At 65.8% G+C, this 129,047-nt stretch overlaps 2 protein-coding genes across 4 annotated transcripts; both read right to left on the reverse strand.

The window, feature by feature from the left end:
- Positions 1 to 13,386: 13,386 nt before the first annotated feature.
- Positions 13,387 to 42,129, reverse strand: HTRA3 (HtrA serine peptidase 3). Of its 2 annotated transcripts, XM_054581901.1 has the most exons (9): positions 41,724 to 42,129; positions 30,539 to 30,638; positions 28,064 to 28,286; positions 26,578 to 26,772; positions 25,920 to 25,952; positions 24,218 to 24,332; positions 17,441 to 17,489; positions 15,777 to 15,872; positions 13,387 to 14,210 (listed from the first exon to the last, which is right to left on the reverse strand). In XM_054581901.1, the coding sequence occupies exons 1-9, from the start codon at positions 42,112 to 42,114 to the stop codon at positions 14,045 to 14,047; spliced, it is 1,368 nt and encodes a 455-aa protein (XP_054437876.1). In that variant the 5' UTR covers positions 42,115 to 42,129; the 3' UTR covers positions 13,387 to 14,044. The 2 variants fall into 2 exon arrangements, with proteins under 2 accessions (XP_054437876.1, XP_054437877.1); XM_054581902.1 differs by lacking the exons at positions 13,387 to 14,210; positions 15,777 to 15,872; positions 17,441 to 17,489 and adding an exon at positions 22,901 to 22,951 and having other exon boundaries at positions 41,724 to 42,114.
- Positions 42,130 to 61,110: 18,981 nt separating this feature from the next.
- On the reverse strand, positions 61,111 to 95,601 carry SH3TC1 (SH3 domain and tetratricopeptide repeats 1). Of its 2 annotated transcripts, XM_054581904.1 has the most exons (18): positions 95,527 to 95,601; positions 84,670 to 84,889; positions 82,971 to 83,045; positions 81,491 to 81,618; positions 80,456 to 80,561; positions 79,538 to 79,684; positions 78,735 to 78,960; positions 77,977 to 78,053; positions 76,998 to 77,193; positions 74,168 to 74,301; positions 73,710 to 73,751; positions 70,162 to 71,826; positions 67,934 to 68,114; positions 66,744 to 66,894; positions 65,365 to 65,487; positions 64,438 to 64,588; positions 63,281 to 63,477; positions 61,111 to 61,789 (listed from the first exon to the last, which is right to left on the reverse strand). In XM_054581904.1, the coding sequence occupies exons 2-18, from the start codon at positions 84,839 to 84,841 to the stop codon at positions 61,529 to 61,531; spliced, it is 4,032 nt and encodes a 1,343-aa protein (XP_054437879.1). In that variant the 5' UTR covers positions 84,842 to 84,889; positions 95,527 to 95,601; the 3' UTR covers positions 61,111 to 61,528. The 2 variants fall into 2 exon arrangements, with proteins under 2 accessions (XP_054437879.1, XP_054437880.1); XM_054581905.1 differs by lacking the exons at positions 81,491 to 81,618; positions 95,527 to 95,601 and having other exon boundaries at positions 84,670 to 84,796.
- Positions 95,602 to 129,047: the final 33,446 nt, after the last annotated feature.

The following is a 129,047-nucleotide window of genomic DNA, read 5'->3' on the forward strand; positions in this document are numbered from 1 at the left end:
GAGGTCAGCACCCCTCCTCCATGCCTCCCCTCGGCGGCCCCCAGCCCTGCGCCTGCCCTCTCTGGCCCGCTTCCTGCAGCTGCCCTTCAATACACAAATCAGAGCATGCGGCCCCTCAATCTGCCTGTGCTCCTTAAGCCCCGGCCCTGCTCTGGGCGCTGTCCCAGGACGGGGAAGCTCCCGTGGCACTGGACAGAGCCTCGCTCTCTGGGGCAGGCTGGGCTGGGCAGGGATGGGCGCCGGGCGGCCGGGGCAGGGGCAGGGCGACAGGCGGCAGCTCCCCCTGGGCCCCGGGCACCGCTGGTGGTTCCGAGCACCCCAGGTGGTAAGAAGGTTCTAGGTCCAGGGGAGGGGCGCCTTCAGGACTTGCTGGGGGATTGCCCATGGTCCTGGGGGGAGAGGTGTGATGGCTGTCCGGCATGCGGGGGGCACTGTGGTGACAGGGTCCAGGGCAGAGGGCCCCAGGCAGCTGCGGGCTGGACGGGGAGGCGGGGGGGCGGGGGGAGGCGATCACAGAGCCGGCTCCGGACAGGCCTGGGCCTGAGAAATGCCCGGCGCCAAACCCACGCAGAGCCCCCACGTGGCCCCTCTGTACCCACGTCGCCGCGCGGGCACTTGGGCCCACGGGGCGCAGGCGGACTCAGCCGTGAGTGCACGGAGCCCTTTGTGTTGGCCGCGGGCGCCTGGGAGAAAGCAAAGTGTTCGCAGCTGTTGTCAGAACTGCAGGCTCTGCCAGTGCTGGGAAGGAAACCGGCCCGAGGCCCAAAGGACAGATGGGCCGCCCCCCACCCCACCCGGCCGGCCCTCACGCGGAGCAGGGGGGGGCGGGGGGCGGGGGTGTTGTTCCCACACTGGGGCAGAGGGACCGGAACGTTGTATTTTTCTCAGAATACAAATGAGTCTTGGCCCTCGCTCCCACGTACTTGAAGTGGGAAGAAATCAGTGCTGGCTGAACACGTGGTGGCCACGGCAGGACCAGGGCCCAGCAAGCGGGGGCGGGGGGAGGCGGGGGACCGGGGCGGCGGCCAAGCTGGCGCGCGGCAGGAGCACAGGCCCACCCAGGCCTGCACACGGCCAGGCCCTCAGGTCCCCCAGAGAGGACCTCGGGGGGGCGAGGCCAAGGTGCAGAAGATGCCCCGTCTGTGGGCCCACCCCGCGTGGCCCGTGTTGCCGTGACTCCCCCTCCCCCGATCTCAGGGCACCCCGCCAAGCGTGTCCCCGCAGCTGGGGGCGAGAAGGGGGGCTCGGCCCATGGAGCAGGGAGCCCCGCACCCACCCACCTGGTCTCTGAGGCTGCTTCCCTCATTGCCACCCCCGCCCCGGGCCAGGCAGGGTCCCGCCGGCCACCCCCCGAGCTCTTCCGCACCCGCCTTTCACAGCAAAGCTTGCTTCACGCCTCTGTTTAAATCAACGTTGCGTGCGCATGAGCTCTGAGGGGTCACGTCCCCCGGCTTGTTATAGAAACCAGCCGTCCCCGGCCCCAGCACCGCACCCACTCCAGCTATCCTTCCCCAGAGGCATCCCCTTCTTGGTTCCCTCTTTCGAACCAAGTCTCTTGGTGTTGATGCCTGTGTTCTGAAATAACAGTCTTGGATTGCTGCTGCTTGCTTTTCAACGTGGTCTGCATCTACCGACTTCCCTCACGGAGCGGGGCGTTGGCTTTCTCGTCCCCCCCAGCCCTGCCCACCTCCTGCCCAGCACCCCCTCCAGAGAGTGCCACTCCCGTGGCAGCCACGTGGCCACGGAAACGCAGCTCCCCGCAGAGCCAAGTCACACCCTGGGAGGTCTTCTCCTGCCTTATCTTCCCCCCCCCCCCCCCCACCCCCGGCAGGTATCAGTCGCTAGGTTGTTTTATCTGTTTGTCTTTGAAAATGTACTCATTTCTCATTCCGCGCCAGACTCCCTGCCTCCCGTGTAAGCCTCCAGACCGACCGCACGTCCAGTGTCCTGGACTGTCCCTGGGCTGGCCCTGACTGCCCCCTTGCTGCCCGGCGCTGCGACCCCAGAGGCCTCCAGACAGGGTGCGGGGAAGGGAAAGTGCAGTGACCTGGAGGGTCCGGGAGCAGCCGGCCGCGCCCTCGCGCTGGGTGGGCGGTGTGGCCGGCCGGCTGGCTCCGCGTCCGCCCGGCTGCTATCACGGAACCCCAGCCTCGCGGGTCTGACACAGCAGAACTTATCTTCCCGGCTCCGGAGGCTGAGAACCCGGGACTGAGGGGCTGGCTGATTGCTGGCTCATCGACGGCGTCTTCTGGCTCTTTATCGGGGGTCACCTTCGCGAGGACACTAATCTCATTCATGGGGCTCTGCCCCCGTGAACGTGTCCCCTCCAGTACCATCACGCCAGGGGGCAAGCTTTCAAAATACGAATCTGGGGGGACGCGAGCATTCCGGGCATTGCACCGGGGGTAGAATTCTCGTTTGAACATCTTTCTCCTACAGGGAAATGTGGGCAGAAGCCACTTTCCGAGGCGCGGCTCCATCCTCTGTGGCCAGTCCAGCCATTGCCACGGTCAAGCCATCCTCGTTCCCAGCTCTGTTTTCTCCTCATAAAGATTTTATTTATTTATTTTTAGGGAAGGGGAGGGAGGGCAAAAGAGAGGAAGAGAAGCATCAGCATGTGGTTGCCTCTCAAGCACCCCCTCCTGGGGACCTGGCCCACAACCCAGGCATGTGCCTTGGCTGAGAATCGAACCAGTGACCCTCTGGTTCTCTTGGGGACAGCGCTCAATCCACGGAGCCTCCTAATTCTTTATATGCGACCTTCCCTTTTAGGGACCTACTCAAAAATCAAGATGAAAATAAAGTTTTTGGATGGTCTCCCTTGGCCGTCCCCCTGTGCCCTTCGAGCAGGAAAAGCGAGTCCTGGCTTTGCCCACGGTCACAGCAGCTGGACCGCAAAGTCCCAGAGCAGTCTAAGGGGCAAACCTTTGTTTCCCTCAAATCCATCCCCTAGGGAGATGCGGGGGCCTCGGAGGGCAAGGGGCAGGGAACACAGCCCCAGCTCACCGCTGGCAGGAATCTCACGCCTGTCGGCCTGTGCCGTGAGAACGCTGCGTGTGTGCGGGCGCTGAGTGCCTGGCGCACAGTAGGCCCACAGCTTCTGGAGCTGTCATCCCTGCCCTGGGGGCCCGGGCCTCCCACCCACCCTGCCGCAGGGGGCTCTCCCCAGCGCACGCCTGGCCCCGGTGGCCCTGGATAAGCACCCCCCGCCCCAGGTCTCCAGGACCCTCTCAGCGAGCAAGAGCAGACCAGGCACCTCTTCACAAGTTGGGGCAAACGGGGGGCCGCCCGGGGCCTCCGAGGCCCCCCCAAAGCTGCAGGGGACCCTCTGTGGGAAGCAGACTCTGTCCCCTGCTCCCAGATGCCTGGGGTGGGACTGTTCTGGGTGCAGCACCGGCTGGAGAGTGAGGCTGTGTCACCCCAGGCTAGCAGCTGCCGCCTGGGCTCAGCTTCCTCATCTGTAAACTGCAGGGAAGAGAGCGGTATGAATAGCGTGATGTGGTCTGATGAGCACGGTGTGGCCCACAGTAGCCTGTCATGGTCGCTGTGGCACTGTCTGGCAAAGGGCAGGGCTGTGAGTGGGCCCAGAGGCCCAGCACAGGCGGGGGCCTCGGCCCTCCCGCCCCCCGCCCCGGCCCCGCGGCATTCTGGGATGCGGGGAGGCCACCAGGCAGGGCTGGCCGGCCAGCTCCCTCTGGTTTTCATTAGAGCTTGTCACTTCCCCTGCCACGGCCCCCTTCCAGTTGGCAATGTCCCTCCTCACAGCGCCCTTGGGACCGTCGCAGCCCAGTAAGCCCTGTCACCTGGCCAGGGTCCAGCCCGGGAACCTGCGCCTTCCGGAAGGGGTGGAAGAGGGCCCGGCCGGGCCACGGGCGCCGAGCCAGGTGACACGCAGGCCTCCCCGCCGGGGGCCAGGGTCGCGCCTGAGGTTCCTCCTGCAGGCGGTCGGCGTGGCTGGGCGGTGGGGTCCGAGGCCGGAACGGGCAGGGGCAGGCTGGGATGAGAAGCTGGTTGGTCTCCGGAGGCCCCAGGGCCACCGGAGGGGCCCGAGGGAGCCGGCTAGGTCCAGAGCGACGTCCCGGTGAACGGGATGGGGCAGGTGGGCTGGTGGCCGGGGTGCCTGGCCAGGTGCTGGGGCGAGGGCTTTCTCCAGGCCCGCCCCCAGGCCCGCCTCGGAGGCTCCGCCCGACCGCCTTCGACCGCCTTGGGGTCGCTGTCCGCAGGGGCCTCCCTTCCGCAGGGCCTTACGCTCAGGCGCCTGTCGGGGAGTCCTCAGCCCACTTCCTGCCCCCCCCGCCCCCTCCGCAAGCACAGTCCTCCCTTTCCTCTGCGGTGGCCTTGCCCGGCATGTCGGGGCGCCTGCTAGCGGGGAGCAGGGCTTGACTTCGGCACGAGTTGCCTTGCAGCCGCGTGGCTCGAGCCCAGCTGCTCCCATGCGACCATGTGTCACATCTGTGCTGTCCAGAGCCTTTTGCAGATGCGCCCGCAGCCACGGGGCCTCCTTGCGGGGCCTCCCCACTGGGGCCCCCGGGGCTGCTCATCCACGGACCTCGTGTGACCCCCCACACAGCAGCTCTGGCTTTGGGGCGTTAGCATAAACAAGTGGCACCTTCTGACCCCGTGACCTCATCTTTCCATGGCTCCCCAAAACCGTCTGGCTGGCAGGATCCCGGGGTGTGCTGCCCCAGGCCCCAGGCCCTCAGGCGGGTTCCTGTCCTGCCACACACGTCGGGGCGCGGTCCTCAGTGGGGTGGGGACAGCGCGGGGCGCCTGGTGGCCCCTTCCTGGCCGTGCGAAGTTGCCCACTTCGGCTCTGCCCTCATCACGCGGGCAGCAGACCGGGGCCGGGCACAGACACTACCTCACCCGCCCAATCTGCCAGCTGTGGGACCGCAGCCATGGCCGCTGGCCAGTCTGGGAGAGGGGACAACACGTCCGAAGTCCTCTTCTGTCAGGCTGCGGGGCGCGCCTGCTGCGTGCTGTTCCGGGCTCATCCCAGGATGGGGATTCATCCCAGGATGGCAACCTGCTCCGCGCCGCCTGGAGCGGGGGGCGGGCAGGGGAAGGGGCTTCCGCCAGGGGCCTCTGCGCCGCACTGGACCTCCTGACCGTGGGCGGCCCCGGGACGCTTCCTGTGGACCCTGTGAGGTAAGGACTGTGCACCCATTTGACAGACGAGAAAACTGAGGCCTGAGTGGTAAACGGACCGACAGGGTTTCCCAGTTGTTGTGGGGGGGGGTGGTAGTCAGGATGCCAGGCCACACCTGTGTGGCTCAGAGCACTTCCCCCAGGTCACACTGCCTTTCCGAGGACAGGAGGACATCGTGACACAGTGACATCCCACCAAGGGCCTCAGGCTGAGGGCAAAGCTGAGTGGAGCCTTTCACGGGGCGCGGGGGTCGAGAGGCAATCCCAGAGTCTGCTGCTTCCTGGGGTCCAGAAGCCCAAGGTCAAGGTCTGAGCCCAGGGCGGGGCACTGGGGAAGGAGAGAGGCCCCAGGGTGTGATTCAGGGAGGCTGCCCTGTCTCTTGGATGTCACCTTGCGAGTGCACGGTCCTGCGAACAGACACCTGGATGCTGCACCCTGGTGCCTGGCGGACCCCCATCCCCGCCTGGCACCAGCCACCTCGGTGTTGCCCCGGCTGGGAGGGTGGGGGCTGGGTGGCGCGTGCTGAGCTCGCGGCTGGACGGGGAGACCGGCAGGCCCAGGCGCGCCTTGCAGCTCCGCCGCGGAGGGCTGTGGGGCCTCTTTGCACACCCCGCCCCATGCGTGTGCAGGGAGACACACGCGGCTCCAGGGCCGCCGGGGACGAGGACAGCCTGGACGTCACAGCTGAGTGGTCAGCGCGGCGTCACGCCGGCTCACTTTCGGTGAACACCACCTCTCGGTCCAGCCTGGAGGGAGGAAGGTGAGGAGACAGCAGGCCGGGAACTGTGTCCTTACCCCCACGGGGCGGGAGGAGTGTGCAGGCCCCCAAACCTGGGGTGGGGTTGGGTGAGAGCCACTCGCCCGCAGAGAGATGCCCCAGGAGCCTGCTAGAGGCGGGAGGTCGTGGGGATGCGCCAGCCCGGGGGGGTCGGATGGAGGGGAGCAGGGCCCCTGCTTGGAGTGGCGGGTGAAGCTCCACCTTCCTGAGCCCCAGGGAGAGCACCTGCGTGGGGTGACCCGCCGGGGCAGGGGCCAGGGAAGCAACAGCCGCTTTGCTAGGATCACCCCCTGCCCCACAGCAGTGTCCGTGCCGCCCGGTGAGGTCTCCTCAGCACGGGGTGCAGGGCGTGCCCCGAGCATGCGTGTCTTTGCATGGACGTGCTTCTCTGGGGTGATTTCTAGGGGCCGAATCGTTGCGTCCGAGCATGGAGCACTCAGATCTCGGACGGACGGACGGACGGAGCCCAGGCGCCCTGGGAGGTCACCCATCGCGGTGTGCGCGGCTCATGTCCCCACACCCGGTCCCGCAGTGCAGCTGCCCTCCCTCCAAGCCGTGCCCAGCGATGCTAGCGCCGCTGTGGCAGTTGTCCCTTGCCGTCCCCCACTCCCGGGCCTGCCTGCTGCACTGCGTGGCCGGCACGAGCTGGGACCGCCCTCAAGCCGCACCGGCGAAGTGTGCCGGACCGCTGTCCTGCAGGACGCTTCCTCGGCCTGCCTGTCGCACAGCGTCCCATGACCCCGCTCTGCAGGTGAGGACACTGAGGGGCAAGGGAGGTCACTCTGCCAGGCCCGGGGCTCCCGCTAGTTCCACCAAGCCAACACAGCGGGGACGTGACGGCCGACACGGGCCGGGCACAGCCATGGCGCGCTGTGCCGAGCACACGGCCCCCGGACTCACCGCCCGTGGTCGGCGCCGCGAGGGCCAGCTCTCTGACAGCTCGGAGCTGCAGCTTCTTCTGGTCGGAGGAGATGCTTAGCACGGGGCTGGGCGCGTGCCCCAGGGAGCGCCATGGGACAAATCTGTGGAAGCTGTTGAGTGTCCTGGGTTCTCCGTGGGGTGGGCGCCTGGACACGTTGAGTCAGAGCGTCCTCTGGGCCCAGAGCCGCTGGCGGGGGTGGGGTGGGGGGGGTGGGGGGCAGGATGACTTGCTGCTCCCCGGGGGACACCTGGGAGGGGAAGGAGTAGCCCGCAGGAGCAGGCGGGCCAGGGTCGAAGGGGAGGGGCCCCCAGGGGAGCCGCGCCTGCCGGGGGCCGCGGGCCTCTTAGAGGAGTGTGCCTCCTCTCGCTGGCTCCCCGCAAAAGCCTGGGCGAGTCAGCGCTTCTCCCTGTACAGACAGGCAAGCGCGTTCTTCCTGAGCGGCAGCAGCGAAGGCGAGGGCGGCCGTGGCACTGTTAACAGTGAGGGGTCCCAGAGTGGCAGCGATGAAGGCGACGGTGGGGTGACCGTGGCGATGGCGATGGCGGCCGGTATTCTGGGGACGCTCACGAAGGGCCAGGCAGAGCCTCCGTTTGAATTCGCCGGCTGCCGTGAGCCCCTGTGAGCCCCTCTCTGGCGCCAGCTCGCAGCGCGAGGCTCGTGCCCGGCGGCCCCGGGTGAAAGGGCCGCTTGGGTGGGTCAGGGCAGCACAGGGGGGTGCCGGGGAAAGCCGAGTTCGCAGCCACCCCCGAGGGGGACGGCTGCTCTGCTGCGCGGGGCGATCACGCACCCAAGAGGCCCCAGAGCTGGGGGTGGCAGAGACAAGGGGAGGCCGCGGGCAGGCTCGAGCTCGAAGCTTCACGAAGCCCGGAGGCCAACTGCTAGGAAGGCGAAGGCACCTCAGACCGACGCAGCCCTGGTCCGCAGGAGCTCACAGTGCCGCGGGGGAGACAGGCCGGTAGCCTGACCGCGGGAGGGGCAAGGACGTCCCCAGCCGAGGGGTCCGGGAGCCTCCCCAGAGCAGGGGGGCCGGGGCAGCGTGGTCGGGTGTCGGGCTGTGGAGCCGAGCCAGCGGGGCCTCGGACGTGCCTCCTCAGTCGCGGCGGGGCCCGCCCAGAGCCCAGCCCCACTGCTGGCCACGCGGAATTCCAGCCCCCACAATCACCTCTCCCAGAGCTATTTTTAGACCCACTTCAGCTCTAAACGCAAACATTTTGTCAAGATAATGGCCAACTTGGACCCCGTCCATGAGCAAGCCCGCTCCGAGACACCAGCACAGAGAGCACAGTCAGCCGTGGGTGCCAGGGCCGCAGGCGGAGGCGGCGACTTCCTGCGGGCGGAGGCCAGATCACGGCCCAGCCCCTGGGTGACCCAGCGTGTCGACGCTTCCTACCCAAATACAGTATTAAAATGCACGCGGGAGCAGGGCGCGCTCACTCTAATTGACAGGCGGCTCCTCCCGGGCCCGGCTGTGGTGCCAGGCCCGCCGGCAGGCACGCACCACCCCTCCCTCCGTCTACGGGAGGAATCATTTGGCTCCTGCACAGGATCTCCCAGGAGAGTCCTGCACAGACTTTCCTGGGGAGCGGGAGAAGCATCAGCAATGCCCACGTCTTAGAGCGAGGCCAGGAGAGGCCGCGAGCAACCTCCAGCGCAAACTCTAGGAAAATTAGAGACCCGTTACACCTACAAACACCAAAACCTCAAGCCAGATACTAACAGAAATATTTAAATAAGATACTACATCAGAGTCAAATTAGGTTTTGTCCAGAAATGCAAGTCGATAGAATATTTCAACATCAAGGGATTTTACCCTAGGAGGAAATAATCGATTATTACAGTAAAAGCAGGAAACGTTCCTGTTAAAATTCAGTATTCATCCATAATAAAAATGCTTGGAAAACTAGGATAAAAAGGGAACTTTCTTAAGCCAATAAAGAGTAATGATGAAAAACCTACATCAAGTGTTTTATTTAATAGGGAGGTGTGGAAAACTTCCCTTTTGAGGTCAGAAACAAGAATAAGATGTTATTGTTAATTATATACGCCACTGAACAAGAGGTTTGAGCCCATGCAACAAGACAAGGAAAAGGAAAAAGTATTAAGATTGGAAGGGAAGAAATAAAACTCACTACTTACAGATGATGTGATTGATTATGTAGAAAATCCAAAAGTCTCTGTCGGTACAGTATTAGAATTAACAAGGGACTTTGGAAGGTTGCCAGATACAAGGTCAGTATTAAAAAACCATTAAAAATTAAGAACTATCAGCAATAGTTAAAAAATAAAAAATATTTAAAGGTTACTGTTTCCAGTATAAAATATAAGCTATCTACACAAAAACTATGGAACATTACTGGAGAAATGAACAAAAACCGAGGGAAGTGGGGGAATACTAGGTTCATGCGCTGGGAACCTGGACATCATAAATAGGGCGCCTCTCTCAAAACCCATCTATGGACCAACCCCTTCCAACCAGATTCATGAGAAGTGGGGCTTGATAAACGGATTCTAAAACACAGACAGAAAAGCAGAGTTGGGACCCATTCACGAGGCGCCCTCGCGGGCAGCGTGTGACGTGGGTGGTTTCATGGTACGAACTAACAAAAGATACCGTAAAGCTGCGTCGTGAAGACCGGGTGGCGCTGGGCAAAGACAGAGACCAAGAGGCCAGGACAGAGGGGCCCAGAGTCAGACACGCGCAGGCCTGGGAGCGCGGATCGTGACAAAGGGGAAGGAACTGCCTTTCCCATAAATGGTTCAGGGGACAACCAGACTCCCACCCGTCCGAACGGTGAGACCAGTCCCTCCTTCACGCCCTCGGCGAAGGTCAGTCCCAGCTGGGTTGCGCGTCTAAGTGCAAGTAACTAACAAAAGCTCCAGGACGAGAACAGCCCTTCTCAGCCTCCAGAAGCCCCTGCGGTTTTCCAGTCACAGCTCCTCCCACCCCACCCCCCACCGCCCCCCGCTGACAAGGACCCTGCGGGCCCACGGGGCCGCGTGGGGAGCCCAGGGTGACCTCCCGTCTCAGGACCGTTCACCTGATGCCAGCGGCAGGGTCCCTTTGATCGTGTGAGGCGACGGTGCCAGGTTCTGGGGGTCATGATGGGGACACGTTTGGGGCCGTTTTTCAGCCCGGCCGGCCGCAGAGAACGTGGTAGTGGGACTGAAGCAGGTGCGGCGGGGCCAGGTGGAGGGAGCGGCTTGCGCAGAGGTGGGGGCCGAAGAGGGGAGTGGGGAGGAGAGCCTGGTGCCCGGGCGGGAGCAGGGCAGCTCCGGGGCTGCGTGGAATGGGGGGGGGGTGTGGGGCTGCAGGGGGCGGGGGCGGGGGCCGAGGACAACCTGCCGCCGGCAGGGTGGAGAGCAGGGAGTGACGACAGGCAGGGCACCCGGATGGACGGATGGGCGCAGAGCTGGGCAGGTGCGGCGGGAGGGCCTGCAACCCCGGCCCCCCAGCACTGCTCCAGGCCGGGGGACCAGAGCCAGCGCCTGGGCCGCGCCCCTCAAAGCCGGCCCACTCCGGAATTTCCATCTTTGGTCACTGTGGTCTGAAGCCACTCATCCCCGGGGGTCGTGACCCGTTCTGAGCTCCGGGCCCGCCCCAGCCCCACGGCAGCGGATGTTTGCGCCCTGCAGCTGCGGCCGCCACAGCTGTGCGACCGGCCCAGCCCTGCTCTCTGGGAGGCCTGCCACCAGCTCACGGGTCCCCCAGTCCTCCCCGGCTGGCCGCCGCCTCTGCCCAGTGGGGCTTTGGACGCGGGGACCTGGACGCTCCTTCCGGGCCCCGTCCTTGTCGGGTTCCAGGGCCCATGGGGGGACCCTGAGGCTGCAGCGGGCGCTCCCCCTTGCAGGCACTGCCTCGTCAGCACTCCGTTGCAGCTCCCAGGACAGGCGGGGCAGTGGGTGGCGGGGAGCCCAGCTACGGGGTGGGGTGGCGTGGGGTGGGTGGGGGTCGTGTTAAAGGCTCCAGGATTGTGCAACGGTGGCAGCTGGCTGGCTCTGAAAAAGTTGTTTTCCACCGAGCACAGCTGGGGGAGCAGCTGGGAGGTCAGCGCCACCGCGGGGGAGGGGCGGGGCGCTCAGCGCCTGTGGCTGGGCAAGGACAGGCCTTGAACCCCGCAGAGCCCAGGCCCACCACGCCGGTGCCCGCTGCTGGCGAGGGCCCCTCCCCCTGGGCGACCTCTGGGCTCTCTGGGTACAGAAGACAGCACCGCGCCCCGACGGGGCCCGCCAGCAGGGGCCACCGCCCGGGCCCACTCGCTCCCGGGCTCAGACACCCCCATGTCCCACCTCTGGTTTCCTAGGTGGGCAACCTGAGGCCAGGGAGCAATGACAGCGGCCACCAGGGGGCGGGTGACAGGGAGCGCGAGGACAGGATGTTTTGGCACGTGGGGGCCGGCCCCGGAGTCACGGCCATTTAATTCAGCGTGCACCTTCCTGCCCTTTAGAGAGCGCGGGTCTCAGCCGGGGCCCCTCCTTATCCCCCCTGAATTGCCCCCACCCCCCCAACGGTGTCCCCGCTCCAGATCTCAGGGCGAAGAAGGTCCAGGGAAGTGAAGTGCCCAGAGGCGGAGCCAGGCGAATGTGCGATGGTCGCTCCCTGGGCAGGCGCTGGGCCTCCGGGTGTCTCTGCTCTTTGTCTCTCAAGACCCCGGCAGCAGGGGCTGTGGCGGCCCTGCCACATCCCCCAGCCCCTGCAGCTGCGAGGGACAGTTCTGGGCTCCTGCAGCGCGGCCTCTGAGCCTGGGTCCCTCTTCCCTGCAGGCCGGGGGTTCTCCCCAGCCCCGCGGACCCGGGGAGGCCGAGAGTCGGGAGCAGGTGCGTGCATGAACGCGCCCGTTGCCAGGCCTCGGGCTGGCGTCCCGGCTGCACACCCAGCTCCTCGGAGGGCCGCCGGCTTCCGCCGCTGCCCCAGAGGCTGCCGGCTCCACGCCAGGCCCCTCAGTTGGCTTCTCCCTCCTCCCTGCCTCGCTGCTAGGGGCTGAATACTGCCCCCACCCCAGTCCACACGCGGAAGCCCCAGCCCCCAGCGTGATGGCTTATGGAGCTGGGGCTTCTGGGAGGTGGGCGGGTCAGATGAGGGTGGGGTCTTCGTGATGAGATCACTGTCCCTATGAGAAGCCACGCTGCTGGCTCTCGCGCCCCCGGCAGTGGGGGCCATGAGCACGGGCCCCACCTTGACCTTGGACTTGCAGACCCCCATCAGGGGCCTGGCTCGGGGCAAGTTCATGGCTGGGCCCTCGATGCCCTGCCCCCAGCTTGCCCTCTCCCCAGCCCATGTCCACGCCGGCCTTGCCTGAGCCCCTGCCCCAGCATCCCAGGCTCCCTCCTCTCGGGTGGGGCCCCGTGGCCTCCGGGCACCTGGCCGAGGAGGCCAGAGACGGACACGTGGCCGCTGCCTGTGGGGAAGGCAGACAGCCTGCCCGCTGGGACTGAGAGCAGAGGTCCGGAGGTGGGTGGACTTTGAGCATCACACTGTTCTCGACGGGAGGTGGCGGGCGGGGGCAGAGGCGGGGGGCTCGGGACGGCACACGGCCTGTCGGTGGGATGAGGGGATGAGAGTGAGCCAGGCCAGCGGCAGCCCCACCACGGGGGTGGGACCAGGCTCCGGGCCAGGCCCCGACGTTTCCAGAAGATGCTGGCAAAGGGGGTCGGGGGGCAGGCTGGCCAGCGGGAGGCAGGCACTGCGGCCTGGTGAGGGTTGGAAGGTGCCTTGCAAGGCCGCCTCTGTGTCCAGCCCCTCCCTCCCCAGCAGGGCCCGTGCAGCCTGGGTGGGGGAGGGGCGCTCTGCTCCCCGGACACTCTGAGCCTGAGGACGGCCCACGCTGGGCTGCTCTGCGACAGTCCCTGGCCCTGTGAGGGTGCTCTCGGTCCGCTTTCCCCACCTGGCCGGCTGCAGTGCACGCAGTGGCCGTGCCCCGTGTCCCCAGGGACCTCCCTCGGGTCTCCCTGAGGTGGCACACGGGGCCCTGGCCACCGCCACGGCCTTCTGAGTCCATCTCCCGAGATTAGCCCCACGGTGGGTCCTTTAAACCTGGACCTGCCGAACCCCAGGCGGGAAATTCTGCAGTTCGCTCCACCCCCCACCCCAGCCCCTGCTTTGCCTCATTTCCACCTCATTTCCTACCCCTGGGTGGTTCTGGGTGAGGGTGGCCCAGAGCCGATGCAGGGACAGCTTCGTCACCCGCGGCGCACACCGCAGAGCGGGGACTTGTCGTCAGGCACGCGCCTTGCCCAGCGCTCTGCGCGCCTGCCCCAGCTCAGCGGACTCCGTCCCCCCCACCCCCCGTACCGGGGAGACACTGAGGGCACAGGGACTCGAGGGCCAGGTAGCACCCGCGCCTGCCCATGCTGGCTCTGGGTCCCCGGAGAAGCTGGGACCGGCGGGGTGGGTGCCCCAAATGCCCCTGCTGGCTAAGGACCATGTGCTTGTAAACTTTAATTTTCATACAGTAGAGAAACACAATACAAGCCACGTGGGGGTCGATGGCACAGCGAAGCTCACAGATACGCCCGGAGCCGGAGCGGGTGCCTCCTGCCGCTGCTGCTGCTCCTGGGCTCCATCCAGGCAGCCCGCCCCGCAGGGCCCCGCCGATTCTGCCCACCGCTCCAGGTCACCTCCAGGAGGACAAGCAATCTTCCAGACAGTGTTGGCCCATGAGGCTCCTGCCAGCTTTTCTCCCCGAGGGAAGAGGAGCTCACCGCCAGCCACAGGGCTCTGCTGGGCAGCCAGGGGATGTCCCTTCGGCGCCTGCTCCAGGCCAGGCCTGCCGAGCCAGGAAGTCTTGGGAGCAGGGTGCTCGGGCCAGACGGAGGTATGAGGTGCGCAGGCGGGAGGGTGGGAGAGAGGACTTCTGGGGGCTACAGGCGCCTTCCCAAGTACTGGGATCGTACATTATCCCGAGCACTTGGAAGGTGGCTCTTGGAAGGTGTTTACGCAGGGGACATGGAGCTGCCCCCATGGGCACCATGGTGTGGGAGCTGACACTTCCTGAGGCTGAGATTTGGACCCCTGGCCACGCCCAGCCTGTGGCTCTGTCCCCGGAGCGGGGGTGGGAGGAGGCCGCTGGCTCTGCTGAGGACCGACCTCGGTCCCTCGTCCTGGCCCCATCGAGGCGCTGGCTCCTAACGGAGCCCCTCGCTGGCACCTGTCTTCGGCCGCAGGCTCCACGCTCGGCGGTGCGGAGGGGCCTCAGCTTCACAGGACCACCTCGGGTGCAATATTGAAGAGGAGGTCATCGTTCCCCCGCCGCACCTCCAGCAGCAGCGGGGACTCGGTCAGCACGGCCTCCTGCAGCTCACTCGAGTCTGTCAGCGGACGCCCATTGACCTTGACAATGATGTCGCCGTCTTGGATGCCCCCTCTGCCGACAGGAGAGAAACATGGTCACTGCGCGCCACCGCGGGGCTCAGGCCCCGCCTGGGCACCATGGGGTTTCCCAACACCGGCTTAAGGAAGTCCTTGCAATGAACAGGCCAGGCCGGGGCCCGACGGCATGGCTTGCGCCTCAGACGAAGGGCAGACACGTCTACTCCTTCCCTCCCTCAGAGGGGCAGCTTCAAGTCCCGGCTGCGGCCCGCCTGGCTGGCCTGCCTCGAGCCCGGTGCGCTGGCCCCCGAGCCTCAGTTTCTACGCTCGCAGTCCTGCGTGGGAACATGCTCTGCAAACGGCACGAGGCCCAGGGAGTCGCTCTCAAAGCTGTCACCGTTGCTGAGGCCTCGGCAGAGGAGGCAGAATGTGCCGGGCTGGGCTCCCTCTGCTCCCAACTGGCTGTGGCCTTGCCCACCCCCCGGGCGGAAGGCTGGCAGGAAGGCTGGCACGGTGGTTCGATGTCAGGCCAGCAGTGCCACCAGCCACGGGGGCCAGCAGCGTGGCCAGCGAGGGCTAACTTCTCTGAGCCTCCGTGTCCCTATGTGTGACGTGACATGAGAGCAGTACCTTGTGCGTCCTGGGCGGCCGTGAGGCGTGACCAAGATGACGCAGCCTCAGTCATCAGCGGTCACGGTCAGCGCCGACCCCGCTCCCTAGCCCTGGGGGTGCCCGGCACGTGGCCGCCCTCCGTAACTGCCTGGCTGAGCTCAGCGGGGCACAGCAGCCCTGAGTAAAGAGCCGGCGCTGGGGGTGGGCGCAGTCACCCGCAGGCCTCCTGGATCTGTGCAACCGGCCGGGCCCGAGCGCTCCCGTGTCCACCACAGAAGGACGCGAGGGGCCTCCCGGAGCAGCACAGGGCGTGAAACCAGCGGGGGCCCTGCTGGGATGAGGGGCCGCGGAGGAGGCGGCCTGCCCGCCTGGCCCCCCTCCACGCCCATCCCCCGCAAACACCCCAGCCCCCAGTGCAGACCGCCGCCAGCTCCCGGAAAGGAGGCGTGGGGCCGAGGGGCCGATGCCACCCACTGACGCCCCCGATGGAGGGCGCAGCTGAAGGCGGGCAAGGGGCTCGCTCAGAGCCCCCCGGGGGCCGGAGCATCCACCAGTGTGCAGAGACGTCGCTGCCCGTCCGCCTCTGCTGGTGCTGCTGCCGCAGCGAGCCTCCCTCCGGCGCCGTGCCGCGCTGGGCCCTGGGGCAGAGCGGGCAGGCTGAGGCGGGCCCGTTTGGTGGAGGAGAGAACAGAGAGCCTGGGCCCGCCTCTGGGCTAAGGGGAGTCAGGCTGGTCCTCAGTGCGGGGGGTGTGGGCGGTGTGGGGGGCTCCACTGCTGTGTCCCCTGAGGATAGATGACATGCAAGCCACGGCAGGGCGTGGCCAATGCTCTACGGGACAGGCCCTCTCTCCAGCCTGCCCCCGGCTCCCAGGACAGGCCAGAGCCCCGCCGGCCACTCCCCACACCCCATCTTGCCAGGGAGCCCCAGGTCAGCGACGCAGGCCCCGTGCCCACCAGGGTGTCCGGCCGTCTCCCGCGCGGCCTCCCCGCTCCCCCCGGCGGAGCCCACCTCTGAGAAGGTGAATTTGGAGTGACCTCCTGCACGTAAATCCCACTGCTAACTTCCGGGAAGTCCGGGTTGTTGGCTTTCAGTTCTTCCACCAAACTGGAACGACAGCCCGCTGTTAGGTCCTTCCTCGGAGGCTCCAAAGGCGCAGAGCGGCCCCTCCTCGCGCACCCCCCGGCCCGACGCGGAGCCTCCGGGGCCCCCACACTGCCCGCTCCTGCCACTGCCCACTCCGCCTTGCCGTTGGCTCACCTGCGACCCCCACTCCACATGGGCTCCTCAAGAGAGGCCTTACTGAAGGGGCGTGGTTAGGCGTGTGGGGAGAGGGGGGTGGTGGGTAGAAGGGAGGCGGAGCGGGAGGATGGATGGTCAGCGGATGGGGGGGCGGGCGGGCGGGTAGGAGGCAGGGAGGCAGGGAGGGAGGGAGAGAGGAAAGATAAGTGGATAGATGGGAGCAGGGGTGGACAAACAATGGGTGAGTCATGGAACGGACAGAAAGAGGACTGGACAGATGGCGTGATGGATGGACGGATGGATAGATGGATGGGTGGACGAAAGAGAGAGAAAGGAAGAACTCATACAAAAAGGAAGTTGGCACGTTGGCCTGGGTTACGAACTGCCTTCAGATTTAGTCCCTAGACTAGCAGCTGCTGAAATAGGCAGAACAGGCGTTTCCGGCTCTGCACGGGTTTGAGGGGTCGTCGCTGAGCTCGCCTCAGCTCTCCCAGAGCCCCCACCACGGTGGCCCCTTCTTCTCCAGCTCCTGGACCTGCATGTTCCCCTCCCTCCCGGGCTCTCTTCCTGCCGTGTCCCTTCTTTATTTCCCTCCTTCGGGGTTTCCAGGCGCCCACTCCGCCGCAGGCCCCGGGCTGCGCGGGCCACAGTCCTCGCTCTCAAGGGGCTCACGGGCACGGCGGGCGGGGGGCCACAAACAGGCCACCCCAGCCCCGTGGGACCAACGCAATGCCGGGGGGGGGGGATGCGGCACGGCTCCGCCCGCTCACGGGAGGCCCCTGTTCCTGCCTGAGCAGCCTGTGTGCGGAGAACGGTGTCCCTAAAGTTACTCCACCCGGAGCCTTTAAACGTGACCCGGTTGGACATAGGGCCCTTGCAGATGTGATTGGTTGAGGATTCCCAAGTGAGACCATCCCAGCTTAGGGTGGGCACTAATCCAATGGCTGGTGTTTTTCTGAGAGACAGAAGAGGGGTGTTTGGAAGCGGACACACAGGGGGCGAAGAAGGCCGTGCGAAGCCATAGGCAGAGATGGGGGTGACGCAGCCACAACCCTGGGAACCCCAACAGCCACCCGGAGCTGGGAGAGGCTCCCCAGGAGCCTCGGGGGAGCCCAGAGCTGCCAGTGCCTCGATTTTGACCTTCAGGCTTTCGGAACTGAGAGAAAAGGCGTGTTCTGTGGTTTTAAGCCAGGTGCGGGGGAATCTGCTGCGGCGGCCCCAGGAATCTAGACCTCAGAGGCTTTCCAGAGGGGGCACCTAAATGAGGCCTGCGGGAGCCAATGGCGCCCACCGCACCCAGGGGGACCGGCCGAGGCCCACGAGGCCCAGGGCCTGAGTGTGTCAGGCCCACTGGGGCGCCTGTGGGTGGCCGGACGTGGCCGGACAGCATCTGGGGCCCCGAGGTGCAGCAGGGCGGAGCGGCTCACACTCACCTGGGCGTGATGGTCCTCATCCGTATGCCGATGAAGCGCTTCTTCCAGTCTGGAAAGAGAGCACGGCAGGGCTCGGTTAGAGCCGCCGAGGGGGCGGGCAGAGTGGCCGGGGGCAGGAGTCCCCCCAGGCGCAGGGGGCAGCAGACGGGTCCTGCTGGGGTCAGCCGGCCCCCCGGGGCGCAGGCAGCCAGGGCTGCTTCTCTCCTCTCAGCTACTCTGAGGCTGGGAGATGTCCTGGCTCAGGCTGGTGGCTTCACGCCACCCGCGCCATCCAACCACATCGGCTCCGACATCTGCTCTCCCTCTGAGCTCCACGCCCAACCCCCAGGGGCCAGCTGCGTTCTCCCCTCCGACCTCCTTCCCGCAGGTGCCCCAAACTTGCCCTGCTCAGATCTGAACCTGTCGGCTCTCCTGCCCCCTCAGATAACAGTGTTAAGGGGCCCCGACTGTGTGCCGGGCCCTCTGGTCGGGGCATCGCACACACAGCCCGCGGAGCGGTCCCCGCCGTCCCCCGCTGCCCAGCCTGTGACGTGGCTGGGGTCCTGGGCCGGAAGTTACATTGACATATTCAGAACCAGAAGACAAACCTCAACGTATGTTTAAAATTCCGTATTATAAAAGTATGCCCTCTGACCGCGATGGAATTAACTGAGAAATCAGTAATAGAAAGATTCCTAACAACTCATCACACACTTCTAAATAACCCATATTCGAAGAAGAACCAAAAGGGGAATTAGAAATTGTTTTAAATTAAGTAAAAATGAAAAGACAACCTATCAGAATTTGTGGGATGTAGGTAAAGCAGTACATAGAGGAAAATCCTAGTACAAAAATGCCGCAGTTTGGAAAGAAGAAAGTCTCAAGTCAATGACCTCAGCTTTCATGTTAAAAAAAAGATCAGATGAAACCCAAAGAAGGCCGAAGAGGGGAAATGATAAAAAGGAGAAATCAACGAAACAGGAAACAGAAATACAATAGACAAAATAAGTGAAAACCAAAAGCTGATTCTTTGAGATCAATGATCAATAAAATTGATAGGCCTTCCGCCAAGAAAAAGAGAAAAGATGCAATCGTCAATATCAGGAGCGTAAAAGGTGACATTGCTGCAGATTCCGCAGCTCTTAAGAGGATAAGAGACTAATATGAACAATAAAGTTGACAACTAAGACAAAATGTAGAGATCTCTTAAGATTTCCAAAGGACCAAAGCTCACTCAGGACAACATGACTAGCCCTATATCTATTGAAGACATTGACATTATAGTTAAAACCTTCCCACAGAGAAGCCGCAAGCCCAGAGAATCTCACAAGAGAATTGTACTGAGTGTGTGAGAAAGAAATGGCATCAATGCTAAACAATCTCCTCCAGAAAAGTGGAACTGACTGACCAGTCCTGTGATATTGGGATTCCTAATAAGAAAGGTACAGTTTGGGGTTTGGCCACAGCTCCCCTACTAGTGTCGAAAGCTTTTGTAATGTCCTAGGCGACTGGGGCTGCTCTGCCCCCGGCCCTTGGAACGGCCCGAGGGCTATAAAGGACTAACGGGCTTCTGTTATTCATGATGAGTCTGAGTTAACGTTGGTGAGGCGACTTTTGAGAAGCCCCAGAGCATGGGGGCCGGTTGCTGGAGGAAGCAGCCCCGGGATGAGAGGGTTGGAGTGTTCGGCCCCACCCCCTGACCTCTGGGGCGGGGAGAGGGGGCGGGGGATGAAACAATCACCAACGACCCGCGACCAGCGAGTTATTAACCCATCACACCTGTGTACAAGGCCTCCCTAGAGCCCCCAGGACGGGTTTGGGTTGGTGAACGCGAGGTGTTGGGAGGGCCGTGGCCCCGGGGAGCACGGACACCCCGCGCGCTCGCGCCCTCCCCTGCCCTACGCCGCTCTTCCATTGGGTGGTTCCCGAGTTGCATCCTTTTACAATGAACAGGTGACCTAGTAAGTACACGGCTTTCCTGAGTTCTGCGAGCTGCTCTAGGACGTGATCAGAGTCCAGGAGGGAGTCGTGGGGGCCGGTCAGTGAGGAGCACCTGGGCTTGTGACTGACACCGGAAGACCAGGGCCCATCCTGAGAGACTGAGCCCTCCCCCTGCGGGTCTGACACCGGCCCCAGCTAGATCACGCCAGACCCGAGTTACGCTGCGGGACCCCAGCGTGGGGTGCGGACCCCCCATTCGGTGACGCGGTGCTGGGAGAGGAGCAGCGCGGCGGCTCCTCTCTGAGAGCAGAGGGCCCGGGAGCCAAGCTCTTCCGAAACGCAGCCTCGCCGCATGACCCCTGCACCAAAACGGGGGAAGAAAGCTAGAGGTAGTTGTGACAAATCTTTACTACGCGTCTTCAGCAAATCGAATGCAACAATGTAAAACAGGAGAATCCATCAGGAGTAAGTGGGGTCTGCCCCAGGAAAGCAAGGATGGCTTAAGCCTCAAAGATCAACCGGTGCAGCGTCCACATTAACAGTCCGAACATGAAAACCATCCTCTCAGAAGATGTGGAACAAAACCTAACATCTACTCCTAACAAAAGCTAGAAACAGAGGGGAACTTTTCCAACCCGAGGAAAGACGTCTGTGCAAAACCTTCATTAATGTTGCACTCGATGAGGGACTGGAGATGTCTCCCCAAGGTGAGGAACGAGGCACGGATGTTGCCTCTCAGTGCTGTTTCCAGTATTTTACGGGAAGGTGCTATGCAATTAAAAAAAAAAAAAATCAGCAGGCATTCAGATGGGACAGGAAGAAGTAAAACTGTCTTTATTCACAGACCAAACAATCGTTTATGTAGCCAAGTGGTGGAATCTACGAAAAGCTGCTCGAATGAGTTAGCACGGTGGCAGGATCTCTTGTGATCAACATACAAAAAACAATTTTATTTGTGTATTCTAGTGACAGACAATCAGAAATTGAAACATGAAGGAATATACCGTTTATTACAGCCTCAAAACTCGGAAACATCTCGGAATAAAGCCAGTGCGCAGTGCGTAAGGCCCGCGCACAGAGAGCTAGGAAACGTCACGGAGAGAAACCAAAGGAGACAGAAATCATGGGAAGGCAGACTGTGCTTCTGGGCCAGGAGATGCAATATTGTCAAAGTGCCAGTTCTCCCCAAACTGCCTATAAATTCAACACACGCCCAATCAAACTGTCAGTGGGGGTTGGGGTGGAAATTGACGGGCTGATTCTGAAAGGCATGTGGAAACCACAGGGTCAGAACAAACGTGCTCTGGAGAAGCGCGCAGTGGCACCGACCCGGCCTGACGTAGGGCTGATTATAAGGCCACCGCTGCCAGCGCAGCCCAACAGCCGGTGGGGGGGGGGCAGGCAGACACCTGGCACGGGGCAGACACATCCGACTGCTGACCGAGTCGCACAGGCAGTTCGGTGGGGAAAGGATAATCTCTTCAACAGATGGCGCTGGAACAACTGGCTACCCAAAGCAAAAAAAAAAAAAAAAAAAAGGAAAAAAAAAGTTGATCTGGACTTTGCACTATTTTTAAACATTTAATTCAAAAGGCACCATAGCTCTGAATGGAAAACCTCAGAGAGTAAAACTCCCAGGAGAACAAAGGGGAAGGGCTTCTGACCTTCAGGCGGCACTGATTTCCTAGACACAACGCCGAGTGCCTGGTCCATTTAAAAACGTGATAAATTAGACTTGAGCCACATCCACCAAACGTCTGCTCTTTAAAAACAGCCGAGAGAATGAGAAGACAAGCCGCAGACCAGAGGAAACATTTGCTGCCATGTATCTGGTGAGGGGTCCCTATCCAGGATGTCTGAAGAACTCTCAAAGCCTCGTAAGAATGCCAACAACTCTGATTTTTTACATGGACAAACTGTTTAAACAGACGGCTCGCCAGCATCATGGATGGAGCCCGGGGTGGGGCGATGGGGTCAGGGAGGGCGGGGCCTGGTGGGGGCCTGCGCCAGGGGCGGCCTGGGGCGCCCACCCGGTGAGGTGGAGCCCGCCCGGAGGGGACCCCGCAGAGACCTGACAGGCCTCCGCCTTAGCCGGCGAGGCGCGCGGGGCGGGGGCGGGTCTGCAGGGGAGGCCGGACTGCACGGCAGGCGGGGGGCAGCGGCGGGCGGGCGGGCGGGGATGGGTGCCGGTGTGGGAGGTGCGGGAGGACAGAGTGGCGACTGAGAAGGGGGTCAGCGACAGGCGCCCCTGGAGTGGAGACGTCCACAAACAGGTACACACATCCCTTTCTGGAGCCGGGGAGGGAGCCCGGCTGGAAACGGGCATTTTGGGCCAGGGCAGTCACTGTCTAGAGGGCATTTATACGCACAACACTGGATGGTCCTCAGAGGGAAGGGGACAGGCCTGGGGTGGAGCCCTCGGCCCGCCCTCCTGCTTCCAGCAGGGGACTGGCCCTGGGGCAGCTTCGCTCTCACACCGAGGTCACGCTTCACGCTTCGAAAGAGGCAGCCGTGGGCGGAGCCCCCACCGAGCACCGGGCCGCCGGGCCCCAGGACAGGGCCCCCGCCCCGCCCCCCCCCTGCTTCCGCCTCCTCGGCCTCCTCCTCTGCTTGGGACGGATCGGGGCTCTGACACGTGTGGCCCTGGGACCCGGGAATGTGCGTTTGAGCCCCTTCCCCCATGATTCCCTGCAGCCCCCTCCCAACTCCTGGTCACCAGGACCAGCCTCATCAGAGACGTAGGGGGTTCCCCTCCCCAGGCTGGGGATGACCCCGAGGAGCTGTCCCCACGGTCACCGAGGGCAGACACCCCTCTCCATCCAGTTCCGTGGGCTCAAACGCCCCGGTCCTAGGGCCAGCTGAACCCCCAGACGCTGCTGGGGCCCCAGACCCGGGCAGCGCTGCAGCTCCCCGGCCAGCTCGGTGCTCCCTCTGACCTGGGAAGCCCCTCAGGGACCCGTGCACCCTGACCCCGGGCAGGAACAAGAGATGAGCCTTAACTAACATCTCCTTGACCTATTTAAAAGGTTTGTTTTAAAGAACTTTGAATGGATTTAGATAATTTAACATTTTTATTTTTAGAAAAAGCGAACGTGAACACCAGAGGATTTTAAATTATAGATTCGGCCATTCGGCTCAGACTTATTGGGCCCTGCACCAGCCCACTTGTCCTGGGAGGGGGGACGGCCCTGCGGACGGGGCTGAGATTTCCGGGGGCTCTGGGTGGAGGTCAACACTGACTGAGCCAGGCCCCGTGCAACGGAGGGGCGAGCCCGGCCCCGGCGGGTCCTGCCCAAGAGAGACAAGGAGGCAGAGGCAAGAAGAGAGAGGACGCTGCCGTCCCACGTCTCACGCAACGGGGACCTCCCCACCCGTGCTGTGCAAAGTGCAGCCCTGCCGGCCTCTGGAAGGCGGCCCCGGTCAAAGGCACCCCCGGAGCAGCAGGCAATTCCACAGGGAGGCTTAGTTCCTACAGAGAGAACCAAGGCTACTGGGCATCAGCAGACGGTTCACCAGAACGAGGTGGACAGGTGGATGGGTGGCTGGATGGCGACAGAGGTGCGGCCCTGGGTCATGTTCGGAGCTTCTGAGCTGCCAAGGGGAGAGGGCCCGGGGGTCAGAGGGTGCCTCGGGCCAACAGAAGCCTTCAGCTTCTGGCTCTGCCCTGGCGCCAGACCATCTTCACATAAGGGGCCCCGATGGCCACACGGGCTCCTCAACAGCAGTTCTTCACGTGACCAGTCCTCACGGCGCCGGTCCCGGCTGTACCGGCGCTGCGTGCGTGGCCGGCGGAGGGGTGGGGGGAAAGCATGCGGGAGCCCCCTGCTCTCAGTGAGCTGCTGCTGAGAGGGCTGGGAGGAGACAGGGGAGCCACGTGAGGGTGCGCGTGTTGGCCGAGCGGGGGGTGGGCCGGGCAGGCCAGGACGTGGCCGTGGAGACAAAACGGCAGGAGAGGGAAGCTCACTTGGTCTGGAAAGAAAGGCGGGAAGGAGAGGGCACCAGGAAAGGCCCCGAGACCAGAAGCGTTCCCCTCATCTGCACAGTGGCACGCCCTCACTGGGGGGGGGTCTCCTGCGCCCGCCCAGGCCTCTCCCAGGTGGGTGCTCGTGTCCATACTGAGTGGGCAGGGCAGGCTGGGCATCCCTGGGCGGGCAGGGTGACAAGGTGGAGGCTGAGAGGAGGGTGACTTCCAAGGATCAGGGGCTTGGGCTCCACGCTCCTGCAGTATCGGTTGCCCTACCTGGCAGGCTGCACAGCCAGAGGGCAGGGAGAAGTACTTGGGGATGGTCAGATGGACGGTAGGAAGGGCGGATAGGCGGGATGGGTGGATGGGTGGATGGGTGGGTGGACGGATGGATACGTGGATGGATGGATGGCTAGGTGGATGGACAGATGGCTAGGTGGATGGATGGATGAATAGGTGGATGGATGGATGGATAGGTGGGTGGATGGATGGGTAGAAGGAGGGAGGGATGGGGGGAAGGAAGGAAGGAGGAAGGAAAGGAAGGAGGAAGAAAGGCAGGAAGGAAGGAAGAAGGAAGGAAGGAAGGAAGAAGGAAGGAAGGAAGAAGGAAGGACGGACTAGGCTCTGACAACTAAGAAGTGCGGACACAGGGAGCCCAGGAGCTCAAGCAGCTGGAGGTGGGAGCTGAGGTCAGAGACCCCCAGCCTGCCTAGAGGGGCCGACAGGGAACGCAGCCATGGCGTGAGAAGGGGGAGGAAGACCTGAGGGAGACGGAGGCCCAGCGGCGAGCAAGGGCACGCGGCACCGAAGGACGGGCCGGCGCCGCGGGGCACGGGAGGCCCAAGCCCTGGCGCCCTGTCCCTGGCCTCAGCCCGCCCCGGGGCGCGCGCTACCTTTGACTTGCTTGTCCTGGAATTCCGTGAGGAACTGCGTGATGCGGTCCGAGGGGATGGCGAAGGAGATGCCGGCTGTGACCTTGAGGGTATTGATGCCGATGACCTCGCCGTCCTGGGCGTGGGGAGAGCAGAGCGGGCGGTTGCAAGGGCAGCGCAGGCAGCTGCTGCCCCCTCCGGCACTGCACGGTGTCTGGGCACCACCGCTGGCCTGGCCGCGGCCCCGCTGGAGGAGCCCTCGGGACAGCCCCGGAGCCGTCTGGGTCAGGGACCCCGGCCCTCCCAGCACTTTCCTCCACACCTGACCCCTCCTCCCTGGCTGGAGGGCCTCCCTTCCTTTCCTCCCACTGACCCCCGACTCCCCCGGGCTGTGTTCTGAGGGCTGGAACCAAGAGAGGGATGTGACGAGGACTGGGGACCGGGGCCTCCCCTGTCCCTCCCTCAGGAAGCTGGGTGGGGGCCAGCGGGGCCCGGGCGGCTCTGCAGCACACGTCGCTCTCCTCCGTCTGTTTGGAGCTGGCTTCCCACCCTGCCCCTGCCCTGCCCCCATCAGCTGGTGCCGCGGGCCGGGTCTGTCCTGGCCGCCGGGGACCACACGCTCCTGGGAAGGCTGCTCCCCACAGCCTGGCACACGCACCCCTGGGCCCACGTTCCTGCCCGTCCCAGGGGTGGCTTCCCAACCAGCTCCCCAGGGGCCCCCCTTGGGGGCAAAACTTCGCATCCAGGCACACGTCATCTGCCTGGTCCCCTGAGCTCTCAAGGAGGGGTCTCTCACTGGCCCTGTCTGCCCATCCCCACCACCTCCTGGCCTCCCACTGGAAGTCCACCCACAGAAAGTCCAGTCGAACGCCAGTGGGATGCGCCCTGCCGAAGGCCTGCCGGGCTTCTTGGGGTGCAGGGTGAGCTTCCAGACGTGTCGGGACATGGGACTCCAGCTTCCCCCACCGTCCGACCCCTCCCGCTCTGCCTCTCCAGCAACAGCGCTGGACCCCCCTGGGACCCCCCTCCCCCGGGGGCCATGCCATGCCCTCTTCCTCAGGTTATTTCTCCTGCATCTCCACAGCCCAGGTTAGATGTTCCCGCCTCCAGGAAGCCCTCCCGGTCCCACGTCAGCTGCAAGGCCTCGCTGCCCGGCGTCCGTCCAGAGCTGTCTCCCTGCCCCTCACATCGCGCTTGGGTGTGTCCACGCCTGACACCCTCCTGCCCCACAATGGGAGCTCCCCAGGTGGGGACGGCACGGTGACAATTCCCGGGGCCCTGGAGCTAGGAACCGAGCTTCCTGGGCTGATTGGGGAAACCTCGCCTGGGATGAGAACGAGGCTGCCTCCAGGGTGGGCCCAGGATGGACCTGGGGCCGGGGACTCGAGGGGTGTGAGCGAGGAGGAAGGTGGTCCCTCATCTTGCACGTAAACTAAAGGACGGGAGGTCCAAGGGGGTGACCAGCCCCACCTGGTGTCTCCACAGCCCTGGGTCCCAGTGGGTACGTGGCCCCAGCTTGGCCGCTGCTCTCAGGTCACCCTGGTTCCTCTAATGGCCACCGCGTTCCCGGGGGGCCCCGGGGCTCCGGGCAGCACGCGGCCGGGTCACGTCCTCCTGGCCTCCAGGCCGGCCGCTTCCCCAACCGTCACTTCCGCCTCGAAGCTGCCCCACCCCGTGTGAGCAGAAAAGCAGAGGCCTGAGGCCCGATCTGGGGGACACTCACCAGGTTCACCAGCGGTCCCCCGGAGTTCCCGTACTGCAAGGGGGAAACACAGCGTCAGCCGAGCCCCGAGCCCCACCCGGCGCGCCCCGCGCTTTTCCTCCATCATTCCCACGGCGCAGGGGCGCGGCCAGAGTTCGCCCCCAGTGGCACGGAAAGGCCGCGTCACAGATGGGAGGGCCGAGGCCCGCGGAGGCCAGGCGGCGCGCGCTGACCGTCGGGTCTGACCCGGGCAGCGCTCTCCGCACAGACCACAAACCGCCTGGCGGCCCAGCCAGGACGGCCAGCCCCAGGATGGGACATGATTCTCATCCTGCGGCCTCAAGGGGCCCCGACGAAGGCTGACACTTCCGGCGGACAGCCCGAGCCGCGGCGGACCCAGAGAGGCGGCTGCCGGGCATCTGCGCAGAGCGCTCTGTGAGTGCAAAGGGCACCACCTCGCAGACCACCGCCAATAAAACCGTGCTGGCCGGGGGTGGGGGCGTCATTTGGGCAAAGACAATCCAGGGGCGTGGCTGCGCCTCTACATCCTGGAGGGCTGTCCCCAGCCAGGGCAGGAGCCTCTAACTCCAAGGGCAGACCCGCACCACGGGACTTCCCAGCACATGGACACGAGTGATGAGGTGGGCCCTGGGGACCGTGGACCGCCGAGAGGACTCACGTTGATGATGGCGTCCGTCTGGACGTAGTCCATGTCCGAGTCCCGGAGGCCCAGCTCCTTGCCGTCCCGCTGGGCCGTGCTGACGATGCCCGTGGTCACTGTGTTCTGCAGGGCGAAGGGGCTGCCGATGGCCACCACGAACTCGCCCGGCCGCAGGTCTGCTGAGCGGCCCAGCAGCAGCGCTGGGAGCTTTTTCTGGGGGTGGGAGGGGCACAGGAGGGAGGCTCAGCAGGGCGCCTTGGGCGCAGACCACAGCCAGACCACGGCCGGGCCCCCGCGGGGCAGTCCCAGAGCAGCCGGGGAGAGCCATCAGGGTGAAGGCCAAGGCAGGTCGCCCACACAGATCAAGGCCGGGCGGGCCTCCCGCTGACCCACGGCGGGCAAGAGGGACCCTGGCTGGTGGCACCCACGGAGCAGAGGTTCAGTCCCGCCCGTGACGGCAGGTCTCCCAGGGTGGACCGCAGGGCCCATCACGGGAGGACACACAGAGGCTCCAGCTGGGCACATCCTCTGAGGCCATCAGGCCCATTGGTTGGTCACAGGACCCTCTGAAAATCTGATAGACGCTATGCGCACCAGCCGCCAAGAGTGCACCGCGCACAAACTGAAGCATGCGATCAAGAGATCTGCAGGAGCCCCGGGGCCTGGCGGGGGACCTGGGAACCCCAGTTCGGAATCTTTGACCCCGCTCTGCCTATCTCCCGGGATCTGCACACAGGGACACTGAGGCCCAGAGAGAGGAAGCGGCCTAACCAAGCCCCGCCTCCCCGCAACCCCCCACCCACTGACGCCCACGCATCCTCTCCTTTTTCTGGGTGGGGCAGCGGAGCCTGGCTCTCCCTCTGCCTCTGCCAAACGGGACCAGGCGCTCTGCCGCGGCAGGGAGCGGCCCGGAGCAGGTGTTCCGCACCTGTCGGGGGGCTGAAGCGCATGCGCCCACACGCGTGAAACCGGCGCAGGCTGAAGCCCCGCCGCCCTCAGCCACGTCAATTTCCCGGGGCCGGTGTCACGCCCCTTATGTCCGATGTCACCCCCAGGGAGCCGGGGGCCACGGGGCCCTCTCGGCCCCACTTCGGCAGCTCTCGTGGGTCTGGAAACCCTTCCAGATGGAAAGCTGTATAAGAAGGTCACAGGGATCTTGCTGCCTTTTTCACGGCAGCTGGGAGACCAAGGGGGAGGTGCAGGGACAGGACGTATGTCCCAAGGGTTGCCCACCCGCCTCCGTCACACGCACGGCACGGCTGCGGCCCTGGGTGGGCCCGAGAGGGACAGTGTGGCTGCGGGCCTTGGAGGACCCTTGCGCGGCCTGGCTGTGAGCGGCGGGCAGCGGCCTGGCACCCGTCTGCCTGACCCAGCGCGGGACCGGCTGCCGGCCCCTGGGGCCTCAGTTCCTCCAGCTGCCCCCGGGGAGGCCGGGCTGCCGGGCCTCCACAACCTGGAGTCCAGGGGTCCCCCACCCGCCCTGCCACCCCCGCCGCCCACTCACGTTGGGGTGGATCTTGATGGTGGCGATGTCCGACCTCTTGTCTATGTCTTTGATGGTGGCCTCGTAGGTGTCCCCATTCTGGAGCTGCACCTTGAGCTGCTGCCGGCCCGAGATGACGTTGTTGCTGGACACCACGTGGGCGTTGGTGAGGATCAGGCCGGCCTCCGACAGGATGAAGCCCGAGCCGCTGGACAGCGGCACGTTGCGGCCGAACAGCGGGTGCCTGTGGGAGGGGCACAGTGACGGCCGAGCCGGCGTGGGGGCGAGAACGTGAGTCCGGGGACCCCAGGCCCCAGCCCCAATCCTGACTCTTCCGCTTCCCGGCCGTGGCCTTGGCCAGGTCACTAAGTCTGTCCCCTTGGGCAACCATCAGGAGGGGCAGGGATCTGGGACCCGCAATTTGCCGGGTGAGACAAGAGGCCCTAAATGTCAGACGCGCGATGACACAGGTGACACTTGCTGCTCTGATAACAGGGAGCTGGAGCCAGACAGGCCCAGATTCTAATCGCAGGTCCAGCCCTGCTTATCTGCCTGAGTGCGGGCGGGTTGCTTTGCCTCCCAGAGCCTCCGCCTCCCCGTCCGGAAACGGGGCAACGACCCTGCTCTGCTCCGGGCAGGCCCCTGAGGGCAGCCTGGAGCGGAGTTCGAGGTCGGTCCTCGCTGACAGGTGACAGCGCCCAGCCCCCGGAGCAGCAGTCACAGCCCAGTCCCAGGGCGGGGGGCGGGGGGCAGAGTGCCGGACGGGCGCAGGACCTTCTCCAGGGCGGGGCCCTCGGGGGCCCCCTGAGCGGCCCGGAGGGAGCAGGGACTCGGGACATGCGGCGGTTTTTCAGAAAAGAGTGAGAAAATGGGCCTAGCACCGTGAAAGGGGACGGAGGGGGGATGTGGCAGGGCAGGGAGCCTCTGGGCTGGACAGGACTAGTGACGACAGCAGTGTCATTAAACATTCCCTGCGAACCCGGGAGGAAGCCAGGTAGTGCTCACGGTAGGTGCCCCGCAAGGCGGGCAGGCAGGTCTCCGGTCCACAGGGGGAACTGAGACCCAGAGACACGCCACTTGCCGGGCCAGGCCAGCGGGGGCAGGGCAGGGGTGTGGCCCTGGCATCCCGGGGCCTCGGCCTCCCTCAGGTGACCACAGCCTGTGTCTGCCCAGCGCCGTGCGGGCCCTGGGCGGGGGCCACGCCGGAGAACCTGCCCGCGGTGCCTGCCTGCCTGCCTGGCTGACGTGCGCAGGATTTGGTGTTTGTCTGTGGAAGGGCCCGAGGCGGCCCGGGGCGGCCTCCCCCGGGGTCAAGGTCACAGCCGAGGCTTCCCCTGCTCGGTGACCATCTTGTCTGTGTCTGTCCGGGATCTGTCTCGTCTGTGTCTGGGATCTCACCCTCGGCCCCGCCCCCGGGACACCAGCCTCGAAGGCTGACACGGAACCACTGCCGCCCGCCGGGCTGCCGTCAGCTGTGAGCTGGCGCGAGGCCGGTGCCCGGGGCCTTCTGCAGAGGCGAGCGCGGCCCCCGTCCAAACCACCTGCACGGCTAGGGACTTAGCACAAGTGCCACTTAGCCTGTCCAGTGGTAATTTCCGCAATGACACGTCTCAGGGTCTGGGACCCACAGAAAGGCCAGCGGGGGCTCCGAGTGGGGCAGGGGGCAGGGCCGGCTCTGAAGCCCAGGAAGCCGGGTCGCACCCCCTTAGCACTCAGCAGCGGTGCGAGCTGGGGCAGCCAGGCCCTGCTCCCACAGGCAGCAAATGCAGGCGCGGCAGCCTGCCTCGGGGGCTCGGGAAGTTGCGGTGGGTGGGGGAGTGGAAGGGCCTTCGGGTGCCGGCACGGCGGCGGGGGCGGGGGGGTGCCTCGGCCCGGCCCTCGGGGTGAGTCCCAAGGGTGCCTGCTCTCTCTCATCTAATGGGCGGCCCCGCCCAGGGCTGTTTGAGAAATGTGGGCAAGCAGCCACGGTGGTGGGGGGCACGCAGGAGGTGACCATGGGGACTGCTGTTCTGACAGGGCTGGGCCCCTGCCTCTCATCCGCTTGCCCCCGGGGAGCATCGCTGGCAGCGGGCGCCGTGCCTGCCCTCCACGGCCATGGGGCACACTGGAGCCCAGCGAGCAGGGGACCCTGTGCAGGGGGCGGGGACAGTGCTCATTCGTTCGGCTTTACTCCACGGCCCCTCTGGAATGTAAACGCGTAATAGCTGCTAGATAAAGCTGGTTGAATGAATGAATGAATGAAAGGATCCTCAGCTACCACCCACTGAGCACCGGCCTGGCACCTCCAGCTCCGCGGGGGGCGATGTCGCTGCCCACGTCCCTGGGTGAGGGGCTCAGAGTCAGAGACGGGGCTCCCTCCCACGGGGCCCACAGCAGCTGGGGTGCACCTGCCCCAGCCCAGTCTGGCTCCCACGGCCCCCAGCGCTGGCATGGAGCCTCGTCTGGGCCCCGGCCGATGGCGGGGACGCCGCGGAGCGGGGAGGGGACTCCACGCACCTCAGGAAGAGCTCGATGTGGACCACGGCCGGCGCGATCTTCTCCACCACGTCAGCGATGAAGTTGAACTTGTAACGCGGGCTGTTCAGCTTGTGGAGACCTGCACTGGCAGGAAGAACCCAGTGCCTTAGTGAGCCCCAGGTGCAGCCCTGAACCCACCTGGGGCAGGGGGAGCTCCCCTTGAGACCCCCGGCAGTTCACAGCCCTTCGGGGACACCCCCCACTCAGCAGCACAGTGACCCCCAGATGCTGGACGGGCTTTCTCACCCCGAGAACTGTTCATGCTGAGCTTTCCCACATCGCCCCCCTGGGGACTGCCCAGCCAGACAGGAGGTTCAGAGAGGTCAGAACACTCGGTCTGGGCGGCACAGCAGGGACACATGCTCAGGCTGGACCGGGGCTGGTCCCCGGGCCCCAGTGCTTCCGTCAGACACAGCAGCGCCCTGGCACGAGGACACGGCCCCGCCGCGCGCTGGCTCCAGCCACCCCCCAGGCCGCGGGGTCCCCCTCCGGGCTACCCTGGCCGGCCGTCGTGGGGGTCCCTTTTGTACTTCACTTGCCCCACCAGAGCTGATTTTGCCAGGCTGTTCACAGACTTCTCTGGAACCTTCCCTGGCTCAGATTTCTGCTGCCATCAGCAGCAGGGCCGCTGTCTGCTGGGACCACAGGCTGGAGGCATGTCGTTGGCACGGGGCCCAGCCCCCGAGTTCCCCTGCTCAGGTCCGTGCTGTGCCAGGGTCCTACAGGTCCCTGCCGGAGACAGGCACTACCTGGACCCAAGCAGCCGTCCCGGGGCCCTGGGTGAGCCTTGGGCTGTGAGCCCCTCGGCCCAGGCCTGGCTGGGCAGGGCCGCCTTCCAGCTGTGTGGCTCCAGGCAAGTCATTCACCCTCCCTGGGCTTTGACTGTGTGGGAACTGGGGTAAGTGTGACTAGCACTGTGTGAAGCTCCCCGCTGGGGATGCCACCAGGCACCCTGCCACCCTGGTGTCGGCGGGCAAAGCGGGCCCGGCCCGTCAAACCCTGTGGGGCAGCTGCGGCCTCTCCTGACGACCCCTGGCGGTGACCGGGTGTCGGGGCTGAGAGAAAGCCCGGCTCTCCGGGTTGTCGGAAGGGCGGGAGGTGCTACTGAGTGCAGCCGCGGGCGCTGGCCAGGCCACCCTCGTGCCCAGAACGGCCAGTGCCGTCCTGCCCCGCATCCCGACTACTGTCCTGCCTGTTTGTCTTCGAAGTGGGGGAAGTGAGGCCCAGGGAGAGGAACCCTTCTGCCCGAAGACACACGCAGTGAGAGGAGAACCAGGCTCCCTTCCTCGGGGGCCCTCACCCTCCCACCCCGTGCCCCCGAGGCCCCAACTGTCCACTGAGCACGACCCGGGACTCAGGGCCCACGGGGGCGCTGGCCCCGGTCTCTGTGGCCAGGGGTGGGAAGGAGGGCCCACGCCACCGGTCCTTCGACGTCTACCTCGGGCGGCCCGTGGGCCCTGACCACAGAGGATCTGTCGGCCCGAATCAAAGGCCGCCTGTCTGGGGGGCCAGAGCCTGGCTGGGAGGCGGGCCCGCTGCCGGCCACCGCCCGCTCCCCCACGGTCCCAAGGCGGCGGCCAGGGGCCGCGGTGCCCAGGAGCCTTCGCCCTGGAGGCAGACCCCTGGGGGGCCGGGTCTCAGGTCAGGGGCATGTTGACAAGCAGCCAGCAGCAGGGCCCTCTCTGGGCTCCCAGCACACACAGGTGCGCGGCACGGCCGCTCCACGCGGGACGGCCGATCCTCCTGGACATGCCGGGAATGAGGCTGCCCACCGGGCAGCCCAGCTCCGTCCGCCCCGCCCAGGGCCCTGGGAGCCCACGCTCGCGCCCCAGCCAGGCCCTGCCCCCTGTCCAGGCCTGCCTCCAACACGACGCCCCCACCAGGCCACCCCCATGGCCAGGGCCCTGGGGGTCCCCAAACCCAGGCTGGCAGGGCTGGGGTGGATTTGGCAAGGTCTGCAGCTCTCCCATACACACCGAGGCTCGACTGACCCCAGCCCGAGGCTCATGCCCCGCTGCTGTGCTGGGGGGTCAGTCCCAGGTGCACAAGGCCAGGCATCACCCCTCCCCACTGTGCCCCCTGCTGGGCCTGGTCTATCTGAGCTGAGCTGAGCTTCTGCTCTATCACCCACCATTCTGCCTCCACCTGCAAGAACCGCTCCCCACTTCTCCCTACCAAGATGCTCCAACTTGTCCTGGGCACAGTTCAAATCCCACCTCCTCCAGGCAGCCCTCCAGCAGACTCCCCCCAGTCAGAACCAGGTTCTCCTGCTCCTTGCACAATGCCTGCCCCATAGCACTGGCTCTCGGGTGCAGCATATTCCACCACGCGTGCTCAGTGCCTTCGGGTGTGCACCTTGTGTTGGTACAGGTCGGTCACCAGCTACACACAGCACAGTGCGACCAGTGAATGGACAGAGGGAAGCTCAGGGGCGCCCCGACCCAGGCCTGGAATGGCGCACCGGGCAGAGGAACAGCACACGCAAAGACCCAGTATCACGCATGAAGGCAGCTGCGGGTGGATGCGGCTGGCCCTGACCCATGTGGCTGACGCGAAGGAATCGCATGTCTGATCAGAAAAGGCCACGTCCCCACGCAGCCTTAGCCTGCTTTCGGCGGCTCCCCCATGGGGCCTGGAGGCCCCTTAGGCACGTCTGTCCACCCCAGCTGGCCCGGGCCAGGTCCCGCAGGCCCAGGGTGTCCGTGCAGTGCCGCGGGCACGGAGGCCCTGACCTGGCCCCGGGGATCTGGGCAGCACAGTGGCCTCCGCCAAACGCCGTTCTTCTGACGTGGTCTCTCCTGAGACCACTCAGAACAGGCCACGCTCAATTTCGTGTGTGATGGCTTTAAAAAAAAATTGTCCCCTGTCAAATGCCCAGAAGTAAAAGGCTGGCAGGAAACACATCAAAATATTTCACGGTGGCTCTTTGGGGACAAAGGAGTTAGGAGTGATTCTGTCTTTCACGGACCTTCCAAATTTCCTACCACAGGCGAATACACGCAGATATACACAAAAAAATTGAAGAGAGAGAGAGAGGAAGCCTGGGCACTGGGTTGGGGCCGACGCCAACAAGGCCGGCCCTGTGGCCCCAGCTTCAGGAGCTGCTGGGAGAAGCTGGCGCGTGCACCTCCCACCCGGGGCTCGGCTCCTTCCCGGGGGACCAGCACCCGCGCAGCCGGAGGGTGGGAGTGGGGGCAGCAGCCCGCAGCCCGGGCCCCTCCGACCAGCACGCGCAGGCACAAGCACCGCGGCAGAGCCGGCGCCGGCCCACTGCGCCGGTCTTGCAGGGGCGGCCTCCCAAGCGCAGCATCGTGGCCCGAGTTCCATCCCAGGAAACTGAGGCTGGAGGAGAAGCTGGGTGGGGGTGGGGGTGGGCCTGGCACTGGCCCAGGGTCCCAGCGGCTACAGCCTGCGCCCTCCCAGACCCCAGGACCTGGAGCGCCCCTTTGGGCTCCCGGGTCAGCAGGCCGGTGACAGGGACTCGGCCAGGCCCTGTCCCTTTAAGCTGATGATGGCGGGGGAGGGGTGCGGGGCAGAGGCTGGGGGGAGGGCCTGGTTCCTGGTCCTCCTCCCCCACACGGATGAATCACCCCTGAATCAGTGGGGAGGGAGGGCTCGGTTCCCACCGCCACTTCCCACATGAAAACCGTGGCCCCGCGGCCGGGAGGCAGACTGTTTGTTTACGTGGGGGCTTGGACAACCCCTACCCCACCCTGTCCTCGAGCCAAAGTTCTGAAGTCAACAGTCCGTCTCGACCAGACTCAGCTGTTCAGTCTTTTTTTCTTTTTTTCTTTTTCAAAAATAAACTAACCCACAGGCCTTGGACAGTTCAGTCGGGAGGAACTTGTCACAGAAAAGCCACCAGGCCAGGTGTCCTGAGGTGCCTCCCGGGAAAGTAAGGGCGCAGCCAAGAAGGCGCGAGAGACATGGGGCTCGGGCCCCACCTGCCACGGCCCCGCAGGGCCGGGCTTCCAGGCGGGCGGGCGGCAGCGCCGGCCCTGAAGGGGACTTGCCACGCGCCGGCTCCAGGCAGTCATGACTGCCGTGGGCGGGTGGGGAAACCGAGGCCCGCGTCCCCGCAGGCCCCCTGGGGCTGCTGCGCAGGCGTGCTCTGCACCACCCGGGGCCGCCGGCGACCAGGGCCACAGCAGGGCCGGCCCCCAGGGGTGCGCGGAGCTCGGCCCGGGAACGGTGCACACCGGCCCGCCCGCCCCCCGCACGAGGCACCAGGTCCCAGGGCCCTGCCCCTTCGCCCACTGCGCCGTGCAGCCAGAAGACTCGTGCCACCCAGCGGTTAGCTACGGCTGCGCACGGAAGGGCCGCCCACACATGACCGCGAGGTCCCAGGCCGTGCCCGTCCGCCCGTGACACTGGCCACAGCGTGCAGACCAGACGGCCCCTTCTCAGCCGCGCCCTCAAGCCCCCGGGGGTCTACGTCCCATGCAGAGCTGCACCTCCACCTGCTGCCACCGCCCCCTGTCTAAGCACACGCTCCTGAACGTCCCCCTGCCGTGACCCCTCCCCCCGCCCCTCAAGGGCCAGGCCAACACACTTCCTCTCAGGAGCCTGCTCTGACTCAGCAGGCTCAGGGGTCCGCCTCTCCCCTCGGGGCCCCACGGCCGCTGCTCCATCTGTCCCCTGGCCCGGGAGCCCCTGACCCACAGCAGGGAGCAACAAGAGGATGAGTGACGAGTGAATGAGCAGGGGATAGGGGGTGTCCTCCAGGGACAGGGTGCAGGGCCCCCACGGCCCCCAGCACCCACTCCCAGCCCTGCCCCCCACGAAAGCCAGGCATTGAAGCCCCAGGGGCCTCCAGCCGGGTCTAATTACTTCCCAAGCAGTCCCTGTGTTTTTCTTTCTCTTGAGAACTTGCCTGTCCCCAGGAAACCTTCTCCCTCCAGCCAAGGACAGTGGCTTCAGATCCCGGTGCAGCTCAGCACAGGGCCGCGGGTGGGGGGCGCAGGTCCCTGACCCTGGGACCCAGAGGAGGGCTGCAGCCCGGCGCCCCCTGCCCCCCCATCACAGTGAACGTCAGCGGTCCCTGCAAAGCAGGCAGAGGCCCGTACGTAGCCTGTCATTCAGGAGAGGAAAAGAGGCCCAGAGGGGTCATGAGAGGCGAGACCCGCCCAAGGCCCACAGCCAGATCCCCTGACCCCTGGCCCCCGCTCCTCCCCCAGCGCGGTCCTCGGCCGGCTGGCCAGCAGGACCGGCTGCCCGGCCCTGGGGAGCCCGGCCTCGCGGCACCCCGCTGGGGGCCAGCCTGGCTGCTCCCGCTGCGGGTTCCGCCGGGGCTGCAGCCAGCCCTGAGGAGGAGGCCGCGCCGCCGCCGCTCGTGTGTGCTTTGCCGGAGTCTGTCTGCCCGCCTGCTCCCTTGCAGACGAGGGGGCGGGGCTCCAGGCCACCCACGGGGTCCACCCAACCACTGAGGCCAAGGTGGGGGCCCTCCCGGGCCCTCCTTGCACAGGAAGCCCCCCCGGCCCGCTCTGACGGGCCCACGCATCGACTCCTCTGGCCGAGGCCCCGGGATCACCCTCGGGCGCGTGGCAGCCCGTCCCCCCTTGCGGCTCCTCCCTCCTGGGACCACGTCCGCCTCACACTCACTCACTCCATTTGCATCGGAAGCGTCACTTGTCCCCATGTAGGTCTGGTAGCCTCTACGCTGTGCAAAACACTCTCCGTTCATCATGTCACTCACTGTCCCTTGGGCGGGGGGGCCACTGTTACCCCATTTTGCAGGTGAGAAAACTGAGGCGCGGAGAGCTAAGGAGACCTGCAGGGGCTCGCCACGGGCTGCGGCGGGGCTGGGACGCGTCCCCGAGCGGCCGGACGTGGCGGGCCGTCCCGGGCCCCGGCGTCGGCCTTGCCTGCGGTGCACCCCAGGCCCCGCACACAGCCGGCGGGGCGCACCGCACAGCCCTGGGCCCTGCTCCCCCGCACTACAGCTGGCACTCGGTATTTGGGACACACACACACACACACACACACACACACGTCCTGGTCACATCTTTGCTGCGCTGAGGACAAGCAGTCTGTGGCTTTATTCTCTTACTTGACTGTTCAAAACCCTCACGAAAAGCAAGCAGGGGCCGCTTCCCCAGGAGCCCAGGCCCGCCAGGTGGGCCGAGTACTAGATGGAAGTTGGGGTCTGGGCTCAAGGCCCCCAGGGCGGCTCGCTGAGTTTCTTCTTGTAAAGGGCGGTCACCAAAGCACCTGAGCGTGCGTGCATGACGTGAGCTGCGAGAACTGGCCCAGGGCTTCGCCCTTGACCCTGTCAGACCGAGTGGCTTCTCTCCCTCCAGGCAGGGAGGCCACAGGAGGCGGCGGGGCGGAGGCCCTGTGTCAGGACACGGCAGCCCGCTGGGCAGCGCCCCGCCCACTCCCCGCCCGGTCCGCAGGAGCCCCCGGGCTCCCCAGCCCGCGCTGCGGGGCCCACGCGGCGCCAGCTCAGCCAGCGTGACGCTCCCAGCCTGGCCATGCTCTGTCCCTCCCCAGGTGGCGGGTGTCTCCTCCAGGTCCCCGCCGACGTGCACGTGAAGGCAAGGACGGGAGGGGTGGGGCCGCACAGGTCATGGGGAGGCCCCCCCGGGCTGGCAAGCAGGTGAGCCTGGTGTCCTGTCCCGAATATAGGCCACACCCTCTCGATGACACACACACACTCACACAGTACCGTGGCCACCGGCAGACACACAGGCGGCGCCACGCCTCAGCCAGGCTCCCCTCACGGAGCCCGGCGCCCCCATGGACGCCCCCAGGCCAGGCCCTGCCCGAACCGAGCCTGACTCACGGCCCTCCCCAAGTGGCTTCGCGGGGCCCGCTGTCCCTCTACCCGGCACAGCCCCCACCCCACCCAGCAGGTGGGCCGCCCTCCCGGCTCCTCCACGGGCACTGCCCACGCCCGGTGGCCCTGCCGCCCTCCCCACGCCGTGGGGACGCCGCCTCCCCCAGGAGCGCCTGCTGACCCACCCCTCGCTGGGTTCCACACCCCCTCACGTGCCCCTCACAGTGTGGGACGGAATTTCTCGGGGATCTGCTAGGGGTGGGGACCCAGGGCAAGAAGCCGAGGCCAGACCACAGGACATCCACGGCCGCACTGAGCCTGTGCTTGGTGCCGAAGGCTGTGGGAGCCACGGGGGGGCTTTCGGGAGGAAGGGGCGATCCGAGCCTCGCTGTGCGGAGGTGCACAGGAGGCCGACCCCGAGGGGGTACCTGGGGAGCTGGCTGCACCCCCAGGCCGGCCTGTGCAGCCCAGAGGGACTGTGGTGGGTGAGGGGGGCGGCGGGGGCAGTCACGCAGCGCCCTGGGCCGTCTGCTCCTCTCTGGCCGGTCTCCTGGCGCACAGCGGCCTTGGCACCGGCAGCCCAGCCAGCACCAGATGTTGCCGCTCAGCTCTGCTGTCCCGAGGGAGAGAAGAAGCCAGGGAGGCGTCCACTTGCCTGACTCGCTAAGAGGATTAAAAATCAAAAGCCAACCAAAGCTCTTAATTAAATAAAACTGAGCCGCAGTAGGAACCTACTCGGGGTTGCACAATAAAAGCTGATTATTAAATGCCACATTGTAAACGGCCCCAGGGCTCCACATTCTGAATGGATGGCGCGCTCCTGGGCCCTCTGTCTGCAGGTGCCGCGGGCCGGGCTCCGGGGTGGGAGGGGGGCCTCTCCGCGGCGCGGCCCTCCCAGCACCGCCGCCTGGCCCTTGCTATCCCCCGTAGCGGCATTTTTCCGCCCCCCACCCTGCCCCAGGAGAGGCGGTGAGCCCCCGCCGCTGGGGGCATGCACGGATGGCTGGGAGGGCTGTGGGAGATTCACGCAGCACATGGGGGCCCGCGGCACCTACAGGGTGCCACGGGCCTGCTCTGGCAGGGACCAAACAGGCCAGCCCCCGCCCTGCGAGGCCAGAGCCCGGCGAAGGCAGAGAAGGCCCTGCGTCAGAAGGCAGGGTGAGGGTGTAAGGGGGCCCAGGGTGCACTTGTGAGGCCAAAAAGGGGGCTGCTAGGCCTGGGAGTCCGGGAGGGCAGCTCAGGGGTGGAGGGCCCCCCCGGGCCGCAGGATGAGGACAGCGCCGCGGGGGGGCGAGGGAGCAGGAATTCCGGGCGGCGGGTGCCGAGGCCCTGAGGCGGGAAGGAGCCCGGAGCACAGAGGGCGAGGTGGTGTTCGGGGCGGGAGGGGCCGGGTGGCATGGGAACGCGCGGGTCAGGGTAGGTGTTGGGGAGCTGGCGAGGGGGTCCCGCTGGTGACAGGCAGGGCAGACTTCGCGCGGCCGTCCTGGCTGCTGGGTGCAGAAGTACCCGGAGGGCGGGAGGAGGGGGCGGTGAAGAGATGGAAGCCAGCATCCCCCGGGCAGGAGGAGGCCCACCCAGCTGGGGGCACATGTCCAGGTGCAGCTAAAGCCCCACCCGTGGGTGCGGGCTAAGCAATAGGGAGACGTGGAGGGTCAGAGGTTGGACCTAAACTTCCCAGGGTGGCCCTCTTGGCTGAGGACCACGTCCAGCTGGCACACAGGGCTCCAGCGCAGGACCCCGTCGCCAGCGCCTGGGCGCACGCGAGCGCAGGCCCGGGGGAGGGTACGGCTGCGGGGCTTCCGTGCGGACGGGCTCCGGATGGGCAGGCTGACCCGCTGCGACGCGGGGACACCGCCCAGCGGCCTCCGGCCCGTCCCTCCGCAGGGCAGCAGGGCGGCCAGTGACCCTGCGTGGAAGCTGACGGGATGGAGCCGGAGACCCAGGCCTGGCCCGGCCCCAGGCTCCCAGCTGCAGAGGGAAGCCTGGGACCCTGGCGAGCGTGGCTTTCAAAGCCAGCCAGACCGGAAGCCAGGCCTGGCTCGGTCACTTCCTGGCCGGCTGACCTCAGACAAGTCACTTGCCCCCTCTCTGCCTCCGTGGGCACGTCTGCGGTGTAGGAAGGACCAGATCCGCAGAGGCCAACGAGACAGCGTCGGCCCCGGCAAAGACTCCGCAGGGACGGGACTTTGCATGTGTCTGTCGCCCTGCGGAAATCCGCGTGTCGGGACCCAAGGGCGCTCCCAGGACCCCGGACTGCCGGTGCTGCCCGCTGCCGCGAGGCCTCGCCTCCCTCTCCCCTTCCCGTGCCCGCTCGCCAGCCGCAGCGCAGTGCAGCGCACCCCTGACCCTGCAGGTGGACGGGGCGGGGAAGGCGGGAGTCCCGATGGAGGCACCGGCGCAGGACGTGCACGCTTCACAGCTACGGCCTCCCCGCTTCACAGGCGAGGGAGCTGAGGCTACGTAACTTGCAGCCTAAGGCCCTGGCGCGTAAGGGCCATCCTGGGCGCCCCCGCCCATGACGTCCCCGCCCAGCCGCTGCCTGCCGCCCGCTGAGCCACCTGTGGACAGTCCGTGGTCAGCGGGCTGCTCCCCTCTTCCTGCACCCGGAGCTTCCCCAGGGCGCGGCCTCTGCCTCCTGGAGGTGCCTTGTCGCCCACCAGCCTGGCCGCCAAGAGGGCACGTCACAGAGGAAGACACGGTTGGCCAAGGACGAGGGTTTCAGATGCCGGGGCCACCGCCTCCCTCCCGCCTGTCCCCGGCCCTGCAGTCGCATGTTAACAGCATCTGCTGCCTGGGGGTCAGGACGTGGGAGGGGCCTCCACCGACACAACCAAGCTGCTGTGGGCGGGCGCCCACCCGGAGCCCTCCCTCTCTCAGCCCGTCGGCGTGGCCTGAGAGGGGCCCACCAGTACCGAGCCCCAAAGCAGATGGGCCACCCCCGAGGGTGCAGCGGACGCCCCCTCATTCCAGGTCAGCACCCACCCCGCGACAGCCAGGGGCAGCAAGCTCTCATCCCCCCCCCGCCACCCCCCCTTCCTGGGCACAATCAAAACACAAGTGTGACACATCACCCTCCTCCACTAGAGCCCGGCGATGGCCACGCACCCCCAGTCACGGCCAGTCCCATCTAACGCTCCGGAACCCGCGGTGCCGGGAGGAATTGGGTGTTCTGCCAGGACAGCGGCGCTCGCTGTTGAAGTTCCCTTGGGTGTTGCCATCTGCGTGTGCGCGTGTCCTTACTGTGAGCTTCCTCGGACGCTCTGAGAGAATCAAGCGTGACCCCCCGCTGCAGGCACAGGGCCCCCTTCTGCCATCTTTTCAGGCATCGGGACCCTCATTTTCAGCGTGCCAGGCATTGTGGGAAGCCCGGCCTACAGAATGAAGTCTCAGCCATTGGCACAAAGCTTTGGCCACCGGTCGTCTTATCCCCGCCAACTTGCCCAGCCCTGGGTGGCACACACAGGCACCCACATGCCCGCGTGCGCACGCACACACCCCCCACACACACGCCAGCTGCTCGGGGCTATTTGCTCCCCCCGCCCCCCGCCCCCTGCACAGAGTCACCCCCATGAGCTGGTTCAAGCGACCCCCCCAGCCTTCCAGGCATGTCTCAGGCTGAGATGCCCCCCATCCCTGAAGGCTGCTCCGTCCCCCTGAAGCTGCGGGCTGAGGGCCCCCACGAGCCTGCCCAACACAGGGCGTGAATACCTGTTGACCCAGTGCCTTCTTAAGGGCATCCTAAACCTATGAGGGAACAGAGGGATTTTCTAGCATTTTCTTCCAGGTACAGGGCCAACCTGTGTGGCAAGAGGCAGCCCAGGGCCAGCTCTGGGTCAGAAGAGGCCATTCGGGTCTGAGGGACTGAGAGGTCCCCTGCCCAAGCCTCTGCCCAGGGAGCCCCACGCCGTGCAGGGCGCCATGTGCACGCTCCCCAGCCCCAGGCAGCCCGCTGGAGACATGCCTGTCCAGTGCAGCTAAAGAGGAAGGACACGCACGCCAAACGTTGCTGAGCGGACACCCAGGCGGGGCTAAGGCCAGAAAGGCTGCTTTTCCCGGCACCTGGACAGAGCAGGGATGAGCAGCCACGGGGAGGGAAGGAGGCGCGTGCCGAGGCAGGGCCCTGTGGGGCAGTTGGGGGAGCCCCGGGATTCACTTCTGACTAGTTGCTGACCCTGGAGACAGCAGTTTAACCCCTTTGGGCCTCAGTTTCCCCACCTGGAAAACCTGCAGGCTGGCTAGGTGATTTCCCATGGGTCCTCCTCTGGTTGTGCCCAGGCGTGGGGGACCTGGAGGCTCTACCCTAGCTCTGAGCCTCCCTTTCCCCAGGAGCAGGCCCCGGTCCCCGCCGCCGCCCCTGCCTGGGGGCTCCTGCCGCCGAGCACTTACCCAATGGGCAGGCCCCCTTCTGCAGCTGGCGCACTGGCGCCCCGGAGACCTGCAGCGACCGCCGGCTGGCCGCCTGCAGCGCGCACACGTTGGTATAGGTGTGTCCGTCGGTGCCACACACGGCGTGCGCCCAGCGGCAGCGGCACACGCCGCGCGCGCACTCCAGGCTCTCCCCGCACGGCGAGTCCAGGGCGCCGCCGCACCGCTCGCCCTCGCTGGCGGCGCAGACCAGGCAGCAGTTGCAGAGATCCGGCACGTAGCCGCCGGGGCAGCGGGGGCTCGGGCACCGCGACACGTCGCAGCGCGCGGGACACGGCGCCGCCGGGGGCTCCCGGGCCAGCGCCAGTGCGGCCAGCGCGGCCAGCAGCAGCAGCAGCGCCCGCGCCAGCATAGCGGGCGGGCCGGCGGCGGGCCGCGACGCGGGGGACCGGCCTGGGGCCCGCGTGGACGCCGGGGTCGCGTCGGGGCCGGGCGCTGGGCGCTTGCGTCGGGGCCGAGGACGGGCGTGCGGCCGCATCCGCCAGCGGCCTCAGGCGGGCGGGTGCCGGGACCGCAGGGACATGACCAACCGGGGCGCGAGGACAGGAGAAGCGCCGCTCCCTCAGGGCCGACAGTCGGCGGGCCGCGGGCCCGACCGCACTTAAAGGCGAAGCCCAACCCGGCCCGCCTCCTCCGCCGGCCCCGCCCCGGCCCGCCCCGGCCCAAACCGGCCCCCGCCCGGCCTTCCGGGCCTGGACCCACCCGGCAGCGGCGGCAGCCGCAGAACTGGGCCTGCCCGGCCTGAGAAACCCATGATGGATGCTCTGGGGACCTGGAGGAGTGGGAGCCGCGAGGAGAGGGCGCTCCCAGGGTGCAGGGCTCAGGCTCCCCTGGAGCTGCTGCGCAGGCATGTCCGGGCTCCAGCGGCCTGGGCTGCTCCCCTCCCCTTAGAAATGGACAAGCCCACACCCTCCAGCTCCTCCTCCCCAGCCCCCCCCCGCCCCCGCCCCCAACTCCCCCCATGCCCCGCCCCCGGCCTCCACACTCAGAGCCTGAACAATCCACCTTGGCAATGACCAAGGTCCCTCTGCCCCCCACCTGCCTTAGGGACAAAGCCTCAGGAAGTGCCTACCTCCTGCCCTGACTCCTGGGACCCTCAGAGCTGGGAGGGTGCCCTGACCCAGGCTCGGGCCGGGTCTGCGAGGGCCCCCGGCTCTGTGCCTCCGTTTCCCTTTCTGCACTGGGGGAGCCTCTCGGAGCAGAGGGTAGGGCGCGATCCTTGCCAGCACTTCATGCCGGGCCCACGGCCAAGAGACACCGGAAGCCGTTCCATTCTCCTTTCCCCGCAGCCTCTGAAGGGCCACTTCAGACGCAGGGCCTTGCCCGAGCAGGCGTGGGCAGAAGCCCCTCGGGCGCTGGGGAGGCTTGGATGTGCGGTGAGGGGACCGGGGACTGGCAGAGGACACGCCCGCGGCCGGTCGCCCCGGGTCGAAGGCTCCAGAGGCAGAAGCGAATGACAGTTGGCACAGTGGAGCGGGAGAGGACCCGCGTGCAGACCCCGCCTGTCTGTCGGGAGCCCCTGGGCCGCCTGGGGAGCCCGGGGAGCCCGGTCAGAAGGATGTTTCTTAAATGCACGGAGCAAACGCCGCAGCATCGCCCTGGGAAACAATGTGATTGAAATGCACTTAGAAAGACGCCGAACTGTGGTCTTCTCCGAGCCCATCGCTAACCAGGCCTGGCGGGGGGTGGGGTAGTGGCGAGACTTCCAGGCAGCAGGGAGCAGGGGGGCACGGGTGTGGGAACCGCTGTGCTCTCCCGCCCTTGGGGACAGGGTCGCAGGTGCACTGTGGCTCAGACCTGCCTGGCCACTGCAGGAAGCTTCCGGGGGAGATGGCGGTGAGAACAAAGCGGTTGTCTGTGTTCACCCAAGTTCCTGGGCACACAGGTTAGGAACCTTGGGCTCAGAGGAGGGGGAGAGCTGGGGGCGGGTTCTGGATCTGGGGGAGAAGGGGGGTCCTGGTCCCGAGAGCCCTGGGGCCCTGGGGCCCTGGAAGGACCGGCGTGTCTGCGGAAGGGTCAAACAGGTGTGTTGGAGGCCCAGGTGTGAGCGCCCCCGGATGCGGGAGCGGCCTGGCTGCGAGCGTGGTGGCAACAGGTAGGAGGGTGTGGGGCGGCTGGGGTCTCCCCCGGACAAAGAGCAGCAGGGCCTGCATTTCTGCGCCAGGAACCTGGAAGGACACTTTGCTTGGAGACTGGGAGGGTTTCGGGCCTTTCCTTGGAATGATCCTAAATAACAAAGCCCCGTGTTCACATTGCCTCTAAGCCTTTCTTGTGTAGGTGGGGAAACTGAGCCCCAGAAAGGTGCCAGGGCTGGCCGCCACTGCGGGCCGGAGCTCGGGACAACACCCGTCGCTCCGCGGGCCCCGCGCTGTTCGGGGGCTCTGCATGCGTGGCCCCAGAGGGCGGGCGTGACGGTCCTCAGAGGGGGGCTCTGGAAGGAGAAGGCCACCGCACGTGGCAGGCTGGGCTCAGGCCTGGGTCCCCCTGCCCGTCGAGTCCAAGCTCTGGCCGGATCTTTGCCACCACCCTGCAAAGGGGATATTTAGTCTTTGTACAGAGGGGAAACTGAGGCTGAGTGAAAGCACACCGAGCAGCTTCCCTTCTGCACGTGGAGCCTGGAGCAGTCCCCTCAAGTCCCCTTTGTTCTTCCCGGTCTTCAGGCCCGGCTGCCGGGCTTGAAGAGGCGCAGTGGGCTGGCCCCCGGCCCGGAGTGCTCTGCGTGATTCCTTCAGGAAAGGAATCAGGTTCCAGAACCAGGGCAGCCGAGGGATCCGGGGAAGCAGCGCCCCCTGCTGCTCCCTCCCTTCCAGGACACGGGCTGGGGCTCCCCCTCCTGCTACCTGGGATCTGCGCCTCTGGTGAATGAGCGAGGCTTGGAGCCCAGCATGCACCCAGGTGACACGTGTGCCCAGGTGATGCTTTCCGGAGGACAGAGGCCCCCGCTCCGGTCAGGGCCTGCGGGGAGCGAGGGGGCGGCTCGTGCGTCCGGGCACCGTGCCCGGTCCTCTCTCCTGTGTTATCAGCCCCTTCTCCAACCAGTGCTGGGAGGCTTGTTTTGTTCACATACATCTATCATTTGCTTGTTTACATTCACTCCCCTTGTCACCACCCAATTATTTAAGGCTCTCACGGACCAGAACAAGATAAACGGCGGAGGTGAGAGCTAGAGGAGGGCCGAACGACGTGGCGGGGACAGAATGAGGAGCCAGAGTGAGGTTAACACACACGTCCTTGTCACAGGATGCTGCCTTTGAGTGTGTGCCCGTAAATGGCGCTCCGAGGCTCCTGGCAGCCAGGGCAAAAAGGGAAACTGGATGCCTGTGCGACGAAAACAAGCCAATCGCCTCGGAGCAGCCTGCTGCGCGCTCTCGGGAGGGAACCTTGGGAAGAGGACGGTGGATCCTGCAGGAAGCTCGGCGAGTCCATCGGCTGTTCCCGGGGGAGGCGCGGAGCACCTGCTTCGACAGAAGCATCCAAGTTTGGCGGAATGACCTAGAAGCCAATTCAGGAGCAGGGGCCCGCGATGATAAGGTTGGTGAGAGGTGGCCTCCCTCACTCTCTCACGAGAACGCCTTCCCCACGCCAGTTCCCCGCATCCCTCCGCCAACACACGTTACCACGGGCAGAGAGCTCCGTGAACCTCCTGCATGGGACGGGCTCAGGCCTGCCCACACCACGCCGCAGGGCGAGGAGGTCCCGGCGGAGCGGTGAGGGCTGTGGGGACGGAAGGCATCAGAGCCCCACGCGCTGCACGGTGGGACCTTCCGACACGACGTAGCCCAGGGGACCAAAGCATTGCCCCCCGACCCTGGCCTGGTGCCGAAGGACCCTGTGGGCCCTGGCATTTCCCACGAACCAGCGTCGCGGTGGGGGTTGGTGTTGGCCCAAGCCAGGGGTGTTCCTTGCAGAGGCCGCCTGTTTGAGCTCCTGGGAAGTACCCGTGGGGAATGCCCCACGTTCCTGGACCCAGGAGCTGCTTCCCGCAGGCTCAGGGCCCTGCAGCGGCAGAACGGGGGCCCGGCTGCCGAGAAGGACCAGGCTCCCGCCGGCGTGACACGAGCTCGTCGGGGCCACACCTGGCGCCCAGCCGGACGCCTGCGGAGAGGCGGTGCCGCGCCATCCCAGGGCTGGCGCTCACGGGCAGGCGGTCGTGTTACCTGTGGTGATGGGAATGGAGCCAGGCCCATCCCGCCGGGAACCTGGGCGGGGCCAGGGTCTTCACCGCCCCCCCCGACCCCCCCCGCTAGGGACACCCTGCTTCTGCCGGGAGCTGGCAGCCGGGCTGCACCGGGTTCCCAGGCCCCGCTCTCCAAACTCTGGCAGGCTCCACGCTTTGACCCGCCGCTTGTCCAGGCGGGGCGTCCTGCCGGATGAGCTCAGAGCTTACCTCACCTTGGGGACCTGGAAGACCATCCCCAGCCACACCCCGGTCTGCGATAAGACGAGCCCTCTGACTGGAGTGGGTGACTCAGAGGGTGGGCCCTGCGCAGGGCTGGGGCGGGGAGGGGCGGTGACGTAGGACACGCTCCGTCTGCAGCCCTCTGCTTGGCACCCGTTCACCGACGGCCCCCCTCCTCACCCCCGCCCGGCCCAGGGCCCGGCCTGCAGGAGCGGGGAGGGGGGCCGGCCACGCCAGCTTTCATCCCTGCCATGGCGAACCCCGGGACGTGGGTGCCCCATTTGACGGGTGTGGCTGCCCAGGCACCGAGAGATGGGGTCACGTGCCCGGGGTCACGGCACAGGACTGGGCCCTTCGTGAAGCTGGAGGCTTGAAGTATAGAGAGGGTGGACATGTGAGGGGCCCGCGGAGGGGCCACGAGACAAGGACCTGGGGGCGACTTGTAGGAGCTGGGTGGTCCCCAGCCCACAAGGAAACGGGACCTCTGTCCTGCAGCCGAAAGGAACCGAGTGCTGCCAACCCCGGAACACCTGGAGACCGTGAGGCAGGGAAGGGCGCTGAGCGCAGAGGCGGGGAGCTGAGAAGACAGGACGTGTGCGCAATGGCATGAGGGGCCCTGGCTGATTGGAGAGGCGCAGTCGGGGCCGCCTGGGCGGCAGAGCAGGGGCTGGTCCTCTTTCTCTTAAGACAACAACCCTTAGCTTTGGGTGACCCTGCAGCCCAAGCCCTTCTTGGAAATCACCTCCCCCCCCCGACCTGAGCTGGGCGTGAGCCCTCTCCCGGACCAGAGCGGCCTCTCCGCTCAGAGGGGCTGGTCCCTCCCCGTCCAGCCCGTCTGGCCGGGCGGCCTGCCCTGCCTGCTGGCTGCGTGCTGTCCTGGGAGCCGCCCGGCCTCTGTCGACCCGAGGAGCCGCCGTCTGTCCCCCTCTGAGGGCCTCTGTGTCCTCTCTGGGGCTGGGGTGTTGATGCCCCAGCTCAGTCGCTCAGACCACCCCAGGCCGTGCCACGGGCGGGGTCTGCAGGGCGCACCCCTGAGCTGTGTCCAAGGGTCCAGGGCCTGCTGGACTGAAGGCGAGCCGGGGAGGAGGCCCTGTGGAACCGAGGGCGAGGGGCGGCCGTGGCCGTCTGGGGACCCCCTCAGAGCCGTGAGGCTGCGAGTGGTTTCGGGGGCCCCCCAGGCCCCACCCCAGCCGCCCCTGGGCTCCGCCCGTCTCTGAGCCCAGGCGCGGTGTCATCCCCGCCACGTGCCCGCGGAGGGGCTCTGGTCGTCCCCACGTCACAGGGAAGAACGCCGAGGCTCAGAGCGGTGACGTGGCTTGCCCGAGGTCCCACAGCGGCCCTGGTTTGAGGGGCGGCGTGGGGTGGGACTAGCGGAGGCTGGCGTCACACGGTCATCGTCTCACAGATGAGACGTTTCGGCCGGAAGGAGCCCCCCAGGGGCCCACCGAGTGTCTCCCGGACGCTCGCGCACCTGCGCCCTCACCCCCGCCGGGGACGCCTTCCCCCTCCGTTCCTCGAACATCACCGTCTGTTGGGGCCCTCACCCACGTTTCCCCCTCGGCCGGGCCCCAGGGCAGACCCCCTGGGCAGGCCCCCAGGGCCCACCCCGCGGCGGGGTCAACTCGGGAGGCAGGCCCCGGCGCCTTTCCCGAACTGCTCCCCACCCTCCCCAGCACCCAGGGCCTGGTTTCCTGTCCTTGCTCATAAAACTCAGGTGGCACTGAACCCAGAGCCAGTCAAGGGTAAACCCTGATTGGCCGAGCCCATCAGTCTATCCCGTCCCCCTTCCTCTGTGATTGGTTTAGGGGGTGCGTCCTTTAACCAACAAGAGCCAATTCTACACAAGGACACCTTTGCTGGAGCCGTGTCTCCTCCTCCTGCCCAGACAGGCTCTCTCCCTGGGTGAGGGAGCCAGGAAAGCTGTGTGGGGCAGCCCCCTGCGGACCCAGGAGCGGAGCTGAAGAAGGGGAGAAAGCAGGCTGGTCCTGCGCCTGGATCATGCTGTTCCTGAAGCCGCACTTCTCAGCTCTCTGTCGACTGAGCCAGCAAATCCCCTCTGATGCTGAGGTCAGCCTGACTTGGGCTCCCTGTGGTCACCTGCAGTGTGGACGGGTGTGCAGAGGCCGTGCCCAGCCAGACCCCGAGAGTAGACACAGGTTCACCAGGAGAAGTCGGCTGGAAGTGGCGGGGTTCACACCCTACCGTCTATCGAGCGCCTACTGCGTGCTGGGCGCTGTCTCCCTTAGGCCCGCACCACAAGGTCCCCACTTTACAGGTGAGGACCTGAGACTAGGAGAAGGGGCAGACTCACCCGGGCCCACGCGGCTGGGATTCGAACATGGTTCTGTCTCACCCCAGAGCCTGCGCGTTGCCCTCTGCCCGGGGAGCCCCTCCCTGGGCGCCGCACGGGCCCTGGAGCCCAGAGCCTGGGCCCGCTAACCATCTGGAACTGGGGAGGCCGCAGGGCCCGCTCTGGGTGGCACCCGTCGGGGGAGTGTCTGGGTGGGGCCGAGGGTCCCTGAGGGAGGCCCGGGTGCAGCCGCTGCCCGGTGCTTCGGAGGCCCGAGGCCGGCCCCACGCCTGCCGGCACCTGTGTCGGAGCTCTTCCGCCACGCTGGCCCTCAGTTTCCTCCTCCGTAAAATGGGCGCACGTGGCTGCTGCCCCCTGGTGTGCTCTGTCTTGGCTGCAGCCGGGGGACCGGCTGGCCGGATGGTAAAAAGTGCCGCGGGAGGGCCGAGCCTGCCGCTGGGCAGCACTGGGGACACAGCCCGGTGGGGCCGCCGTCCCCTCGCAGCTTGGGCCGCACCCTCCCCCACACGGCGGCCAGCGCCGCCCTTTCAGGACCCGGCTTGCTGGCCGCCAAGCGGTGCCCCACTTCCGCTCGGCCCTCCTGTGGCTCTGTGAGCTGCTGACCCCGTGCCCTCTGACCTTCAGTGCTTCCGGGCGAGGCGCAGGACCAAAGCCCGCCCAGCGCGACACCGGGAATGACGGGCGGGCGAGTGGATGAGTGAGCAGGGCACTCACTCCCGCCCAGCGCCCGGCCAGGGCCCCCGTGATTTTCCTGCACGACAGGCAGGGAGCTGGGGCTGCGCGGCCCTGTGCTTCCCTGCGCCAGAGAGGCCCCTGTCACCCCAGCCTCCGAGGCAGCTTTGTGCTGACACAGCGCTTCCCCTGCTCTGGCCTCAGCCGCCCCGGTGACCTCACCCCCGAGGCATGCCCCCTCCCGCGCCCCTTCCAGGCTCCTCGGCCTCCCAGGGTGCAGCCCAGGCCTCTCGTGTACTTTCCCGGGGCTCCCCGGCCCCAGCCTCTACCTCCCCGCCTCACCGGCGGCCCCCAGCGCCATTCCTGTCCCCACCTCCTTCGCACCAGCTCTCAAGGGGGAGTCCTCCATCGAAGACTCTCCCTCACCTTTCCCCGCCCCCCACCCGCCGCGGCAGGCCCGGCCCCCTGCACTCACACTGGCCCTGGGCTTTCCCCCGAGCACCCTGCGTGGCACGTGCCACCCGCACCTTCCTGGGCCACCATGGCCGGACTGAACCCCGGCCCCTGGTCAGAAACTAAACCTGCGTTTTGCTGATGCTCCTCCGCGGCTCACGCAGCCCCTCCTCCCAGGACACCGTGCCTGTTCCCAATGGTCCTGGAAGCCTCCAGAATGTCTCGGGGCTCAGGGGTAGCGTGGCACCCCATCTCGTAGCGCACGAGCGGCCCCACGACAAAGCCTGGCGTATGGGTCTGTGTCCACTCAGTGTCACTGAGGCGGGCAGTGGCCGGAGGCGCGGGTGTGCGGATGGGCAGGCGGACCGGGCCCGGCCGCTGCGGGCTCTGGGCCGCAGGGCCGCCCCCGAGGCAGGCGCGCTCCCAGGTGGGCACGAGGAAGCGGCCCCATCACGCGGAGGACGGACCTGTCGCCGGGCCGTGGGGCTGTTCACCCCACGGAACAAATGGACAGAGGGGGTCCCTCTGCCGGCCGGGCTGCGCTCCCGGCTCCCCAGGGGCATTGGGGCGATGCCCAGGACGAGGGCAGAGGGGGCACGGGTGGGGGTCCCTGTGATAAAAAGTTAATGAAAACTTATAGCAACTTAAAAAAAAAAAAACAAAACAGACAAGGCCCCCGAAGGCCCAGACCCCCGGGGATATGAGCTGGGCCGCCCTGAGAGCGACAGGAAGCTGGGGGCGGGGAAGGCGGTGGGGATGGGGATTTAAGCAGTGGCCGCGACCAGCGCGTCCTTCCCTGCTTCTCCCCAGCGCTGCTGCGGCGCCGCGGGCCGGTGCCCTCTGTCACCGTGCGGGGTAGGAGGTGCTGGCCTGACACGGGCCTATGCTCTAACACAGTCACCACCGGAGCGGCGCCTCCATCTCGTCACATAGTCACTGTGTCTTTTTGGGGGCGGCAACCATTAGAACTTGCTCCTCAGCAACCTTTCCGCATATAGTCCAGCGGCGTCGCTGCGACGTGACGCCCCCGGAACCTGCTCCTCTTCTAACTGGGCGTCTGTGCCCTCGGACCGACACCTGCCCATCCCCCCGCCCCAACAACCGGCACTCTACTATCTGTTCCTACGAGTCCAGGTTTCTTAGGTCCCACACAGACGTGACGTCGTACCCCACTTGCCTTTCTCTAACTCGGTTCACTCAGCAGAAGGCCCGCACGGTCCCTCCGCGTTGCAGCCAACGGCCTGATACCAGCGTCTCGGACCCACGCCCGCCCCCTGGGCCCTCCCTCGGGTCCCTGCCCCTGGGCACGCAGGGCGTCCTGGGCGGTTACACCCCCAGGGACCAGGAGCGCCGCGGCCTTGCCGGGAGCCCAGCGCTGCGTTTCCGAGAGCAGCGTGCACAGCCACGCCGTGGGGGAGGCGTCTTCCACAGAATCCACTAGAAGGGTGACGTCATGAGCCAAGGTTTCCATGAACACGGCCAGCCCTCGGAGGCCTGTCTCCGGCGCTGCAGCCCTGCTCGCCGCAGCTCAGGCCGCAGGGACGGTCACTCAAACACAAACGGTGTGGTTCGGTGGCCGCAGGGAAAGGCATGTGGCTGCTTGAACAAAACCAAGGTCAGTTTCAGGACGCCTCGTCCCACCCCCACGCAGGGGACGTTTTCCTGCATCGATCGCCTCTCTATTTATTAACAGATTTGGACGGTATAACTTTCCATAGTTATTTTAGAGTCATGGGCATGTACGTTTTCATGCGTGTGCATGTGCATGTGCGCATAATTGTGTGCGCATGCACACGCATGTGCATTGCGGGCGGTGGGGGCCTGCGCGCATGTGGGGGCTGTGTGTCCGTGTCCAACTGCAGTCACTGTCTCACCCAGCGGATGTCCTGGTCCCCAAGGCCCGTTCCCAGGCCAGGATGAAAGCTCTTCCCAGACCTGCAGTCCTGGGATTCTTTCGGGAAGGAAGAGGAGCGGGCGGGGGTCCTGTGGTCTCCGGCGGCCGCCAGGCAGGGGCCTGGGATCCTGAGGGCTCGGCGCGGACTCCTGCTCCCAGGGGCCGGGTTCCGGGGGAGACGGCTGGCTCCTCTGGTATCGCCCGAGGAGCAGAGCCAGGCGGTGACGGGGAGAGCGGCCGCCTCTCTGTGCAGGCGGGGACGGAGGCCCAGGCTGCGGCAGGACCCGGGCCCAGGTGGCCGGGGGCACGGGCTGGCTCAGCCCGCGGCCGCCCCACCCTGCCTTGCGGGCACACCCCCCTCCCCGCCTCTGCAGGCACCGGCCCGAGGAGCAGGACGCTGGTGACAGGGGAACGAATTAGATGCAAGTCCTGCCCACGAGGAGACGAGCGCCAGGAGCGTTTATTGAGCACCACTGCATGCACCTGGGGCAGCCAAAGGAATGTGATTTCCGGTCTCTGCTTGGCCAAAGTCTGCGCTGAAAGTGTCCCTGGGCCACGTGGCCCATCCTGGTCACAGCTCTGCCACCCCCTGCTGTGAGTCCTGGGGGACAGACCCAGCCATGCGGGGTGCCGTGGCCTCGCCTGTGAAGTGGGGTGACGATGCGGCATTCGCCCCGCGGGGCCACGCGTGGCAGAGGCAGCCCGCCCAGCGCGGCCCCCACAGGGCTCAGCGAGCAGCAGCCGCAGCTCTGTCTGCTGCTTCCCGAGGTCCCGCGTCACCTGCCCCGTCCCCAGCCCGTCTGAGCCACAGGACCCCCAGCGAGCTCGGGAATTGCCTGCGTAACGATGTCAGCCCGACGGGCTGACGCAGCCCCTCAGGCAGCGGGCAGCCCTGCCCGGGGAGGGAGGGAGGGGACGGGGGCTTCCACACACTCGGGGGGCCCGGCTGTCCCGCTCCGTGTCGGCTAGCGCTCCCTTTCTGTTTCTGTCTCAAGTTGGGGAAAATAACTTATTTTTTATACTTGTTCATCATTAGCATGATTATCATTACCAATTGCGTCTAATAATAAAACACCCTTGTGGATAATTTAGAAAGTAGCAAAGAGTGTGCAGAAACGCTGGGCTAACAGTCACCCCCAGAGTAGGTTAAACGGTGGCCCTGAAAAAGGCGTGTCCACGTCCGAGCCGGCAGAACCCTGTGTGTGTGGCCTTATTCAAGGACCTCAACACGAGAGCATCTGGATTATCGGGGAGACGGGCCCCTGACCCCAGGGATGAGTGTCTGCGTGAGACACGCAGGGGAGGAGGAGGAGGAGGCCTCAGGAAGATGAAGGCAGAGGACGGGCCACCGCCCGGCAACGGCTGGAGCCACCAGCAGCCAGGAGAGGCGGGAAGGAGCCTCCCCTGGGACCTCCGGAGGGAGTGGCGCTAAGGACACCTTGAGCTCAGACTTCTGGCCTCCGAGACGCTGAGGGAATACATTTCCGTTGCTTTAGTCACCGAGTTTGTAGCAATTTGTTTCAGCAGCCACAGGAATTGAGTCCTGGCCTTGGTCCCCGCGGCCCGCGTGGCCCTCGCTGACGCCTGGGCTGCTGTCCTCTCCCTGGTCTGTGTCTCGGGGGCGCGTGTGCGGGGGGGCCATGTTTTATGTGGTTAAGATCGGACTGACAGGCCTTGCAGTATCTTCATGTTCAGAACACGATGCCGTGAGCGTTTTCTCACTTTATCAAGTTGTTTTTGCAGAACTCTTTTTCTGATTATGCAGTATATATATATATTAAGAATACATGTGTCCTTCCTACACTTTGGACGATGTAGAAATATGCACGTAAGGAATAAAAGTTGTTTGATGTGTCAACCAAGGACAGTAGCGCGCACTGGCCGAAGTCCTGCCGGGACGTGTGAAACGGGGCAGCGCCATGAACGCCGGCCTGGCAGCCCCACGCCCCCCGAAACAACCTCGCCACCCGCGTGACGCCCCTGCGCTTTCATCCCACAGGAACGAAGACCCTGTCCTCACGGACACCCGTGCAAACGCTCGCGGCCGCTTCCTGCCGGCCCGGAGCCGGGCGCCAGGGGAGCGGCTCGGCCAACCGTGGCACAGGGGCCGCGGGCGGCACCCAAAGGGAGAGACTGCGCCGCGTGCGGCCACCCCGGGAGCTCAGAGACGTTATGTTGATTTTAAAAAGTTCACAGCCTGCATGATGCCACGTGCGTAGCCGCGGTGGGCGGAGCAGAGCAGACGTGAGAAGACTCAGGGGTGCGCGGGGTGAGGGACAGGGCGGGGGCTGTGACCCGGAGGGCGGGGGTCGGGGAGCAGCTGGCATCTTGACGGCAGCGGGGGTGGCGCGAACCTGCACCCAGGATGAAACGGCCCGGGACCGCCCCCACGCCGGGCCCTGCTACAGAGGAAGCGGCCCTGGGGAAGCTGAGCGACGCGTGCGCGGGGCCTCCCTGTGCTGTCTTTGCAACTTCTTCTAAATCAGTCATTGTTTCCAAATAAGAAGTAAAAACCATCCTGCCTGGAAAACCGGAGCCACTCCGGGCGTTTGGAACAGGCGGTGGTGCCCGGCACAGGGCCATAGAGCATCAGTGAGGCCGACGCCCGGGACCGTTCCCACCCCCAGGGGACCCTCTGCCTGTCCCCAGGCCCCCCAGGCAGCCCCCGCGAGTTCCTGCTACGTTCTCAGCCCGGCCGCAGGCCGGGGTGCCGGCCACTGGTTTTCTGACTCGGAAAGGCTGAGGTCCTGCTCCGCAGCTGCGGGCCAAGGGCCGCAGGCAAGAGCCCCATAAATAAACCATTGACGAGATAAAGCGTCAAAACACACGCAGGTGACAAGGAGGCGTCAGGGACAGGTACCAGCCCCTATGGGGCCATGTCCAGGCTCCAGCTCCAGCCGGCTGCCCCTGCTGCCCCCGCTGCCCTGACCACCCCGGTGTGGCCAGGGACGACAGGCCACCTGGGTGCCGGCTGGGGGCGGCCGGCAGCCGCAGGCGAGGTCTGGGCTCTGCCCTTCCCAGCCCACGCGCCCTCTCTGGGCCTCCGCCACGCTGCGTCCCGGACACGCCACGGCCCGGCCGCCCAGCCAGCACGCGTGCGGTGGTCCGGGGCAGGAATTCGAAAACATGTCCCACCCGGGTCCTCCGCAGCAGGGAGTCCTCCAGCTCGCCACTCGGTCCGTCCTCAGCAGAAATTGTACACGACAGTAACTCACGGTAACAAACAAACAAGCAAACCAACAAGCAAACCCGGCCCAAGAAAGGGGAGCGTAAGGGCCTTCTGAGAAAAGAGGGTTCTGTTCAGTGAGAAATTCTCCAAACCTTCCTTCACGTGGGTTCAAAGCCCTTCCCTGACCTCCCAGGTTACACCTGCCCAGGTGTCCCAGGGAGGCAGAGGCCCCGTCCTGTCTCCCAGCCCCTGGCGCCCGCCTGCTTGCTGGTTGTCGTCGCACACGGGGTTGCCGCTGCTCTGGATGCACATGTTGTGATACTTGATACGTTTCCCAGCTCATGCCTAGTCTTGCTTGTAATTTTTTAAAAAGATTTTATTTATTTTTAGAGAGGGGAAGGGAAGGAGAAAGAGGGAGAGAAACACCAGTGTGCGGTTGCCTCTCGAGCGCCTCCTACTGGGGACCTGGCCTGCAACCCAGGTCTGGGCCCTGACTGGGAAATGGGACTGGCAACGCCTTGGTTCTCAGGCCGGCGCTCCGTCCACGGAGCCCCGCCAGCCAGGCGCTCGCCGGTAATCGCAACACACCAGCTCCCTCAACCCTTCCCTCTGCGGTGTTTGGGTCCTTGGAGACATCCCTCCCCTCCCCGGCTCCTGAAATACCCTCGCTTTCTTTTTTTGTTAGAAATTCACATTGCTTCTGCTTTCCATGCCGTGTTTTTCACCCGACAGCAACGGCAGTGTGAGGAGGTTGCAAGGCAGGGACTCTACTTCCTAGGGAGCCACCGAGCGCCCCCCATGGGCGGCTAAGGGGCCCTCGCGCTCCATCAGGGCTCCACACAGTGGCTGATTCAGGTCGAGGCTGCCTGTTGTTTCCTAGGGAGCCACTTGTCCCTGTCCCAGTACTATGCTGTATTCATGAAATAATTTTATATTAAACCGTCGGATCTGAGAGGGCAAAGGCCCGCTCCAAGGCTTCCTCTTGCAAGCGAACACGGGTCCGGCTGCCCGCCACTTCGAAAGCCAATACTCGAGACACAGGTGTCGATGTAAAGTAAAGTGGTTTCTTCAGGTGCCGGCCACCTGGAAGGTGAGGGACTCTCATATCAAAGCCTACCTTCCCCTCTCAGGGCAGGCAGGGGTTTTTATAAGGAGGGGGAGGGAAAGCAGAACAAAGAGACCGGGGGAGGGGCGGTGGGCCAGCAGGCAGGGTGCTCGCTGGTCCTGGCATTGAATGGGGCAGCGTCGGCGCCAGCCACATTCCTGCCGCCGGGGGCACTGTGTTGCCCACAGTCCCGGTCCCGGCCGTTTCTAGCAGGAACTGGGACTGCAGGCCCCTGCCAAACACTTACAAAGAAGCTGCCAGCGTGTGAGTTCTTTTATCAGCATGTCAGTGCGTATTCTAGTTCTGTTGCCTGGTAAGCCAGCGTCCTATGAAGTGTTTATTCCCTACTACACTCTCCCCCAGGAGCGCGGCGGCTGTTCCCGACCTCACGTTCTGCCACATAAATTCTAGAATCCATTTGTGAAGTTTTACATAAACCCTGTGGGATGTTTTTTGGGAATTGCCAGGAAGCCGTACGTCAGCTTGAAGAGAGCTGACATCTTTATTTACCGCAGTGAGTTTTCCGACCCACAAGCACAGTAAATATTTGGTTAGATTTATTATGGGATAGCGCATATTTTTTCGTGATAGTCTCAGTTGTGCAAGTTTTAAAGCTGCCCTCCCCAGCCCCTCGTCGACGGATCAACTTCTGTTCGCCCTCCCCAGCAAGCTGGGCCGCGTCTGTGTGCGGCAAGCCCAAGCCTCTCTCGGAATTTTCCATGTAAACAGCTGTTTCATCGGTGAATAACGCCCACTTGTTTCTTTAACACTCCTCTGAGTCTGTTTCTTTTTCCTCTGTGAGCTGCGTCTCCTGGGACCTGACCTCCAACGTGCCGCGGGCCGGAAGCGGTGGAAGCCCCCGGCCTCGGCCTGGGACTCTGCGGACGGCGCCCCAGGTCTGCTGTTGAGTGGGGTGGGCAGCCCTGACCGGGTGCGGGCGGGCTGTGCTCGCTGCCGAGCATTCGTCCCACGCAGGTGGGGACGAAAGGCTGTGGAGCGCTTGTCCCGTGGGCGTCCGGCCGCTCACAGGGCTCCGGGGGCTACTCTTGCCCTGCCCAGGTGCCGGCTGGAGACTCAGACGAGGCGCGACGGGCCTGCAGAAGCTCCCAGCGCCGGGGGCCCCGGCCCGAGGGCCGCACCACGGGGCAGGCAGCGGTGAGGAGGGGAGGGCCCCCTCTCTTGCCCCCCACCTTCCCTGTCCCAGGCGGGGCCCCTGGGGTGTGTCCTGAAAAGCGGGCGGTTGGGACTCGGTCAGAGCCCGGCCAACCCCACACTCGGCTCGGGACCCCGCCTGTGCCGGGAACGGGCGTGTCTGCTTGAAGTGGCTGGGACTCCGGCAGTGTGCGGGGTCGTGACCCTGCTTCTCGGGCCCTCCCTGCCAGCCGGCAGCCTCCTGGAAACCCGGGCAGGGCCAGCGAGGGCGGGATGGGGCCAGTGGGGAGGAAGGCGCGCAGAGAGCAGCACCCCTGTCCTGGGAGGAAACTGCCCCCTTGGTTGCCCCCCACCCCAGGCAGGGCCTGGTCTTGAGCCTGAGGCAGCAGGCCTCCCGCCCCTGATTTCTCTGGAAACACAGCTAGGCCCTCCCCCAGCCTCACAGCCCCCCAAATTGATAGGTCCCCAGAGAGGTTCACTCAGCCTGTAGACGAGCCCACCCTGTTTGTTCTGGGAGGGACACCCCTGTTTCCCGGAGACACCCCTGGCCCCGCATTCCCTCTCCCCGGAACGCCTGCAAGCCCAACCCAGAGGCCGGGGTTGTGAAATTGTTTCTGGTTCTGGCTGGGTGGACAAGGGCCACGCTCGCAGCTGAGAATGGTGCCCCCCGGGAGAAAGCCCAGAGACCCTCAGGCCCCAGGACCCCGCCTGCTGAGGCAAGAATGCTGTGGGCTCCATGGAGGCCTCACTCAGAGCGGGAGGGTGGCCGGGAGCCTGCGGCCCGACCCCCGCCTTCCCGCCTTCCCGCCTTCCCGCCTCCGCTCCCGGTGCAGAAGCTAAACCTCAAGGCTGTGCACTTGGTGTGGGGTCGGTGGGTGGGGGGCACGGAGGCCTGTGGGGGGCGCCGCCAGGTGTGCTGCTGAATGCCGGTCCCTCCGGGGACGGCTCTGGGCTGCAGGGACGCCAGGCCTAAGCCCAGGTGTGTGTTATCTGGGCTTTGTAACGAAGGGCCACAAACATAACAGCTGAGAGCAATGCCCGTTCATTAACTGCAGTTTTGTGGGTCAGGCGTCTGCGCCCCACTCTCTGCTCGGAGTCCTGGCAGGCTGTGGCCAGGGCCTATCTGGGCTGCAATGTCCCCTGAGAGCCGGGCCCGCTAGTTGCTGGCAGACTCAGTTCCTCGCGTTGCAGAACCGAGGCCCCCGCGGCGCTGACAGCAGCCAGCCGCCCTGCCGGACCTCTGGCCACGCCCCCGGCCCGGTAGGCAGTTCTCCCGCCGCGGTGGGCTTCTCAGGGCCTTCTCAGGGCCTTCTCAGGGCCGTGGGGGGAGTCCCGCTGCTTCTCCGCTCTGCCTGCTAGGAGTTCCGGCCCTCCGGAAAGGCTCACCGGGTCAGGCCGGGCCCCGGCTGATGTCTCATTTGAGCAACAGGCAGCTCCTGCAAGAGCGTCATTACACCTGAGATTCTCTTCCCTCCCCACCTGATGCGACCTAACGTTCAGTCTCACCTGCCTTCGGGGTGGGCTTATAAAGAGGCACGTTCGTGTTCCTGCCTCCGCCTGGGTCAAAACACGCCGGCGTTTTCATTCCTGTTTGCACAGCGACCGGTGAGTGTACTCACCCAAGGGGCAAATGCCAGGCGCTCGACGTCCGAACAGCCTGGCAGGGACTGCCACCCCCTCTTACAGAGGAGCAAACCGAGGCGCCCAGAGCGCAGGCCTGTGGCACAGGCAGGGTGCCTTCTGTGGGGGCCGCCGTCTGAGCAGCAAGGCCTGGACTTGCACGGGCCCCCCGCCCAGCTGCCGGTAGACAGGTCCGGGCTGCACAGCCTGAGACCCACAGCCCCTGCCCAGGCCGGGCCGGGAGGCGCACAGCCGGCCGCTATCGAGCTGTCCCCAGACGCCACTGCGGTCCCAGACGGTGCCAGCTGGAGCCCAAGGGGAGCTGTGATGCCCCACCCTGCGCTCCCTCGGGGTCACCTAGGCGCACCTCTCTGTCCACAGGGGACGCCCCTTGTGGCTGCTCGAACCCCTCCACTGATGGGGAGCTTGCTTCTCTCGCCATCTCCGGGGAAGCCGCCGGGACACAAGCTGAGCCTCACAGCGAGGCTGCCCACGACCTGCACCTGCACAGCAGTGACGTCGGCCAGAGATGCTGTGCATCCTGGGGCTGGTCACACGCCCTCTCTGAGCTCTGGTCTCCTTGTCCAAACCTGGGGCCACCTGGGATTGGGCCACACTGGCCCCGCAGTGAAGCCGGAGCAGAGACTAGGGGGTGGAGACAGCCAGGCTGCATGGAGCTCCAGCACCTCACAGTCCGGAGCGGCGGCTGCGTGGCCGCAGGCTGGGTGCTTCCCTGCTGCTGGGGGAGGTGGCTGGCAGAGCCTCCGGGGACCCATGGCAACGAGTGCGACTTTATGCCCAGCCCTGGGAGCTCCCCAGGGCCCCTGTCCAGCAGCCGTTAGTGAGCTCGCGCGCAGTAGGTGCACAGTGAGCTAGTGTGGGGAGGTGACTGGGCAGACACTGGCGCCTTCTTCCACAGCCAGCCCAGTGGGCCCTGCCCTCTGTGCCCGTCGGCGCCGCCTGGTGCCAGGCACACGCCCGTCTCACAGCCACGGCTGAGAAAAGGGCTCCGGGGTTGCGGCCCTCGGGAGGGGCCAGGCAGGACCGGCTGTGAGCCCGGCCCCTGGCAGCCACCTCTGCCCCTCGGCCACACAGGAGAGAGGCTGGCCGCCCAGCCCTGTGAGCCCCCTCTGTGCCCAGCATGCAGTCTCCCCTCGTTCCCAGGACCTGGAGGTGCAGTTTGTCTTTGGTGACAGATGAAGAAGAGACAGAGGGCCTAAGTGGTTAAGCGACTTGGCCCGAGTGACTCAACCTTGGGTTCCGGGCTCCGTAGCCTGTGGGTGTTGGCGCTCTTCCCACAGTAATAAGTATCGTTAATAGGAAACAGGCAGCCCTGAGCGCGGAGCGGAGTGGAGCCGGCTGCTCAGATCCTCGCTTCAGACCGATGCAGGGCCTGCCCGCCCCGTGCTAGCTGTAATCAGCTGGGACGCAGAGGAATAAATGCTGTCCCCACGCACCCCACAGCCTATAAGTGCGGGACTTGAATCTGACCCCAGGGCTGGGACGAACGAGCTTCCCCTCTCGACCTCCAGGTCAGCTGCCAAGAGCAGCGGGGTCCCAGGAGGCCACTTCCCCCGGGGGGTGGGGGGAGGGGCGGTCAGGGGACGAAAGCTTGCGGCGGGGCACAGATGCCAAGGCCCACGCTGTCTGTGGCAGGTGGTTGGCGGGTGACCTGCTGTGGGTCCCACCCCACTCCGAGTGGCTACGGGCCCAGGCCTGGGTGCTGGCTGGCTGCCGGTCACAGGCCTCAGAGATCTGTGTCCCCGGGGCGCCTGGGACGGGCGCTTCCTCAGGCCTTCCTGTTTTCCTTCCCACTTTCAGGCCAGCCGCAGAAAAGGCAGCCTTGGGTCAAGGTCAGAAGGTTTGTCCCAGCTCCATTCCCAGTTCTCATCAGGCTGTTCCTTTGCCGGGGTTTGGGCTCTGGGAAGCTCTCTGCTGCCCCCTGGTGGGAGGCCTGTAGGCTCTGGGGCGGGTGGTGGGGCTCCCAGCACCCAGGACCGGAGGAAGGAGGACTGACAGATCTCTTCTGCTCTCCCCAGGGCCCTGCCCCCTCTGCTGGCCGCGACCCGGGCCCAGCACTGGACCCGCTCTGCCCCACCGGTGAGCCCGCTCCTGGCTTTGGTCTCCCCTTCTGTTAAATGAGGGTGTGGGGAGAGGGGCTGAGAAGTGTCGGTTTCAGGGGCACAGGCTTCCTCGGGGGGTGGACCGTGTTTTGGACCCAGACAGGGGTGGTGGTGGCACAGCATCATGACGGAGAAAAACGCCCCTGAATCAGCCGCTTGAAACAGTTGATTTTATGTTACGTGAATTTTGCCTGACGCACAAAATAAATTAAAGAAAACGAGGAGCTTGGAGTGGTGCCCTGTGGGCGACCCCCACCCGACCTGCCTCCTTGGGCCTTGGGTCCCCTGCCTGTCAGTCGGGGGAGGATTTCAGCGAGGAATGCGGGGGGGTTCCTGGGACTGCTGCCCCGGGGGGGGGGGTGCAGGGAGCAGGGGGGCCGGCGGGGTAGGCGGCAGACGCTGCGGCGCCTACCTGCTACCAGGCTCAACTCTGGAGCTCAGCCCCTACTACCCGCTGTGTGACTGTGGGCAAAGCACCCGACCTCTCTGGTCCTGTTTTTCAGCTGTAAAAGGGGCCCACAGCCGTCCAACCCCGCAGGGAGGCCTGAAGGTTAGAGGCTAGAACTCCACGCCAGACACATGGCAAGGGCTCCGAGGAGGGACAAGTGAGTGATGCGCCCAAGGCCGCGTGTGAGTGCCTGGCAGGGGACCTGGCCTGGGCCTGTGGGACTCCCAGCCTTCCCACTTATACCTGAGGGTGGGGTGCAGCAGCAGGGTGGCCCCCGGTCGGGGCCTCGTCCCTGGGTGCTCGCTCCCCAGGAGGCCTGCAGACTTGAGGAGGTGGCTGCAAACACATTTATTGCTGTTCGGCCCCTGCCCTCGTTTCCCAGAAACTGAGCGCCAGGCCCCACACCCAAAACACGGGCCCTCAGGGCGAGTGGCCGCCGGAGGCCAGCCAGGGCACCCGCCCCCAGCACCGCTGGGGGGCCAGGTTGGCCCTGCGGAGGTTGAGCTCTGAAGCGAAGGCCCTGGCCTTCTGGTAGAAGAAGAGAGACTTCTCGCGGTCCCGCAGGAAGCTGTGGTAGATGGTGGCCAGGCGCGCGTAGATCTTCATCTGGGCCTTTTTGTGGCCCAGGTCCACGGCCGCCGCCAGCGCCAGCTGGTAGTACCCGGCCGCGTCGAACGGGTCCTGAGGGGAGACGTGAGGTTGAGCACAGGTCGCACAGGAGCTGGTCCTGGGTGGAAGGGGCCGCGTGGAGCCAAGTCCCCAGAGCTGCCCCCACCGCTGACCGCCCACCCCCCCCGCCCCCCGCTGTGCCGGCTGCGGCAGGTGGGACACCCGGGAGGCCCGCGATGGGGGCGCCCCTGGTATTCCCCTGGGAGAGGCCCACCTGCTCCAGAGGGGCTGCCAGAGGTTCGGGGGCGCCCCTGAGGTCTGCGCAGCCTGGACGGGCGCTCTGGCCGCCCCGCCCCCCGCCCTTCACCAGGCCCCGTTCCGGCCAGGCCCCTGCGTTGCTCCCCGGCCCTCCTGAGGGGGTCCCTGCCCTGCACAGCCCGGGCCGCACCCCCACCCGGAGGCCCAGTGGCTTCCCCCGGGCTGAGGTGGGTCTGGCTGCCCCCGCGGGGCCGCCCCAGCCCAGGGCCATCCCAACTCCTGTCCCTCCATCTGTCCGTGTCCACACTGAGGCCACATGGCCGGGCCCCACCTCGCCCACGGCCCCGCACAGTGTCACCTCCGGAAGCTTTCCTTGCAGTTTTGATGGGGCGTGACGTCTCCCAGACACTGGCTCCTATTCCAGAGGCAACTTAGCCTCCAACCCAGGGTCCCAAGTCAGGGTGCCCCGCCCCGCCCCCACTCGCGTCTCCAGCCCCAGCCTGGACGACACAGGGCCCAGTCACACGGCCTGGGCCACGCTCAGCCGCAGAGGTTGCCACTGCTCTCAGGATCCCCCAGAGCTGCCTGGCTCTGACGTGGCCGAGGCCGCAGTGACTGCTCCTGACCATCAGGTGGCGCCAGCGCATAGCCAAGGCCCGCACTCCGATGGGCCCAGCTCAGCCTGGCTGCCTGGAGCCGTGTCCCTGCTTGGAACCCTGGGGCAAATCACACCCGAGCTTTCTCCTGTGAAGTGGGATGATTGTGGCCACCCTGCCCAGGTGACATGAGGATTCAAGGTGTCCCAGGGTCCCAGGAAGAGCCCTGCACAGACTGGCAGGCTTCCTGGAAGAGGGGCCAGGATTCGGGCTGCATCTTGCGTCACAGAGATCACAGCGACCCCCTCCTTTCTTCCCTGAGAGTCCTTTTCCCCTCCCACTTGTCTGTGGCTAACTCCCATTGGACTGTCCACACTCAGCTTTTGCGCCACCTCCTCCAGGAGGCCCCCCTGGTTACACTCCCGTTGGTCCCTTACCCAACAGCTGCTGCCACCTGTTCCCATGTCAGCCTCCTCCACTGACCCTGAGCTCTGAAGGGCAGGCCCTGGCCTTGCTTGGGGCTCGGAGGGCCGGCTGGCCGCGCCCGCTCCTCCTGGCCAGGCCCGGAGCCCCTGGGGCCTGGGGCGCGCCGGACAGAGGACCTGGACCCAAGCCTCTGGGGCCTCAGTGGGGATCCCACCCAAGGCCGGCGAGGGTGCCCCTACGCGGCCCCGCGCACCGGAGGCCCGCCTCCCCGCCCCGCACACACCTTCAGCTCGTAGAAGATGATGTCCCCGAGCACCAGGTACACTTTCACGTAGTACAGTGTCTCCTCATCGAACTCCAGCGGCGAGGTGCAGAGCGAGAGCGCCTTCAGGTAGAAGTGCTCGGCCAGCTCGCCGTGGCCCAGCTGGTGGTGCAGGGCGGCCAGCCGGTGGTAAGCCACGCGCTCGTTCAGACGGTCCCCTGGGGACGCAGGGGAGGGCCCCGCGTGAGGACACACTGCGGGGAGGGGGCGGTGGCAGGGGCACGGGCTCCTCGGGAGCACCCGCGCCGGTGCCGCCTCAAAGCTCGTGCCCGTCACCTCCCGGCCCGAGACGCACTCTTCCCGTCCGAGAAGTGGGCCCAGCAACACCCACCCCCAGCGCCCCCATCCACCGCGGGGGTGGGACACCGTTGAGGACTGGGAGGCCCCACCTCCGAGCCGGCATGTGGTCGCCTGGATGGGGTGCCTTTGTTGCTATTTTTGACTAGCAGACCCCAAAAGTCATGCAGTTGCACCCGCAGGGGCCAGGGCTCCGGTCAACCTCGGACATGACATCTGACCCTCCTGGTGTATCAGCAGCAGCCCCCGCCCCGTCCTCGGGGAGTCATCAGACTAGGCCATGCCCACCTCCCCCTTCCAGGGAGCCCCGTGGGGCCAGCACGCGAACCCTGCTTCCCGCCCTCTGCGTGCCCGGCCCTCTCGGGGCTCCCTTCTCTGGGGGAAGCTGGGAGGCCTGGGGCAGCACAGTCGGGTGCTGGGACAGAGGGACACCCGGCTCCGAGGGACCGGCTCGTGGAAAGGGTTCTGGGGTTTCGCCAGCCGGGGGACAGCTGGGGCTGGCTGAGCGCGGGGAAGGGCCGACGCGCCCTGGCAGGTTGGGGGCAGGTGAGAAGCCTGCGCGTCTGGGACACAAGGCGCAGTGGCCGGCCTGACCGTTGGCGAGCGAAGCGGCCGAGGTGCCGCCGAGCTGGTCGCATCCAGCCAGGCAGCGCGCGCGGCTCGGGCAGGGGCTGGGAGGGGGGATGCGGCTCATCTCGGCCCACCGCACAGAGGGCAGCCCAAGGACAGATGGACGGGCGGGCAGGAGGAGCCCACGCCGTCCTGTGCCCGCCTCCCGTGACCTTCCGCTCCGGCCCTCATTTCAGGGGTGAGGGGCTCACCCAGCGAGATGCTGAGAGCCAGGGCCACGTGGGCGAACTCCAGGCCCTCCTGCGGTGTCCCCACTTCCGTCAGCAGCGCCACCAGCTTGTTGCACAGCCGGAGCTCTGCCTCCTGGTTCCCTGTGGTCACAGCCAGCGGCAGCGCCCGGTCCTGTCCACACAGGCGGGGGGTCAGGCCCTCTCCTATAGCGGCTGGCCCACACCCAGGGTCCCCCTCAGAGCCCCAAGCACAGCTACCCCAAGCACAGCTACCCCACCGTCCCCCGATGGGAAGGGCAGCTCAGAGAGGCCCTGGCACCTCCAGGGCGGTGAGCAAGCCAGGGTGTGACCCTCAGCCCGCCCGCCTGCGCTGCCTCGCTCTGACCAGCCCTCCCCTCCGGGGCGGGGGGGCCTGACCAGGAGGGTCCAGCGCCCGCTATGCGCTGAAGGCGCCACGTTTATCTGAACCCCAGGGCCGAGCTGCACGCCAGGCGCTGGGCAGCTGGGAGGGGAGAAGCCGCTCCCTCGGGGCGGGGGGGCACACGTGGACCAGGCCCCAGTCCCCATCCCCCCGGCCCCCCGTCCCCCCGGCCCCCCGTCCCCCCGGCCCCCCGTCCCCCCGTCCCCCAGTCCCCCCGTCCCCCAGCTGATGTGCCGTGTCCTTCGGCACGCCCCGTGGGTCTCAGAGCCTCAGCATCCTCATGTGTACGATGGGGGCGGGCTCACACCCCAGGTTGTTGGAGGTGACCCAGATGTGTGCTGAATGCCCAAAGCTGCCCGTGGCCCTCACAGCCCTCCCTTCCTCTGACCCTCTGGGTGGGAGCCGGGGGGTCGTGACTCTCTCAGACGGCCCTACTTCTGGGAGGCCCCGGCCCCGCAGCGCCTGTGCCCGGGCCCCGCCCTCATGCCCCCGGAGCCCCGCCCCTGCGCATGGCCCCGGGCCCTCACCCTGTAGAAGGACACGGCTTTCTCCCGCTCCCAGGCCCCGTTGAAGAAGATGTCTCCGGCAGCCTCGAACAGCTCCAGCCCCAGGTTGGGGTCCCCCGTGTACAGGGCTGCGTCCTGTGCCACCTGTGGGGAGGCGGCACCTGTCATGAGACCCCCAGTCGCGCTTCAGAAGCACGTGCGCTGGGGGCCACGTCCCTCACACGCTTTGGGAGCGACAAGCCCTGTGCATTTCGAGCTCACTGTCACCCACTGGCGTGAGGTGACCCCTTCAGCCCTGGGTCCCGTGAGGAGGCTTGTCCTGTTGAGGACCCGGAGCTCACAGCTCCGGGCACAGAGTTCACAGCTGGCTCTCGAGTCCGAGGCCACGCCCAGACGCGGCACCCTCCGCTCGGCCTTGCGGGGCCCCCGCTCCCACTCTGTTTCCTCTGCGCCCCTTGGCAACACCTGATGGCACACGTCTGCCCATCTCTCCCCCCAGAGTACAGAGGCGACCAGCTTCTCGGCCGCGCCCAGGGCCGGGCACAGGGCCTGGTGCAGAGTAGGTGCTCCGCAAGGACGGCCGAGGAAACGGGAGGACTCGTCCCCGCCTGCGGTCCAGCCATGCCCGGCTGCCGGCAGTCCCGGACTTGGCCCCCCCCCCCCCACTTGGAGCTCCGCGCTTTTGCCCCTGTGAGTCCTGCTGCTGGCCCGCCCCCCAACCATGGACATGGGCCCCACTTGCGGCAACTGGAACCAGTCTCAGTGGCCCCAGACGGACACGCGCTCATCCTCCTGCTCCTTTCTGTCCCCCGCCCCCCATCCTGCCACAGCCCCGGGACCCCGAGCCAGCCTTGCCCGAGGAGCCTTGCCCCCTCAGCCGGGAGCTCCGGACCCCCCAGAGCCTCAGCCCCTGGCCCAGGGAGGTGCACAGCAGGTACTCGAAAAGGAAACAACTCGCAAAGATTGTGAGCCTCCCAATTTGTCCTGGGTCATGTCATGTTTAAAGGAGACGTGCCACATGCTACAGGAGCGAGGTCTTCTGTGTGCCAGCTGCGTGGGCACGTTGTGTGCACATGGATGGAGCCCTTGCTGTGTCCCAGCAGGGTGGGGGCACGGCGAGGGGCACATGCCTCTGGCCCCGGGGAGCCGAAGCTGTTGTGAGAGATGCTGGTGGGGGGCGGGGCGGGAAACACAATCCAGGGACAACGGCGAGATGGCAAGGGCACCTGGCACACAGCTCAACCGTGGCTTAGGGACGAGTGAGTGGCCTGGGTGCACAGGCGCACCAGCCCTCGCACCTGGATGCACGGATCCACAGCGCACCAGCCCCTCGCACCTGGACGAGAGGGCACACCAGCAGCCCTCACACCTGGATGCACAGGTGCACCAGCCCCTCGCACCTGGATGTACAGGTCCACCAACTCGTTCTGCTGGAGGAGGTAGTAGATCTTCCCAGCCTGCAGCCAGGCGTATGCCTCCTTCTCCTTCTCCTGGAGGTCGATGAATATCCCCAGGCTGCGCTTGGTGTAGTCCAGCGCCGATTTGTAGGCCCTGGAATTAGATGCAACAGTCAAAACTAGCCCCACCCCGGGCTGGCCGCCCAGTGGGAGGGGACCAGGCTCTTCCCAGGGCCGGGCCGGTGCTGGCGCACCTGCCCAGGCTGCTGGGGGAGCCCCGTGAACGCAGGCTGCACGGCGTGCCCAGCAAAGATAAAGGAGGCTCTCCGGAAGGAAGCGTCAGCCACGTGGCCCGGAGGGGCGCGGGGTCCCGTCTCTGCCCTCCTCCTGCCCACAGGTGCCTGACCTCTCTGGGCACAGCAGCAAACAGAGCCCTGGGCCAAATTCAGAGATGATCAGACTGGAGCGAGCCAGTCACCCAGAGGGCGTAAGTCGCGGGCGGCTGGGCTCTGCTCCCGTGCTTCTAACTCTGGGGCGGGCCTGGGAGGGGGCCTTCCCAGCAAGCTCCCCGCTGATGCGGATGCTACCACTGGGGACCCCGCTTTGAGAAGCTCTGGCCCACGGGCCCTGCCGTGGAACCGAGGCCCAGGACTAGCCGCGCCAAAGCCTGTGGAAGCCTGGCTCCTCCCTCTCTTTCAGCGAGACCCTGCACCAAAGGGCGGGCGATGGAGCTTCTCCCAGGCCCTGCGGGCTGCCTGGCTCCAGCCATCCCCCACCCCGTCCAGTCAGGGGCCCAGTGTGGGCTTCACAAGGGACACAGGACCCTGAAACCCGGCCCCATGGAAAGCTGATGGGGCAATGGACTGTCCTCTGTGCACGAGGCTCCCCCAAACACAGGTGGCTGCTGTCCTTACACCGGAACGGGGCCAAGGGAGCAGGCCCAGGGCGAGCAGAGGTCAGCTTACAGGAGCCCCCACAGCAGAGGGCGGCCCAGAGTGCACGCGGCCTCCCCCGGGGAGGAGGGCCAGCGGAGACCGAGGACAGGCATCGCGGGCTCCTGCGTCATGGGCATCTGTCAGTACGGCCCCTACCTGGCGCCGCAGAGCTTGCCCGGTACTAAGGGTCCCGGGAGGCCCCCGGGGGGCCCCCGGCGTCCTTGCCACCCCCTGCCGCTCTGCAGAGCCGGTGCTCACCGCTCAGTGCCCAGGGACAGGTAGAGCTGGCTGATGGTCTCCAGGAGCTGCCCCTCCAGCGCCTTGTCGGCCACTCTTCGGGCCAGTGAGAGCTGGAACTCATGGTAGACCACGCACTGGGCCGCCCGGGGCTTGACCGTGCTGTAGAAGTGACAGAGCCGCTGGACGGCGTGCAGTTGGCCTGGGCAGGAGACATGAGGAAGAGATCACGGGCACTTACACGGCAACGTTTGCAGCTTTCGAGGGCCCCGGCTGCGCGCCCACCGCTCCCGGACCTCTGTGACTGGGGTCCTCGCAGGCGGGGAGCCCCAGCTCAGGCAGGCTGAGGGCCCTGGCCAAGGTCCTGCACGATGGGGCCAGGCCGGGCGGGGCATGGGTGCTGGGGACACGCACGACCGCTTTTATCAGCCCCACGCGGGGGTCCTGGCCAGGCTCTCCCAGCAGGACACCTGCCCCTGCTTCACAGAGCTCCTCCCGACCCGGCGGCCAGGAAGCCTGTCATACTGGGCTGACGAGGCTGGACGCCAGCACCCCCGCCGGCAGGTGGGCCGGCCACACCCAAGACTGAGCACAGACACGCAGGGCAGACGGGATCCCAGTGCCGCCTCTGGCATTCGGGAACCAGAGCTCTGTCCTGACAACGGGCTCACAACCGCAGCTTCAGTTGCCTCGTCTGAAAGCAGGGGGCCTGGGGACAGCTGAGAGCTTTCACCATTAAAAACGATCCAAAGCCCTGGCCAGGTGGCTCACGTGGTTAGAGCATCATCCCGATATGCCAAGGTTGCAGGTTCGATCCCCGGTCAGGGCCCATCCAGAAATCAACCAACAAATGCATAAATAAGTGGAACAACAAATCAATGTTTCTTTCTCTCTCCCCCCTTCCCCGTTACTTCATTCTCTCACTCTCAAATTCATAAATAAAAAAAGTTTAAAAAAGATTCAAGGACATAATTTTAAAAATAGACAATAGAAAAATCAATGAAGCCAAACGCTGGTTCTCGGACAAGATTAATGACACGGACAAATCATTAGCCAGACTGACTGAGAAAAAAAGAGAAGACGCAAGTTGCCGAGGTCAGAGTGAGAGGGACATTCACCCTCACCCGGGACATGACCTCAGAGGTGACAGGGTGCTGACAGCATCCTGTGTGCCATGCGCACGGACACATCAGATGACCTACAGAAAAGGAACAAACGCCGAAAGGGACCCCAACGGCTGAAACAGCCTGCAAGGCGGCCCACAGCAAACGCGTGATGACCCTGGGAACCACCCAGCCCTCAATCTCCTTGCCATTCAATACAGGGGTTGGGGTACAGCACGGTCCCCCAGGTCCCCCGGCTTGGCCTTCCCAACTCTGATCTCCGAGTGCTCTGAGGGGCCCACAGCGCCCCTGCCAGCCTCAGGGGGCGCCCCCAGCACTCTCGGGGAGGACGCCAGACCGCAGCCCGGCTCTCCGCCCCGCCTGGCCCTGTCGAGGCGCTCGCCTCCGCAGCGTGCGGCCCAGCTCCTGCCGGCAGGGCCTTGGCTCCAGCTGCCCCTTCTGCCAGCTCCCGTCCTGCCCGTGCTCGGCTAAGCCCTCCTTACCCTCAGGCCCAAGACTAAAGGGACGCCCTGACCCAGGAGCCGGGCTGGGAGCTGCCCATCAGCACGCCGAGGACCCGCGTGGGGCTTGTGTGACCGGGGCCTCTTTCCCACGAGAGCCCCTCGGGTGCCGTTTGCAGGGGGAGCCCTGCCCGGAGCCTGGTGCACTCACACGCCGAGGGCTGTGCGCAAAGCTAATGCTCCTCCGCCCCGGGACCACCGCCCCCTGGGAGGCGTCCGGTGTGCAGGGCTGCTCGGTGCCCAGAGGATGCCCCCCTAAACCACCCCCGTGTTCAAGGTTCCCACGGGTCCCGTCTGCTCAGCCGCCCCTCCCGGCCTGGGCTACGTGCAAGGCGACCTGCCCCGCCTGCCCCCGCCCGCGGGAATTCCCTGGCCGCGGGCTCCCGGATCTCAAGGCAGGAAGCCCCAGGCGGGCTGAGCCGTGGTGGCGGCCCTGCAGGCGCCTGGCCCAGTGTGGGGCGCCCTCCCCCCACCCCCACAAGCAGCTGCAGGTCCTCTTAGTGCTCTCAGGGGTGGGAAACCACCGCCCGCCTGCGAGCCGCGCACACCGGGGGTGCTCTGAGCGGACGTGAGAAGAAAACACATTCTTTCCAGGACGTCAGAGCAGGGCCAGGGCAGCACTTACTCTCCAAGTGGTCCGTCTCCACGGCGACCAGGAAGGCCCACTCATAGTAGCACTTGCCCTGCCGGGCAAGGGCCCGGCAGGTGTACAGGCAGCCCAGCTGCAGGAGCACCTGGGTGAAGTCCCGGCCGCACTCCCCGCTGGGCAGCCGCGAGAAGAGCTGCACGGCCTCCAGGAGGTAGTGCTGGGCCAGCCCGCGCGCCCCGGCCCGCAGGCACAAGGCCCCGAAGTTGGCCAGGGCCACCGCCTGGTTCCGCGGCTGGCCCCGGGCCTTGGCGATGCGCAGGGCGCGGTAGTAGCCCTCGGCCGCCTGCCGGGTCCGGCCCGTCCTCTTCAGGGCGATGGCCGTCATGTTGGCGACCACGCCCTCCTGGTCCGCGCTGGCCACAGCTGCATCCAGGACCAACTCCAGGATGTCCAGGGCCACTGAGCTCTGCCTGTGGAGCACGTGCAGCCAGGCGAGGGCCACCAGGCGGTCCACGAGCAGGCCGCCGTCCACCTGGGCGTCGGCTTCCACGGCCCGCAGCATGGCGGAGATGGCCTGGCCGTGCTGCCCATGGAGGCTGTGCAGCCTGGCCAGGCTGGCGTGCAGGAGGCCGCGGGGCGCTGGCCCTGGGCTCAAGGCCGTGGCGGCCAGCGCCTGCCTGAGGTAGTGCGCGGTCTGGGCGGGGAGGCGCGGGGACTGGGGGGTATTCCTCAGGACCAGGTCCACGCTCCGGAGCGAGCTGGCCAGAGAGCCCCGCGTCCGCAGCGAGCCCACCTTGACGCAGCTGAGCGCCAGGTGGGGCAGGCACTTGCGGCTGTAGATGTCTGCCAGGAGCAGGTAGCCATCGGCCGGCCACAAGGCGTCCGGGGATCCCAAGGTCCTGTGCAGAAGCAGCAGCCTCTCCAGGAAGGGCAGGGCGGCCTCCGGCTGCTTGAGGTGCACGTGGTGCCTGGCCAGCAGGAAGCAGGCCCGGGCCTCGGCCTGAGGGCTCTGGCCGCTGATGGCCCTCCGCAGGCCGTGTCTCAGGAGCTCCGCCTCCGCCTCGGTGCTGCAGACGTGGCCGGCTGTCCCCAGGAGCAGGGCAGCGGCCCTGGGCACCACCTGCCCGCACTTCTCCCTGTTCTTCTGCCTCAGGTGGATGGTGGCCAGGTTGGCATACAGGGCCACCACCAGGAAGAGGTCGCCGAAGTGGCCCCCCAAGGCCCCCAGAGCTTCCTCGAAGTATACCCGGGCCTGGGACAGTTTGAGCTTCCGCAAGCACAGCCGCCCCAGGAGGAAGCAGAGCCTGGCCAGGGCCATGGGGAAGTCCGCCTTCTTGGCTACCCCCCGGGCCCGTGCCAGGCGCCCAGCCAGCTCTTCCTCGTCGGTGAAGCCACGGAACATGGTGCTCAGTGCCGGCAGGGAGAGGTCGTACAGGCCCCGGAAGCAGGCCTCATACCTGGGAGAGTCCAAGAAGCGCAGCAGGGAGCCCAGGGCCTCCGGGTCGGCCCAGTCGTCCTCAGCGTCCAGGCAGAAGCAGGGCTCCTGGTCATCGGGTGAGCTCACACCGCTGGGCACGGTATGGAGATCCCAGGAGACCGGCTCCTTGGGGCAGCTGGGGCAGGACTTCCATTGTTCCAGAACATTCTTCACCTTCTGCAGGGTCTCCCGTGGCTCTGGATGCAGGCCAGGAGGAGGCATTTCTGCAAGTCAACAAAACCCCGGGTGGTTTAGAGTCTGATCTGAGTCCAGGGTGGGGCAGGGACGTCCTTCCCTGGGGTCAGTGTCTCTGTGGCGGCACTTTGCAGATACTGCCTTTCCAGGGAATGCCCAGCACCCAGCGCATGGTGGGAGCCCAGCGCGCAGTGGGAGCCCAGCGCGCAGTGGGAGCCCAGAGCACAATGGGAGCCCAGGGCACAGTGGGAGCTCAGGGCACAGTGGGAACCCAGCGCGCAGTGGGAGCCCAGGGCACAGTGGGAGCCCAGCGCGCAGTGGGAGCCCAGGGCACAGTGGGAACCCAGCGCGCAGTGGGAGCCCAGTGCGCAGCGAGAGCTTAATCATATGGTTACAGGAGGAACACAGGTCGATTCAGCCAAGTATCCAAGTGGCCTCTTCTTACTCTTTCCTGTTTGAAAGCAGTTTCAGGAGACTGGTGTCCTAGCTCCGTGACCACTCGGAGACCCCCCTCTCCCGTTGGAAAGATTCCAAGCCACTGAGCAGGACATCCGTCACTGCTGCAACTGCCCACGGGTGGCTGTGCCTGCGCCTCGGGCTGCCCATGGGAGGCGGGTGTCCCCACAACATCATCCAGAGCCAATCCGAGAAAGGGTCAGTCTGGGCTCAAAAGCCACTCCGCAGACTTGACACACGCAGCCACAGCGGAGCAAAGCCCCTTCCCAGCCTGGGGCCGGTTCCACCAGGGAGGGTCGGGCACGGCTCCCAGATGCCCCAGCTCTACCCTCTCATTGGCGGGTTTGGGAACCAGAGGCCCGTGGTTATTAAAGGTTAAAAAAAAAAAGAAAGAAAGGGCAAGAGCTGGAGCATCCGGGGCTGCCCGGCCGCCCACACGGCCTGCCCCCGACGGTTGGCTTTGGAAAGAGGCGGAGGCCAGCAGCTTGCCCAGCTTCGTGGAGCCAGCAAGCCCTGCTTCCTGATGTGAAAACACAGGCTTCAAGGGGAGTTTGTTTGGAGGAAAGAACCGGCAAAGGCTCTTCTGTTTCAAAGTCACATATAAAAAGTGTTCAGAAATAACCGTGTCCTTATTAGTCTGTAAAGTCCAGGAATTTAAAAAAAAAAACAAAAAAAAAAAACACAACTCAATAGTGGCAAGTCTGACCTGACTGTATGTTATATTTGCCGAGAACACACCCGCGTCTGGGGCTCCCCGCATGTGCGCCCTGGACGTGGCAGGCGTGAGGCCCCCCCCTTTCTCACCCAGCGCGGCCTTGGGGAGATGCCCCTGGAACAGCCCTGGGGGGGCGGCGTCTCACCAACTCCTGCAAGCGGCTCTTCCCTATTTGTGATTCGATGCCTCCTATTCTCAGGGGTTCTCAAAGCAACCTGGGGTGGGGACGTCCCCAGACCCTCTCGATGCGGACCCCCTGCTGGGGAGGAGGTGGCGGCTGGGAGGGAGGAGGAGGGTTCTCCCCGGACCCGCCCCTCAGGGGCTGCAGCAGACCTGCGGCGGGGGGCGGGGGGGGGGGGCTTCTCTAACTTAAGGCTCCAGACTCCGGGCCCGCCTACCCTTTAACGCCCAGAACTGCGACTGCTCTGGGTTGTGCGAAGCGACCCTGGGCCAGACCTGGGCCCAGGCAATGCGGGGACGCCCGCCTTGCCGGCGGACAGGGCGGGGGACCAGGCATGTTTGCCGGGGACGTGCTGCTGCAGAGGAGGGAGCTTCACCTTTACCCCATCCGGCCTCAGGGCAGGGCCCCCACCTGCCAGCCTCCCCCGCAAGCAAGTGAGGTCTGTGCCCCACACCCACGGACAGTGGGCCCTGGGTCCCTGCCCGGTGCAGTCCCCTGAGGCCCGGCCCGGGGACAGAGGAGCCCTGCACGGGGGCGGGGGGTGGGCGGTGAGGACCCACCTTGCTCTTCTGGCTGCTCAGCCTCGGCTCCTCCCAGTCTGTCTGGAAAGGGAGAGGAGAGACAGGTCGGCCACCAGCCAGCGCCCAGCAAGCAGGCTAGGATGTGTGCGTGTGTGTGTGTATGCGTATGGGTGTGCATGGAGGTGTAGCTATGTGTGTGCGTGCTCGAGTGTGTGTGTGTCTTCGCGTGGGTGTGCACATATGGGTTTATCTCCACCCCGGGACGAGGAAGGAGCTGTAATGTCGCGTCCCCACGACCAGAGTTGTGACAGGCGAGGGTGCTCTGCCACCGTCCCCTCTGTCCTGCTTCTTTTCATCATGGGTGACACCTTTCCTTCGGGAATGTTCTGCACTGCGGCCTCCCAGGCCCTGAGTGCGGGGCGAGGAGACAGAGGAGCAGGGCTGCCCGTGGGGGAGGCAGCCGGGCCCCCCGACCAGCCACCCGCGCACACACGCACCCAGGCTGTACACGGAGCACAGGTCCGTGCCCGACGTCCTCCGCAGCAGCTGCGCGGCGTCCACTTGGGAGAAGCGGCCCGCCTCACGGAAGAACGCCCTGTCTTCCTCGCCGAGAAACACCGCGCTGTCCAGCCTGGGAAGGAGGAAACGCTTCATCTGAGATCGTCCGCTCCCAGAGCGAGCATCGCCCCGGAGAGCCCGCCTCCGCTCCCTCCTCGACGGGCAGCGCCTGCACACCCGCTCCGCGCCCAGCAGCCAGGACGCCGGCACGGCGAACCAAGACAAAACACGCTGCGCCCCACGGTGCCTCGTGGGGCCAGGAGCGGACACTCGGGGGCAGAGACAGCTGTGGCAGACACGGCGGGGGAGGGGTCATGGCAGCCCGGGAAGATGGGCTCCTAGGCAGCCTGCAAAACCCCATGGCAGACACCCCTCAGCCTGGGAGGCTGGCTGGGATGGATGCTGCCACACATTGCGCGCCTCACACCTGCCCCACGGTGCTTCCCACAGCCCCCTCAACAGACACATGTATGCTCCGTGAGGTCGGGGGGAGGAGAAACGGGGGTAAACGGCGCGGAGGAGGCCAGTTTCGCTTATAGGACTAAATTACCCACAGAATACGAAACTTCGAAATGCACTTTGAAGCTTGGAGGAAGCTATTTTGAGAAGGTAAAGGAAACAGAGAGGCTTATGGGACATTCAACAAAATAAGTGCCAAAAAATGTCTGCCGTCGAAGACAGGAGTGACAGAAGAACCGCTTCGGATGAAGGGGACAAGGCTGAGGAGACAGGGAGCACGCGGTCTGGAACGTGCTCTGGCTGCAGGGGGCACGGGGCGGGGGGGGCTGGCCCAACCCGAGCGAGGCCCGTGGGTAACACGTGTTGCCGTCAGTTCCCTGACGTTGACTGTCAGACTGTGGCTAGTAAGCCGACATCCTGGTTTTGGGAAACCCTGCATTATTCAGGAGTAAAAGATGTCGTGTGTGCCACTCATTTTCAAAGGGTTTAGAAAAATCTAGAAGGAAAGAGGGAAAAAGGAGAGCGAACGCGGTAACACGGGCGTCCGGGCCATTGGGGTGAAGGGTGCACAGGCACCGTGCGTGCTTACGGCGCCTTTTCTCCGAGTCTGAAACGGCGTCAGAAGGAAAAGCAGCAGGCCCCAGGCTGTTCACTGAGCGGAGGGCACAGCCACAGGGCCTGGGAGGCAGAGATTTCAGCGCGTGAGAGCGCGGGAAGCCGGTCGGGTCTCTGCTGCGGACGGGACCGGTGGCCCTGGCCCATCACCCTCCTGGGTTAAGGGACGGGGACAGGTTAGTGTGTCTCCTGCGTCCTCCAGCTCAGACGTCAGTAAGTTCAGGACCTGTCTAAGCCACGTGGCCTCCCCAGGGGCGGTGGGAATCATTTATCCCCAGGGTCCCCAAACAGCGTCCCCCAGAACGCCGGCCAGCAGGGCTCTGTGCGGAACGGGCTCTGGGGTTGGGTCAGTGCGGGAAACAGCTGGACAGGACAAAGGAGCGTTTCCGACACCCTGGCGCCCGCCTTGAGCTGCGGACCCTGCGGACGGCCTGCCGGCACATGAGGGCACAGCCCTACGCGAGTGAGCGCCGCGAGGTTTATGACGCGCGCCCGGGTGTGGGGTGGGGTGGGGGGAACACGCTTTGGGAAACGCTGGTCTAGCTGCCGCTCTCGGCGTTGGGCCCGGCCAGGGTCAGGCTGCCTCCCATGGCCGGCGAAAGGCGCAGGCAGACGCTGAAGCGAGGGAGCGAAACGGCTGCAGGACGCGTCACGATGCCCAAGTGGCCCCTGAGCTGGCTCTGGGAGCGCTGGTCTCTCCCAGAGCCACACAGGAATGAGACGGAACGTCAGGGCCGGCCGGAGGAGGTGAGGCCCGGCGGGTGGGGATGGGCCCGGACCCCAGGACCCACCTAAAGGGTCCTTTCCAAACCATCTTATCCAGGCTCCCTGACCAGTCTTGACAATGGAAGACCAAGTCTGGGGGAGCAGAATTCCTCCTCAGCTGTGCTTGCCGACCCCTCTCCTACGACGCCTTGCTGCTCAGGGCCCGGCCACGGGGACACGGAGGTGACCAGATAGCCCTTCCTCAGAGTCCCCGGAAGGGGGTGGAGGCAGGCACATCCACAGAGGGGCGTGGGGGGCCCCCCCAGGGATGAGCCCCCGCCGACGGCACGGGGCCATTGGGAGCCAGGAAAGCGGGAGGGCCCGGACAGAGGGGCGAGCTGGCCTCGCAGCTGGACTCAGGCTGGGCCAGCGGCCAATCTCAGGGGGCCTTTGAAATCGGGGGCCCCTGCGGCCCGGGTCGTGGCGGCCTTGAAGGCCAGGCCCAGAAGCCTCGAAGGGCTTCGTAAAGGGGGATGGCATGGTGCACTGAACGGAACAGTGTCCCCCGATGCAGGTCCTCAGAAGGGAGTCTTGCTCGGACATTGGGTCTTTGCGGATGCGAGCAAGTTGAGGATCCTGAGATGAGATCGTGGTGGGTAATTCGGGGGCCCCGCGGCCAAGGACTGGTGTCCTTATAAGAGTCACACGGAAAGGGGCCGGGGACAGAGGCAGAGACTGGGGAGAGGGGGCCGGAGGGAGCCCCTGGGCCGCTGCCAGGAGCCGGGAGGCAGGAAGGCGCCTCCCCCGGGCCTCGGGGGGCACAGAGCGGGAGTCGACACTCCAGCCCTGTGGCCAAGGCTGGGAGCAGGTTCGGGGGGAGCGACCCAGGGCCAAGTCTGGGTTTGTCACCTGGGAAGCAGGTAGACAGTGGCAGCAGTTCCCACGGGGTGAGGGGCGGGCTCAGGAAGGGGCGGGGCCTCAGCCACTCACTCAGACACGTGGCCCTGCACACTGACGAGACTCGTCCGCACAAACCCGACCTGGCCCGAGGACACGTGCCGGCCCAGGAACCAGGGCAGGCCGGGCACCCGGGCGCCCAGGATCTCAATGAGGTCGCCGTGGCGGAAGGTCACCTCTTCAGGCCCCGAGCCCTGGTGGTCGGCCACCGCAGAGGCCAGGCCCACGGCTGCGGGAGGAGGGCACATGGTCAGTGCGATGGGGCCGAGGGGCGACGGCAGCCCCCAGCAGGGACGGGGAGCACCTGTCCGGCATCGCGGGGAAGCTTGGCCGCCGCACTCGGGGGGCTGGACAGCCACGGGGTCCCCACACTGGGAGTGAGGAACTGAGGCCCAGGGGCCCTCCTTAACGAGGGCTGGGCAGTCGGCCTCCAAGGCCGGGGTCCCTCCGCCCCACCCCGGCCAGGCCAGGCCAGGGCCCACCTGGGGTGCAAGCAGCTATAAACACGGGTCCCTCCCATTCCACCTCCCATGGGGCCTCATGTCTGTGTAACAGGGACACAGGCCCCGCAGAGGCTCAGCCAGCCTGAGGCAGAGCAAGGGCTAGGCCGGGAGCCCAGGGTCCCAGCCCTGCTGGCTTCTCAAAAGAAGACCCGGCCTTCGCCCCGTCAGCGCTCGTGGCACACCCAGCCGCAGCCCCGCCCGCTCCAGCCCCCGCCCCGCCGCAGGGCCCCCCTCCCCGCGTGTCTAACACAGTCCGTGGGAGCCACACTCTAGAGGCAGAGCGACCAGGGCCCGGCCTGGCCTTGCCGTGACGGCGGTGTGAGTCGGCGCCAGCCCACAGGCTCCTGGGAGCTGCGGTCAGCGCCTTGGGAACTGGACAGGGTTCTCGCTACGTCTTCTGGCTTGGGGAGCATTAGGTGAGCACAGATGCTTCCAGAATACTGGTGCCTGTCCCTCCTCACCACCACCCCCCCTTTTCCCAAGGGAGAAAAATCAGTGGAAACACTTACCCATCTGCTGGACGTCCGGCGTCACGGGTCCGCCCACAGAGTCCTCGAAGGGGTCCCAGGGGACCCTGAGAGCCCACCTGGAGTGGGGAGGGGAGGGCCTTGCTGCAGGGCTCCAGCTGGGGGAGGCAGCTGAGGCCGCGCGGGAGCTGGTGGGCCAACAGCCCCCAGCGCCTCCTGCTGGTGCCACCAGCATCCCTGCTGCACTCACACCGGCCGGGGGCGTGGCCTCGGGCCTGGGTGTGTCACTGTCCCCAGAGGCCGGCTCCCCCCAGCCTGGTCCCTCCTTCCTTTCCGCGGGCCCAGGTCCCGGGACGGCCCTTTCCGTCCCCCGGCCAGTTACTTCTGGGGCACCGAACATCAGGAGACCAACTTCCTCTCCACTTTGGCTGCCAGGAAGCTCCCCGCCAGGCTCATGCCCACAGTCGGTGTGGGCACAGCAGCTTCCGGGGGGCCTGTCCCGGCCTCTCCCGGGCCCCCTACGCCTCGGGTGACATTCGTGGGCTCCTGCGTGCTCCCGCGTTGTGGGCACGCGTGAGCAGCTCCCTCAGCACTTTCCAGAACCAGCCAGACTCTGACGCAGGAGCCCCGCCAGCCCATCCGGAGCCTCCCAGCCCTGCCGGGAGCTGTCAGGCCCTGTCACCTGTGATGCCGGTGCTGGGGGCAGCCGGGGGCTCCCGGGCCTCTGCCCCGCCCCCACCCCAACAGCCCTGGGATGTCTCCCAACAGCAGGAAGCAGAGAAACAAAGGTCGGTACCTACTGATGAAACGGAATCAAAGGCTCTCCCGCAGGTGTGGCCGTCTCCTCCGCGGGTGGCCTGCGGCTGGGGGCCGGGGAGTCCGCTGCTGCTTCTGCTGCCGCTGCTGGGGCTGGTTCTCCCGGGGGAGCCCCTGCCGCCCGCCTGAGGGGCAGGGGCCCCCGCCCTGCACCCTGAGGCACGGTTGTCCTTCTCACGTAGAGGTCCGGACCCCAGACGAAGAAAGGCCCTTCATAGCAACAGAGGGTGGTCCTTCAGGGTGGCTGGGCTTGGAGGCAGCGGGAGCCTTGTGGGCGGGTCCAGCCGTTTGCCCGCCAAGATGCAGGTGCGGAGGCAGCGCCCACAGGAGCCCCCAGCCCTGTGTCTGCCTCCATGGACGCCAGCTGCCCAGGCCCCAAGCCCCGGGGACCCCGCCGGGAGGCTGGACCGGGGCTGGAGCCCTGGCTCTGCCTGCCATTTTCTGGGCGCCCGGCTTGGCCGAAAGCTCCCGGGGACTCCGTGTCCCCTCCTGCGCTGCGAGGGGCCAAAAGCCCAGGCGAGTGTGACCACAGACGGCCACCTCTTCCTTTGTGGCCAGAGCAGGCCAGGGTCGGACAGGCAGGACGCCGGTGGGGGTGGCGCTTGCGAAACCTGCTGTTTCTCTGGGAGCTGATCACGGCCTCCCAGCTCAGGGACGACGCCCAGGAGCGTCCCTGTCCATTTCACCAGCCCGCAGCCCCCTCCGGAGCCCTCCTGCCGCCTGAGACCCCGCGAGCACCCAGCGCAGCCAGAGCTGGCCGAGGCCGCGGCCACACACCAGGCCTCACCTTCCTGGAGGAGGAGGCTCTCGTGCGTCAGCCCCAGGGCCTCCTCGTCCACGTGGACCCGGATGGCCGTCTCCTCGTCCTCAGCCGGCGACAGCAGCCAGAAGGCCTGGTCCACGAGCAGGTTTTCCAGGCAGTGGTGAGTGAAGCCTGGGGAGCAGGCCGGCCCCGGTCACCGCGGGTCCCAGAGGGCGCAGGGACGCCCCCACTGGGCAGGCTCGGCACAGGCCCTGCCCGGCCTTGGGTGCTCACAGCCCCGTCCCCCACCCAGGCCGGCCAGCTGCCTGGTTGTCGGAGCTGCAGGGGGACCAGCCGTGACCACGGATCTCTTATTTGACCTCCCTGTGCCTTGGGAAGGTCACTTCCTGTAGGACCCCCAGTCCGTGAGAGGGGCCGAGGGCCTGCCACAAGGTCGTGTGCTCTGGGGGTGGGAGGGGCACCGGCCCTGCCGCAGGCAGGTAGCAACCGTCCCTCTGGTTCTTGTTTCCAAATTTCCGCTGCTCTCGGACGGGGAGGGGGCGGGGTGGAGCGAGTTTCCCCAGGAGACCCTGCCAATGCCTCCCCATAGAACGAGGAATGCTCTAGAAAGCAAGTGCTATGGTCAAGGTTAAAATGTTTCGTGGTCTGTACTAGGGCCAGCCGGGCTGTCAAGCAATGCTGGGCGGTGCCCGTTGACGGAGTTTGGAAACGCGGACCCAGTCGTTCATGCCGCCCGGGCGCCGAGCGGCCGGAGCCCCCCCGCCCCCCGCGTCCCTGCCTGGGAGCAGGCGAGCACACCAACGCTCTGCTTCCCCTGGAGGCCGCGTGCACTGACCTACCCCAAAGCCCCGGTTGGTAACATGAACGCTTGGCGTTCATGTCCAGTTACAGTGTCCAGTAAGGGGCGTCCCTGTCACCGGTTCTGGGAGGGCACGGCTTTACCAAGAGCGTGGTAGGTGGAAAACTTCCAGATTTCTTCGAAAGTCTTGAAGGTCACCACAATGCGATCCTGGTCACTGTGGATGGACAGCAGCCGCGCCGAGAGCTCCTTACGGGGAAGGAGCGGGGGTCAGGACCCGGCCGGGCAGCCGTGCGGCCTCCCCAGCCCGGGCTGCTCCCCTCCGGCTCTCAAGCCTCCCAGCTCCCCGGTGCCCATGCCACGTTCCGCCCCTCCGGGGCTCCCGGGACGTCCACTCCCGTCCCCGACCGCTCCGCGCGCCTCGAGCAGCGATGCGACACTGCTCTCAGACTTCCAGCTTCCCGGACCCTCAGTAAGCGGCGCTGCAGGGATTCAGCCCAGAGCCACCCTGCGGGACCCCACCGCCCTTGCCAGGGGCCATCGGTGCCCTCGTGCTGAGCGCCACACTCGGTGGTGCTGTGTGCGGACCCTCCCACCGGCTCCCTCGGTAAAAATTCTAAGCCCCTCATAAGCAGCTCAGGAAGCTGGGTTCACAGAGGCTGAGGGGCATGGGCCCAGGTCAGGCCAGGCCGACTGCAAGGCCAGACGAGGGCTGTCAGTCCCGCCCCGGGACCCCCGCCATGGCCAGGTCTCCAGGCCCAGCTCCTCCTCCAGGGCCCCCAGCCGGACAGGCCGCCCGGCCTGCACCACAACCAAAGCATGAGATCCGCTCCCACCAGGCCCTTACTCCCCATAAAGGACTTCTGCAGTCTCGGTGCGGGGCACAGGGAGAAAGGAACTGGGGACATGGCGGCCCCATGAGGCTGGGCCTGCAGGAGCAACAGGTGGTCCCAGGAGCCAGACGCCCAGGTGAGCAGGTAGGGGGACAAGTCACCGCACCGCCATGAGGCGAGGTGGGAGGGCGGCTTCCCGCCCGCGGCCGCGGCCCCTGACGGCCTGGCCCTCCTCCAGCTCCGCACAGCCTCTCCCGGTCCCGTCCCGTGGCCTCACGCGTACCTCAGCCCTCCGCTCACCCAGGCGTGCCCCCCACGCGCCCCGGGCCTGAGGGCCAGGCTCACCCCGAGCGTGCGGGCCACCTCCCAGCTGTCGTTCTCCAGCAGGCGGAGCCGGGCCCGCAGAGCCTGCTGCAGCCCGGGGTCCGGCCGCCCGCTCCTCCTCCGCACGGCCAGCAGCTGCAGGGTCAGGTCTGGGGGGTGGGGCAGCGCAGGTCAAGGTCGGGCAGTAGGCGTCCCTCTCGAAGCCCCGCCCACAAACGTGGGACCGGGCTCCATGCCCGAGTCCCACTCTGCCTGCGCTCAGCGGTCTGTGGCCCTGAGCCCCAGATCCTGCCATGGCGAACGAGGTGCACGTCACCTGCGCCCCAGAGTGAGAGGAGGCGGGGGCTCCCCCAGCAGCTCCAGGACAGCACGGCACCGAGGGAGCCGACCCTGAGCCACTGAGACCCCAGCCCCCGCAGAGGCCTCCCACCCCAGGGCAGGCCCCTCCTCCCCTCCCGTTCCCAGCCCCAGCCCGGCCCAGGCCACCTGCCTCCTGCCTTCGCAGGCCCCGCGGGCCCACCGTGAGCCCCACGGCCTCCCCCGGGCCGGCTGCCCTACGATGCCGATCAGATGCCACCGCGCACCCACTGCGCTCCCACCCTGTCCCACCAGGAGGCCTCCACAACCCAAGAGTCCCCAGAACAGAGGCTGCTGTAGGGGGGCTGGGGGCTACAGAGGCGGAAGGAGAAATAGAAGGCGGGGAGGGAGGGATTCGGCACCCTTTGAACAAGCCTTGTGCCTGCCTTAGAGTTTTCCGGCAAAGGGCCCTGGAGCCAACGCCCCGCCCCCTCCCGAGGGGCAGGCCAGTGGCAGTGACTCTGGAGAGACCTGCCCCCTGTGGGCAGGCCGTGCCCCGCAGCCGGGAAGCTGGCCCAGCATTTCACCACTGGCTCTAAGACGTGACCCCCCCCACTTCCGCAGAAGGGCGGGGTCGGGTTTAAAAACTCCAAACAATCTGCCCTGTTGCTCAATTTGTCCTGGTCCACAAAGATGACCAGAGAGAACACTGGCCACCCGGAAGGAGCATGTGGGGGCAGGCAAAGGAGAGGGGGAAACAACGCGGGGGGCTCCGTGTCCCGCACAGCTGGGAGCAGGCAGGGGGCCCCCGGGGCGGGGGCAGGTGCTCCCCTCCCCCACCTACAGCCCAGGGCCACAGCCACCCCGACACCCCCTGAGGGCCCTTCACCGTCCTCTGTGCCTCTCGCCTGCAGCTCTCACCCCGCCCCCCATCCCCCCCGTCCCAGAGCGTCCCTTCCCCTGCGTGTGGCTTTGAGGGCCATGTCCCCTTGTGAAGCAGATGCAGCAGAGCCCAGGGAGGCCCGTGGATCGCAGAGCCCTGGGCCCGCTCCAGCCAGTGGGACCAGAGGGACGCAGGACCTGGGCCTCCGCGTGGGACATCCCCCCACCACCCGCCCCACGGAGGGCACGGGGGCCGGGGCGCCGCATGCACACCCCTGCCTCGTGGACCCCCTTGTGTGGTGCCGCACGCGAGGGTGTCTACCTGTTGGGTAGGCCCCCATCTGGCCGGGAGGGGTCCGGGCATCCTGCTGAGCGACGCCGGGGGGCGGGGCAGCGCCTGTAACAACGGGGCAGGTCTGTGGTTCAGGTGACAACAGGCCTCTCACACCTACGCAGGCCCCCATCCCCCAGCTATTTCTGGAACAAAAGAGGGGCGCCCACACCCCCACAAGCCGCGGAGCTCTGAACGCTCAGAGTCCCTTCCTGCAGGGCCACGGAGGGAGCCGCGAGGATGGGAGGCCGTGAGAGCCCCCGGAAGCCAGCGTGGCGGCCTCGGGAAACAGCACAGCGCGCCACCTCGCTGCTCTGGAGCGTGGGAAGGGCCTCCTGCGCTCATGTCACGGTGCCGGCAGGGCCGGTGCCTCTGGGAGGCTCCTTGCCTCTCTCAGCTCCTGGCGGCGCCTGCATCCCTGGCCCTGGGCCCCGCCCCACGGGGATTTCTCCCGGATGGCGGATGATGGCCCCACCGCGAGATGCTTAACATCACCCCGTCTGCAGCCTCTCCTGCCACAGGAAGCGACGTGTGTGCCCGGAGGGCTGGGATTAGGGTGTGGACGTCCCCGGGGGTCACTATTGGGCTGACTGCATGGAGAGGTGACAACCCAGAAGTCAGAGCCCCCTCCGGGCCTCTCTTGCCCTTCGTCCCAGGCCTTGCCCAAGGGCCACGCTCGCGGCGGGGACACCGTACAACCCATCAGACCCAGGAAGGCAGGCGGCCTCCAGCTCCGGGGCGAAGCGCCAACCCCCTCGTTCAGCAGCCCAAGCCTCGAGAAGCAGCCATTTCCGGGGCCGGGGCGTGCGGGGGGCGGGCCAGGCCCGTGGGCCCCGAATGTGGGGCATGCTCCCAGGACAGCGGGACGCAGGGACAGCCAAAGCTGGGGTGATCGGGGCGACAACATAAATAACAATGGCAAGCAATGCAGTCAAGAGCGAGGTACAGGCCGACGAGCCCGCCACCGGACGGACGGATAGCGGGGCAGGGACAGACGTCCGCAAGGGAGAAAGTCAACGGGTAAGAGTGGAGGAAAAAAGCAGGAACACGTGGCCGTTGGGAACCAGCCCAATTGTTTCATTTCAGTTGAAAGCCGGGCACAGGTGGGAAAGCGCCACTCTGCGAGGCTCAGGAGGACGGGGCCACGGGCCCCCTCTCCTGGGTCTTCCCACAGGCTGCACAGCAGGGACGAGGGAAGGGGGAGGCTGTGCCGTGGGCGGGGAGGGCCAAGGTCCCTTCACCAAGTGGCCGAAGCGAACGTTTCAGGAACTACATGCGCGGATGGATTTAGGGCTCAAAACAACACAGAAAGAGAGGAGGTGAGTGGGGTAAGAAGCCCCAGCCTGGTCTGGCCGCGCGGTCTTTGCCTCTCTGGGCCTTCGTCTGTGTCTGGGGCACCGGGGGACGCCGTCCTGAGCACCCTGGAGGCTGGTGTCCAGACCAAAGCAGGCCTGTGGGAACGCAGCGGTTTGCAAAGAGCCCTCAGCGTGTGGGGGCGTCTGTCCTGGCGCTTCCAGCCCCTTCCCCTTCCTCCACGTGTTTGCTGATTCCTGACGCGCCCCTGGAAAGTCACGCTGTCCCGCAGGCGCCTCACTGGGCGGGTGGACTCTCCCGATAGACACCTGCCCGTGCGGCAGCGCCCCGGCCCCTGCCTGGGGAACGAGGGACGCACCTCGCGCCCCACACTCACCGTCTCTGTCCTCAGCCTGGGCCTCCTCGGGTCCTGCTCGTGTCCAGCTGACGGATGCGCTCGCGGCCTCTCTCTGGGCCCCGTTGCCACCACTGCCACTCAAGGGCCCCACGGCGGTCACCCTCCCCATCGGGGCCGGCTCCTCCGCAGCTGCCTCTGCTGGGTCCTTCATGACCGACCGCGGCCTCAGCGCCTGGGGCTCAGCATGCCAGGCCGCCTTCTGTGGAGAGAGGCGAGCGTTGGCGGGAGGGGCACAGTGGCCGCCTCCCCGGGAAGACGGGCCGCCGGGACCCGCATGGATCCTGCCGCCAGAGCTGGGGTCAAGCAGAGAGAAGCCCCCTGCCCCCCACCCCTTTGGGCCGGATGGGCCCTACTCAGCCTTCACGGGTCTGCCTGTGGGTCACATCCCCTCTGACCAGCACAGGGCCCCCAGAACAGGCTGTCGGAACCTCGTGCCAGCATTTGCATGGCGGCCTGGTCAACGCCCACCTGGCCAGACAGGGCGGTTGGCCCCTTGTAGGCTGGGGTCACTAGAGACCCCGAGGAAGCAGCTCACAGCCTGCCGCGTCATCGCCACCCAGACGTGACTGCGATGCCTGAACGGTGTGTGAGCAGGGCACCGGCCGCGTAGGGACGGGAGCCGCGGAGTCCCCGTCTCACACGGTGACACCCTGCGCTGTGGGCAAGGCCCCCGCACGCTTCGCCGGCGGTGCTGACACGAGGACCCCCCGGGACGCGCATCCCTGAGAAGTGACTCTGTAGGTGGGTCCCTGTCACACAGGCCTCAGCGAGCTGGGACGCCGCCCAGGAGGTCCCGGAGCTGCTGTGACAACCCCTCGGCCTGACCCGGCTCCGCGGGCACATCGCTCCCAGCAGGAGGCCCTGGACTCTGGCAGGGTCCCCGAACGCGTCCTGTTTTTCAGGAAATGGGCCAGGTCCCAGGCCCCACGTGGATGGAAGCCGGTGACAGAGGGCAGGGAAGTGGAAGTGGCGGAGGCAGAAGCGATACTTCTCTGCGCCCCGGCGGGGGGGGGAGGTGCCCAGTCGCCCCCCCCGCCCCAGGGGCCAGTTGTTCTGCCTCATCCTTCCGGGCCAGAGACAAGGGGCCCTTTGCAGCTGGGCAGACACGCTCCTGGGGCTGGGGCTTTGTCACCAACTGGAGGACCCGGGAGAACACAGAAGCCCCCTTTCAGGCAGGGAGTGCAGGCGCAGGGCGACAGGCACCACGGGCAGACCCCCAGCTTCGGCCACAGACACGGGCGCCCGCACGACCCCCTTCCGCTGGCGATGCTGGGACCAGGCAGCGCGCGGCTTCCAGCCGCCGCCGCCCGCACTCCCCGCGCCGAGGCCCACGAGGCTCCCCATCAGGGCCCTCGGGTCCTGCGTGTGAGGTCTCTAGTCCTGACGCCTGTCCCCACCCGGGTCCTCGTCCTCCCCCCTCTCTGTCACCTCATCCTTCAGGAGCCAGGTCTCACGCACCCCCTGACGTGGAGCAAGCCCCCCACAGCCCGGCACCTGGCACCATGGCACCACGCCACCACGCCCCGGGCAAGAGCCTGCCATCCTGCCCGCCTCCCCAGCGACAGGGCCAGCCCGCCTGCTCCTCGAGGGCCCCGCCAGGTAGGCGGGGCCGCAGGGGGCAACCATACGTTCCCGGGGACAGTCCAGCGATGAGGAAGTGGGTGTCATCTCCGTGGAAGCACTCCCTCCTCCCTGCCGCTGGTTCCTGAAATGGCCTCGCTCGGCCAGCGGGCTGCCAGCTCCCACTGCGGAGGGCTGCCCCGAGCTCCCGAGGGGCAGTGGGCCGGGCCGCCCTCAGGCACCCTGCGGAGGTTCTTCTTCCTCTGGCCCTGGTCCCCTTGGCTCCGCGCCTCAGCTGACACTGAGAACATCCACCCGCACGGAGGTCAGGGACCAACTGAACGGTGCTCCTGGGTTACAGCTGCCGCTTAATAAAGGGGTTCCATGGTGCGGGGGCAGGACATGGTGCCAATCCAGTCTTGAACGGGTTTGGGGTTCTGGCCTCAGCTTTCACAGGGCTCGTGCAGGACAAATACGCCGGGGGCCCGTGCAGATCTCGCCCACGCCCCCAGGAAGCACCTCTCGAGGGTGGTCCGGTTGCCCCCTGTCCTGGGGGGGGGGAACAAACAGCGCCCTTCTTTGGAAACAGGGTCTCGGCAGATGAAGTTCAAATGAGGCCACGCTGGAGGGGCCTGGGGCCTGAACGCAGTGTCTGGTGTCCTCAGTACAAGAGGAGGGACATGCACAGAGAGAGGCCCCGTGACCGCAGAGGACGGGCAGGACTGAGGAGGCCACACGCCTGGGACCGCCTGGGGCCACCTTACGCTGGAGGAGGTGGGTCAGTGCCTCCCCCGGGGCCTGTGGCAGCAGGTGGCCCTGCTGACACTCTGATGTCAGACCTCTGGCCTCCAGCCTGGACGGGGAGCGGCTGCCGTCAGCCTGGCCTGTGGGCCGTGGTCAAGCAGGCCCCGGACGCTCGTCCGCCCGGGGCTCTGCACCGTGACTCGGCTGCTGTGAAGCAGGGCGGCCTCACCCACGTCAGGGCGGTCTCGTGAGCAGAATGGAAGGACTTTAGTCACATCAAACGTCGGCACCACCCCCGGCCCAGGCAGCGGCCCGGTCGGTCAGAGGCTCAGTGTCCAGGCAGGTCCGAGTCCAGCCCCCGCCCCCAGCCCCTACCGCAGGCTCGGCCGCAGCTCCTCAGACTGGGGTCCAGGAGGCCTCCTCACGCTTGGCCGGCACCGTGAGCACCCCAACGGCGCTCTGCCAGCCGTCGTGTCTAGGACCCCCCACCGCGCTCCGTCGGGAGTCCTCGCAGACAGACCCGGGGGCCCGGGGCTCCGGGAGGGGCGGCCAGGTGCCTGTGCCGGGTCCCAGCAGTGTCCACGGACCCCACACCCGGGGCCGGACCTGGGGTCGGGGGGGCCTGTGTCTGCGTCCTTCCTGGTTGGCGCCCCTCCCCGGTCAAGGCACCCGCCCCGTTTTGAGGCCGAAAGAGGCCCGGGGTTGGGGGGACGGGTCCCAGCCCAGCGAGAGGTCCCACTTCAGATGCAGCGGAGCTGGGTGCCCTGGTGCCGGCCAGGGATGGGCTGGCTGTGCCCCGTGGGGGAAAGGTCAGCAGAGGTCGGGGGGCCGTGCGCTCTGTCAGGTGTGACATCGTCACCGGCCCCCTCACTGCCAAGCGGCAGGGGCGGCTTTCTCGGGTTCTCTCTGCCCTGGTCCACTGCCTTCCAGGCTCCCCAGGCTTTGGGTCTGCTCCCCACTCCCAAAAGGTCAGACACGTCTCCCCGAAAGCACAGGACGGGAGGCTATTCTTAGATCAAACGGCGGCAAGGCCTGCTCCATGGGCAGCGACAGCTGGGCCAGTCCACGCCCCCTGTTCCCCGCGCCCCCCCCCACACTGTGGCCCCGGTGGCCCGCCTGTCCTGGCGCCCTCATACCTGCGCCCGCTCCTCAGAGCAGCTCCCAGGACAGCAGACGCCAGGCCGCTGCTCCCGGCTCCTCCCTGGCTGGCCCAAAGGCTGTCTCTGCCGGCCGGGGCAGGCAGGGCCGCCCTCAGCCAGACTGAGTGCTCGGCAGCGGCCACCGCCCCCTGCTTCCTGCCCCACTTCCTCCCTGCGCCTGGGGCCAGCGGCGAGAGGCAGGCCCGCGAAGACAGCCGGTTGATCATTAGCTCCTTCCTGGGCCAGCTCCAGGCGCTCCCGCCCGCCAGCCCACTGCCCAGCCCCCAGGTGCCAGGGCGGAGGCCAGAGGACAGCCACTCCCGCCTCGCCCCAGGATTGGGGAAGTCGGCCAGCTGCCAGGTCTCCCTGCCAGCCTCCGCCCTGCTCCCTGTTCCCCTTCCACACACCGCACGCTCGCGCACAGGCAGACCCGCGGACCGTGGCGTGCACACACATGCAGAGGTGCGCGCGTACTCACCTGCCGAGACGCAGGTGCGGCTCCTCGCCGCCGGCCCCCCAGGGACATGTGTATGGGGACAGACCCCGGGGGTTGGCTCTCTGCGCGCCTCCCCCCGCCGCTCGGGCTGGCTCCCGGCCCCACCTGGGCCGGAGGGCAGAGAATGCGGCCCTGCTGGCTCCGGCAGAAGCAGGAACTGTGCTGCCAGGGTCCGGGGTGGCCTGCAGCCCCACGGCCCCGCCTTGCTGTCTGCTCTCCGGCCCACGCTGAGCCCAGGCTCTGGTCCCCGCCCAGCCCTAGAAATCAAGAATGGTGGCGAGGGGGAGGGGGGCGGGGCAGGGGGGGCGGTGACCCTGGCCGGGTGACTCAGTTGGCTGGAGCGTCGCCCCGATACCCAGAGTTTGAGGGTCTGATCCCCGGTCAGGGCGCATACAAGAAGCAACCAGCGAAGGCATACGTGCATGGAACGACAAACCAATGCTTCTCTCTCCCCCTTCCTTTCTGTCTCTCTAAATCAATAAATAAAAATAAAATTAAAGAATGGGAGGGCGGCCTGGGCCTTCACACGTGGCCTGCTGATACCAGGGATAACCTCTAAGTGGTAACATGCCTATTTTACAGACAGGAAAGCTGAGGGTCAGCGAGGTCCTGTGACATGCCCACGGCTAGTGACAACTGGAAGAGGGGCCGGAGCCACGTCTGAGGGACACCAGAGCCCAACGGCCAGGGCTTCTCACACGGCGCTGCCGACTGGGGAGGGGACTCCTTGTCACCGGGCACGGCTGCTGTGGGCAGGACTCCAGCGGCGCCCTGTCTTACCCCAGCTGTGCCAGGCAAACACGCCTCCAGACACGTGTCCACAGCGGGGGCTGGGGGTGCCGCCTGGGTGGAGGGCTGCCGCTCTAGGGGAAGCTATTTCGGGGTGAGGCCAAGCCACTGCCGCCCATGGCCCGTTCCCCGCCACCACACGCCTGTCCTTTCTCTGATTGACCCCGGGCACAAGCACAGCCCCCGTGGTCTCCTGCCGCCCCTGCCTCGGGCCTCGGGAGGCCTGAACCAAGGCCAGACGCTGGCTCTGCAGCCCCTCCCTGAGACGGGCCCGCATCACCTGCCTTCACAGACACCGGCAGCTCCATGTCCCCCACCCACCGCCTGCTCCAGCAGGGGTCCCTATCCAGCTCCCCGCCACCCACTTCGAAGCCCTTGCACAGGGCAAACCGTCCCGTGTCCATCCCTGGAGCTGGGACCTCCCTGCCCCTCCCCCGGTACCATGGGGACCGATCCCCTGCTGGGGCCATTCTCCTGGGCTCGACCGCTGTCCCCGCCCAGAGGCGGGCGCCCCGGGGCCCACAGACGGACCGACACCATCCCCGGCAGGCCCCCTCCTCTGCTGTGCCCGGGCCATTCAGCCGCCCTCTGGCCCTTCTCCCTGGGGAAAGCCCTGGGTGCCCTGGGCCCCAGCATGACAGGCACGCAGGCAGGAGCAGGGCCGCCGGCGGCCACCACGTCCACTGTGAACACTGGCGCCACCGTGCCAGCTGCGCGGCCGCAGCGCTTGCGTGCCCAGAAGCAGCCCGGGGGGCCGGGGTTGCCCTGCACCCTCGCTCTGGGCCGTCACGAGGAGCCACCCGATGTGGACAGTCCCTAGCTCGGACATCTGTTCATGTACCAAAGGCCCGGGTCCAGGCCTCCCCAGGGCCGGGGGACAGAGCTTGGCGGGCACAGAGAGAGAGAAGGGGGTCCGGAAGGTCAGTGCTAGCCGTCAACACCCACCCCTCAGGGCAGGCCCGGCCTGGTGAGGCCCAGGGGCTGCGGGGAGGCCGGGCGAGGGCACCAAGGCCCCCCCGGGAGGCCTGCCCTTGGCCTTGGGCCCCCGTCTGTGGGGCGGGAGCCGGGCTGCGGCCTGCGCTCCGGAACCTCACGCGGCGCACGGCCTGCTTGGCTCCCGCTGCCTTGTTTTGCTGGAAACTGTGTGGAAAGAGGCCCCAGGCAGGCTCCACATTCATAAAAGGGTCTGGACACATTTCCTGTCCTGGCCATTGTCCCCGCCGCCCGAGACCCGCGTCCTGTTTGTCTCCGCAGCTGCGCCCTTGGCCCCGCGCCACTGGGGGTTTCCCTAGAGCCTCCCAGCTGTGCCCAGTGCTCCTCGCTGGTGCGCCGTGCACCCCGCCTCTGCGCAGCGCGCCCCCGGGTCGAAGGCTTTCCAAACACAGTCCCTCCCGGACGCTGGGCCTGGGGCGGCCCCGCAGCCCTGCCTGGGAGAGGCCGCTCTCAACCCCGGCCAGCGGCCTTGAGTTGCTCTGGGCGGCCCTGTCGCTGCCTGGGCCTCAGTTTCCCCCTTCCCAAGGTGGAGTTGGGCGTGGTGGCCCCCGAGTGCCTTCGAGCTGGGCAGCTCCAAGCCCTGACGAGGTTGTGCTGTCTCAGGAGAGGGGGGTGCGCAGGGCTGGGACAGCCCCTCCTGCCCTTCACCTGCCTGCCCTGCCGTGGGTGGGCAGCCAGGTGAGCCCCCACGGCCACTCCCAGCTGAGAGCAGGCAGTGGGGGCCAGGGACAGGCCCGGGGGGCCCTGGCCCGAGGGCCCATCCCCAGCAGGTGCAAGTGAGGCTCCCGGGCCTGCAGGTCGGTGCGGGCAGGGGACCCGAGGCGGCCCCATTCCGCCAGGCTCTGGCTCCGTCCCGCCACACGGGCCACCCCCAAGCCGGGGCCGTGCCCTCTCTGTGGGAGGGGCCTGAGGGCAAATGGCTTCGGCTTTCAGGCCGGGGGGCGGGTCTCTGCCACCCCGGGGGTCGGGCGTGTAGGCTCAGGGTCACAGCCTGTCTCAGAAGGCGTGACGGGCGCCTGTGAGCCGGCCGCGGCAGCCCAGCCCGGGCTGGAAGCTGCCTCCGGGCCCAACGAGGCCGCTCCTGCCCCCCGCCCCCGTCCAATTTTGGCTGTGACTGTGGACCCGGGTCGTCCCGAACCAGGACTGTTCAGAAGCAAAGGCAAAGAGGCGGCCGAAGACAGGGGGCCAGAGAGCAAAGCCCCGCGGGCTCACAGACGGGGACAGCGAGGCCCAGGCAGAGAAAGGCCCTCGCCCCAGGTCATACGGGCTTCCACGCCGACAGTGGCTCTGCGGGGGCGGCCTGGCCCAGGTCCCGCCGGGTGACCGTGCGCACCCTGCCGGGCTCCACGCCACGCAGCACCGCGTCTGTCCCAGTCTCTGGTTCAACACCTGTGACCTGTTGATGTGACCGGGCTTAATGCAGTTGGTTTCCCAGAAAGACAAACAGACAAGACAACACCTTCCGCTCCAGCACATTCCTGAGCACACCCCGCGCTTCTGGGTCTGAGGAACCGCAGGCAGGAACTGGCCTGGGGAGGCCCTGCCCGGTGGGCGCCTCCGCACCCCACACGAGTCTGAGCGCGGATGCATCTCGGGGACAGGGACGGACGCCGCTGGCCTGGAGCCAGGCCCCGGCTGCCGCTGGCCGCCCGGGGAGGGCCAGGACAGGCTGTGCCCGGCAAGCTCTGCACGCTTGCGTTCTTGCCTTAGCGGCGGAAACCCTACGAACCAAAGATGAGGGGACGCGAGGCCCCATGACTTCAAGGACCGCTCTTTGCACGACAAGGATGTCAGGACCACACAGGCTTTCCAGATGACCGGGGGCCGCCCCAGGCCGGGTTGCAGCCTGCGGGAAGTGGTCAGCATTTCCTGAGGCCTGAGCCTCGGTCCCGCCCCGGCTCTGCTGGGCCGAGGGGCCCTCCTGGCCGGGCGGCTGGCCAGGATGGGCCTGTGTGTGTCGGGGGCTCCTTCACCTGGGGCGGTCGGGGTGGCTGCCCCAGGGCAGAGCTTCCGGGGGGCGGGCTGCTCCCTCCCGAGCCGCCGGCGCATGGTGCTTGGGCACAGGGGGGAAGTTGGTCAGAAGGGCATTAGAGGTTGTTTTCACAGCCCCCACCAGGCGCAGGGCCCAGGCTGGTACCCGCTCCTTGTCACGCTTCACAGGGTAGACTGCAGGCCCAAGGTCGCGGGGTGACCCGGAGCGGGTGCACCGAGCCCGCAGCGGGGGCACAGCACGTGCTTTGCAGCTGCCGCTGTCCCTGGGAGCCCCAGGGACACCCCGCCCCCACCGGCCCTCCCTGCCCAGGACCCCCACATTCCTCACTCAGGGCGAGGCGCCCCGCCCCCACGGGGATGCTGGACACCCGCCGGAGCCCAGTCACCGGGAGGGTGGGGTCTGAACTCGGCCTGTGACGCCTGAACCCTGCTGGGCTCAGACCCCACCCAGGCCCCGGGGGCTGTGACCGTCTTCCTCCCCAGAGCCCGCCTCCCAGAAACCAGACAGCGGGAGGGCCCGGGGGCATCGCCACAGGACTCCCCAGGGTCCCCCCCCCGGGCCGGGGTCCCCCGCCCCGCCCCCCCCCCCCCCCGGCCCCCGCCTGCCGCCCCCGCCCTCTCCCTCTCCGGTGCCCGCGGGCAGGCAGGGACTTCTAGACTGTCCACGCGTCCGCACTGACAACCTGGGGCGCCGCCTCGGAGCAGACGCGGAGCCCACGTTCCCTCCGCGGGGGCTGGACAACCGTCCCCGTGCCCCAGGCCCCCCGCCCCGCCGGACCTCAGGGGCTGGCCCGCCGCCGCTCAGCTCGGGGTCCTTCGCTTGCCCCGACCTGTTTACACCCAGGCCCCCCTCCCGCCAATGCCACGGTTGGGCGCTTGGGCTCCGGACTCCACGTGCCCCGATGGCCCTGGCATGTGCACGCCACCCTTCCTCGTGACCTCCTCCAGGCGCTGACCTCAGCTCTCCCCGCGTGTCCCCTCCTTCCACGGCCTTCGCTGACCGAGGACAGGCCAGCCCCTCCCTTCCCCCCCGGGGCCCGAGCGCACCGAGCTGTGACTGGGGTCTCTATCCAGGCTGGGCCCTGGTTAAATCGAGAGCACCCTCAAGGCCACGGACGGGGCTCGGCACACGTTTGTTGAACGACTAACAAACAGAGGCACCAGCAAGGCGGACAGTGGGCCAACCAAGCCCCTCGGAGCCCGAACAGTCATGCAGAGGGCAGGAGCCCTGGGCCGCTCGCGCCTCTGATTGGGCAGCGTCGCCCGCGACGCCAACCCTTGTCCTGCCACCTGCTGTCTGGTCACAACCCCTCGTTCGGGCTCTCCAGGGAGGGAGGCAGCTGGCTCGGAGGGGGTCATGCGGCGGATGGCGGGCTCCAGGGCCCTCTCGCCGCCTCGTCGGGCGAGGCCTGCTGGGCAGGACCTGGCCACAGCTCTCTGCCCTCTGGGGCCTGGGGCAGGGGGCGCAGGCTCTTCAATGGGCCCAAGCAGCAGCCCCGCCAGACTGGCGTCCACACCTGTGCCCTTCCCACGCCAGCAGCCCAGCTGCAGGCCTCACAGGTCACGTTACAGGGGGAGGGGCAGGCGGGAACGCCCTCTGCGGGGTGGGCAGGTCCTCCCTCCGGCCCCGGCCCAGCCTTCCCGCATCCCCACATCTCACAGGCTCGCCCGCACACACCGGGGCTGGGGGGGGCGGCAAGGCAAGGTGAGGAAGCCCGTTGATTCTGAGCCCCGGCCCTGGTGTCTCCTGGGCCCAGTGCCCCCGGCAGGAGGAGGAGGAGGACATTGTTATCATTGTCACCCAGAGGGCCAGGACCAGGCTGGCAGCTTCGCCCAGCCCCAAGCCTGCCAGCCCCAAGCCTGCCAGCCCCGCTCTGCGTCGGGCCGGGACGGGGATGAGTCAGGCGGCCGGTCCCCAGAGCTCTCAGCCTCGGGAACGGTGGAGCCTGGCCAGGTATTTTGTACAACGCGCTTCAGCTGAGACTTGTCTGGTGTTTTCCTCATTCCTTTTACTTTTAATTTTTAACAAACAAGTTTGCTGCTGGTTTGGGTTCAGAGCCAGGCTGGACTGGCCCTCTGTCCGCAGCTGCGCTTGGTTACACTCTGCCCGCGAAGGCGACCGAGGCCACGCCAGCAGAGAGGACCCAGGGCTCTACAGGACAGTGAGGACCGGCGCAGGCCTCCCTGACTGCGGCCTTATTAAAGCGCATGAAATGATGCTCAATCCCCGCTCCGGGTGCGCCGAGTGATCCCAGACCCTGTCCCCGCCCAACCTGGCAGCACCGGCGCGTCAGCTCGCCTTTGCTACTGCGGGGGAGCCGTGCCTGGCCAGTCCAAGGGCAGCTTGCCAACCGGCAGCCATGAAGCCACACGTGTGTCCGCCCTTTCACCAGCGGCCCCGCCTCCGGGAAGTCGCTCTGCAGGTGGCAGGGTGGCGGGGGTGGGGACACTCCTCCCAACAACAGCACCTTGGAAACAACCCAGGTGTCAAATACTTCACGCTCCGCCGCACCCCGCAGAGCGAGCCGCTGTGACAGGGAGTGGGGAGGCTCGCGGAGACGACAGGGAACCATCGCCACGCGGGAGCCAGAGGAGGCAAGCCGCGCAGTGGCCGCGTGTGCGGCCCCCTTCCCTGCTCTCAAGGGGTCAGGACCCCTGGCCCGCGCTGGCCCCGCAGTGGACAACGGTGGGGCCGAGCAGGGGCGGAGGGGCGCTGTCGGGTGGGGACGCTCTCCTGCATGACGCTGTGATGGGGGGTACACGGCACTCCACACTCGTCGAGAAACACTGAACTTGGCAGCACACAGCACATATGAAAATGGGAACACCTTTAGAAGAACAGGGGACCCGCAGGACGGACGCAGAGTGTGGTGACACCGGAAGATTTGACAGAGGCGGGCAGCAGCACACCAGAAGTCAGGAGAGAGCCGACACACTCAATAGAGCCAAATCAGTGAAGTTATTGGTGAAAATGAATAATGTGTCTTTTTTTTTTTTACAGAAAAAACTAAAGAGACTCTGTTGGCCAACCCGACACATTAGCTTGTAGATGTGCGTACACGCATGAGTTAGGATCCTGTATATGCGCAGATATGGTTGTGTGTGTAGGTTAGTAGTACTCACACTTCTACGTCTAGGCTCTGCAGATGAGAGGCCCTCAAATAAAAGACATCAGGTGATGACAGGCACACCCAGGGCACAGAGAGGCTGTGGCTTCTAAGACTGGTCTCCGGCCACCAGAGTCAGGACTCTGGGGCAAACAGCTGATTCTGGGACGAGGCCAGAACATGCACAAGATGAGCCGGCTTGCTGTGCCGGGGAGGCGGGAAGTGAATGGATGGATGGATGGATGGATGGATGGAGAATAGGTGAAGTCCCGCACTGATGGGGTGTCACAGAGACAAAGGAGCGGACTGAAAGAGCTCCCCATGGCCAAGGCTGGAAAGATTTGAGAACAACGCTCATTAGGTTAGGTTACATCCCAAGGTGCAGAGTAAATACCTGCGAGTCTATTTGATCTAAATAAACGATTGGGCAAATAAACCAAGTCCTGTGAGCAGCGCTTGCCCGGGTCTGCACCCATGGGGAGCCAGTTCCCACAGCCCTGTGGGGCAGGCAGGGATGATCCCCAGGCTCCCTGTGCTCATGGGAAAACTGAGGCTCAGAGAGGTGCGGCCTCACCTGGGGCTATGGGGCTGCCCCTCCCCCCCACCGCCAGCCCATGCAAAGCCCACAGCCAGGGGCCCAGACGGGGCTGGGGGGCGGCAAAAGTCCCTCCTTCACCCCTCCAGGCTGGGCCCCCTTGGTGCTCCCCACAGCCCCCACCCCGCTCAAAGGCCACGCTCAGGCCCACCCCCAGGGCAGCAGAGGTGGTTCCCAGGGCTTCTGGGACTTTGGCCCCGGGGGACCTGGCTAGGGGCTAGGGAAGGAGGAGGAGGAATGGAGAACCCTCCCTGTGCGGACCTCCAGGGAGGGGGGAGGGGGAAGCCAGGACCCAGCTGGCCCCATCCCAAGTCTCCTGCTGCTTCGCAGGGTCTCCAGCAGGCCTCTGCCGGCCACGTGTGGACACTGCGCCAGCCCCAGCTCAGCGCTCCTCTCGCGGCCGAACCGCGGGGCGGCACCTCCCCGCCTCACAGCTGCCGTCTTGACAACGTCCAGCTGCACCTGCCGGGCTCTCAACCCCTTTCTCAGAAGTGGGGTCCTCAGGCCAGCCCTTCCTTGGGCACCTGAGCCCTGCCACTCCCTGGCCAGGCCAGTTTTGGGGTGCACCCCACCTGTACCGACAGGTGACCCAGCTTGGGGCTCAGGCGGCAAAGGGGCGGGGACAGCTCCTCGGGGCACGCCCAACCCCGGGATCGAGAACTTACCCTCCCAGGGGGCAGATGCTGCAGAGGAAGGGAGAGAGGCTCCCAGGGTTCCTTCGGAAGGTCCCCAGCGTGCACAGAACCGGGACGGGAAGGTGCACGTTCTCAGCAGGCCTGGCCCTCCCGGCTCCAGTTGGGTGGCCTGAGCAGCCGGCGGGGTCATTGGCTGCGCCCAGGCCGACCCGCCCCACCAGGAAGGGGCCAAGTCTCCTCAGCGACCTTTCTCCTCCTTATCTCCGGCCATCAGCCCCGGGGAAGTGTGAGCCTTCCCAGCCAGCATTCCCCAGCAGGGCGGGGAGAGGCAGCCGGGGGCTGGCTGGGAACAGGGGCCGGGCCCTCAGGGCCAGCTGGTGGGGCTGCGGATTGGCCACCCGTGGGTACAGGTGCCACACCCCAGTCACAGGCCTCAGAGAGGAGGGGCGCTGGGCCCTCGGACAGCCGCGAGGCCCCCCAGCTGGCCGAGGAGTGCCCCCGCTGCCTCGCCAGACAGCTTCCGCAGCTGGGCCTGCGGGGCAGCTGGCTGGAGTCCGTCTGGGCACTGGACCCCGCGTGACGCCCGCGGTGGGTCACACACGTGCGCCGGTCTCTGCCTGACGCCCAGAGAGACTGGTTCCTAAACTCGCTCACAGTGGGTCACCCAGCGTGTCCTTAAAGTGACAGGGCCCAGAAATCTGGACTTTTAACACGTCCCCAAGGAGTTCCTGTCATCCTGTCAGAAGACCGCCCCCACACCGGGGGCTGGCCCTGCTGCAGCCCGGCAGGGCCTTTCGCGTGTAAGGCAGGGACCCCAGGTGCCTGACTCTGCAGGAAAAGCATGGAGGCAGGAGTCCAGGTGAAGGCAAGAGAGTAAGGCCACTAAAGCTCGGGACAGCGTGGGGAAGGGAGGGACCGGAGACGGGACCAGGCGAGCCGGGGACGGGCTGCCGCTGGCCAGCGGTCCGGTCGGGACCCTTAGAGCTTAGGAGAGAAGCAGCAGAGTACACGCCCGGGGGCGGGGCGGGGGGGGGGGCTCAGAGGAGAGCTGCCGGTGCTTTGTCCTGAGGGTTTTATCTGTTTCCCCTAGGCGGGAAGGGGGGGGGGCGGGGGCGGGGTCCCAGGGAGGGTCGCAGCCGGACATTCACACGCTTTCCGGTGCGCCGTTCCACGCGCTGACGTGGTAAAACGGGCGGATAGGAGTTTGGGGCCGTTCTTGGTTCATGTGACTTTTGTCTTGGTTTGTCTGGCTCTGTCCCCCTGACTCAGGTGATTTAAGCCGCCTGCTCTCAGGCACCTTCAGGGAGGGCGGGGCCTTGCGGTTTAGTACCGGCCGCCACTGCTGGGCCGTCCCCAGCCCCTGATCCCACCCCCCTCGGCCATTCGCCTCAGATCCTGCGCTCCACGTGCCAGGGACCTTCTCTAGTTTCTTACCGACCTGCCCCGACCAGCCAGGTCTGAGCGCCCCGGCCCCACAGGGCTGCTCCACTGACTAGGCACACGGGTGGGCAGAGGCACCTGGGGCCTGGGACCAGCGCTGCCCCCCGGCCCCTCCAAAGACCCCTGACCACCCGGGCGGGCCCACTGCCCCCGCTGGCTGTGTGACTTCAGGCGAGCCTCTCGGCCTCTCTGTGCCTCCCTTCCCTGCCTTTGAAATGTAAGGACAGCAGATATTTGGCAGATCTCATCGGTGTGTGCGAGGAATGAAGGACATAAGTGCTGACGGAGGGCTCCAAACAGTGCCCCTCACACACGTGTGTACACGCATGCGCACACATACATACATGAGCACAACACATTCCTCCCCCCCCCCCCCGATGTGTGGTTTAATCAGGCGCCCCAGAGATCCGGCTCTGGGACGTGAGAAGTGGCGTGGCCGCAGGGGCAAGAGCTGGCAGGAGCTGCGCGTTCAGTCCCTGCCTGTGTGGGTGGACGGACGGATGGATGAGCAAAGGGCAACGCATCTGATGTTTTTCTTTGCTTGTAATTATGACGATGCCTCTCCATGGCCCCGAGGGCGGGGGCCAGACCGGGGCTGGCTGTCACCGTCCCCGACACTGTCCCTCCAGTCCAGAGACCTTGGCATGCTTTTCATGAGTGCTCACCGCCCGCCCGGGCGTGGCGCCGTGCCAGGACGGATTCCTGGGCCACCAATCAGCAGCTGGAAGGCCCCTGAGTTCATTGTCAACAGCTGAGAGTGTGGCACTTTCCCAGAAAAGCCAGATACCTGGCTGTTCCGGAAAGTCCAGGAAGCCTGGCCCTGCGGGCGGCCTCCCCACCCTGCCCACTCGGCGGGCACAGAGGTCTGCTGCCCCTTCATGGGGGGGGTGGGGGGCGGTGAGCTCCCCGACGCCCACGGCCACACCAGTGGCTCCACCGGTTCACTAGCGGGTGTGCTGCGGGGCTGGGCTATGACCCTGCCTCCCGGGGCCCAGTGGGGCCTGGTGGGGGCCCAGCTGCCAAGCCCTGGGGCCCCGGGATTCCTGGAGGCCGCCCAGCTCTTGGCTGAGCAGCGGCCGCCACCCAGTCACCAGGGGAGTGGGCTGGTCACCTGGCCGGGGAGGCCAGGCTGGGGCCTTGGAGCTGGGGAGGCCCTGGGCCTCCTCCCCGGGGGGCTGCCCCCAGGCTGCAGGCCTCTGGGGGACCGGGCTCCTTGTTCAGGCTCCCCCTGGGCCCTTTGGTTTCGAGGGCTTCAACCACCCGGCCAGGTCTGCGCCGTGACCTCGTTGCCGGGTGTGGGGCCCTAGGCCCTGAGGAGCCAGCAGCAGGGACAGAAGCCAACCTGGGAGGTCCCCAGTCTGCATCCGCTGTGGGATTTCCATCCTCCGCACCCCCTGCTGAGTCTTTGGGGCTGGAGGTTCGTCCTCTCGCAGGGCTGAGCCGGAAGAAATGTCCGAACAGTAGAGGATTTGAAGCGAACAGACAATTGCTGGGAAGCAGGCCCTCAAACGGATAGAGAGAATTCTCCGAAAACTGGCCGTTTTACCGCTCATTTTATACACCAGAGTCAAAGGAGAAGACGTAAGGGGTTACACGAACCTCATTATTGGTGATAGATCAGGGGGGCGGGAGGAAGCAAAGCAGGGGAACCTCTGTGACGGGGTAAGAAATAAAACGGAGAGACACATACCTCTTTTACACGGGGGGAGGGGCACAGGGTCGTCAACGTGAACACTTACAGCGCGTAGACACGGTATGGGGGGGCCAAGGCGACAGCGAGGGGCTCCGGCGGCCTCTGCTCGGGCGGCAGGCTGTGCCCGGAGGGGTCTGGGCAAAGGGATCGCCCTGACATTCCAGGGGTCTGGCGTCGCGGACGCGAGAAGACGTCAGCCTCCGTCTGGGTGAAGGCCGGCCTTTGCTGGGGGAGCTGCCGGCCCAGGCCACGAGTCCCCGCCACAACATGTGTTCAGGGAAGTTTTCGTTTCAGCCCTGGTCACGTGGTTTGATCCCTTATCAGGGCACGTGCCTGGGTGGTCGGTTTGATCCCCAGTTGGGGGTGCGTATGCGAGGTGACTGATCTATGATTCTCTTTCTCTCTCCCTCCCTTACTCTCTAAAATCAATAAATGTTGCTCTGACCAGTGTGGCTCAGGTGGTTGTGCGTCATACCGCAAAGTGAAAGGTCACCAATTCGATTCCCCATCAGGACACGTCATGTGTCTGCGTTGCGGGTTTGGTCCCTGGCTGGGACACATACAAGAAGCAAACAATGATGTCTCTTTCCCTTTCTTCCTTCCTTTCCTTGCCTTTAAATATAAATAAATAAAACCTTTTCTAAAAATAAAATCAATAAATACATATCCCCGGGTGAGGATTTTTTAAGAAACGTTTTATTTCAGACCACCCTATGTGGCTAGTTTAGGTCTCTGAGTTTGTAGGACCCACTGTGCAGGCCTCCCCTGAGTTGGCAGGTTTCGTTTGTGGCCCCTTTCTCGTCCCTAAGCGTGCTCTTGCTGTGGAAGATGAGATGTCTATGTCTTCTTGCCTTGGGGACTGGCGCTGTGGAGCCCAGAATTCACTTCAAAACAAACAAATCACCTAACCCCAAGCTTATTTTCTTTATCCTTTTAAAGACCCTTTCAGAAATCTTGGGTAAAAAGAATAAAGACAAGAGCACCTCTCTTCCTCCGGTTGTGACCCCTGCTCCAAGACCGGGCTTCATTGATGGGGACTCTTTTTCCAGGAGAGTTTCCCGCCCATGCAGGAGCCAGGGTGAGTGACGCAGCGAAGGGGACGGTGGCCCTGAGGGACCCGCGGGAACGCGCTGAGAGAAGCCGGCCCAGAAGCGAGGGGGTCCTAGAAGAGGCACGTGGGTCGCCAGGCCCAGACCCGCTCTGCGCTCAGTGGACGGGCTTGGTCCTGGAGCCACGGCCAGAGGAGACAAAAGGGGCCAAAAGAAGGCTGTGACCGGCCGGCCAGGCAGGGACAGGCGCGACCCCATTGGCAGCTTTACGTATGAAAAGGAGGTTGGGCTACATCCCAAGGCCACAAGGACTGGAACGTGATTCTGACTCGGTCCCAGGCTGTCCTCGGTCCCCAGGCGCCGGGCCGCCCTCCCGGGGGCAGGAGGAGGGTCAGGACAAGGGCTGCTGCTGGTGGCAGAACAAGCGGTGGCTCTGTGACAATACTCGCCACTGTTCTCCGAGGCCGGGGGAAGGGGCTTCACAGCGTCGCGGAGGACGGCAGCCCATTTTTGCCTTTGAAAATGCTCTTCGGCAGAAAACAGTCGGGCAGAAGGGTATGAACCGTCTGCCGTGGTCACCGGCTGCGCGGGCAGGGGCCTAAGTGCCCACTGTGCCTCCCGTGTTTTCTGTGTGCGTCACGTTGCTCATCAGAAGGTGGTTCTTTCTTTTTTTTTTAAATCATGTTTATTCTATTACTGTTGTCTCAGTTTTTCCCCCTTTGCCCCCTCCCCCCCTCCCCCCCACCCCCCGCTCCCACAGTCCATTCCCACGCTGTTGTCCGTGTCCATGGGTCGTTCATACATGTTCTTTGTCTTGTCCCTTCCCTTCTTTCCGCCATTGTCCTCCTTCCCCGTCCCCTCTGGTCACGTTCGGTCTGCTCCGTGTTTCCATGCCTGTGGTTTATTCTGTGTGTTAGTTTATTTTGTTGAATGGACTCCACTTACTGGTGAGATCATATGGTATTTTTCTTTCACCGACTGGCTTATTTCACTTAGCATAATACTCTCCAGTTCAATCCATGTTGTCACAAAAGGTAGGAGTTCTTTCTTTCTTTCTTTTAAATGCAGATTGATTTTATTTATTTTTTAAATGTCAAGATCCGTTTTAAAATATTAAAAATTTTAAATCCATTATAAAGTCTCAGCAATTAAAACAACATGACACCGGCAGAGAAATAATCAAATAGATCCGTGAAATAAGATGAGTGTTCTTGAAACAAATGTATAAATCTAACAATGTAATATATATGATTAAATTGGTATTTCAAATCAATGGGGGAAAATAAGGCTTATTCAACAAATAAGGTGCCTGAACCACTATTACTTGAAATACAACAAATATAGAGCCCTATTTCACACATCATACAAAAAATATTCAGGTGAGTTGAAAATCAATATGTAAAATCTAAGGAGTTTTAGGAGAAAATACAAAATAATATTTTTCTTACCCTGAAGTAAAATATTCAATCCCAGAAACTATACAGTAAAATATTGACACTGTGACTATACTAAACATTTAAGGCTCTATAGTAATATACATATAAAAAAAAGTTAAAGAACAAGTAACAGAAGAAGGTGGTTCTTTCTGTAAAAAATGTGATTAGTCCGATGACCCGCCGGTGGGGGCAAGGTTTCCGCCCCACTCCTCCGCTTGCCATTTGCTAGGGTGTGTTCACCGGTCCCTCGTGTGCCTGCCCCGAAGCCCCATTGTGAGCGGCCCCAGGAGCCCGGGCTCAGTGGCAGTTCCCTGTTAGGGTGACCTTGAGCAAGCCCCTCGCTTCTGGGCCCCGGGTCCCCTGTGCCCGCCGGGCTCAGTCCAGTCCTGGAGGAGCGGCTCCCGCCCAGCACTGCCCTCTAGTGGGGAGCGGGAAGGTTGGCTGCCACGCGCTCTAGGACTGTGTGGGTGAGACCCCTGTGGGCGACCTCAGGGGAAGCGCCTAGGGGACACGCTCCCAGAATCTCCCCTCCACAGAGGAGGGGGTGCGGCTTTCCCAGGGAGCGGTGCTCTGGTTCCCCTGCCCTCCTCACTTGCTAGATCCTTGATTCTTAATCACAAAGCAGTGCTGCCTACAAAACAATGTCCAGCCTCAGAAAAGTCTTCAGAGCTTATTTGAACCAAACCAGCGACAGCCGCCAGGAATCAAGATCTCAGCAGTTTGAGGAGACGCTCTGGAGATGGCGATTTTGCAGTTTCTTTTAACCACTTGGATCAGAGGAGGAGACGTAAGGGGTCACGTGAAATCCATGGGTGGTAGGTGATGGGGTGGCAGAGAGCAGGGCAGGGAAGCCTCTGAGGTTAGAGAGTCAGCCGGACAGAGACGCCCGGGCTTCTTCCGCATGGGCGGGCACTGGACAGGCACCGCGTGCAGAGCCCGGGAGGCGGGGCAGCAAGATGTGCCTTCGCAGGCCGGGCCGGACGGCTCTGGCACTGCAACGGCATGTTATCTCAGGCGCATGAGGCGACCGAGAAGGGCGCAGGTATGTCCTCCGAGGTGCACGATGACTGCCACAATTCCAGAGGCAAAGCCTGCCATTTGTCAAGGAAGCTGCAGGCCTGCACGGGGCTGCTCACCACGCCCCGCCTCTGGGCAGGGACTTCGGTGCCCAGGCCATCCCGTGCGGCTACTGCGGTCTCTGGGTTTGCAGGGCGCACCGTGTGGTTCTTCCCCGAGCTTGCTAGGTTTAGGGTGTGGCCCCTTTTTCGTCCGCAGCGTTAGTCCTTTAATGAGGTCCCTTGTCCCTGAGACCAGGTGCTGTTTGTTCACCGTCAGGGCACGTTGGGGCCGCGGCGGGGACGGAGAAGCGGCGGGCAGGCCTCTCAGGCGCTGCTCACAGGCGGTCGTCCTGGAAGCCGGTCCAGCACCCCTCCCAGCCGGGGTGCGTGCGGAGAGTCCGCTTCCCCGCTGCGCGAGGCTCAGGACAGGAGCTGGTCTCGCTGCCTCTGGGCCCCCTGCTGGGTGTGTCCCCACACTGCCACGCGTAAGTGGGGATGCAGAAAACGGGAGTCCCGTGGCTGGGGGAGCCCGGCGGATCCCGGCGCTCTGGGGCCCGTTCCCTTCTCCCCGGCCGGGGCCCCTCGGTCCGAGTTCTCCTCCCAGGCTCTTGTGGGAGGCGAACCTGAGATGAACCGTGAGCCCCAACAAGGTAGGCTCAGCCCTAAGCCCGGGACCTGTGACGTGGCCTTATTTGGGAATAGGGCCTTTTTCGTTAATATGAGGTCCTGCGGGATGCGGGCGGGCCCTCATCCCAGGATGTGTGTCCTTACAAGAAGGGGGCATCACTGTATTTTCCCGTGGGTGAGGTGCACCCACGTTTTTGGCCCAAACTTTCAGGAAAAACCAATCTTTCATCTTATGGTATATAGATACGGAATTAGTACTGCCCATGTATAGTGTGCGTCCTTATTTTTCCCTCAAAAATTGGGGCACATAAGTGTACATTATACACGGCAAAATTCGGCAACACAGGACAGAAAGCGGTGTGAAGACAGGGCCGAGATCGGGGTGACGCGGCCACAGCCCAGGAACGCCGGGAGGCCCCTGAAGCTGGCGAGAGAGGAAGAACCTTCCCCCAGAGCCACCGGGGACCAACGTCCCCCAAAACCTTGACTTCAGGCGTCTGGCCCCCAGGACAGCGAGAGGACAAATTTCCGCAGTTTGGTTCCACAGCCCCAGGAGACCGGTCCACGTCACGCTGTCGTTACTGCGGAGCATCCCCCGGAACCGGCCGCGTCTCTCGCCCCCAGCCCGGGGCCTGGGGGAGCAGGCGCTGCTTTGAGTCTGCTCCCCCCCGCCCCGCTCCTCCCCCTTGGTCCTGACCCTCCTGGCCCATCCCTGCTGCACAGGCACTCGGTCCCTGACGAGGACGGCTCTCTGAGCAGCAGCTAGATGACCCAGTCTTGCCCAGTGCGAGTCACTTCCAGCATCGGGCCTGTACATTCTGTCTGCTTCACTTCGTCACTTGTAAGGAAACCCCGTGCGATTTCTGTGACAACCAAACGTCGCCAAGCCCTCCAAGCCCACAGGGCTAACCGGGCGGTTGGAAAGATGGCACGGACTCGGCCACTGCAGACAACCGACGGGCGGCCGCCCCACGCCGGCGCGTGCCCGGTCCTCACCTGCCCGCAGAGTCCCGGGCAGCCGCGGACGTGCGCGGGTGGCGAGCTTGGGCCCGAAACAGCTGTGTCACCCTGGTGTGTGGCCCTGCGCGCGTGAGAGCAGGCCTCTGAGATGTGAGTCACATGTTATTTTTGCTCCTGGTTTCGCGTGGCATGGTTTAAATTATTGAGTGGTTGGAAAGATCCCACAATGAAATCATATTTCATTTGGTTCTCCCTTTGGCTGTGAAGTAAATCCATTTCTGGGCTGTCTTTGGAGGTGAAGAAAGGACTGCGGAGAAACCTGCAGTTTGGCCAGAGAAAGCCCGGAGCTGTCACCCAGGGCCCCGCGGCGCTGCCGGCTTTCCGCAGCCGCCGCGCACCTGCAGCGGCAAGCTCTCTGCACAACCGGGCTCTCGGGGTGGCACCTGTCTAGGCCCGGCCCGGGCAGCCCGGCCACACCGGCCCTCCGCAGTAGCAGCTGCCTGCCAGAGGCTCCGCGGGCCCAGAGCGGCGCCAGGAGTGCCGGGAAGGGGCTCCGGGGGCCTGACCTCCTCCCTCTGGTTTGCCGGCTGAGGGGCGCGCTGGGCACACGCTGACCCACGGTTCACCGGCTACTCCCTCCGCGCTGAAGACTCCCGCGTGTGCTGGAGACCCAGGGTGCGCCGGCGGCCTCATCATGAGAGGAACCCAGCCCCACCTGGGGGCCTGGCGTCTGCTGAGGGAGCCAAGCAGGGGGTGATTGACAAAACTATGGCGTGATGTGGCCGTGACAGCCAGGCTTTGGGAGCAAAGGTGGCCCGTGGCTTGGCTGGGGGGCGGGGGCCTCTCCGGCTGGGGGCCCCGCAGCAAGGTTCAGAGGGCGAGACTGAGCCCTCCCGGTGGGTGAGGGGTGAGGGTGGGCATTCCCAGGAGCCCCGGGGCAGAGAGAGGGCAGGGGTCGGGTCCCGTGGGTCAGGCTCCTCTGGGCGGAGCTCCTCGCCCTGGACCGAGGCCTCCCAACCTGCCACCGGGCTCCCCAGCACCTCCGGAGGTGACGACCGTCCGGGAGGGGCCACAAGCTCCGTCTTCAGAACCGCCTGGGTGCCCGTCCCGGCAGCTCCCCTTGGCAAGAGTTCGCGGGTGAGCAAAGGCCTCAGTAAATTGGGAGGAAGAGGACAGCAATGGTGACGATGACGATGGCGGTGATGACGATGGAGGTCCTCGGGCGCAGGCCGGTCCCGGGGCACAGCAGCGCGGCCCGCGCCCTAGGGGTCCTCCCCGGGTGCCGTTTCGTACTTACCCTCGGCTCCCTCCGCGCGAGCGTGAGCCTGGCCCCGCGGGGGTTCAGACCAAACTCCCGCTCCCAGGCTCCTCTGCCTCTGGTAGGCAGCTCCCAGCCCACGGTCCCGGCCCCGGCCCTCCCAGGGCGCCTGCCCCGGCCTCAGGGAGCCGACGTGAGGGCCCACCCGAGCCGCCGCTGGGTGGGGAAGCCGCCCTGTGGCCGCTCCACACTCATCCGCTGCTCTTCCCACGACCTTCAAGCCTCCCAGAGGGCAGCAAACAGCTTCAGGGCACGTGGCCCTCATTGTGAAGCGATCTGCCAGCCCGCAGAGCAGTGACAGGTGCCTGTGCTTGTCACGGGGGGGACGTTTGTCACAGAAAGAAGAGCCTCTGCCCACAGGTCACGGGACCCGTTTCCGAGGGAGCCCAGCACGGCCCGGGCAGGAGGCTGTTCCGCAAAACACACCGTGAGCCGTGGTGTTTTCAGGCGATGCCGGTGGTTTTATATACTTAAAGATGTTTCCGAAAGCATACATGCATCTGCAGGTATTGTTTTTGTGTTTTATGATCACCTTTGAGTTCCTAGAAATGGACCCCAGCATTACCAGCTGGCGCCTGCAGAGAAACAGAATTTCGGTGAGGAGGGCTTCCCCGGGGCTCCCAGTGGGCCCGGGGTCTGTGGTGGACTCCCTGCAACCTGCTCCCACCGTCCCAGGGACAGGGCGCGGTCCGCTGGGAAGAGGAGGGAGGGCGGAGCTCTGGCATCCTCTCCAGCTTCCTGCGGGCAGTGGGCAGGCGCCCCGGCGAGCCCGGGCCCGGGTTAGAACAAGCAGGGCGCGGATCCACACATCGTGGGGAGGGGGAAGGCCACCCCCAGCCCCTCCTAATCCCCACGGTGAGCGGTGGGCGTGGCCAAAGCAGCAGCAGGCCGAGTGCTGGGGCCTATCGGGGTCCGTCCCCAAGGGGCCAGTGCTGCCGGCCGGGGGGTCCCTCGAGGGGACCCAGTCCACCCCTCTGCGCTCCCCCGAGTGCATCTCCAAGCCCGTAGGGTACAAGGCCAGAGCCCTGCTTCAGGGTCGTGGGAAGGACTAAATCAAATGAAACATGTCCGTCACCCTTAGAGGGGAAAGAGAGCCACCCGCCTGGGAGGCTTGAAAGGGCTCCCAGTGAAATGAGGGAGGGGGAACCCCTGGGGAATGTTCCACGGGCACTTGAGGCGGAAGGGGAAGGGCTGGTCCTACCCTGCCTTCCTGGGGCGACCGCGGTCTTGCAGGGCACCCTTCTGTCTGCGGGAGGGCGGGCTGGGCAGGAGGAGAGGGAGCGGGCAGGCGAGGGAAGCTCCCGCTGCCCGTGTCCCCTCCGGCATCTGTACCCACCGAGGCGCCGCTTCCTCTATGTGCACTTTTAATAAAGGTTGAAAGGATCGCGGCTGGACTGTTAGACTGGCTGGGTCTCCAGCGTCAGGGAGCCGCTCGAAGGCCCTCCGGCACCCCGCCCCCCGCCAGGGCCTGCTGAAGAGCTGGGGGCAGCGCTTTCTGCAGTGAATCATGTGACCTGTGAGACAGATTCTTGTCTGTTATCTTCAGGAGGACAGCGCCCAGTGCACTGAGGGTGTTCAGCCCGTGGTGCATGGATGGAGAGACGGGTGAGAAGAAGCTCCATCTCCAAGGACCGGCGATGGCACCTGCGGCTCCCTGGTCTGTTTCCATAACAATAATTACATCATTTATTGAGCCTGGCCTTTTGCCAGGCATTTGGAAGCATTTTACTTTTATTGCTCATTTATCCTGCTAACCACCCCATGGGACAGGTACTGTGGTTTGAAGAATAAGGAAACTGAGGCGCAGAGAGGACAAGCAAGTCATCCGAGGTCACACCCGGGATAAGAAGCCAACCAACCAACCCAGCAGGCAGGGGGAGGACAGGGAGAGGCCGCCACCACCAGGCTCACCTGGCTAGGGAGCCAGCTGAGCTAAGGCAGAGGGGTGCCAGGCCCCGCCCTTGCCACTAACCTGCTGGGTGACTCTGGGCAGGGCCTCCTTGGGCCTCCTTCGGTGTGCCCTTGTGAAAGAATATGCTGGAACTGCGTGATCCTGAGGTCCCTCCGGGTTGAGAGCTGCTGGGACTCCCCGCCCAACTCCGCTGGACGCAGGCTGCTCAGAGAGGCAGGGCGGGCTCCCTAGGGAGGCCCGAGGGGCTGAGCTCCGGGTCCAGCCAGCAAATGGGCCACCATATCTGCCCTCTGCCTTGCAGGGACTGAGGAGTGAGTGCCCGTCCACACCTGGGTGCCTTCCTTGGCCATCGGCGTGGTGGTGTCTCCCCGCTGCCGTTGCCAGGCTGTGTGGGGAACCATCTGCGGCCGGGGGCTCACAGGAGCCTTTGCAGACACGGGGCGGGGGGATGGTCCTGTCAGGGAGGAAGCAGGGCTGTTGGGGAGGCGGATGGGGAGCTGCTCAGAGAGGGTGAAGCGTGGCAGAGGTGCACCACCCTCTCCCCTCCCCTCCACGCTTCTCTCCCTTCAGTCAGCAGGTGTTCGTGGAGGGCCCCCCACGTACCAGGAGCAGCGCCAGGCACCGAGGATAACAGTAAGAACAGCATGACATCAAAGACGTTTACTGATCTCAACTCACGCTGGGTCACAGCAGACGTCAGCGCACACCACTCTGAGAACTATCCTAAACGGGGTGGGGGCGGCGACGGCCATCAGGTCCCACGATGAGCACCCAGGCACGGAGCTGGGTGCCTCGCACGAGCAGCTGGAGAAGACAGGCTCCCCACAGGCGGTCAGGCCCCAGGTGCTCCGCCAGGACCAGCGGTACAGGTGTGATGCTCTCAGCCAGCGAAGGACCCTTCACTCAGCCTCTGCTCAGATGGGGCCCTGGCGCCTGGGGGGAAGGGACTTGCCGAAGGCTGCCCGGCAGAGAGGGGGAGCCGCATCAGGAGCAGGTCACCTGACCCCTTCCAGGACTCCTTCTGTCTCTTCATACGTGTGTTCTGGGCACAAGGCCCCGGTGGGCGGGCGGGCCTGGGAGCCCCGCAGCTGCCAGCCAGCCCAGCCACCCAGCGGGCCTCACGCGTTTCCAGAATGTGTGGGCCGGGGGCCAACTGGCCTTGACCATGACCATGGCTGCTCCTGCAGGACTTCAGCTCCCCCCAGGAGCCATGGGGGCTGGAGAAGAATATCTCCCTCTGCCTCAGTATCCCATTCAGAGTCCACAGTTTCTGTGCCCAGCCCTCCAGCCTGTGTTGACAGCATCTCCAAGCATCCCTGGTCCCCTCCCCAGCAGGGCCGCGTCCCGGAGATTGTGCCCCTTAAATGCTGGTCCAGCCCAGGCCTTCTGCGCCCCCTGCAGCCCCTTGTCGTTAGTACAGGCAGCAGTGGGGTCCACCTGCTCCCACCCGGGGGTGGGAAGTGCTTTCCCTCTCCTCTACCCGCGCCCTGTGCCGGGGGCCTGACGTCACAGAGGACAATCGGTCATGGGGGCGGGGGGAGGGTTGGGCCGGTCCTGGGGGCGGGGGTGAGGGACGCGCCTCTTCCCGGGCGCCTTCCCAGGCAGACCGGGGCCCCGCTGCAGGCACCTGGGGTGCGCGGCCCTAGACCTGGAGTTAGGAGCTCTGGCCTCCTGGAGCCTCGCCATGGGGAAGTGGGTAAATCCTCCTGTGCCCTGCGGCCGCCTCAGTTTCCCCCCTGCAAACAGGGGAAGGAGAGGGTTGGCCCAGAAGATGTTCAAGGACCCATGCAGCTCCACGACTCAACAAGAGCTGCGCCAAGTTCGCTTTTCCCTCGGGCGTCCTCCTCGGCACTCCCGGGGTGTCAAGAGCTGGCGCCAGCCAGGACGCCAGCCCGGCCACCAGCCAGGCCGCGGTGACAGCTCCGCAGAGACCTACGAGCGGCTGCGGGAGGCCTCAGCGGCATCTCCTGTTAGCGCATGCGCGGAACGTGCGGCCTGCCGGGACTTGTAGTCCGTCGGTGCGGCGACTGGAGCGTGAAGGCGGAATAGCGGGGGCGCGGCGCCTACACTTCCCAGGGTGCGCCCTGCAGCGGCGAGGCGGGGGCGGGGAGGGGCGGGGCCGCCGGGGGGCGGGGCCGGAGGGCGGGGCCGGAGGGCGGTGCTGGCGAGCCGAGGGGCTGCGGCGGCTCTGCGGGCAGGCGCGGCTGTGAGCGGAGCCGCTGACCCGCGGACGGGTGTAGCGTCGCGCGGCCAGGCGCTGCACCTGCGGGCAGGAGGGTCGGGCTGCAGCAGCGGCGGGACCGCCCGACCCCGAGCTGCTGCTGAGATGAGTGCAGGTGAGTGTGGGGATCGCGGACCGGCATATTCCCGAGCTGGGTCGCGGCGCAGCAAAGGCTGGGGGAGCTGCACCTGCTACAGAGGGGAAATCGCCCCGCGGCTCCTCCCAACTTTTGCTCCAGGGTCTTGCTGTCCCTAGGGTCCGGCGCGCAACACCCTGGCCCCCAGTCCCGGGCACGTAGCTCTGCTGCGCGGGCTGGACCCCCTTGCCGGCGCACCGGCTGGGGTGGCTGCGCTTGGCCGTCTGGAAGGCGCCACTCCTCTGCTCTCACTGGGGCCCGGGGGCGCCGCAGGCTGCAGGAGGCGGCCAGGATCCGGGCGAGGGATGCGGGGCCGCCGCAGATCCTGACGCCGAGCTGCGATGTTGACCTGGGGGGCTCTGCGGCAGGGGGCGCCGCCCTTGCGCGGTTCCCACACGCCTAGGTCCTGGGTCGGGGGCTTCAGGCCGCTACCCTGGGCTCACCCGCGGCAGGTTTGGGGGCACGGAGCCTGCAGGTACGTGCGCCTCGCCCGTCTCTCTGCTCGTCGTCTCTGTCGCCTCACCCCTGCGCATCCCCACTGCTGCCTCCCTCGCCGCACCCACCAGTTCTCACAGCCTCTGTGCGGCGCTGGAAAATCCCTCGGCGCCGCCAGCCAGCCGCGCCTAGTGGGCTTGGGGAAACTGAGAGCTGGAGCTGAGAGGCCTTGGCGGATGAGCCAGGATAGCAGCCCGAGAGCCCTGGTTTTGACAGCCTCCGGGGGCCCGGCCCTGGGCGGAGGGCTTGTCCTTACATTCCCTGACAGGGAGGGGCCGTCACCCCATTTTTCAGGGTGGGACCCAGGCTCTCGCGCTTGAGTCACTCGCTCAGCTCCCGCAGCGGGGTGGGGACTTGAACCTGGTGCTTCCTGACTCCTGTGCTCTTTCCTCTCCACAGACTGCGGTATGGCCCTTGGCCACGGTGCCGAAACCAATGGGGACAGCTGCCTCTTGCGGGGGCGGGGGGGCAGTGTGGAAATGCCGAGGGAGTGTGCGCTTAGTGGGCTGTTACTGTGTGCTCCAGTCCTGGGGCGACTGTGTTTCCAGGGACAGCCCTCCCCAGGGAAAACAGTGCCTTCCCAACCTAGGAAGGGAGGATGGCACTGGCTGTGGGCGTTGGGACAGTGGCTGGGAGCAAGTGGCAGGTGGTGGCAGGCAGAATTCTCTGGAAGGGGGTTTCTGAAATGACCAACCTGTTATCTGGAGGTGGCCTGGGAGCAGGGCACCCCACGACGCGGCAGGACCCCCAGACACATTTATCTAGTGGGCGGCAGGGATGATGGCAGGGTGCTCGCAGCGTAATGTGGGGCTTTCTGTGGCCATAATTGGTACCTCCCGTGCCCCTGTAATTAGAGAGAGCCCTGGGAGAAACCCTACCCCCACTGCTGTTGGGTCAGGGAGAAGGGGTACGTCGGCACCCGGGGCCTTGGGGGTCACGGCTGGAAAGAGCAAGGGACCGGGGCTTGAACCCCAGCGTCCCCCCCGTGGTCCTGGCCCCTTCCTGGGTTTGGTTTCATGATGCACAGAAGCAGTGCTGCTGGTTGCCTGGAGGGGACAAGGTGTGAGTGAGGTGCTTGGCACGTGGCAGGCCCTTGGCAGCTTGCGATGGACAAGCTGGTGGCCACGCTCGCCTCAGGCCTCCTGAGCTGGCCAGCCCGTCAGAGGGGCAGTGGGCACGCGCCCCTGTCCACCTGTTGCTCGTGCCCCAGGCCTGTCCCCGGCCCATTATCTGCACAGCAGTGGTTTTCACACACTTCCGGGGGTGGGGGATCAGTGTGGTCCCTTGTGCCTGGCACTAGGCCTCATGTCCGGCCGCTGTGCACATCTGGCAGGTCAGGAGCTTCCGTCATCAACAAGGGCAGATCCCCTGATGGCCGTCCCCATGGGAGGCGGGCGCCGTTCCGGAGCTCGGCGCCAGCAGGTGTGGCTCGGCATCCCGCGGGGCGGCGCCCAGCCGCCCTGAGGGGCTGGGGATGGGCAAGGCCTGAGGCAGCTCCACCCGCCTCCCCTGGCCCTTATGCCACCGGGGCTGCGGGAGTGTCTTCCTGCCGCCTGAGGATGCGGACACCTTTGCGAAGGCTCTGGTGGCATCACAGCCCCGCGCAGCGGCCCCCTGGTTCTCCCGTGCTGACTTCAAGCCGCCGGGGAGATTGCGGGGGGCAGCACTTTGCACCATTCAGATCCATCCGCGACGCGCTGGCTGGGGGCTCCCTTGCCTGAGTGTCCCCACTACGTGGGGGGAATGCCCTGGGCTCGGGCCCCGTAGATGAGGACGAGTGTGGCGGTGGCTTCACAGCCTTGCAGCCTACGTGGCCACCATGGGACAAAGCGGGGCACAGGGAGGAGCCTGAGCTGGGAGGGGCTCCTGGGCCCGCTGTGCCACCAACAGGCACCGGGCCCTTGGGCAAGGCCCGCGCTTCTCCCGAGCCCGCTGTCCGCCCGGGGCGGGTGGGGGGGCGGCTGCAGGCCCAGGGGCGGGATCCCAGCGCTGAAGTGACACAGGGGCTAAAACAACGGAGAGTCACCGCCCCCCAGTCCTGGAGGCTGGAAGTCCGCGGCCCAGGTGCGGGCCGGCGGTTCCTCCTGAGGCCTCTCTCCCGGGCGTGTGGGCGGCCGTCCCCCCGTGTCCTCACGTGGTCGTCCCTCTGGGTGGGTCGGTGTCCTAATCTCTTATAAGGACACCAGGCATGTGGGATTAGGGCCCATTCCAATGACCTCGTTTTAGCTTAATTACCTCTCTGAAGTTCTCTCCAAATACAGTCACACTCTGAGGTCCTGGGGGGTTAGGACTTTAACGTATGGATTCGTGAGGGACACAGTTCAGCCCCTAAGAGGGGGACAGGGCCAGGCGAAAGGCTGGGCAGCAGGATCAGCCATCTTCCGTTCCCATGGCTACTGGGCTACCTTCGCGCAGCGGGAAGGGACCTGGGGGGTGCCAACCCCTCCCCCCCCGCCCCCCGCCCCGGGGGAAGCCGAGGCCGGGAGAAGTGAAACAGTGCCCAGGGCCACGGAGAGTGAGCGGCGGAGCCCAAGCCCGAGCCCAGTCTCCTACTCTGGTTGGCGCCGGTCCCGGTATTTGGAACAGAGTGACACAGTTAGTCCTTCACCTAACTCAAGTGCGGGCAATGACGTAGCCGCAGACCTGTTCCCATCAACAGGACTAACGACGGCAAAAATCCGGGACCCCCAGATGTGGAGGGGGCGATGGGGCGGGAGCCCTGCCACCCTGCAGTCAGGCCGGCACGTCAGCTGAGCGCCGCCTGTGGACCAAGCCCTGCGCCCGGTGCTGGTGCCAGCAATGGACCCGAACAAACAGGAACCCCTGCCCTCCTGAAGCTGGCGTTCTGGGGGTGGGGGAGCATTTCTAGGACCGTAGGTGGAGGGTTTTCAATGTTAGGAGGACAAGCTTAAGAAGCATTTAGTTTAGAAAACAGCTGAGGACAAAAGTCGCATGTCGCGTGTGATCGGCACTCTGCAAAAACAGTGGAGGAGAAAAGACTAGAAGGAAATGCACCAAGATGTCAGCAGAGGTACTTCGCTCTTGGGGGCAGGAGAAGGCGCCCGGCTGCCCCGTCTGCGCCTTCAGACTTTCTGTGACTTTTCCAAGCGTTCTTCACGGCGCGTGCTTTCCTTTCACAGCGAGCCGTCCGTGGCAACCAGAAGGCGTTGCTTCCCGGCCGGAGGCGTCTGTGCCCTGATTCAGGATCCATGGCTCGGTGAGCGGTCTGACCGCTGCCGCTCCCAGGGGCTGCTGTCTCTCGTCTGGGAGCGGAGGGCCCCAGGTGACCGTGTCTGGGAGCATCTCCCAGGGGGTGGCCCCGCTGCCAGTCCCCTGTGACCCATCTGACTTCAGTGCAGCACAAGGCAAATTGTCCCAACTCAGAAACTTGTCAGAAATCGCATCTGGAACGGACGCCGCCGCCTGGGAAGCAGCTCAGCCTGGGCCTCCCTGTGCCCCGGGCTGCTGTTCCCCACGTTCAGGGTCCCTCCCTCACCGGCCACTCAAGACCCTTTGATTCTGTGGGTCTCTCTCAATGAGAGAGTTTGAGGGTGGACAGCGTATTTTCTACCATCAAGCCCTGAGTTTGAGGAAGCCGTGGGAAGCTCAGTCTTACTGTCCCAGGAAGACGAGTGTGACCCTCACTTACGGAGAAGTCGCCTGTCGGACACCCTGACCCCCCAAGAGCATCAGCTGGGTCGTGGGAGAGCTGTGAGCTGCCAGAGAAAATGGGTGGTGACAGGAGGCAGGGGCAGGGTCTGGCCTGTGCAGGGGTCTGTCCTGCCTACCACTGGCCTCGGGGCCAGGCCAGCTGTTGCCGGCCACGGCAGCGGCCGGGGCTTGATGCTGGACCCCAGACCCCCCTCCACACAGACACTGCCTCCTTGCGCCCCCCGCGGGCCCGGCCCCGGCCCCGGCCCCGGCCGAGCAACCTGAGTGCAGCGTGTCTGTTTACCCAGGATTCTTTCCATCGCCGGCCGGTCTCCAGGGTGTCGGCAGCGCCTGCGTCAGCGTCGGGGCACCCGTGCCTCCCGTGGCGCTCGCTGGGCCCGCGCCCGCCCGGCGCTCCTGAGATCCGATAGCCCTCCTCAGGGCCACCGGGGTGTCCCCAATGCAGATGAGGATGCGAATGCCCAGGAGGGCCTGTGGGTTGCCTGGTGGCACGTCACTCCATCTGTAAACGACAGAGTTGGATGCGACTGGGTGGGCACCACCTGTCCCCGCCCCCCTCGCGGGCTTTAGCCGCTGCTGTGGCGACTCACTGGCCCTCATCGCGCATGGCTGTGTGTTTGGGGTGGATGAGGCTTGACCCATTTGGGGCATCACGATGGTGCTTCTTAGCGACGGCGGTGTCACATGTCCTGTCTCCTTTCCTGGGCCATGACGCGTAGTCCCTTCTCCCAGGTGCCACCTGCCTGCACACAGCCAGGAAGGCAGAGCCTCTGCCTCTGTGGGGCTCCGGCCCAGGGCTGTGGCACGGCCCCGGGATCCGCCCCGGGACAGCTTGGACCGTGAGGCAGTTTCACCGTCTCAAGCCCACGTCCCTCCTTGTAGCCTTGAACCTCTTGCCCTGGACCCAGCCCCACTTGCCCAGACTTCTGCGTGACCTTGGGCGGCTGGCTTTCCCTCAGTGGGTCCGTCTGTAAAAATGGGGCCACTGCCATTCCTACATGTGTGACCCCTTTCTCCTGACAACGCTGCCCCCTCTGCTCTCCCCAGAGAGATCATCTGGGTTTGAGGCGAAGCCATGGGCTCCAGAAAACAGGTTGCGCCAGCCACGAGGTCTCCCGTGGCCCTGCTCCACCAGGTGTAAGATCCCACATGGTGCTTTCACTTGGCCCTTTATGTAGGGGACCCTGGTCTTAAGGGGGTTCTGGGCAGCCTGGCAGCTGTGGCAGCTGTGGAGCTGGCTTGACGCCGAGCTGGCAGCGTGGCTGAGTCCTGCAGGTCTGTGGGGAGGACTGGGGAGGGCGGAAGGTGTGCTTGGAGTTCTGTGACACCCGCTCTTCCTTTGACTCGGCCAACGGCAAGCCTTCTGGGTGCCTCGTGCCTTCGGTGGGCTTCCAGGCGGGTGGCGAGCTCGGCGCGCACAGAACAGGTGCTGGGGACCCGTGCTGTGCTCGGGCCTCTGTGCACCACATGCCCCAGCTGAGGATTTCAGTGCACGAGGGGGCGGTCTCGACGGCTTGTAAAGCGCGGTGGCTTTGGGGTCGGGCACCTCAGAGCAGATGTCCCAGTTGTCATTCGCTTGTGGCGTCCCTGCAGCCGGGCGGCTTCATGGCTCTCTGCGCCTGTTTCCCCACCTGCAAAGTGGAGATGGCAGCCCCCACCTGGTGGGATTGCTCACGGCTGTGGGTGCGCCGGGCTGGGGAGGCAGGCGGAACAGGCTGTGTCCCGGCCGCCACACACACACACGCCCCCTGGGGCTGGGGCAAACCCGAACTGAGGCCCCGGTGGGCCGCCGTGGCCTCGGCTCACACAGGCGGCAGCTCCGGCAACTCGTCTCCCTGGCCGCTGCGTGTGCCCAGCCCGCCCCAGCCCTGCTCACAGGCCCCTCCGGCCCCTGAGAGCCCTCCGCCCCAAAGGTTGTTAGGGGCGGCATTGTCCTCTGGGGCCTGGGCCCTCGGTCCTACTCAGAGCCTCGCTGCAGCCGCAGGCACTGGTGTGTTGCCCACCCCACACACACGTGTAGCTCACACTCTTCCTGAGGCTTTGGTTTCTTCGTGCAACAGGCGAGGGTTTGGAGAGACGATCTGGCAACACGATTCCAGCCAGCAGAACAAGAAACCGTTGCCCCGTGTTATCGCGGCACACGGCGTGCTGGCTCTTGGCCCCCCCCGGTGTCTGGCCCCGGGCAGGGCTGGGCTCTCGGTGTGTCCCCGCTGGTGGTCCACACACGGGCTGCCCGGGGCAGGCGGTCTGTGGCCGTCTGCCCGGTGGAGGGGGCCGGCGGCTCAGCCTCCTCATCGGTCTGCCGTTGCTCCGGGGCAGGGCCTCGCAGCCCTCTGCTCCTCCTGGGCCTTCCGCGGCCCCAGGTCTCACGGGACAGCGGCGTCTCCCAGGCCCCAGCTGGCGCTGCCGTTGGGCACAGGTTCCAGGAGGGCAGAGTTGCGAAGACCGTCCCCATGGCCCCGCTACGGCTTGGCAGCCGAGTGTCACGTGACTGACGATGCTCCACCTCTCTGTTCCACGGCTCTTTCACTTCAGGTTCCCAAGCGACTGGGGACGTGGGTGCAGGTGGTTTCCCTGGGAGGCATCGCGGGAGCAGGGAGAGTGAGGAGGGGTGAGATGGGGCGGCGGGCCCAGGGTGCTGCCTGGGTGGGCGGCCCCGCCTGTGGGACGCTCCCTGAGGCCCTCCCCTCCCAGGCCAGGGGGCGTGGCCCCTGCAGCGGGCGCTGTCCAGACCGCTCGCCGAGTCGTGGGTTCTGAGCCAGAGCGCACAGGCCTCAGAGTGGAAGCGCCCGAGCCCGGACGTCTGTGCCGCTGTGCATCGTCCACGCGGGCCGGGTCTGCAGCCGTGCACGCTCTAGCCGGGGCAGGGCTCCCCCGGGGGGCGTGAGAGCCCAGGTCCAGCATGGTCTGGTCTTTCCTGGACCCCAGGGAGCTGAGGCTCCCCTGCTCAAGCCCAGACTGGCGCGTGGGGCTCCCGGGCCCTCGGACAGGACTCTGGCTTGAGGTTCTGATCCAGCGCTTCGCCTCCAGCTCTGAAACCGAGCCCCGTCCGCGAGGGTGGGGGAGCAGCGTGGGGTGCCGAGTTACAGCATCGGCTCCCTCCACAGCTCCCTGTGCTCAGGAGTCAGGAAACGCGATCTGCGCGCAAGGGGCCCAGCGTCCAGCAGGGTGCTCCCTGCCTCTCAGGGTACAGGGGTGGGGCGCGGCATGAGCTTGGGGGCCGTGCGGGGCAGACGTAGGGTGCTGGGCTGGTGGGCGGTGGCTCCGTGAGCTGGGGGACCAGGCCGTCTCTGGAATCTAACAAGGAGGACTCCCGCTACCCCCCGCGTCCCCCGAAATCAGCGTGCCTTGGTTGCTGCTCCCCGCCAGCCCTCTCGCCCTGCCCGGTCATTCCTCCTCGGGCCCAGCTGGGCGCGTGCGAGGCCTGGGCTGCTGCAGGACAGCATAGTTCGCCCCGATGCTGCTCTTCCCATCCTCCCAGCCCCCTCTCCTGCCACCCCACATCCCGTCCCTGCCTGTGTCTTTGTGGCAGCAGCTTGCTAGGGCCACTGTGGGAGGAGCCAGCCCGCAGCCACTGAAGGAACTAGGAGGAAGGAATATGCCCTTGCCCCTCAGTGGATTGGGGGGGCAGTGGGGCGCTTTGAGGAGGCACATGGCAGCCCCAGGCGAGAAGGTACCCTCACAGGTGATGCCCTCAGAGGGGGCGGGGCTGGGAAGGGACTCAGCCCCCTCCCCAGAGGCGCCACACCCCATAGAGGGTGGTTCCTGCCAGCGCATCTACACCGCGCCGCCCCCTCCGGAGACCTTGGGGGCACCTCACCCTGGCCGCTCCCTGCTCTGGCGGAGGCCAGCGCCCCGTGGCTCCTGGCCGCGTCACTCCAACCTTCAAGGCGGGCACCTCCAAATCTCTGCTCTCTCGACATCGCCTGCCCCTCTGTGCGTGTCCAGCCTCTGCGTCAGTCCCTAAGGACGTTCATGACAGCGTTGAGGGCCACTGGCATAACCTACAAAAGCCCCCACCTCAAGACCCTTAATTTAATCAAGTCTGCAAGGACCAATCCCCCGTTTTTAAATCACGCGAGGCCCCCATTGCAGGTCCCGGGGACAGGACATGGCTACTTCTTGGGGCGTTACCCAGGGCCCCACAGGCAGCTTCTCGAGCTTTCTGCTCCTCGAACTGACAGTGTTCTCTCTCCCTGTGGGGCCCTGGACTAGCCGCAGGTTTGAGAGGATGACCTGTGGTGAGATAAAAATGTCGCCCGCAGCCAACCTAAATACCCCAGGCCCGCGAGCTGTGCCCTGTCCCAGGCGGGGGCATCCGAGTGCCCGAGCTGGAGGGGGCTTCGCCGCCAAAGCACCGAGCCCTGACTCGGCCCGTGCTGTTTGGTGGAAGGCTGCTTCTGGAAACGTCCGGGGCGCAGGCGGGGATTTACGCCTGAAAAGCCGCCGGGCAGGGCTTGCGCTCCGCGCCGGGAAATGTCCAGCCGCCGGACGTCGCCACGCGCCCACAGCGGGAGTTCTTGGGCGTTAGGGCTACGGCCCCTCCACTCAAACTCACTGAGGACCCCAAAGAGCTCCTGTCTAAGTGAACTGTATTTATTGCCATTCACAGTATTGGAAGTTAAAATGGAGAAAACTCTAAGCCGTTTGTCGATCCACGAATCAGAATAATAGCCCTCTGTGTGTTGCCATGTGAGTGTTTTCGGTGACCAGACTGGCATGGCTGTGCGGCCTGGCTAATCTCATTAACATGTGGCTTCGTCGAGGGCGGCTGGAACCCTGTGTCCGGTCTGCGTCCGTTTGCTCTGAGGCAGCCTCTGGGCAGCTCCCCTGGACACTGGGATACAAGTGAAATAACATCTTAATCTTCTTACGCAAGGGGTTTGGGCTTGGCCCACCCCTGCTTGGGTCTTGGGGGCCACACCTGGAGAGCGGCCGACGGAGGGCGGAACAGCATGTGGTCCTCGGCATGACCGTGAAGGGTTGGCAACACGCGGGTGCTCAGCGGAGACGTGGGGTCTAGAATCTTAGACAGTTTCGTCCCTACAGAACGTGCAGAGAAAACCGGAAGAAGGAGCCGCAGGAGCCGTTACAGGCAGCCACCCCTTTTGGCCGAACGCTCTGCTGTTTTATTTTTTCCTGCCGTTTCATTTTAAGGCATGCAAGGGGCAGCAGCGTCCCACGGAGGCTCGCTGGCGGAGCAGCTGCTGGCTCCCTGGCACCAGCCGCGCTGGCCGAGGCCGCAGCCTTCTCTATTTTGGGAGGTGGACTCACCGCGGAGCAGGGGCTGGGGGTGGCAACGACGCTGTCAGCGGGCGTTTAACCTGTGCGTGTCCTCTTGTGGGAATTTAGTCCGTGGTCATGAACAAGGGTGTTCGTTCTGCTTTGGAGCCAACTCCAGGGTGGCCGACGGGGAGTTAGGAGCGGCCCTGAGACGGAGTGTCCCCGGCTGGAAGGCTGGAATGCGAGCCCCCGGCAGGGCGCCAGCAGGGAGCTAAATATATCCCTGGTGTGTGCTGGCAGCGGCGGAACCCCCGCCCCCACGCGGCCGGCCGCTGACCAGGGCTCAGGGGAGTGATTGATTTGCCCAATAACAGCCCATGTCTGCTGGCTGTGGAGCCTGTAGCGACGCCGGGCCTGGCGGGGAGGTTGTGCAGGCTCGGACTCCAACGCCTCAAAGGCCCGTGCGGTGGGCGCTGTTCCTTCCAAACTTCAGATGAGGGTCATTGGACCAAGACAGGAGGAGGTGTGACTTGCCCCAGGTCACACGGCTGGTGAGGGGGAGCCCGCCCTGTGCTCGGAGGACCCCTGTGCCGCTGCCCCCAGGAGCACGTGTCTCCCCACTGGTTCTTCCCAACCAAGAGCATTGCCGCGCCCTTCCAAGAGCTCAGGCTCCCGAAAGGAAGGTGCCTCGTACGGGCGGAGACCGGGAGTGGCAATAGGACTGAGAGTACTGGGCAAGTGTCCCTCCTCCAGTCCCCTCAGTGCTACGGGTGGGGACACGGAGGCCAGGTGACGCCCAGAAACCTGCCCCGAGGGCCCAGCCGGTCCAGGTGGAGCTGCGTGGGAACTCTGGCAGCCTCCTTCCAGACTTGGGCGTGCGCTGAGCTGCCTCGCCTCCCTCTGCCAGCGGCCTCCGAGGTGGTCGGCGTCCTGCCTGCCGTCCCGCCCTGTGCCTGGTGCGAGCACATTTTCTGTGCCGCCTGCATCCCGGAGCTTCCTCCTCTCCTCAGCGCGGCTGGCCCGGGGCGGGCTGGGACGAGGCGCCGCCCCAGAGCCGCGGAGGGGCAGCCCCAGCTCCAAGGTGGGCCCCTCGCACAGGACATCTTGCTGGACACTGGGCCTTGAGGGCTGCCTTTGCCCCCTGCTAGGGGTCGGGGGCTGCTTCCCCCTTGATGCCCGGCTCTGAGCTTTGACACCCCGTCTTCCCCTGACTCTGAGGGGCACCCCAGTGGCGCCGCATGAGATCTCAGCAGGGCTTTGCCCTGGATTTGGTGGGGGGACAGCCGGGACCTCAGCCTGCCTCCTGGCCGCCACCTGCAGGACGGGGGCTTCTCCCTGGACCTCCCCCGCGCCACGTCCCTGTTTTCTCTGTGAGGACCTGCCCCTCCCTGGGAGGTCTGACACCAGAAAGGACATCCCCTTCACAGAAGACCCTCCCCCCTCCCCAAAGGCAGGGCCCCACCCTGGGTCTCATGGACAGTCCCATCCTCTAACTCAGCCCCCACGGCAGGGGCGGGGGCTGACCTGGAGCTTTCACATGAATGTATTCCCCCGCTGAGTAGGTGCTGGAGGTGACCCGGATTCAACTTCTCCCTGCAGGAGCTCTCAGCCTCATGAGAAAGGCAGACAGCATGTGATGAGAACACACCACGAGGAAGTGCTTCTCAGGCAGGCTGTGGGGACAGGGGTAGTTAGTGAACATGCCAAGGGAGAGAAATCCTGGTGGGCTTCCTGAAGGAGGTGGCATCAACTAAGCCAGACAAAGCGATGGGAGGACAGCCAGCAGCAGAGCCCCAGAGGGGAGCGTGAAGGAGACATTTGAGAAGCATTGTCCATGCCCCTGCCCCAGGCTGGGCCCTGGGTAAGGCGCCAGGCGCGAGGCGGGGGCCCCACAGCCCAGCAGTTCCTTGTGCGGCCTGGTCTCCGGCACCCTGCACGGTGCCTTGCGCCCCGTAGGTGCTCGGTGACAGTGCGAGGAGCCAGCGAGTCTTGGCATCTGCTGAGGGGGCGGGAGGGGCGCGTGGAGGCCTGTGGTTCTGCGGAATGCAGACTCCTGGGCGTCCTGAGACCCGCGTGGGGCCCAGGGACGTGACTCCAGGCGCAGCCAGGTTTGGGGACTGTGGGTGTCCCTGTGTAGCCAGGGCTCAGAGGCCTTATTGCTCATCCCCATGGGTGGGAGAGTCAGGGCAGGACCCATGGCGGGGGGCAGGTGCTGAGGGCCCGCCCGGTCCCCCCACCTGTCCGCTGACCGTCTTTCAGGGGCCCCGTGATCAGGAGGGCAGGGCCTGGGGGGGTAGCCGGAGACAGGGCCTGGGTCCCCCCACCGGTGCAGCAGGGACGCCCTGTCCCCGTCGGCAGCCCGGCCATAGCCCAGAGTGTCATTTCGTCCAAGAAGCAGACACTGGGGACAGAAGCGGCCTCTCCGACTTCGCACCTTGTTACCTCTGGTGGTCCTTCAGGTCCGGGGATGGTGCGGGCGATGTGTGGAGCTGGCGGCGGGGACCTGTGCCGCTCGCTGCCTCTGAGGTGGAGGAGCCGTGGCAGACGGCGGCGGTGCCCACCACGCACGGGGCCCTCGGTGCCCAGCCTGGCTGGGCGGTGCTTGGGCAGCGAGGACAGGCCCGGGCGCCCCTGCCCCCTGACATGTGGCCGGGCCCGGGAGGCTGGCCTGGGAGCCCCCACGTGGCAGGGGCCCAGAGGCTCAGGGAGGGGTCTGGGGCCAGCACCGGGCCCCCAGCAGCGGCCTGCCTCGCCGTCCCAGTTCCCAGAAAGAGGTCACGCCAGGAATAGAACCTTCGTTTCCCACGGCGCCGCCTGTCTGGGGGCCGCGGCCGTTTGGAGAGGGGCGGCACGCGTGGCCGGGATCCGTGGCTTCACGTAGGGACGTCCCTGGGTGCGTGGCCTCCTGCCCAAGGGCTGCCTCTCTAGACTGGGTCTCCGACGAGGGAGCTGCCCCAGCTCGGGCTGCACGCCCTCAGATCTGGGAAGCGCGGCCCAAGCAGGTGGGCGGAAGGAAGGCCGAGACGCAGCCCCAAGGCGGCTGGCAGGCCGGTGTCCGGCGTACACGGCCGTCGACCCTCCCTCTGCGCGGGTCGGCCTCACAGAAGGGGCTCCGGTGTGCAAACCCGCACGTGGGTCCGCTCCAAATACCAGAACGCCGTCACCTACCCTCCCTCACCGAGGCCTGCAGAAGCCGGAGGCCTCAGGCATCGATTACGTGGCTCTGCGAGCAAACAGGCCCGGGCTGCATTAACGCTTGGCAAAGGCCGGCTCCCTGGGTGAAGGAGAGGAACGGCAGGCGAGCTCTGAACGAGGCCCCCGGGGCCGTGGTCTTGCCCGGGACACAGAGGAGCAGGCCGCGGGCCCGGCTGGGGCCCATGCAGGCGGGCCCGTGCAGGCCTCATGACCCACAAGATCGTAGCCTACGTTCGCCCAGGGCCCTCACTTCCCCCAGCACTCGGGTGTTTGCCACCTCCTTACAGTTTTCCCAGAATCCTCAGAAATACTTCGGGCTCTAGCGGTGGGGGAGGGGACAGCCAAGGTCAGGCCCAGAACGAGGCAAAGCTGTGGCTTGAGGCCAGGGCTGCCTGTCCCTGTCCCAGGCCCTGCCCACCACCCTGAGATGTCCCGGGCGAAGGGGGATGTGCAGACAGCGAGGGGCTGGGGCTGGGACTGGGCCAGGGAGCTGAGACGGTGACGTTCAGCGGGGCTTGCGATCGGATGTCCTGACCCTGGGGAGGAGTCCACAGGGCAGCAGGCACCGACATTGATTTTAACGAGAAAAATCCTTAAAAAGACACCGTTCACACATGCAGGCCTGATCTGGACTGAGTCAGAATTCCCTGTCCTGTCGAAGCTCCTGCCGGCTGTCCCTGCGCTGCCCCGGTCGGTCCCCACCAGAGTGATGAGGGCACGTGCCCCTCCCTTCTCAGCTCTGTCACCAGCTCTTCCCTCCCTCCCACACAGCCCGGCGCCTGCCCCGCCCACTGAACACCTCCCAGCGTGGCATCAGCTTGTCAAGGGGCTCGTGGTCCCTTAAGCGTTTGGAGTCAATTTCGTCACGGTCACTGTTATCAGTGACCCTGGGAGCAGCCATAGTCTGAGTGGCATGGACGGGTCCCATCCTGTGTGCAGGATGCGGGAGCAGAGAGGAAGGAGCCCGTGACGACCGTGCACAGGCCACGGGCCGGGCCGGCTCTCCCCGCACGGGCCCGGGGTGCGCGCCTCCCCCGAGCGCCACCCGTGGTGTCTCCCCGACAGCGTGCGTCTGTCTTCTCAGGAGATTTCTCAGCCCCACGTGCAATTCTGTTCGGCAGGGTTTCGATGGCTGATTTGACTACTTTTCTCTTTTCGTCACTAAGTGGGGAGCACTTTTTATCATTTTATTTTTTTTTAATCACGGTTAAATACAAGATAAAACCATCTTCACTATTAAGAGCCTGCCTCAGGGGCGATAAGTCTACTTACAGTGTTATGCGGCCGTCACCACCATCCTCTCCAGAAAGTTTCGGTCTCTCCAAGTGACACTCTGTCCCCATTAAACGGCTCCCCCAGCCCCTGGCCCCTGCCATTCTGCTTTCCGTCCCCGTGGTCGGACTGCTCCAAGGACCTCATAAGAATGCCATCGCCCGGTATCTGTCCCGTGGGGCTGCTAACTTCGGTAGCGTGATGTCCTCGGGGCTCACCTGTGTCAGGACTGAACACCGCTCCTCCGTGTGGAGGGACCGCAGTTTGTTCCCCGCCCGCCCGTCCGTGGACACGGGGCCGCTCTCGCCTCCGGCTGCCGTGGACGAGGTCTCCGTGAATGTCGGTGCGCAAACGCCTGTCGGAGTCGCCGTTTCCACTCCTCGTGGGTGTGCGCCCCGAAATGACGGCCGGATCAAGCGGTGGCTCCATTTCCGGAGGGGCCGCCCTGCCCCCCGCCCCACAGTGGCCGTGCTGTTGGACATGCGGCGATGGGTGCTCTGAGGGCCGGGCTTGGTCAGGGTGGCCTCTGACCCCACTTGGCACGGGACGGGCTGCCTGGCTTGCCCAGCGCCTGCTCCATGGCCTGGCCCTCCCTGACCGCCGGTCCCCACGAGCCACGTGCTTGTCCACTTGTTGGGTGTGTCTGTGTGCTCCCCACCTGTCTCCCTCCGCCAGCGACTCCCAGGGGACAATGTGTCCCAGGCTCAGAATCCTCTGAACCACTGAGCACCCGCCGAGCCCTCGGGGTTTGTGACCCAGGGCCACAGATCCCAGGACCCTGAGAGCACGTCTGTGCGGGCGTGGCAGCCTGGGGCTCCCCGGGGCCCGAGCCTGCGCCGGGCGGCTCTTTGGAAAGACCCAAGGCCACGGTGCAGGGCGCGGCCACGGTGCAGGACGCGGCCCCGGCCAGCGGGGTATAAATTTAGCCTTGCTGCTTGGGAAATGCCCTGTACCTTCCTTCCTCTGCTGCCCTTCGCCCTGGGAACGTGAGTCAGAGGGAGGCCATTGTTGCGGGTCCCCTCGGGCCGCCCCCTTGTCTCGGGCCCCGGGGATCCCGGCGGGCGATGGGCCCTGACCTCTAAAGCAGACCCAGCGCGGGGGTTGGGGGCGGGCAAAGCCCCTCCAACTCCCAGCTCCGCCAAGCCCCTCCCCGCCTGCTTTGGAGATTTGCTGCCTGGGGCACAGGCAGTATCTTTTGGCACCATTTATAAAACTGTGGTGAAATAAACACGACATAAGATTTACCGTCTTAACGGTTGTTCAGTGTCCAGCTCAGTGGCGTCGGGCATGTTCCCAGGGCTGGGCAGCCGCCCCCACCCTCGCCTCCAGGGCTTTCCCGCTCCCCGCGCGGACGCCCTGTCCCCTGAAACACTCCCCGCCCCGCCCCCACCCCGCCCCCATCCGCTCTCCGTCTCAGTGCATCGGCCTCCTCTCGGCCTCACGTACGTGGAATTACACTCTGTGTGTCCTTTGTCACAGGCTTATCTTGCTCACCATCGTGTCCTCGAGATTCCCCGAGCTGTCATGGGGGTCGGGAGTCCCTCCTTTTCACCACCGGACAGAGTTCCGCCGTGTGGGTGGGCGTCATGCTTCATTGATCTCTGTGTCCACCGGCGGCCGTGGGGCGGCTCCCGCCCTGGCTGCTGTGAGCGACGCTGCTGTGAACACGGGGGTGTGCATCCACGGCTGTGACTCGGGGGTCCCGCCAGCGGCTCTGTGGCAGGCGACCTCACACGTCCTGTGGTCCTGCCACCGGCAGGGCCCGGCATGAGGCCTGGCTGACCAGCTGACAGGTGGTGCTTCACTTACCCCTCGCTGCAGCCCTGGGAAGCGGGCGCTCCTGTGTCCCAAGTGTCCCCAGTGTTCAGACGAGGAAACTGAGGCCAGCCAGGCGACAGGACGCGCCTGCAGGCCCAGCCTCGGGGGGTTGCCGGGCACCAGGCCGGCGGAGGACGCTGCACATGCGGGACCCACGCCGTCACCTCCGGCAGAACCCTCCGTCTCCTGGGGGCCCCTGCCCCGCCTCTCGGCCATGCGGCCGCTCATCAGACATGGAGCGCGTCCTCTGTGCGCCTGCCCTGGGCTGAACGCGGTGCCTGGGGCTGGCTGCCACCCCAGGGGCTAGTGGGCTGGGGGCCGACTCACACAGGCAAAGGGTAGGCGGTCCACTTCCGGGTCGACCACAGGCGCCAAAGGGTGTACAGAAGTGCGTGCGTGTGTGCACGTCTGAGCCCATGTGGCTGTGCGTGTGCGTGGATGCACATGGATGCGTGGGTGCATGGCTGCAGGTGTGGGTGCAGGCCCAGGAGAGGGGCGGTGTTCTCAGTGGGAGAGTCGCGTGTCCTGAGCCGGGTGTCCTGAGCCAGCTGTGCCTCTGTCACTGTGCTGTACCTCCTGGGATCTCTGAAGGTGGAGTAGCAGGTCCCGCTCCGTCCTGTTTCCAGTGGCTTTGTTGTCATCAGTTTCTCCCCCAACTTTTTTGCGAACTTTTAGGCAGGTAGGTACGTCGAGGAAAAGACCAGCACGACGAACGCCTGGTCATGCTTCCTCCCGGGCACGTCAGGCGTTACCCCGTGGCCACGTTTTGCTTCCTCTCCTTTCCGAACCGCCTGAGCGTCCATTGCACCCTGACCCCTCGCCCCCGTGGCCAGCGCGCGGGCACCAGAGCACCGCCTGCCCCGAGCCCGCGCTCCCCCGCCCCCAGGCGTCCCCCGCGGATGCGCGCTCACCTTTTCTCCTCCGGGGTCCAGTCTAGGACCCTGCGCTGCCATCGCTATTGTCCCTGTGTCCTTCGTATCCTGCACTCTGGGATGTTCTTCCTTCGTGCCAGTGACTTGAGGAGGCCGGGCCTGCTGTGCTGCAGGTCGTCCCTCGGTCTGCGTTGGCCCGTTGCTTGGTGACGGGACCCAGGCTGAGCGTTTTTGGCAAGAGGCTGCCTTGGAGACTGTGTCCCCGTGTGACCGGGCCCCATGGGCCCTCGGGTGCTCGGTACACCCTGCGTGCCCTGAGCAGCGATGAGAATCCTCGCACGTTCACCGTGGCTCCGCACGCAGACGGACCCGTGAGAGCTGCTCCCGGAGGCGGAGCTGCCAGGCTCTTGTTGGTTCCTCTGTTTTAAGCGGCGCTGGGGAGTGGACCGCGTGCACGTCACGCCCACCGGCGCAGCACCGGGCCGGCGGCGTGGGGCTGTCGGGCGGCGAAGGCGCCGCGTGAGAGCGTGCAGCGGGGGCTCTGTGAGCTGGTGGGGCTCATGGGGGCGCCGGAGCCCCTGGGTGCCCCGCTCCCTTTCCTCCCTGGTCAGAGCCCCTTCCCCAGCCCCCTGTGGGCTAGACTGCTCACGGGATGTGGGGGCCACCGTCGGGGGGGACCGTCCACGAGGCTGGGCAGCCGGGACGCCCTCCTTGAGTTGGGGGAGTCCTTCCGGCACCTGTCAGCCCTGCCCCCAAGATGTGCAGAAAGAGCGCCCTTCTCTGTCTTTTTAAAAAACCGACATAGTTTGGATTCGGGTCCCCGCCCTGGCAGGGGTACCTGACACGCAGGGTCAGGAGAGGAATCTCTACGCCGGCGAAGGCGACCCACTTATGGCCCACAATCAGATTAGTGGGTCACATTTGTTACGTAAGTCGCGTTGAAGAGGAAAACAGCGGAGTATTATCACGAGGAACAAGGGCATTGTCATGGATGTACGCACCGCGTAGACTCGTGCGGAAAATGGTCCCCCCAAAATCAGCTGGTCCCCCGACAGGCCCCGGGGACCGGGGCATCCCTGGGACAGACGCGTGTTTGCCAATGGGATTAAGCCGAGGACGCTGACACGGGGAGACTGTCCTCGGTTCCCCCAGATGAGCCCTGAAAGCAGGCACGGTTGTTCTTAGAGCTCAGGCAGGGCACAGACAGGCGCAGAGGAAAGAAGGCGACGTGGCCCTGAAGCCAAGGGCGATGTGGCCGCCGCCGGAGGCTGGAAGACAAGGAGCAGGCGCTGAGCCCACCCCTGCGTTTAAGCCCAGGGAGGCCCACTCTGGGCGCTGGGCCTTCTGCACCGGGAGATAATACGTTTGTCTTGTTTAAGGGTCCCCCGTGGGAGAGGGGCTCTGCTGCAGTGGCCCGGGGAGAGGGGTGCTCGGGGCATCAGCAACCAGCTGTCCTCGCTCGGGGCCTGCGCGCGGGGGCGGGGGCAGCGGCTGCGCCCGCCGGGCTGCCCGCCGGCGGCTCGGCCCCTCTCACACCTGCCCCCTGGGACCCGCAGGCCGGCCGGAATGTTCTCCTTGTATGAAGGCAGACGCATCGTAGGGCAGGCGGCCATGCCTGAGGCCTAGACCCGGAACTGGCACTCTGTCACCTCACCTTTGTGCTGTTGGCCAAGACTAGCCACGTGAGCAAACACGGTCGTGGGACAGGAAGCTGCCCGGCGTCCCAGACACGAGCAAGGGGCAGGGTGCGGGCGGGCCAGCCCGGTCCCCCGCAGGTGCGCACGCCTGCGTGTGGGCCGCCTCTGACCCGCGCGTCCCTCCGTGTGCTGCTGTGAGATCCGTGGCGTGCGCGTCCTTGGTGCCCTTGACCCTGAGGTTCGTGGGCTTTCAGGGCCCGGCTCTGCTTCTCC

Source organism: Pteronotus mesoamericanus, unplaced genomic scaffold, assembly GCF_021234165.1.
Source record: "Pteronotus mesoamericanus isolate MK-2021 breed Mesoamerican mustached bat unplaced genomic scaffold, CSHL_Meso_final contig_68, whole genome shotgun sequence".
NCBI classification, from domain to species: Eukaryota; Metazoa; Chordata; class Mammalia; order Chiroptera; family Mormoopidae; genus Pteronotus; species Pteronotus mesoamericanus.

Bases quoted from the DNA above. Each gene is read 5' to 3' on its own strand.
- HTRA3 (XM_054581901.1), bottom strand. From the start codon at position 42,114: ATGCTGGCGCGGGCGCTGCTGCTGCTGCTGGCCGCGCTGGCCGCACTG. The intron at 26,773-28,063 runs GTGAGTGGGCGG...TCCCACCCCCAG, and splicing joins CCATCAAGATCCACCCCAAC to AAAAAGCTCCCAGCGCTGCT. The intron at 25,953-26,577 runs GTGAGTCCTCTC...TCCCCCTTGCAG, and splicing joins AGACGGACGCCATCATCAAC to TACGGGAACTCCGGGGGACC.
- SH3TC1 (XM_054581904.1), bottom strand. From the start codon at position 84,841: ATGAAGGACCCAGCAGAGGCAGCTGCGGAGGAGCCGGCCCCGATGGGG. The intron at 81,619-82,970 runs GTAGACACCCTC...CCCACCCCCCAG, and splicing joins GATGGGGGCCTACCCAACAG to ACCTGACCCTGCAGCTGCTG. The intron at 78,054-78,734 runs GTAGGTACCGAC...TCCCCACTCCAG, and splicing joins CCTTTGATTCCGTTTCATCA to GTGGGCTCTCAGGGTCCCCT.